We start from the raw sequence: 141,901 nt of genomic DNA, 5'->3' as shown, positions 1-141,901 counted from the left end.
ACTCCAAACCTACTTTTGTCCAGGAGGTCATAGGCCAATCAGCTGAGCTGTCAAAGCCCCATCCTTTCACAGCTAAAGACATTATGGTGTTTTGTTTGCTGACTGATTGTAAAGATTAACAGATATTAGGAAGTGAAAATGATTTGACCACTGGACAGAGAGGCACAAATATAATGTGTTCCATCCACATAGATAGAGAAGGAAATGGCAACCCACACCAATATTCTCACCTGGAGAATCCCATGAACAGAGGAGCCTGGCAGGCTACAGTCCGTGGGGTCGCAGAGTCAGACATGACTTAGTGACTAAACCCCCACCCACACAGAACCATCTAAAGCTAAAATATCTATCCATATGCTGGTATTTTCTCCTTCACTTAAGATGATATCATTTCCTCTGTGATTAAAAGTAATCAATGCAATGACACATAGAAAGATATTCAACCTCACTAATAATAAAAGACGCATATTAAAATATCAAGAGACCATTTTTCAGAGAGCATGTTGGCAAAGATTCAGAAGGCAGATGACGCTCAGTGTTGGCAAGGGAAACAGCCTTCTCATATATAAACATTGTGGGTGGAAATATTAATTGGTGCAATATTTCTAGAAGACAATATGGCGAGACCTACCAAAAATATATATATGTACATACAGACATATATATAAAGGAAATAGTACTTACCAAAAGGCTGTAAAAAAACAAAAAGGTTACTGCCACATTCCTCACAATAGATAAAAATTGGAAGTAGCCTAAATGTTCTTTCACTGGAGATTGGTTAGATAAATAAAACCACACCCATATATTGAAATACAAGCAGTCATTACAAAGCATAAGATACAGTTCTATTTAGTCTCATAGAAAGAAGTTTGTATTAAATTATTGAATGGCAAACAGCAAATTATTGGACAGCAGAGGGCTTCCCCTGTGGGTCAGGGATAAAGAATCCGCCTGCCAATGCAGGAGACATAGGTTCAATCCCTGAGTCAGGAAGATCCCCTGGAAAAGGAAATGGCTACCCACTCACATTCTTGCCTGGAAAATTCCATGGACTGAGGAGCAGGCTCCAGTCCATGGGGTCACAAAAAGAGTCGGATACAACTGATTAAACAGCAACAAGCATGATACAATCCTACGTTGCAAGTAAAAAGATACAAATATTTTATAGCTACATTTCAAAAGTCTAAAAGAAAACACTCTAGACTCAGTTACCTCTGAGGAAGAGATTACAGGTGAAGGAGAGAAAAAAAATTCCGTTTACATCCAGAGGTGCATTATATTCAGAAAATACATTCCACCTGAAAGCCAAGTGATCAATTGCATAAATTCAACCACAGAGGAAGCCAAAGCCTATACATAATTTTATGTTAAAGCTTCATTATTGTGATTTTGTATTAAAACTATAGCGAAATTTTGAGGGCTGAAATAAAGTGCAGACATAGTTTTTCTGGACCATCAGCTTAAATGGATGGTCCTCAACCCTTGCACTACCAATGTGCGTCACATTTAAACAAGGTAGGGTAGAAGCAACACATTTTGAGGGGAGTCTCATTTTTCTCCAATAGTTTATTCTCTTTATATTTTCTACTACATCTGAATCAAGGATCATTTGTCATAAATGATGCATGTGATTTTGGAGGACTTCCTCTTTTTGAAACTTGGACATGGTAAAGTTGACATCCTATCTTTTGTTCGTCTTAACCTGATGTGAAGAACTCTCGGATGAGACTTTTTTCTTGAAAGACTCATGGCCTGAATAGAATTAAATGTTAAAAAATTCAAAATTAGTTCTGAAAGCTTGTTTTGTTTAATGTCATGAATGTTATTACAACAAATAATTCTCTAAAATGAGACTTAATGACGCAAGCTAATTGTCATAGTTGATTCAGCTGCTGTGACAAATTACTGCAGACTTAAACAACAAGCATTTATTTCGCATGGTTCCAGAGGCTGGAAGTCCAAGATCAAGGTACCAGCAGGTTAGATATCTGGTCAGAACCCTCTTCCTGCTTTGAAAGCAACAGTTTTTATTTTGTTTTGTTTTAAGAAATCTTTAGATTTATTCTTTTTAGTTGTAATAATAATAGATGCATATTGTAAAAAAGCTTGGGGAATAAAGAAAAGTGAGGGAAATAGCATTACTTATAACTCAGAGACAATCCCTTCCAGCCTTGCCTGTTTGTTTATAATGGATAAAGGAGATTCAACAATTTAGTGCACTCTGACTTTTCACTGAACAGTATAACACAGGCATTTCTTAGGAGAGAACTATAAACTGCTGACCTTTTGCTACTTGCAGCAAGAACTCTTTAGAAAATGTCAGAAATGCCACGTGCTTGTTTTTGGAGCCAAAGAGTCCAGAAAGTGGTGAGACCATCCCCATTGTCAGTAGGCCAGAGGGCAGGGAAACTCTGGAGGACAGCCTGGTGGCAGTGGCAGAGAAAGCAGGATGCCAGCCCCTGTGAGCACCTGGGGCTGAAAGGGAAGTTCCCTGGGGTTAGAGGGACCTGATCCCACTAAACCTTGTCTCCTACTCCCTGAGACCTTCCACCTTATATGCACCTGTTTTACCCACCCAGATCCTCTTCTCATCAGCCAGGTTCAACCCCTCATCCCTGACTTTAAGAGCCTCCATGCATGCTCTGAAGCACCTGTAATCCTCCTGCTGACCATGATGGGAGTGGCTGCTGGCAGAAGTGAAGGGAACCCCTGAATCACTGTAGCAGGGGGAAAGGTGTCCTCAAGTACAAACTTAGAACATGCATTTTCCTAGAACATTCACTCACATGCTGGATCAGGTACTTTGGGCATCTGGCTAGGTGACCTAAAGATGCTCCCATGAGGCATGAGTGTCCCCTCCCCAAGACTATTTGAGGACACACACTGACAGTCATTCTCTTGCTGTGTACACATACGGCAGAAATAGAGCTGGCTCTCTGGTTTTCCTCTTACCAGGGAGCTAATCCCATTATGAGGACACCACCCTCATGACCTCATCTAAACCTCCTTGCCTCCCAAAGACCCTACCTCCAAATACCATCACACTGGGTATTCGGCTTCAGAATACTAATTAGTGGTGAACACACGGAGTCTATAGCATTCATCTACTTTTTCATCTTATAATTTTTTAGGTTTTCATAATATTTTTGGTTCCTCAAAAGGAGCTGACAATATCATGGCTTTCCCAAAGCTACCTAGCTAGGAGATTCCCTCCTATCATTCATATTAAGTCTCTCATTTCACTATGAGCTATTCCCTCATTTAACTGTTTAAACATTCATAATTTTGGGCATAAAATTAATAACTTTCACACACAGTAGTGCAGAACTTCCCTCTCACAATAATAAATGCACATTTTCACTTCCACTGATTGATAAGATTCCAACATATAAAGCACAAAGGAGATTCCCACGCCAAGTTACATCTAGAAAGCTTGCCTCTATTTAAAAACAGCTATTAATAAGTCTGAATGCCACGCCTTGTTCCTATCACTGCTGTCATTATGATTAGCTGTGAAGCAATCACACAACCGTTGATCACACACAGTTTCAGTGATATAGAAATAGTGTTGAAGTCAGTTTCAACTACCTGTCCCTCCAAAGACCAAGCCCAAAACTGAGCTAAATATCAGATTTCGGCAGAATACTAAGGCCAGAGTTGACCTTTGGTCCATCTTGAACTTATTCTTCTCTACATTGTTTGATTGCTTTTTAATGAGCAGCATGTATTTCTTTCATGCTTGAACAACTATTTTTATTAAAATCACACACACACACACACACACAAACTTAGCATCCCATCCTCAAAAAAAAAAAAAAAAAAATTAGACAGGTGGGAATATTGCATTGAACCTCTAAGTGGTTCCCAAGCTTTTTGAATAGCAGTTGTTATTTGATTGTTATCTGATGGTAGAGTCATCAGTCTCCAGTCACCACTGCCCTCAGGGATCACTGTGACCCACCATGCCTCTCATTCAAGAGTTTCTGACAGAGCTGGCTCTTTCCCAGCATCAGACTCCCCTCCCTGCACCCCACACTCTAAAGCCTGGCAGAGGCAGTGGCTCAAACACAAATCTAACTACCTCCAGTCCCCATGCACAGCTTGCCAGGACTTCTTTCACTGACAGGATAAAGTCTAATCCTTGGGGTGACATTTAGCATCTTCCAAAGGATGCCCCCTACCTCTTCACCCCATCCTTCCCCTGCAAACCATGCTCCTGGCAACCTGGACGCTGGCCCTCTCTTCCCTTCACCTCAAGTTCCCTTCCTGGTGAACTTGAACTTACCCTTCAAGGTCCAGTGTCAACATTGTCCCCTCCATGAGGTCCTCTTCCCCCACATCCCCAGCAGAATTTGTTTGTCATGCTGTCAATGCAGACCAAGAAGCCCCCTCCCCAATCCACAAATTCCTGAAAATAGTTACTACATCATTGTCACCCCAAGTCCCATGCACATAGCAAACACATCCTTCCAGCAAACAGAAGGACCTTAGCAAATGGTGAAAGAAAGAATGAACGGATGAATATACATAATTAGTCCCAATATTTTGTGTGTATTTTAAGCCCACTCCTTGATATTCGAGGGAACGTTCTGCATAGATTGCAAAACCAAAAGAAGTAACCACTGGACCGTTGGATTTCAAGCCCCGTTCTCTGGAGACCCCACGTTCACAGCAGAGGCTGAGGGCAGCTCTGAGGTCCAGGAGAAGCAGCCCTCATCAGTTGATGCCACTCCGTCAGTTGGCACAGCTCAGACCCTCACTGGTCCTCATAGGCAGGATCCCAGGGAAGACATATACATAGTATTCTCTTTCACATTCTTTTCCATTATAGGTTATTACAAGATACTGGATATAGTTCCCTGTGCTATACAGTAGGTCCTTGCAGGTTATCTACCTTATATATATATAGTAGTGTGCATCTGCTCATCCCAAACTCCTAATTTATCCTCCCCCCTTTCCTTTTTCCCCTTCGGTAACCATCGTTTGTTTCCTAGGTACGTGAGTCTGTTTCTGCTTTGTAAACAAGTTCATTCATATCATTGTTTAGATTCCACATATAAGTGATATCATATGATATTTGTCTTTCTCTGACTTACTTCACTTGGTATGGTAATCCCTGGGTCCATCCATATTCTATGTGAAAAGTGAAAGTGAGAGTCGCTCAGTGGTGTCGGACTCTGCAACCCCATGGACTATACAGTTCATGGAATTTTCCAGGCCGGAGTACTGGACTGGGTAGCCTTTTCCTTCTCCAGGGGATCTTCCCAACTCAGGGATTGAACCCAGATCTCCTGCACTACAAGCAGATTCTTTACCAGCTGAGCCACAAGAGAAGCCCAAGAATACTGGAGTGGGTAGCCTATCCCTTCTGCAGCGGATCTTCCCAACCCAGGAATCGAACCGGGGTCTCCTGCATTGCAGACAGATTCTTTACCAACTGAGCTATCAGTGAAGCCAATGTTACTATAAATGACATTAATTCATCTTGTTTTGTGACTAAGTAATATTCTATTATATGTATATGATATACACATTTTATATATATATATATGATATGTATATCATGTTTTCTTTATCCATTCATCTTTCAATGGACATTTAGGTTTATTCCATGTATTTATTCTATTGTAAATAGTGCTTCTATGAACATTGCAGTTCATGTATCTTTTCCAATTAAAATTTTCTTATTTTCCAGATATATGCCCGGGAGTGGGATTACTGGGTCAAATGGTAACTCTATTTTTAGTTTTTTGAGAAATCTCCATACTGTTCTCCATAATGGGTGGACCAGTTTACTCCCACCAAAAGTGTAGGCAGGTTCCCTTTTCTCCACAAACCCTCTCCAGGATTTATCATTTGTATACTTTTTATTATGGCCATTCTGACCAATGTGAGGTGGAACCTCATTGTGGCTTTGATTTGCATTTCTCCAATAGTGAGCGATGCTCAGCATCTTTTCATGGACTTGTTAGTCATCTGTATGTCTTCTTTGGAGAAAAATCTATTTAGATCTTCTGCCCATTTTTCTTTATTGTATTGCTTTTGTCTTTATCGAGTTGTATGAGCTGTCTGTATATTTCGGAAATCATGTCCTTGTGGGTCCAGTTTTGCCTGCTTTAAAACTTCGTACAAGTTGAATCCTAGGCTATGTGTCCTTTTCTGTTTGTCCTCTTTCATTTAACCTCACGTCCAAAGTCTCACCCATGCTACTGTGCTTTCTTTAGTTGTTAAAACAGCGAAATAAAATACCAGCGATGAAAAGAATTTAGGAAACATGTGTAGTATTATTAGCTGTGTCTTGGGCAGCCTGTAGACTGTAAGCTCCCTGAGAGTAAACACAATGTCTCACTCATTTTTTGCTATTTTCAACCCTTAAAAGTATGCCTAGCTTGGGGGAGAATGGATACATGTATATAGCATGGCTGAGTCCCTTCACTATTCACCTGAACCAACATTGTTAATCGACTATACCCCAATACAAAATAAAGTTTTTTTTTTTAATTAAGCCTAGCTCATAATTGGGGCTTGACAATTTTTGGTTTAATTGAAAATTATTATATTGCACAGACCATCTGGCCTTCTACGCGCTGTCTTTTCTTCCCCCCTACAGCCTCATTACCCCTCTACCCCCATCTCTGCAACACCAGCCTGCCCGGGTGGACCGCGCGCTTTGTCTTTCTTCTCTGGGCCGTGCACAGGCTCTGTCCCTGTTTTCAGCTCTGTTATTCCCCCTCCAGATGCTAAAATGACTCACTGGGGTGGAGAGAAGGGATCTGGGAAGAAGTGGGGCTGAGTGGGGATCAAAGATGCAGACAGAAAACTGTCAGGAGAGGATCGTGGCTGGGCCAGGAGAAGAGCTGGAAGCAGCCTAAATGCGGTGGTCAGACAGGAGACAGAGGCAGGCGCGGTGGGGGCTCCCCCCACCCCGCCTGGGCTGCAGGCACCAGCTCCGTGGAGCCCCTCGGTCTGGGTCTGAGCCTCACCACCGTCCCTCCTGGACGTGCATTGCGGCCAAGTTCAGAGCTCACCCCAGCTGTCGGGACGCACTGTCACTCCAGCTGTTACTGAGCAATGGATTCCTGTTGCCAAGATATGGATTTGGTTTTAATAACAGTTAGTGCAAACACTGTAAATTTACTGCTGCAAGAGAGAGTTTTTGAAAACATCCACTCTGGCTATAATTTTTCAGCCGCGCCAGCTGTTTGTGCTCAGCTCATACCTGACATGGTGCTTTGAAATAGCAATCACTGTATTTATAAGAAGGCGAGGACCCATAAATATGTCACAAGTGGAATATACAACGCCATATTTCACCATTTTCTATTTTAAAATTGTGAGTTATGGCTGCAGAAATGCACGCCCATTAAAGGTGATATGATGTATTTTCTGCCCTGTTCAGGAGTCCATCCATCATCGAGACAATAAAGAAAACCGCACTTACTTTTTTCCTGTCGTCTGTAATTTATGATCCCCAAAAAGCTGTAACCTTTTGGCAGGCTTTGCAGAAACCACTGCACTGTTAGCAACTAAATAACCTTTTATAAGGTTTTAAATGTGTTGCTACAGTCTCAATGCACTTGCTGTATTGATCCAGAAGATCTCGGGGCGGGGGAGAAAAAGGGAGTGGGAGGAATGGAGGAAGATGATCTATAACCAGATCGATAAAGGCATATAGATTGTTGAAAGATGCTTCTAATGATTTTTGCCAGCCACCATCTTTCAGCACGCCACGCCCTATCTCTTAGGCTTCGGTCTTGGCTAGAATTGATTGACCTTGCTTTTTTCTCCCCTCCCCTCCCTCCCTCCAGCTAGGCAGTTAGGCAGGGGAGGAACAGAATGCCTTGGCCACCACAGGCTATTTGCAGGAAAGCTCTGAGAATCGCAGGGCTGGAAGGGGTCATCAAGGCTAGCTCAGGGCCCAGATGAGGAAACTGAGGCCAGCCAAGCAGCCGTGACTCGCCCAAGGTCACGTGGAGATGGAGGAGTAGAGCTTCGAGGTGGATTCCTGGTTTTCAGTCCAGCCCTTCCCCAAATCTTCCATCCTCTGGTAGTCTCCTGTTTGCTCCCTAGGGAAGAGGGTGTGCCTGGAACAGGTGAATGCATTTCTGTTGAGCTTTGCAGAGCCAATAAATCTGCCTGACAGTGAGGTGGAGCGCAAAGACGACGAGCTTGGGAATCAGACAGAATTGAGCTGAATCCAGACCCTGCCTCTCACTCCCATGGGCAGCCACCAGCCTATCTAGGTCTCTGCTACACTTCCTGCAAGATGGCAACGTAATCCACCTAAAGGTGGTGGGAAAGATTGGATCTGATGTCTGGGCAACACTGAGCTCAAAGCCTGTAAGACAAGGGAACAATGAAAGTGACTGACTTCCTGTCCTGCCCTGTTCAGCCCTCCTCCCATCACCAGGACTTTCATGGTTCTCCTCCCGCCCTCTTCGCCCCACCTTATTCTCCAGGACAACGGCAGTGGAAACCCTCCCAAAAGAGCCAGCTAAAGGAGAAAGTTGGATGCCCTTTTCAACCGCAAAATCTGTGGTGCAGAGGCGTTACCTAATTGTCAACAATGAAAGCGACAGAGGTGAAAACGATTACTTTCCTCTCCTGAACACAAGTGGAGTCAGGCTCCTGGAGCTCCAAGACCACGCCTGGTCAGTTCCCTCTAGAGGGACCCACAGGAGGCCAAGGGTAATGGAGCTTTTCACACTATATTCTTGGTAGGGGACATTTGCTGGGGGGAAAAAAAGTCCTTGTGAAGCAACCGGACTGTGGTACAGTGAATTTGTCTCAGGGGACCCTCTTTCCAGACAGCCCTGCGTTCTCACAAGCAATGCTTCCAGCTCCAGGAACACACTGCTTAGGAGCAGAAGTGGACAAATGACCTGCAGGGCAAATCCGGCCACAGCCTGTGTCTGTAAATCAATTCCATTAGAACACAGCCATGCCCGTGCGATTATGTGTTGTCAAAGGCTGCCGTCAGCTACACTGCAGACGTGAATACAGTAGTCCCCAGTGTCCAGTGGCCGTTGGCTTCAGGGTCCCCACTCAGGTCCCTTATATAAAATGATGTAGCATCTGCATGGAACCTACACACATCCTCTCATAGACTTTAAATCATCTCTAGATTACTTATAATACCTGATGTGATGTAAATGCTATGTAAATAGATGCCTGTGTGTGGCAAATTCGAATTTTGCTTTTTAGAACTCTCTGGAATCTTTTTTCCAAGTATTTTCCATCTCCAAAGAAGCTGAACCCAGTGGATAAGGAGGGCCAACTGTAGTTTCGACGGAAACCAGAAGACACGCCAAATCTACGACAGTTACCAGGGGAACTTGCCTGGTGGTCCAGCAGTTAAGACTTCAGGCTTCCACTGCAGGGGGTGTGGGTTCCATCTCTGGTTGGGGAACTGGGATCCCGCATGCCTCATGGCAAGGCCAAAAAAAAAAAGAACTTTTACAAAATAAAACAGCTGCTAGCTCTTTCCCCAAAAAAGTTGCAAACCCCTGCTCTGAAGTCCACCCAGCTGTACCACAAGCCAGAGGGGCGTCCCGGCAGCAGGTGGTCCATAAATACGTGTGCGGTGATTTATAGTTTACAAAGCACTCTCAGGAACGTGATCTAAAGTGAACCTCCCAGCAAGGAGATGGAGATTCTGATTATTCCTGTGTTACAGAGACCTGCACTGAGACCCAGAGTCAAAGCACTTGCTCCCCAGCTAGTCCAAGGCGGAGCTAAGTCCTGAATGCAGACAGGGTGTCCTAAGAAGCCCAGCCTCTCCACCAACCCCACCCAACACAGGAAACCCCAGGCCCCCTGTGTGCCCCTCCCCCACCCCTCTGGTGCCCCGGCCAACCAGCTGGTGACCTGCGATGTCACTTGGCTGCTCTGGATCTTAGTTTCCTTGCGTCCAAAATGAAGTCACTAAAATACTCACGTTGAAGAATGCTAAGGGGCTTTTCCCCTGGAGAAGGACATGGCAACCCACTCCAGTATTCCTGCCTGGAAAATCCCATGGACAGAGGAGCCTGGCGGGCTATAGTCCAGGGGATCGCAAAGAGTCAGACACGACTGACATGCCAGCACAAAGGGCTCTTCCATGATGCAAGTACCCTACAAGCATTTCCTGGAGGAGGGGGGCCCACTTCCTTGGCCCAGTCTGAACCACCTGGGGGCAGGCCATTGGAGAAGCTAGTGAGGCAGACCCGAGTGTGGGAAGGAGGGGAAGGAGAAGCACCCTCTCCCACCCCCGCCGCCCTGTGGCCTGCCCACCCTAAAACCCACAGGGGCCCCTGGACCCCACAGGCCACATCAGAGGATGGAGACAGTAACAGTGGGCCCGAAGAGGCTGCCCACACACACAGGACTCTGCCCTGGCTCTGGACAGTGCTCATCCCCAAGGCTGGAAAAGCCCAGGCTGCCCTTCTGTGGAGGTAGGGTGAATCAGGGCGGGGAATAACAGGGATGAGAGGGGTCACGTCTTTGTCACATGCCTGGCCATCCCTCTGTGTCCAAGTCTCTCTCTCTCTCTCTCTCTCTCTCTCCCCTCCTGCTCTCTCCCAGAGCACCTCCCCCAAATCATTATTAACACTGTAAATAAAAAGCGAGAGGCAAGTTATTAAATGTAAAATATGCGGAGTTCCTCCCAGAACTCTCCGGGCAGTTCATAAACGTGACGGCTTAATTTTGCCGCCGATCCAGGCAGCTGATGAAGCATCGGCGGCTCCTGGGTTAATTGAGGCTGTTAACGAAGCGGAGGCGAGGTGATCGCCCGCGCCCCCGTCCTGCCCGCGGGGTGCAGAGGGGCGGCTCGGAGCCGAAACACGGTCCGCATCTCCACCTGCCGGGCCCCCGCCCCTGGAATCCCCCTGAGCGAACTCGCCCCCTGAATCCACAGCTCTGCAGCTCAGCTGAGCTCCCGGAACCTGCATCTGGAGTCACTTTAAAAGCTACAAGAGGTCCCCAAGTCTCCCCACGGAGAAAAGTGGTTTCAAACACAGATAGGGGTAGCGTCTGCACAGGGTTAGTTGTCCCATAATCTGAAGAATTCTGGCTCTCGGAGCCCCTGGCTCTCAAACCTCAGGCGGAGTGGGAAAAACCCAGGTGTCCATCAATGAAAAAAATGGAGAAACAAGCGCTGGCATGTTTATACAAAGGAATATCATTCGGGCACAGAAAATAAAATAAAGCTCTGACACCTGCTACAATGTGGATAATCCTTGAACATATTATGCTGAGTAAAAGAAGCCAGGCACAAAGGTCACTTATGGTTGGACTCCATTTCTATGACATATCCAGACTAGGTAAATTCAGAGAGACAGAAAGTAGATGGGTGAGCAGGGCCTGGGGACGGGGAAGGTGGGAGGTGGCTGCTTATTAGGGCAGGTTTTCTTTGGGGTGATAGAAACGTAGAGGGGTAGATGGGAGTGGTAGTCACACAGTATTGTGAATTATTAAAGGCTGTGGAATCGTTCACTTTACGTGTGTGTGTGTGTGTGTGCTCAGTCACGTCCGACTCTTCGCAACCCCAGGGACTGTAGCCCACCAGGCTCCTCTGTCCATGGGATTCTCCAGGCAAGAAGACTGGAGTGGGTTGCCATTGCCTTCTCCAGGGGCTCTTCCAACCCAGGGATCGAACTCGCGTTTCCTACATTGGCAGGCAGCTTCTTTACCCCTGACCCACCTGGGAATCCCTGTTTATATGTGTTTTTCCTCAGTGAGGCCGATTTTAACTTCACACTCATCCAACCGGCTCCTCTTCAAGGGCTTTTGACTCTTTGATCTGGGCACTTGGTCAAGCCCTAACCCACATTCCTGGTTCCTGTAAGACCAGGGGTGACGATAGGCCTCCAGCCTCTTCTTCAACCAACCCAAGTATCAAAAACAACTGCCCACCTTTTGCCCCTGTTGAGGGCTGTGGGCCAGAACAAGGGAGCCTGTGGTAGGGACAGCTCAGAATAGCAGAGATAACTAAGCCTTTGAAGTCAGGAGAACTTTACTGCCATCCTGGTTCTGCCATGGTCTAGCTGTGAGATCTTAGATGGAATCCCTTAAATTCTCAGATCCTCAGTTTCCTCATCTGTCACACAGGGATGGCCACATCAGCCTTGCCTTCTTCACAGATTTGTTATAATCCTCAAAGGACACACTTTGTGTTCTTATTATTGGTACCTCTTTAAAAACTCACCGACTCGATGGACATGAGTTTGAGCAAGCTCCAGGAGTTGGTGATGGACAGGGAAGCCTGGCATGCTGCAGTCCATGGGGTCACAAAGAGTTGGACATGACTGAGCAACTGAACTGAACTTTAAAAACTACTGTATTACGCTCAACATCACTAGTCAACAGAAATGCAAGTCAAAACCACAATGAAATATCACTTCACACCTGTCAGAATGGCTATCATTAAAAAGAACACAAATAATAAATGTTGGTAAGGATCTTGAGAAAAAGAAACCCTTGTACCCTGATGTTAGGAATGTAAATTGGTGCAGTCACTATGAAAAACAGTATGGACGTTCCTCAAAAAATGAAAAATAGAACTACCATATGATCCAGCAATCCCACTTCTGGGTATATATTTGAAGAAAAGAAAATTCCCATTTGGAAAGATATATGCATCCAGTGTTCGTGGCAGCATTATTTACACTAGTCACGATATGGAAGCAACTTGTGTCCACCAATGAATGAATGATAAAGAAGATATGGTATTGGGAATTCCCTGGATATCCAGTGGTTAGGATTCAGTGCTTTCACTGCTGGGGCCCAGCTTTGATCCTTGGTCAGGAAACTAAGATCCTGCAAGCTGTGAGGCCAAAAAAACAAAGATATTGTGTGTGTGTGTGTGTGTGTGTGTGTACACACACAATGGAATATTACTCAGCCATAAAAATGAATGAGATTTTGCATCTGCAATGTAGATGAACCTGGAATGTATTGCCTAGTGAAATAAGTCAGGCTGAGAAAGACAAATACTGTATGTTATCACATACATATGAAATCTAGAAAAATAAAACAAATGAATGAATATAACAAAATAGAAACAGACTCACAGATACAAAGAACAAACTAGTGGTTACCAGTGGAGAGAAGAATGAGGGGAGGGGCAGGATAGGGGTATGAAGTTAAGAGGTACAAACCACTATGTATAAAATAAATAAGCTACAAGGATATATTGTAACAACACAGGAAAATATAGCTAACATTTTATAATAACTTTACTGTGGATATAATCTATCAATATTGAGTCACTATGGTATACACTTGAAACTAATACAATATTGTAAATCAGCTATATCTCAATTAAAAAAAATAAAGTGTATTAACCAACAAGTATTTATTTAGCAACTGCTCCATTCCTAACCGTGCACTAAGCAGTGTGCAGGAAGCAAGGAAAAGGAATCAGACGGAGAGCAGGCATAAGAGACCATCCCTGCCCTCTAGGTTAGAAAGGCCAAACCAACACAAATGAAGCCAATGGAAAGCAAAGAGCAGCCTTGTACAGTCAGTACTGATGTGACGCTGGAGGAAACACTGTGAGTTCCTGACTCCGAGAGCCCAAGGTCCCAGGTTCTAGGCATGATCTGTGGCCAAGTCTATGAGCCATTTGGAAGTCACTGAAATATTTATTTTAATACTTTGACTTTAGTTTTCTTGCTTTTCTTTTCTTGGCCACCCGACTCAGCTTGTGGGATCTTATTTCCCCAACCAGGGATGAAACCCACGTCCCTAGCAATGGAAGCCAAGAGTTTTAACCACTGGACTGCCAGGGAAGTCCCTAGTTTTCTGACTTCTAAGAGGAGAGAGTTCGCTTTAAGTTCCTCAGAGATCCTTCCTGCCTTTAAAAATCTGATACTATGCAAAATTAAAAGACAAATCAGGAAAATTATTTGTCTCAGATATGTTAGAAGATGGATGTTCTTAACATGTAAAGGGACTTTAAAATTCAGTAGGAAAAAGATGAATATCCCAAAGGGAAAAAAATAGGTAAACAACACAGGATTTTGTACAAAAACTTCACTACTAATTATAAAAGAAAAATTGGAAATAGTCTAAATCCAAAGCAGAGTAGTTTTTATCTTTACCATGGCACAATCATATTATATAGTCATTGATAATCCATTTTTCATATTCAATGATAAAGTGTTTGTAATAAAAGAGGAAAAAGAATGAAAACTTTCAGAATTCCAGTTTTATGTCTTGTTTGTCCAGAAAAAAAGACACGATGTGCATTCAAAAGTTAACAGTAGTTATCTCTGAGTATAGGTTAATAATTTCATTTCTCTTTTATTCTTTTATGTTTTTCTGAATTTCTATAATGAGCACATTATTTTCTAATTTAGAAAAAATGTGTATAATCTATGATGCGGCAGAACAGCAAATTCAGGGTTTTACATTCAGCTCCATTAAAATTTCATTCCAGCACCAAAGTGATAAAACCTTCACTAAAATAAAATTTCGAAGGTTATTAAAAATGGCCTTTATTATTTTGCAACTGTTTCTCTACAACAACATCTGTCTCACTCAGTGGTTGATTAGCCTACCTAAATTCTCAACTATTCATAAAATGTCTTGAAGACAGGAATCTAGTCAAATTTATTCCCAGCACCAAATACCATAATAGGTGTTCCGGAGATGCTGGTTGAAACAAAGCCAAGAAAGAGCTCATCGTCCTGAAAGAAACTGACCAAGGGGCAATAGAAAGTGAGGTGGAGGGCCTTGAAGGATGGGTTGCTGTGTTTCAGTTGCTATGTCATTTCTGACTCTTTTGCGACTCCATGGACTACAGCCCTCCAGGATCCTCTGTTCTTGGGATTTCCCAGGCAAGAATACCGGAGGGTACTGTCTTTGGCCATGAACTATCTTTAATTTCATTCATCTGTACAGTGAATGTGCCAGGTCCAGAGGGCTGTGCTGACACTGAAGATCCTGAGTTAGTTGGGATCCAGAGCCTTGCAGCTTAGGGATAGAGGAAGACATGCCAAAAGCTGGTGGGGACAGAATAACAGAGCTGAAACACGAGCACAAAGGAAGAAGCTGTTCATTCTTCTGATGCTGGAGGGCAGGAAGAGAAGTCGGGAGAAGGTGCAGGACCGCGAGGACAGTCTTAGAGGGGCGCAGAGAGAGAAGGCAGTGATCGGAACCGAGGCTGGGATTCAGGGGAGAGAGGTGGGCTTGGAAAACAACACTCTCATGGACATCAAGGGACGCCGCATCCTCCCCCATCACCCACATGCACACAAAGCTCACACGTGGAAAGCCAGGGTACTTGGAACATGCCCACCTTCTCAGGAGGGCTTATCCTACACCTAGACCTGGGTGGGAATCCCAGCAACTGAGCCATCACGCTCTCCCTGTGACCAAGGTCTTGAGCCTCAGCGTCCAGCTCTGCCGGAATCCTGTTTCCCCGTAAGTCAGCTGGGAAACCTGCCTAGCTCTATGTTGTTCAGTTGCTCAGTCGTGTCTGACTCTTTGCAACCCCATAGCTGCAGCACACCAAGCTTCCCTGTTCACCATCTCCCAGTGCTTGCTCAAACTCATGTCCATTGAGTCGGTGATGCCATCCAACTATCTTGTTCGCTGTTGCCTTCTTCTGCTCCTGCCTTCAATCCTTCCCAGCATCAGGATCTTTTTCAATGAATTGGCTCTTCACATCAAATGGCCAAAGTATTGGAGTTTCAGCTTCAGCATCAGTCCTTCCAGTGAATAGTCAGGGTTGATTTCCTTTAGGATGGACTGGTTTGATCTCCTTGCAGCCCAAGGGACTCTCAAGAGTCTTCTCCAACACCACCGTTTGAAAGTATCAGTTCTTAGGCACTCAGTCTTCTTTATGGTCCAACTCTCACATCCATACATGACTACTGGAAAAACCATAGCTTTTTTACTATACAGCTCTATGTGGGATATTATTTTAACCTTGAGAAGAGGCAGTTCTGAAACTGGGAAGCCCATAACCATGCCATCTACATCACAAATCCATAACCTCCTGGTGACAGATGAATCTCTTCTCCTGCATGACTGCCCAGAGTTTAATGGGATGACCCTCCCCAATAAACTGGTGAACGTTTCCCAAGGAATGCCCAGAAAACACACACAGTCTACCGCATACAGGGAAGGGTTTGTTGTTTTTTATTTCCATCCAGGAAATGCCAGGATTTCCCTTGGGATCGTCGTTGCCGGCTCTGATCTGGAAAGCATTATTTGAACGTGGGCAAATGTAAATTAATGTCGTCTTCAAGTTGAGTTTCTCAGCAAGGTAACAAAACGTTGACATCAGTCTGAAAGTCAAATTAGGCTCTGCATGATGTGGTGTGACCTGAGGTGTTGACACCCTGGCCGGGTGCCTTTCGAGTTTCGGGAAAGCTCGTGATTGGGAACAGAGCTCATGACTTCAGCTGGTTCCCAGAACACCCCTGGACAGCGAAGAACCCTTGGTGAGCAAATCCGTGATGTTGCTTTAGCCTTTTCCAGGAAATGTGCATGATGCATTCATCCTTCACACCATTACTGGGTCCCTACGACACATCTGATGCTGCGATGAGTACTTGGGGGCAATGGGTGACCTCCAGCAGATGTAGATCCAGCCAACAAAATCCTCCCCAGACCACTGCCTCCAGTTCCCACCTCAAAGCTCTCCTGCCTTTCCCGTCAGGTTGGTTTTACCTCGTGCTTTCCCTTCCTCACCTTCCAATCACCCCTCCGTCCACTGCAGGCCACCTCTGGCCCCACCTCTCCATGGAAACCTCTTCTACTGAGGACACTAGAAGTTTCCTCTCTATCCACCCAAGGATGGGGCTCATTCCTCCCATGCGTGCTTGCAAGCGTGCTAAGTCACTTCAGTTGTGTCTGACTCTTTGCAACCCTCTGGATGTTCTCCCACCAGGCTTCTCTGCCCATGGGATTCTCCAGGCAAGAATACTGGAGTGGGTTGCCATGCCCTTCTCCAGGGGATCTTCCCAACCCAGGGATTGAACCCACATCTCTTAGGATTGAATGCCATCCTGCATTTCAGGCAGGTTCTTGACCACTAGTGCCACCTGGGAAGCCCTCCTTCCTCCCAACTTCCTTCCAATGTTCACACACAAAGTTGATGCATCACTCCTTCCTGAAATTCTCCTCCCTCTTGAGTGTCACCATTTCCTTATGGTTTCCACCAACATTTCTGACATATAACTCTCCTTAGAGCCCTCAAAAATAGATAACTGATGAGAATCCACTGTACAGCACAGGGAACCCGACTCAGTTCTCTGTGGTGACCTAAATGGAAAGGAAATCCAAAAAGAGGGAGTATCTGTATACGTTCAGCTGATTCACTTTGCAGCAGAAACTAGCAGAACATTGTAAAGCAACTGCACTCTAATAAAAACTTTAAAAAAAAAAGACCATGTCATCTGGGAAAAAAGTGCTCCCAGCCCTCCCTATTTCCTACAACTATAGAATCCGAGCTTCTTGGCCTGAAAGATGTCTTGGGATTTAGGCCCTGACAGCCTCTCCAGATTCATCTCCCCACCACTCACTGCCTCTCCCCACACCTAATGCCACAGCAACTCAAAACCATGTGTGAGATCCCTTCAAGACCATGCTACCTCCCATGTGTGCTGTGTGAATGCTCCTCCCCGGAATACCTTTCTCCAGCCCACCTGGTCATCCCCCTGGTGAACCTGGACGCTTCTTCAGATCCTGGTCAGTTGTCACGCTCTTGGTGAGGTCTTCTCTGACCAGCTCATCCCTACTTATTCCAAAAAGAGCCATCTACCCCTCCTCTGGACTACCTTTACTGTCTACAATCTGGTCCACTGTCATACGGACCACACTGTCATCTCAGGGTGCCCCTTCGGGCACAATTCAGACCTTGGCAGAGCATCCCTTCTGAGCCGCTGACAGCCATCTGGGAGGAGCTGATCCACTTGGACCACTTGGCCCTGTTTTCAACCTGGGAACACACAACCAGGAAAGAGATATGATCGCTGGGCACTCAAGTGGCCTTTCCAGGCTCTGCTTGGAGGCTGAATTAAGGGCAGACCAGACGGCTGCACCAGAGGGGGCTCAGGGTCCTCTGAGTCCAGCCCCAGCCTCTTTAAGCAGCACGAAGAGGGGACCACAAGGTCCAGGAAAAAGACAGGAATGCCCAGGAAGTGAGTGAGTCAGTTGGCGTGGAGGAAGCTCCGGCCATGCAGTATCTGAGCAAGAGTGGTGAGTGTGGGTCACAGATTTCTCTGATGGGATGTCACTGGCCTGTCCACGAGACAGAAGGCTGAACCTCCTGTTGTTTGAGTTATACCGGAGGGTCTGTGGTTTTTGTCTTAGTGACGATGTTGGTTTTTTTGTTTTACACTGCCATGAGATAAAGAGAACAACTTATGTTTCACAGTTTTCACGGTAATATCACGTGCATTTGAGAGTCAAGGCATGTGTCCTTCTGCTGTAATTTTTTTCCCATCTGGAAAGATGGAGAGGCAGGTGTTCACTCTCCCTGCGACCGTGGCCTTCCCAATGTTGTGGTTTGGCCACTTGCTCTCTCACGCACCTCCCAGCCCACTGAGGGCAATATATCATTCCCTTGAGGTGGATACCATTAAAAACAAAAAGTAGCTGTGCTCAAGAGCCCCTGGGTACAGAAGAATAGACCCCCTTGCCTTGGCCCTGCCAACACATCTTCTTCCAAACCTCCTCGAGAAGGCAAAACCCTGAGTTCTGAGAAGAGGCCTGGCTGACTCAAGACAGGAAGAAGGGCTTTCTGAAAATGCCACAAGAAGTGGGGGTGGGTGGAAGAGAAATGCAGGAGTCCAGTGCATAATGGTGTGTTTTAAACCACATGCCTTTTTCCAGACTGGGTTATTAAATTAATTCAGGACTTATGCTCACACTTAAAAGATTTCTGTCATATTTTATGAACACGATGATCTCAGAGTAATTTGCACTGGAAATGTGTCATATTAAATCAGGGGCACTAATAAACTTTATGACTTAAACTCCACATGGATCAGACATGGCAGATAAACCATCCTACTTTTGCACTCACGTTCATGCCATTGAAATATGGCTCCTCCTATGGGAAACCATAAATAAGCTTGATAACATTCCTTCTGCCCCACCGTAAACGTACCCATCAGTTGGAGGCATCACCTGTCTGTCCTACTCCTCCACTCCAAAGCATGAGATGCCAGTGGGACAGGTTGACCAGGCAGAGATATTTCTTTGGGATTTTAAAGCAGTTTGACTCCCATGGCTTTATGACCTTTCATTCACACTGGCATGGCCTTTGTGCTGGGCTGTGTGTAAATTCTCAGGAGTGTTTTACAGGTACAAGTGTTGTATAAAAAGTCCTGGATGGTAAACTATGATATATGAGTGCTTCTAGTTCTGCTTCTGGCTGGCTCTGTGATCTGAGCACAAATCAGACAAGATGGTGTAACAGAAAGAGTCCAGGCATGGGAATCAAAGGTTTATTTCCACTTAACAGATTTTTTTTTGTGAAAGCCTCATGTGATCCAGGCCCTGTGCAAGTCACTAGAAATAGAAGAGTGAATAAGATTCAATTAGAATTCCAACAAAATTATTTGGGAAGCTAAATTAAATTATCCAGGCTTCCCTGGTGGCTCAGTGTTAAAGAATCTGCCTGCCAATAGAAGAGATGCAAGGGATGCAGTTTCCATCCCTGGGTTGGGAAGATCCCCTGGAGAAGGAAATGGCAACCCACTCCCATATTCTTGCCTGGGAAATCCCATGGACAGAGGAAGCTGGTGGGCTACAGTCCATGGGGTGGCAAGAGTTGGACATGACATGACTGAGCAACTAAACAACAACAAATTATTACAGAATACATAAAGATCTGTAGAAGTTTATAGAAATACTTTGCAATTTTGTTTGTTTTAAATTTTGTTGAAATACAGTTAATAGTTTTAGGTGTACAGCAAAATGATTTGGTTATACATAATAAATATATATTCTATTTTAGATTCTTTTTCATGAGTTTTTAAATTCATATAAATAAGTGTCTGAGAATGGCCAAGAAAATTCAGAAGAGTGAGGAGGGACTCATCTCACTAGATATATAAATACAAAATCAACATATTCAAAGTGGTGTGGTATTGCCAAGCTTTCACACAAACTTCCAGCCAACAAACCTGAGGATGTGAGAGTCAGGATGAAAAGAAGGGACATGACTGAAAGCCTATATTGGGAACACATGGACTTCCCCGGACTCCTCACCAACGTGACTAGGCAAGCATCTGCCTTCCCTGCTACTGAATGAAGCTAGAAGTCTTTCTCTGAAAAACATTAAACCAAGGAGATTACAAATTCAAGGAGATGGATTCATCAAAGGACAAGAGCTAGGCAAATGGTGAAAATAAGAGAATTCCATGAAAGTCTACTCTTTACATATGAAGGACCATCCGGCCATTCCTGCTCTATTTCAAAAGTGCAAGCAGCCAAGTACAACCTCACACACATCAACAGAATTCTGAGGCAGGAGACTGGATGGTACTTTTCTGGTAGGGAGGGAAAAAAAAAGAGACTTCCACATACTGACAATAAAAGAATGCTGTAGAAAAGGTCACTGGCAACCCGATCCTCCCCCCCCCCCCCCATCACAAACAGCTCCAATTAAACAGGGAGAGAGAGCTAAGGATCATCAGACCTCTAAGGAAATCCTTCCAGCAGAAGATACAACATAAAGGAAAAGAATTTGGAAGGAAAATAGACAAGGCAATAATATTCTCAGAAAGAAAAGATTATTTTTCATCCATAAAGCAGAAGCAAGATGTTATTTAAAAGGTATTAGTGCTATTAATGCACAACTTGAAAGCAGGAAAGAGCTCTTAAAATTAAAACCAATCATCAAAATAAAATTATTTAAAAGGATTACAATTATAAAGTAGTCTCCCATAAATTATAACTAAATGGCAATAAAGTTGAAAATAGAAGTAAAAAAGATATGAATACTTGTAAATCCAAAGAATAAGAATCCAAATAAGAATGTCATAGAATAGAAGGGAAAAATTCATGGGAAAGAAATTATGAATGGAAAAATTAAATAAAATTTCCTAGAAGTAGAGAAAATGAGGATTCTCCAAGTGACTAGCATAGTGAATGGAAAAAAATTCACATCTAAGAACATCACTGTGAAATTTCATACATTAACAATAAAGAGATAATCCATAATAAGTCCATGGGTTGAGGTGGGGTTGGAGGGAGCAGGTGCATATAAAACAATGGGAATCAGAATGGGTTGAATTTCTCAAAAGAAATCCTAGATGTCAAATGAGAGTGGATCAACATCTTAAAAGTTATGAAGGGAATACAAAAATCCATTGCATTACCATACACTATCAATAAACAATCTAAAAAAGAAATGAAAACAATTCCATTTACAATAACATTAAAAATAATAAAATACTTAGGAATAAGCTTAACCAAGAAGGCAAAATGCTTGTACACTAAAAGCTACAAGACATTACTAAAAAAAATTAAAGAAGGCACAGAATTGGGCAGACATGCCTGTTTGTGGATTAGAAGACAATATTGGTTAGATGTCAATACTACTCAGAGCCATCTACGGATTTAGGACAATCTATTAAAATCCCAACAACGTTTCTGCAGAAATGGAGAAATTCATCTTACAGTCATGTAGAATCTTAGGGGAACTTGAAAAGCCAAAACAATCTTGTAAAAGAATAACAAAGTTGGAGGAGGTCTCACACATCCTGATTTCAACATATACTACAAAGCTATGATAATCAAAACAGTGTGGCAATAACATAAAGACAGACAAATAGACCAGTGGAATAGAACAGAGAGCCCAGAAATAAACCCTAGCATATGGGAAAATGATTTTCAACAAAGATGCCAAGACCATTCAATAGTTTTCACCAAATGTTGCTGGGAACATAGCCACATCCAAGAGAATAAAGTTGGACCCTTACATTACACCATATAGCAAAATTAACTCAAATAGATGAAAGACCTACATGAAAGAACTAAAAATATAAAACTCTTAGAAGAAAACACAGAGGGGAAACTTCATGACACTGGATTTGGCAATGATTTCTTGGCTATGACATCAGAAACACAGGCAACAAAAGAAAAAATTGAGAAATTGGACTTTATCAAAATTAAGTTTTTGTGAATCAAAGAACACTATCAACAGACTGAAAAGAAAACCTATGGAACAAGAGGAAATATTTGCAAGTCATACATCTGATAAAGGATTGATATTCAGAATATATGAAGAATTTCTACAAGTCAACAACAAAGAAACCAACACTCCAATTAAAAATTTGGCAAAGGACTTGAATAGACGCTTCTCCAAAGAAGACATACAAACGGCCAATAAGCATTTGAAAAGATGCTCAATATCATTAGAGAAATGCAAATCAAAACCACAATGAGAAACCACTTCACACTCATTAGGATGGCCTGTATAAAATAAATTTTTAAAAAGCAGAAAATAAAAAAGTGTTGGCAAAGACATAGAGAAATTGGAACCTTTGTCATTGCTGATGGGAATGTAAAATGGTACAGCTGCTATAAGAAAAAAAAAAAGGTGGCAATTTGGCAATTCCTCAGAAAATTAGACAGAATTACAATGTGATATAGTAATTCCACTTCTAGAGATACACACAAAAGAAGTGAAGGCAGGGACCCAAAGAGATATTTGTGCACCCATGTTCACAGCAGCATTATTCACTACAGCTAAAAGGTGGAAATGACCCAACTGTCTATCAATAGATGAACAGATAAACAAAATGTGGTATAGCCATATAATAAAATCCTATCTATAAATTCTGCAATAAAAAGGAATGAAATATTGTTACCTGCAACAAAATGGATGAATCTCAAAAAAATATGTTAAAGAAGCCAACAAAAAATAATAAATATTATATGATCCCATTTGTAAGATAGTTCTAAAGAGGGTAAATCTCTGGAAACAGAAAGTAGTTGAGTGGTTGCCTGGGACTAAGGCTGGGCATGGAGATGGGCTTTAAATGGGTGCCGAGAGACTCTGGGGTGTGTCACACAGTGTGATGCTGGGGTGATAGAAATGTTCTAGATTTCACTGGATTGTAGTGAAAGTTGCACAATAAATTTACTAAAGTCACCAAACTGTACACTTAACAATCAGTGAATTTTATGGTAGGTAAATTATACCTCAATAAATCTATTTTATATATTTACAAAAAAGAAAACCTGGTGTCGTTACTCCTCCCCACACTTACTGTATTACCCAAAGAGCTTTGTTCTGAAATCCTGAAAGTGAACAGGTGACACCAGCAAAATGAAAATGATGAAACTGTCTGCCTAAGTACTTTCTGACACCGAGAAAAAGACTTGCAGTCTTCACGAGCTGCTTGGTCACAGTCAAAGGAGACAGAGAGCCTGGGTGGGACCAGATTTCCTCTTCCTGCAAGGGAAAATCACAGGCAACAATGCCCTGTGAAACTGACAGGCAGTGAGTCCCAACATCCCACTGGAGCATCAGAACCCTGGAAAGAGGGTCCGTGTTTCTCCCCAGTCTCCCAATTTGGAGAAGAAAGGAGGGAAGAGTTATTACCATCAGATGTTTGGAGAAAAGGAGCAGGGCTGGATCTGTGTGCGTGTGTGTGTGTGTGTGTGTGTGTGTGTGTACACCCACACACTGGTACACAGTTAAATCCCTACACAGAAACAGACTTATTTGTATGTACAACATAAAATACAAAGTTTCATCATCAGAATCATATCACAATTATATTACACACTTCTGATTATAGGGAAATGGTAAGAAGGCAGTACACTCAAATGCTACTCATGGTTGGTTGCCCATTTTTAAGTAGGAAATGAAAAATCTTTTTAAAAAAATCTTCTCTTTTTACACAGGCTGGTCCTCATACAAATTGGCAGGCAGAATTTGCAAAGAGAGAGTCTCTATCTGGAAAGGTAAATGTTTAATTCAAGCTTTTGTGCAGTGAAATTACTTCTAAACAAGATTTTAAAGGATAAAAGCAGTCTAGGGAGTTCTGTGAGGTTTTTTGGCCACACCTTGCATAGCTTGTGGGGGCTTAGTCCCCTGGCCAGGGATTGAACTCACGGCCCCTGTAATGGAAGCTTGGAGTCCTAACCACTGGACTACTAGGGAATTCCCAGATAAAATCAGTCTACAATGTTAATTTCAAAATGCACACTGCTCTTGAAAGAATGGACTAAAAAACAAGGAAACAAAAACAGTTGCATCGGGTTCAAACGAAAACCTTTGCTGGCTTCATTAGGTTGGGAGACAATGTCCTTTACCATCACCAGAGCCAGCCACGTGGTCATTACTGTCATTGTCATGGTCTCTAGTGCTTAAGAAGGTGAGGAAGACTATGAAGGCAGAAGGTAACTCTGGACAGAGGGAAAAAAACCTAAATAACACAGATCTCCAGAGATCATTCTTTTGCTTGAATTTCCAGAGTGGCTGGTTCTGTAATCAGATTAGCCAAATATTTATAGAATTTCTACTTTCCCATTACGCTTTACAGACATAACAAACAATATGATTCGTTTGTGTGGAGAAGTTCGTTGAGGTCAAAGGCAGCAACTGCATTTGACTCTGCCACTTACAAGCTGTCCACTTATATGTGTGCCAGCTTAAGCATGTTTAAGGATCCTTACCACCCTCAGGATTGTCTTGAGAATTGAGTGATGCAATGGCTGGTAAAGCAGTAGCCATCAAGAGCCCACCCAATCAGTGGTGGGTCTTTTTCCATCCCATTCACAGCCCTGCCCAAGCATACACACACACACACACACACACAAAGCAAGTTTACTCTGAGAAGTCTTGTTGACATTTCCCATGGAAAAATAGAAAAGAAAACCATTTTCAAGAAGGAAAACTCAAATAGCACACAAGATGAAGATTGTGAAGGAAATTCCTGCTCCCACGGAAGGACTTCTGCCTGGAAACAGCAAAGAGACACCTATCCCCTGCCTTCTCCTATACCTGACAGGAATAGGATAAGAGGACGCCAGAGCGCCCAAACCTGGCTGGGAATGTTCCGGGTGAAAGGCAGAGCTGGGTGGACCGGCTGACCTTAGGAGGTCAAGGCTGCGTGTTCAAGCCCTGTAAGGAGATTGACCCCGGCAGCCATCTTCTTTTTGACCCTGCCCTCCTCACACACTTTCATCACCCTCACCACAACTCAGGAACGTGGCACAAGGCTCCAGACAACTCATTGTCGAGTTCAACCAGCAGCTTCCTCTCAGAGCTCAGTTAACAGAATTTCCTCACTTCAGATGCTGTGTTCCCACCACTGTGGTCAGCCCAGCACGACTTGGAAGAAGAGGGGCCACCCCCTCCCACAGGGCAGCTATGTGGGAGGATCTGCCTGCTCTTGAACGTTGTGAACTGCCCAGTCCTCCACCACAAATCTGACTAATCCTAGGATACATTTCATCCCACACTGGGCTCCTTTATTTTATAACCCGCGTGGATTTCAAATCTGTTATTTCCTAAAGCATTCGTCTCAACACATAAGGTCTGTAGGACCCATTTGTTAGGCTGACCAACTCATCCCAGTTGGCCCGGGACCCCTGTGGCTTGGACACTGACACCCGTGTATCCCACAAAACCTCTCAATTTGGGGCAAACCAGGACAGTTGGTCACTGTTTAATGATAAGGCTGAACATCCTCTGCTGACATTTACGTGGTTAGACCAACAAGATGAAAAGCACGGAAAAGAATGCTTAAGTAGCAATGGTAATTCTGGAAAGTTCTAGTAGGGTCCAAAGCCACACTCGGCAAGATGGACACAGGCATTGAATGTGGCCAAACCAGGTCCCCGTGGCTTTCATGGCAACCTCAGTGCGGAAAGGGGAGGCTGCAAGTCAGCCCCCTCTTTTCTGAGCCCCTTGGAATAGTCTCTCCCATAAATGTTTCAAACAATTTGCCAAAGGGGAAAAGAGATTCAGGCAGTGGTTCTCAAATCACAGTGCACTTAAGAATAACCTGAAGGGACTTCCCTGGTGGTCCAGTGGTTAAGACTCCATGCTTCCACTGCAGGGGACATGGGTTTGATCCCTGGTTGGGGAACTGCCACATAATGGAGCCAAAAATTTTTTTAAAGTAATTATAACCTGAAGAACACATTAAAAATATGCCTTTCTGGCTAGTAAAAAGAATGAAAAAAAATCCAAACATGAAAGAATGAAAGCTCAAACTGTTTTAATATGAAAATGAGAAAGGAAAATGATCCGTGTTACATACCAAGTTCAAAAATCGCATACAATGTGAAAGAATGGTAGAAGACAAAGGTATTCAAGTTAGTAAGCCTGAAAAAACGAGAAATAGGATACTGATTGCTTGACGTTGGGCAATTTGAGGGATGCCATTTTAGGGTGGATTACCTCACATTCTGTGACATTCAATTTCAGTTCTTTTCAGTCCTGCTATGAAACAAGAAACACAGATTCTGGTTCCAGCTGGATTATGCTGCTTCAGAGAATTGTAAAGCAGCAAGAAAAGACTTTCTTCTATATTCTGTAATCTGCTGGGAGTCTTTGCTACCCTCTTCTAATAAAAGTAAAAGTTACTTAATAACAATTGGAAAAAAAATACGCCTTTGTCAGTCCTATTCCCTAGCCCCAGCCTAGAAAGTTTAGCTTGGGGGTGTCCAAAAAGCAGTCTTTTTAACGAGAACCCCAAGGGATTCTGATGCACATAGAGTGTGGAGCACACTTTTCAAGGGTCTGGAGCAGAGGGGAAGGTGTGAGAATTACTTCCCCTCTCATAATAAGTAAGGCCGAACCATGCAACAAGGATCTCCTGGCATCAGGAATGCTATTATCCAAAATGCAATTTCTTATAAATCTTGAGGTTGTCAGAGTATCTAAAGCAAAGCACATCTGAGTCAACCCAGATAACTATGGTCTACGTACACACACATGCTGTGTCGCGGATGGCCCCATATAGCTCTAATGTATGTATAGTTAACAGCATAAATAAGATCACAGCTGTTAAAGCGACATGAAGAAACAGGCACTCAATAAGCCTTTATTCAGAGGGATGTCTTGGAGAAGGAAATGGCAACCCACTCCAGTTTCTTGCCTAGAGAACCCTGTGGCCAGAGGAGCCTGGAGGGCTGCTGTCCACAGGGTCGCATAGAGTCGGACACGACTGAAGCGACTTAGCAGCAGCATCATAGGGATGTTTAATGCTGTTGTCATTCAGTCGCCAAGTCGTGTTCAACTCTTTGAGACCCCATGAACTGCAGCAAGCCAGGCTTCCCTCTCCCTGACCATCTGCCGGAGTTTGCCCAAGTTCATGTCCATTTTGGCGATGCCATCCAACCATCTCATCCTCTTTTGCCCTCTTCTCCTTCTGTATTAACATGTATTAACACATCAGGAGTCCAGTTCTGAGCACATTAAATCTGAGATGGCCATGAGAGTGAAAGTGAAAGTCGCTCAGTCGTGTCCGACTCTTTTCGACCCCATAGACTATATAGTCCATGGAATTCTCCCGGCCAGAATACTGGAGTGGGTAGCCAGTTCCCTTCTCCAGGGGATCTTCCCAACCCAAGGACTGAACCCAGGTCTTCCACATTGCAGGCGGCTTCTTTAACAGCTGAGCTACCAGAGAAGCCCAACAACCAAATAGAGGTGACAATGGGCAACTGAGCACAAGAGCCCACCACTCGGACTTGGCCAGAAGTCAGACTGGGGGTACAGATACAGAGGCTAAGGCTCAAATGCCAAGTCAAGGTCAGAAACCCCATGGCCCCACAAGCAGGAGCCGGGCTCCCTAGCTGAGACTAGGAACTGGTAGAACCTGAGCTATCTATCCACCAACAGAAGCCAGACTGTCCACTCTTCAGCTCAGGCTACAGCTCAAAGGCCAGGTGTGGAAGTCCTTCGCCTCTTGAAGTTGAAAATGCTAATTCATTACAGTACACAAACACGTAGGAGGAAAGCGTGGGCACTCCACAACCCAAGACATCAACAGGAAAAAAATTCCCACAGACAACATCCCCAAGGGAAGATACACTGAGGCCAAAATCACGGGCTATATGAGGAAGGCCAAAAATATGGCAGGCAACTGACATTACCCCATCCTTCCAACCCTCATCCAAGGAGAAGGAATAAATCATACCTGCAGAGCTAGAGATAATAAGACAATCTGAAAGCGACTTTGAAATTGGTTCAGTGGGAAACAGAAAATCATTTCAGGGTTTTAAGAAAAAGCTAGGCTTGCTGAAAGGGGTATTTTAGAATGATTAGGGTGGCGATGACAAACAGAATTAAAGGGAGAAGGGTGAGATTGGAGGCAACAAGAATAGACCTCACACTATCTACCTACAGGTAATGCCCTCTCTTTCTTCTGAATGTTCCTAAAATTTAACTGCACATTTTTAATCATCTCATTATAATTTCATGAATTTATTTGTATTTATTTACGGCTGTGCTGGGTCTTCACTGCTGCACAGGCCTTTCTCTAGCTGCAGCTAGCAGGGGCTACTCTCCAGTCGCCGTGTGCAGGCTTCTCATTGCAGTGGCTTCTCTTGTGGAGAACGGGCTTTAGTGCACGCATGCTCAGTAGTTGCAGCTCCCAGGCTCTAGGGCACAGGCTTAATAGTTGTAGCGCACAGGCTTAGCTGCTCCGTGGCATGTGAGATCTTCCCAGACCAAGGATCGAACCTGTGTCCCTACATTGGCAGGTGGATTCTTTATCACTGGGCCACCAGGAAAAGCTCACCTGCACTTCTTCTAGGACTTTATGACCTCACCACTTTAGTCCATGTTTTATAGCTACTTTCCCACATATAAGCCATAGAAAGGAATTTGCCGAACTCAAGGCTCACTCTTACATATATACACATATATGTCTTTCTGTATTCCCCACAGCACCTAAGATAGTGTGCTGGCCACATGGGAGAAGTTTCATAAAGATGTCATGAATAAATGATCCAACACACGAACAAGCACCACGTTAGAAAATGATTGATCAGAACCTTGCTCCATGGACCCTGCCATGAACCGAAACACAAAACCAAACTTGAATTGGCACATCATTAGTTCATCTCCCTAGTACCAGGAAGGTTCCCTAAACTGGTTCTCTTCTTAGTCTATGCAGATATCAACTGTCAATGTACTTAAAAACCAGCTGGATTCAGTGACAGGCTTAAGCCCTGTCACAGTGATGAAAATCTTCCGCCACGTGTGGATTTCCCCTGTACAAATGGTGGCATAACCTGTCTTCCTCTTCAACTTGATTGTCAGTTCATAGACATTTGACTCTGTTATAGTAGGCTTTGCCCTAAATCTGATTCTTCCCATTCCTAATCATAGAGCCCTTCTCCTTCCCTCTTTGTAAGGGACCAAGCCTTGGGAAAGGGCGGTGACTTAAGAAATTGCACAGGACCACAAACTTACCAGACCGAATAGCAGGGCAGCGAAGATTGCCTGCCCCCTGAGAGGTCCTAGAGCCTCACTCATGGCCAAAGCTTTCCTGCATAATAATGGCGACATTAATGATGAGTGACTGCAGGGACACAGACCTACCTCATATTGAACACCTAATATTGCCAGGCCTGGGACTTCTCTGGTGGTCCAGTGGCTAAGACTTCATGCTCCCAGTGAAGGGGGCCCAGGTTCAATCCCTGGTCAGAGAACTAGATCCCACTTGCCGAAACTAAGAGCTTGCATGCCACAACTAAAACATTTCATATGGTGCAACAAAGATGGAGGATCCCATATGCAACACCTAAGACCCAGCACAGCCAATAAATAAATAAATATTTTTTTAAATTATTTCCAGGCATTACGCTGATCATCTTTAATATGCCTGCTTGCTAAGTCGCTTCAGTCGTGTCTTTGTGAGCCCATGGATTGTACCCCACCAGGCTCGTCTGTCCATGGAATTCTCCAGGCAAGAACACTGGACTGGTTTGCCATTCCCTTCTCCAGGGGATCTTCCCAACCCAGGGATCAAACCCAAGTCTCCCGCAATGACAGGTGGCATCTTTACCACTAGCACCACCTGGGAAGCCCCTATCTTTAACATAATTTGGCATGAAATTCTCACTGGAATCCAGTTTAAAGGGTACTAGCATGCCCATTTTAGAGGTGAGAGAATCAAAGAAGGAAGTTAAATAAGTCATCCTTTATAAAAATCTAGTAGGTGTCAAAGTCAGGATTCAAACCCGGATCAGCCTGAAAGTATCCTGTGTTCTTTCTATCCCCCCACACGGCCTCCACACGCCCAGGTTCCAACAAAACACCCAGAGTCTCCCTCAGACAGTTTGAAAAACTGTCTCGAGGACTTTAGATGATGTACATGAATTTTGGAGCTAGAATTGCTTCCCGGGAGATTAGAAGCGTGCTCAGACACCAGCCTCCTGAGTTTTTATTCCAGTTTCGTTCATGGCCTCTTGAAGAGACTGACTAAATAAACGTGGTTCCATCAAGCGGCCTCCATCTCACCCTGCAGAGAACGAGCTGATCCTGCCCAGCTACTGATTTCTGTGCCCTCAATTTGAAGCCAACTACCCACCCACGTGGCCAATGCAACTGCAAATAAACAGTTCTAAAATTTTACTGGGCTTATTTGGGGATACAGAGTAAGGCCATAATGGAGAAATAGTATACATTCTGGTACTTACATCACTGAAAGGGTCCATTGCCAGCATGGTCAAAATACACTGGACTGGCTGGCTCTCTAGCTCAAAATAACTGCAGAATTAATTATTTTAAAGGGCTTCAAGAAACTTAAAGTGAATGATTTTTTTAATGATTCTACAAACCACATGACCTTCAATGAGCCAACAGAAGAAACAAACTGTGATCCAGTCATACTGCGAACTATTAGAAATTAGTAAAAACAGATGAATTATATTACAGCTACTTGCAACAACACAGATGAATCTTAGAAACATAATAACCAGGCATAGGATCAAATGACTCAAAACCAAGAAGAAAAATAAATACATAAATAAATAGATAAACAGAAAAAACAATGGTGCAGATATTACTTATCTAATGGGAAAATTTAAATAGTTATTATTTATGCATCCACAAAAAAAAAAAAAATGAAGAGAAAGGATAGAGAATATTACCCAAGAACTGGAATCTGTTCAGGAAAGAGTCAAATGGAAACACATTTGAAATGAAAACAGGAAAATTACTGAAATTAAGAACTGAATAGGGACTTCCCTGGCAGTCCAGTGGTTAAAATTTTGCCTTCCATTGCAGGGAGCACAGGTTCGATCCCTGGATGAAGAGCTAAGATTTCACATGCCTCATGGCCAAAAGATAGACAGAGAGAGAAAATAACAACATAAAACAGAAGCAATATTGTAACAAATTGGGCCAAAAAACAAACAAGAAAGAAAAGAATTGAATAGACCGAATTCCCTGGTGGTCTACTGGTTAGGACTCCGCACTTTCAATGCCGGGACCCTGGTTCAATCCCTGGTCGGGGAACAAAGGTCCCACATATCTTAGGCTTTCCAGGTGGCGCTGCTACTGATGCTGCTGCTAAGTCGCTTCAGTCGTGTCCGACTCTGTGTGACCCCATAGATGGCAGCCCACCAGGCTCCACTGTCCCTGGCATTCTCCATGCAAGATCACTGGAGTAGGTTGCCATTTCCTTCTCCAGTGCATGAGAGTGAAAAGTGAGCTACTGGGAATGAACTTGCCTGCCAATGCGGGAGATGTAAGAGACGCTTTCAGTCCTGGGTCAGGAAGATCCCCTGGAGGCCACAGCAATATCCAATCCAGTATTCTTGCCTGGAGAATCCCATGGACAGAGGGGCCTGGCTGGCTACAGTCCATGGGGTCGCACAGAGTCAGACACGACTGAAGCGACTTAGCATGAAGAGGGTATTATGCAATTGAGATATTGGTAAGTCAAACTGAAAAAGACAGGTGCAGTGTGATTTCACTTGAATATTAAAAAAACAAAAATTATTCAACATGAACAAACCAAGCATAAACAAACACATATAAACAGAGAACAGAGTAGCGGTGACCAGAGGGGCAGGGGGAGGGAAGGTGAAATGAGTAAAGTGGATCACCTGAAAGGTGACAGATGGAAGCTGAATTTTTGGTGGTGAGCACACTGTAGCATATACAGAATTAGACATCTAACACTGCACACGTGAGACTTCTATAATATTATAAACCAATGCTACCTCAATTTTTAAAACTTAATTTTAAAATGTTTTAATCTGCCATCTTAATCATCTATATCCCAATATAAAATAAGAAAAATTTTCTAATGTTTTAATCTGAAAAAAAAAGGCAGGGGGAAGATTTTCTACAAACTCCAAGCAAGATAAATACAGAGACTATTCCTATATAATCACAGAAAAACTACTGAAAACCAAAGACAAAGAGAAAGATCTTAAAAGTATGCAGAGGGGGAAATCCACATTTTTTTTTTTCAAAAGAGCAACAACAAAGCTGACAGCTAAAAGCAATAGAAAAAAACAGGAACTAGAAGATAGTTAAAGGAAATTTTTAAAGTAGTCAAAGAAAGTAATCGCTAACCTAAAATTCTATGCTCAGTGAAAATAATCTTCAGAAGACATACTACAGATATATTCAAGCAATGAAAAACTGAGAGAATTTATTATTAGTATATGGAACACTAAAAGGATTTTTCAGGCAGAAAGTAAATAATTCCAGATGGAAATGTAATAATGCACAAAGGAATAAACAACACCAAAAATGTAAAATGGAAGGGCAAATCTAAATTAATATTTATTTACCATATAAAACAATAATACTAGTGTTTTGGAGGGTTCAAAATATATAAACAGAATTAAATACATGTTAACAATAGAACAAAACACAGAAAGGAGGTAACGGAGTTAAAGTATTGTAAGATTCTTTTATTGTCCAGGATGTGACACAAATATTCATTTAAGGTAAGTTATAATAAAATAATGGTACATGTTGCAATCTCTAGGGTAATCATTAGAGAATGATAAAAATAATGTACCATAACAAGCTAATGAAACAGGGAAATTGAATAATTTTTACTGCATGATTAAACCAAAGGAGGAAAGAAACGAGAACAAATTTAATAAGAGACACATGGAGCAAATAGGAAGTAAACAGTAAGATCAGTTTAAACCTTAGTATCAATATTTACTTTAAATATACATGGACCAAAGTCTCCAATTAGAAAACAAAGATCGTGAGACTGGATAAAAATAAATAAAATCCAGCCATATGCAACACACAAGTAACACATCTTAAAATGTAGAAATCCAGGAAGAAAAGTTGTGTGACAGTTTTAAAACCTAGTCACAAATCCTTTTGCACTCCTCTCATTAAGAAGTGGGGGTTTAACTCCCTGCCTAGTCTGGACAGGCTTGTGACTCCTTCAATCAATAAATAATGGCGGCAATAACACTGCGATTTTTTCAAGGCTAGGTAATAAAAGTCTATGCAAATTTGGCTTTATTCAGTGAAATGCTCACTCTCGAGCCCTGAGCCACTGTATAAGCAGTCTGACTGCCCAGAGGCTTCCAGGATAGCCCAAGTTACATAGAACGTGCTCACTGAGGCCAGTCTCCAGTTACCCTGGTCTGAGTACCAGCCAGTAAGTGAAAAAGTCATCAGATAACTCCAGCCCACAATCATTCAGGTGTTCCCAGCCACAACTCCAGACATCACAGAGCAGATATGAGACATCCCTGCTATGCTCTATCCAAACTCCTGACCCACAAAACCTATGACGAAAGAGACAAAAGAAGTGTTGGTTTGTCCACCAAGTTTTGAGGTGCTTTGTTACAGAGCAATAAATAACTGGAAAAGATTTTAAACTGAATGGCAGTGAAACACCAAAATTAATAGATGCAACTGAAATACAGATCAAGAAAAATAACCCACTACACTCACCAAAATGACTAAAAAATTCTTGCTTAAATAACAATACCAAGTACTATCAAGGATGTACAGCAACTAGGCGTCAAACAGTGCTGGTGGTGTGGTACGTAAATTGGTACAGCCACTTGGGAAAACTGTTTGGAAGTATCTATTATAATATGTTCATACTTTATGACACAATAATTACACTCCTCTTATACCTACCAGAAACGAGTACACACATGTGCCAAAAGACATATGCAGGAAAGTTCACGGCAGCCTTATTTATAACCACCAAGAAATGGACACAACCCAAATGTCTATTAACAGTAGAATGAATGAATCAACTGAGTGGTTTGTTCACACAATGGAATATTACTCAACCACTGAAGAAGAATGAACAACTAATACACACGGAGAGATGAACATGGATGAATCTTGCAGATACAATGCTGACTGAAAGGAGGTAGACACAAGGATGAAGTAAGTGAAAGTGTTTGTCACTCAGTCGTGTCCAGCTCTTTGCCACCCCGTGGACTGTAGCCTGCCAGGCTCCTCCATCCACGGGATTCTCCAGCTAGGAATACTGGAGTGGGTTACCATTCCCTTCTCCAGGGGATTTTCCTGACCCAGGGATCAAATCTGGGTCTCCCGCATCGCAGGCAGATTCTTTACGGTCTGAGCCACAAGGGAAACCCAGACATAAGGATACATACATAATAATTCCAAAATTAATTTCCGGTGACATGATTCAGCACAGTGGTTACCTTGTGGTGAAAGAGGATGAAAAGGGATGTCAGAGAAGCTGGTAGAGTATCAGTAACAGGTCATATCTTGATCTAGGTATAGTTACATAAGTGCATACTTTCTAAAAGGAATCAAGCTCCACACTGAACTTCTGTGGGGTTTACTGTGATGTACGTTATACTTTGATTTTTTTTAAGTTTTTTTTTTTTTAAAGTATTCAGGATTCAGGATAGTGGTCACTTCTGGAGGACAGATCAGGAAACAGGACAGGAAAGCACACAGATGCTTTAAATTTACATACTGGATGCAAACCTATACCCTTTTGTATGTATCAGATATTACATTAAATGTGAACAAAAATCATTTTAGTAAAAAAACTACTCAAATATTTAGAATGCATGTGCTGCACGCAGGAAGAATTTGTAAACTAAATTCATATAAATGACCTTCAGAGATATTTAAATACAGGAAGACAGTTGCATTAATTGAATAAGTGTCCTCCGAGCATCATGCTGATTGTCCCTTCAAGAATCCACTTTGTATGAGACTGAGCAATAATAATGACAGGCATTATTGAGTACACACGACACTGTCTGTCGAGCACTGTTGTGAATGCTTTACATGCATTTAATTGTCATATAACCCTATGAGGCCGGTACTGTGATCACCCCAATTTAACAGATGGAGAAACACACACAGGGAGTTCAACTGATTTGCCCGTGGCCTCACAGCAGGCAAGCGTGAGAGCAAGCCTCGGAAGGCAGGTTTTGAATTGCAGTCTGGTTTCAGAGCGCATTCACTTAACCTCTGCAGCACTCTGCCTCCTGTGAGAGGCACATCTCCAATTTCTGGGAGTTCTCAACCATACCCAACTCCCAACAAGGCCCGAAATGGAATTTCAGTGTTTTAACACCTGCCTCCTAGAGAAGGGTATAATGATGTATCCTCAGTAACAACGACAATCAACCATGTTGCCATTACCTTCAATAACACCAGCAATAAAAAATAAATAAAGCCAACACTGTACCATATTACGGAGTGGATTTGAAAGTTGCCATGATAGGACAGTTAACATGTGCCTTCATCCCATACCTTCACTAAGAAAGGAGGAACCTGAATAAATTATCTTTTCTCTCTGAAGTTTTTCCTGTCCTTTCTTGGCTTATGGCACCTGCCACCTTAAACTATGCACTTGATTTATTTGTGAGGTGTATCTTACCTCTCCTCTGGGAAGACAGAATTAGTTTCTGATTCTTCCTTGCCTTCCTTGTGGTCCACATTACATAGACATAATAGATGCTCAGCAAATACCTATGTGATGAGGGCATCAGTCAGTCAGTTCAGTCACTCAGTCATGTCCAACTCTCTGCAACCCCATGGACTGTAGCACGCCACACTTCCCTGTCCATCGCCAGTTCCTGGAGCTTGCTCAGACTCATGTCCATCGAGTCGGTGATGCCAACCATCTCATCCTCTGTCATCCCTTTGTCCTTCTGCCTTCAATCTTTCCCAGCATCAGGGTCTTTTCCAATGAGTCAGTTCTTTGCATCAGGTAGACAATATAAATAAACATGATGTCAAACACTCCAGTTCTTTAAAAAAGCATGCACATATCCCTTGAACTTGCCCATCAAACTCACTGCTATATTCCTGGGACTTAGAAAAAGACTTGTAAGTTGGTAAATACCACATTTTGGTTGAATGAATGAAAATATAAAGGACAGACAACTCTCCCACACTGTAAAGTATCTATATCCAATTTCTCAACTGTGTAAATGGTCTGGCTGACACTTACAATGGGTCAACATGTCTATCAACTCAAAGGAATAAGAAACTTGCTGCTGCACTGCTGGGTCTCGATGACAGAAGGAGTAGTTTACAGTAGAGTGGTGGGCAGCTAGCTTGAGAGAAAACCCTGCCCACTGGCCCAAGCCTGTGGCTGCAGTGGTGGTAGCCTGCTTTTGGGATTTGCAGTGAGCATTTCCTATCACACAATCTGGGGGAGGATAGGGTTGATTGTAAATGTTTTGAGTGTCTTCGAGAATTTTCTTTCCCCCCATCCAGCTTTATTGAGATGTAACTGATGTATGCGTGCATGCGTGCATGATAAGTCACTTCAGTCGTGTCCGACTCTTTGTGACCCTATGGACTGTAGCCTACCAGGCTCCTCTGTCCATGGGGATTCTCCAGGCAAGAATACCGAAGTGAGTTGCCACGCCCTCCTCCAGGGGATCTTCCCAACTCAGGGATTGAACCCGCGTCTCCTGCAGCTTCTACACTGCAGGTGGATTCTTTATCACTGAGCCACCGGGAAACCCCATATATCTTCTATATATACCTATATATCTTATAGCTAATATACCTATATATTTCATAGATATAAATATATAGATATAGATACCATATCTGCTTTATCCGATCATCCACTGATGGACCCTTAGGTCGTTCCCCTGTCTCAGCTATGGAAAATAAGGCTGCAGTGAACATGGGAGTTCAGGCACCTGCTGAAGATCCTGTTTTCATTTCCTTTCAATATACACCCAGAAGTAGAATTGCTGGATCACATGGTAGTTCTATTTTTAACTTTTGAGGAACTTCCATACTGTTTCCATTGTAGCTGCACCAATTTAATTCCCAGTAAGCGTGCATAAGGGTTCTCTTTTCTCCACATACTTGCCAGCACTTACCTCTTGTCTTTTTGATGACAGCCACTCTAAAAGATGATTTTCCCTTGTGGTTTTGATTTGTACTTCCCTGATGATTAGTGATACTAAGCACCTTTTCATGTGCCTGTTGAATATTTGTTTGTTTTCTTTGGAAAAATGTCTACTCAATTTCTCTATTTTTTTAAATCAGATTTTTTGAGTTTTTGCTATTGAGTTGTATGAATTCTTTCATGCTTTGGATATTAACTCCTTATCAGATATGTGACTTGTAAGTCTTTTCTCCCATTCTTAGATTGTCTTTCCATTCTGTTGATGGTTGCCTTTGGGATGTAGAAGCTTTTTAGTTTGTAATTCCTGTTTGCTTATTTTTGCCTTTTTTGCCTTTGCTTTCCATGTCAAACCCAGAAAATCATCACCAAGACTGATATCAAGGAACTTACCACCTAGGCTTTTTCTAGGAGTTTTAGAGCTTCAGCCTTAAGTTCAAATTTTTTTTTAATTATTGAAGTATAGCTGACTTGCAAATTATATTAGTTTCAGGTGAACAACGTAGTTATTCAATGTTTTTATAGCTTACATTCCATTTAAAGTTATTATAAAATATTAACTATATTCTCTGTGCTGTACAGTATCTCCTTGTAGCTTATTTTATACCTAGTAGTTTGTACCATGTTCAAATCCTTAGTCCAGTTTGAGTTGATTTTTGTGTAGGGGGTAAGATAGAGGTCCAGTTTCCTCTTTCAGGATTTTCTTTCTTTGTTTTGTAAGAAGTCATCAGCATAAAGCAATTATCCCCCAATTAAAAATAGGTTTAAAAAATTTTTAAAAAGAAGTCACCACCAACATCCAGCTTTGTGGTGGGGAGAGGGAAGGACGTTCCCTTCCTCAGTCTCCCCTGCTTCATGTCCACCTCTGGTTTTCTTGGGGAATTATTCTTCTAGCAGTGGGGAAGGCACTGATGGCCCTTTTCAGATAGGCAACATCACGAGCCAGGGTGAGCTACGCCTCGAGGCACCTTCTGGAACAGACTTCTGGGGAAAGACTGTTCTTGCCGGCCCTTAAATAGCAGGCCTTGTTCCTCCACAGTGGACACTAACCCCCTTCCTCTCTCTTCCCCAGTCCTTCACCTCCTACCCGGCGGCTCCTTCAAGCTCAAAACACAGCTGTGCTGTCCTCTCTTCTTCCTCCCCGCCTCCTCCTTCGGGTCTGCCCCGGGGAAAGCCAGAGGCTGATGTCAGGAGCAGAGAGAGCCTACAACACAGCCCACGGAGCATGGAAGAAATGCCCTGGAATGAAACTGGTTCTTGGGGGCCTCGCTCATCAGAGCATCAGAACTCGACACTCAGTCCAGCTTGTCTGTTCAGATCCTTTCACTGCAGAAAGTTCCACTTCTGGTCACTGCATATTGAGATGTCCCCTACAGGGCATCTATCCGTCAGCAAAGCACCCCCCTTCCCTTGGCTGAGCCACATTGGCGGGGGCTGTCCTGGGGATGGGAGGAGCCTAAGACACTGAGGCACAGAACCCAGTGACCAGAAGTTTCCCCCAGACACCTCCGTGTCTTCTAGAAGCATCTGTTCATTCTTAACGTTCTGGGTGAGTTTTTATGGCACCTATTTCAACCCCTCTGGGTGTCTTCCAATGATGTCTACCTGGGTCTATTCTCCCGGGCGCTCTCTCCATCTCTTTTTTCAGCTCCTTCAATTTCTTTTTGCCTCTCTCTGTGTGTCTCCCTCTGTCCGGCTCCAGGCCTCTGCACGTTGCCCCGTGTCCCTGCCTCCTTTTCTGTCCCCGGGTTCTCCTCTAGCCTCCATCCTCCAGGAGACCCTGGGAACGGAGCTCGTGGCGCCAGCGCTTTCATCCCGATCCAGGTGGCTACGATCCAGGACAGGATTTACGGTGCCCTGACCCTGAGCCGTCGAGAAGGAACAGCCAGATTAATGGGGTGGGCGGGCTGGGGTAATAATCGTTTGTTTGATGTGACAAGCCTGATAGGCGTTGATTTACTTACAGACTGATGGGCTTTTAATTGAGCACCTCCATCCCAGGCACTTCAAAGGCGGGGGAAGTTGACAAGGGGCCCCTTTCACGGAGGGCTCCCGGTGATTGACAGCCCCCCTTCTGCCCGCGCTCCCCTCGCCCGAGGATTGGGCCCGGCATCCCTGACCCGGCCCCGCTGGCAGAGTAACACGTCTTTCTGTGCAACTCAGAAATGGCCTTTTGTCTGCTGCCAAGGAAGGCAGGCCCTGCTCGGAAGGGCCGGCCGGTCTCCCAGGAGGATGAGGCGTGGAGGGGAGCCTGAGATGCTGAGAACTGGTCCACAGTATGGTGGTGGGGAGGGGAGCGGTGGGGGTTGGGGGAGGGGGGAGGCCGGGCCTGCGAACCGGAACCGCTTCTTTGTTCTTCCGATTGTTGCTGGGCCCCCTGGCTTCCGCTCACTTCTTCCTCCTTGTCCTCACTTCCTCTCTCTGTTTCAACTCTCCTCTGTTCTCTTGACTCCCCAGCTCGTGGCCTCTGCCTACTGCTCCTCTTTCCCCCCGCACTTCCTTCTGCTGGGAAAGGCCCCACGAGGTGAAGCTGGCTTTTGCGGACCCCGGCCTGGCCTGTTGACACCCGTCGCCGGGACAGCCGCCCCGTCCCTTCTCAGGCTGCAGGCGGCGAGGCCTCAGCTGGGAGCACCCTGGGACCCCTCCTCGCTGCACTGGTGTAATGGCCATCCAGGGAGCAGGGCAGGGCCTCAGGTCCAGTGGGCTGTCCATCCCATTCCTCTTTGGGCCACAAGAGCCTGTAATCATAGCGGCTTTATTGTGTTAAAGATTTTGAGTATTGAAGGCTGGCACTTCATCCCCACCCATGGGGCAGAGCCCCTGGACTCCGGAACGGTTTCCTCAGGCTTCCTCACTAAGTCAGGGGTCAGTGAGGACCCCCCACCCCACCCCAGCCAGCTTCAAGCTGCTTTAGTGACTGTGGGAAGCCTGTTCCCTGTGTTTCTCTTCTTCCTGTGTAGTAACTGAAACAAGATCATTGGGCCAGGAAGTGAAAGAGTAGATACCCTGGCTAGAAAGGCATCGTAATAACTCACATTTGCATAGCATTGCGGAGTTTGGAAAGTAATTTCACATATATTATCTTAATTGGTCCTTTAACCACCGTGTGAGGTAGTAAGTGGGATGTTGTTATGCCCATTAGAAGGTGCTAAAATTGAGAGTCAAAGGATAACATGTTCCCAAGAGGCAGAATTGGCTCTCAAACTCAGGTATCGCCCTCCAAGTCTGCTCCTTCCTTCGCCACCCCCACTGTAGCCTAGAGACTATTAAACTGTTCCTTTGTTGCTTTTTAATTATTGTTATTTATTTATTTGACTATGCCAGGTCTTAGTTTTGGCACTCCAGATCTTCAATTTTTCTTGTGGCATATAGGGTCTTTAGTTGTGGCGTGCAAACTCTTAGCTGTGGCTTGTGGTGTGTAGTTCCCTGACCAGGGATCAAACCCCAAGCTCCTGCATTGGGATCTGGAAGTCTTAGCCACTGGACCACCAGGGGAGTCCCTGTCCCATTCCTTTGGAAGCTGCATTTTCTTACGCCTAACAGCTGGTTCCTTCCCATTTTTCTTTTTTCGTTTTCCCTCTTTCCAAGCCCTGTCCCAGCTCCCCACCTTCCTGGTCTGGGTGTCCAGGGACATAGCCTCGGGCCCTAGCACCGAGGGGCTGAACCTCTCCCTCTGTCTCTGCCCCCAGAGTCTTGCCTGCTTCCAAGTCTTGCCTGAGAACATGGTGTTCCCTTAAGAGCTGCTGCATTTGGTTCTCTGGTATTGAAGCTTGTCACCTATCATTTGAAGTCACCTACACACTCCTCTCAGAGGCAAGAAAACACATGTCCCTTCCTGACCTGCTGGAGGGGCAGCTTCTTCTACAGGGCCAAGCCCCAGGGCAGAGGCTTTCAAGCAACTAACTGTCTCTTCCTTCTCTGCCTCTCTGCTTTGGATATGTTTCCTGGTTGTGCTTAGCGTCCCACAATATAATGATCTGTTTATATTTTGGTCCCCTCACTGGAGTCCATGGGCAAGTACATGTCTTTGCATCTTATAGTCCCAGTGTGCAAAGTGAAATTTTAAAATATTTATTTATTTGGCTGCACCAGGTCTTAGTTGTGGCATGCAGGATTTTCCATCTTAGTTGCGGCATGTGGGATCTAGTTCCCCGACCAGGGATCGAACCCAGGACCCCTGCATTGGGAGCATAGAGTCTTAGCACCTGGACCACCAGGGAGGTCCCCGAAAAAAAAATGTTTTATCATAGCTGATTCACAATATTATACTACTTTCAGATGTTAAATATAGTGATTCAGTATTTTTATAATTATACACCACTTTAAGTTATTATAAAATATTAGCTATAGTCCTCCTCCTGCTGTACAATATATCCTTGTAGCTTGTTTATTTTATACATAGTAGTTTGTACCTGTGGGTCTCTACCCCTTTCTTGCCCCTCCTTCCTTCCCTCTCCCCACTAGTAACCATTAGTTTGTTTACTATATATGTGAGTCTGTTTCTGTTTTGTTATATACATTCATTTTATTTTTTAGATTTCACGTATATGTGACAATATACAGTATTTATCTTTGTCTGACTTACTTCACTAAGGATAATACCCTCTAGGTCCATCCATGGTGTTACAAATGGAAACATTTCATTCTTTTTTATGTCTCAGTAATAGTCCATTGTACATATGTACCACATGTCATCCTTTATCCATTCATCTGTTGATGAATATTTAAGTTGCTTCCATTTTGTGACTGTTGTGAATAATGCTTCTGGAAGCATTGTGGTGCGTGTATATTTTCAAGTTAGTGCTTTCATTTCCTTCAGATCTACATCCAGGAATGGAATTGCTGGATCATACTGTAATTCTATTAACAGTAAAAAAAAAAAAAAAAAAAACTTTCAAAAAAATATATATATTTTTTCACAAATGAGTCATTGTACTCTATAACTGCAGAGTGGAAACCTTTCTAAAGCATAAAAATCAGGGCTCAGAAGTCATAATAGAAATGATGGATAAATTTGTCTACGTAATTTGTCTTTACATATTTTACAAGCAAAGTCAGATGACAATAAACAGGTGTGTGAGGAACATTTGTACAAATACATGTGTAATAATAGTATCAGCATTACTTCATATAACAATAGAACATTCAGAAAACACAGCCATTAAGAGGGACCAGGTAAGTACATTCTGGTACATAACTGTGAAATTTTTGTTGAAATGATTACAGCTGAACTATTTGATGAAAGGCCACAGTGTGGTGTGGCAGTACAGTCAAACAGCCCAGGATATACTCCTAGTTCCACTGCTTGCCCTCGGACAAATCATTTAAGTCTTACATTGCCTCAGCTTCCTCATCTGTAAAATGGGACAAAAACACCACCCACCTCATAAAGTTATTGTAAGGACTGAATGAGTTAATAACACATTTCATCTAATCATCTACATTACAACATTATTTCAGGTCCAACAATGAAAGAAAAATGCTGCAAAATAATCTGTGATAGTGCTCAGGCCTGGTGCACTGGGAAGACCCAGAGGAATCAGGTGGAGAGGGAGGTGGGAGGGGGGATCGAGATGGGGAATACTTGTAAATCCATGGCTGATTCATGTCAATGTATGACAAAAACCACTACAATATTGTAAAGTAATTAGCCTCCAACTAATAGAAATAAGTAGGAAAAAAAAGAAAGAAAACCAAAAAAATAATCTGTGATACAATGCTTTTTTAAGAAATCAATGTCAGAGATATTAAAAATGCAAAAAAAAAAAACCCTTAGAATTGATTAAATTTGTCTGTGCAAAACACTTAGAAGAAAAAAAAAAAAACACTTAGAAGAGAGACTGCATAGTCCACGCTAAGTGAGCTACTGTCCTCATCACTGAATTGCATTCTCCCAAGACTGCTATCTGGAGAACGAAATGGCAACCCACTCCAGTACTCTTGCCTGGAAAATCCCATGGATGGAGGGGCCTGGCAGGCTACAGTCCAGGAGGTCGCAAAGAGTCAGATACGACTGAATCGACTTCACTTCCCTTTCCTTTAAGACCGCTATCATGGGCAAGTGAATCTTCATTTTATAGGTGAGGAAGCAGAGATTTCAAGAGATGCAATAGCTGGACCAGCTCACCGAGCACCGAGCCCCCAGCAGGCATTTCAGCCTACCCCTGAGGTGCGCTCATCCGGTTATTACAGTAGCTGACCACTGCCCACCAAGGTGCCAGGGAGTTGGGAGCTGGGTTTTGTTCTCCATTGCGTTTGCTTTCCTAAATTGAAGCTTTCCCTCTCTGGTGCAATTACTCTGCTTCTTCCTCCCCCTTCCTCCTTTGTCCTTGGCCCTGATCTTGTTACTTTTGTGTTTATGGCTTCTGGTCATACTGTATCTGTGTTTTGAATAGTAAGGGACCTCAAATCTTTTATGGAGGCAAGAGAAATACAAATAAGTATAAAAGGTAAAAATTTGCTATTAAGGATGACATGTGGCAAGAAAAAAGAAGAGAGAAACATGTCCACGATCACACACAAGGATACATAGGCTCAGCACCAACATGTCAAGAAAGTGCTTACAGACCACCCACCAGTCCTACCACCGAGGGACTGTGATGCCAGACATCCTCAGAGCTCAGCTCACCCCCTCGAGCTAGGCTGTCTGCCACAACAGACTCTTCTTTCCCATGACCCAGTGAGACACTGGGGGGTCAAGGGGGGGGAATTTTGAGAGGGAATGAGAGGGCAGCTAACTTTTAAGACCTTCTCTGGCTCTGCTTGGTACACCCCCTCCCCCACCCTCAAATAAAGAAACATACACCTGAAAGAGTGTGAGTTTCTAGGTAACCACTGAGAAAACCAGAGCATCCCACGAGCTCCAGATGGAACCAGTGTCTATCGGTGTTTTCAAGGAGGTCCTCAGTGTTTTTAAGATCAGAAAGAGAGACTTCAGGACCCATTTCCTTTGGAGTTTTGCAGGGCCTCCCCACAACCCCAGTGGCAGCCCAGGACCCATGACTCTTAAGATCACAGACAGATGCCACTTGCCAGTTCTGCATCATCATCCCAACTGAGGAATGCCAATATTCCACCTCTTATACCAAGTTTGTAATGTTCATGTTCACTGACTTCTGGTGGTCCAGTGGTAAAGAATCTGCCTGCCAATGCAGGGGACATGAGTTTGATCCCTGGTCCAGGAAAATTCCACATGCCACAGGGCAACTGAGCCTCTTTGCCATAACCACTGAACCTGAGCTCTAGAGCCCGTGAGCCATGACTACTGAAGCCCTCTCACCCCACAGCCAGTGCTCCACAAGAGAAGCCACCCCAACGAGAAGCTCACACACAACCGGAGAAAGTCCGTGCATAGCAACAAACACCCAGCACAGACATAAATAAAACAAATAAAAATGGTTTAAAGATAATGAATACCCAGGTTCCCAAGAACTGACATAATCAAACTGAATGTAACTCAGTTTAATGTTGAAATTGTTAACCCCCTTGAGCTACTAGTTATGATATCCAAGAAATGCATTTCCCTTAAATTTTAGAATATCTGGCGGAGCTCCTGTGAGTTCTGGGCACCTTGGTGCAAGGGAAGCTAACTGGTATCTCAAGATGGTTAACAGATAAAGAAAAAAAGATAATGAATAAAACAGGGCACAGGATTGTACTGGGCTCTTCGTGCCCATGTGGAGGAGCCACCAGTTGGCTAGAGCTTTGCATTTGCTTGGGGTTTTCAGGATGGAGAGGGTTTTTCTAGAACTTCTGTTCACTGTCCCACATGCCCTGAGATCCACAGAGCACTGAGTAAAGATTGGAGGTGAAAGCTGGGTAAAGTAGTGAGTTTAAAAAGGTTAATTGCATTAGGGAGCTTCACCATGGGCCGCAGAGAGAGCACACCATCCCTTGGGACTCCTGAGTGCCACCTCCTATTCTTCCTCCAGGTTTGAAAAAAATGTACTCTAGGCTCCTAACCACCAGAGAAAGAAAGGTATATCAGCAAAGGAGGGGAAAGAGGAAGATGGGTGTTTGGCTATTTATTCAAATACATGCAGTTCATCTCTGTTTAGGGGCTTCCTGGTGGCTCAGAGGGTAAAGAATCTGCCTGCAATGCAGGAGACGCAGGTTCAATCCCTGGATCAGGAAGATCCCCTGGAGAAGGGCATGGTAACCCACTCCAGTATTCTTGCCTGGAGAATTCCATGAACAGAGGAGCCTGGAGGGCTACAGTCCATGGGGTCGCTTCTCAAAAAGCAGGCTTGCACCAAATCCCTTCCAATGGCATCTGTATCCAAGCCTCCTGTGAGATAATCCTCTTAATGGAATATTTAAGAAATCAGATATAAATCACCAACCTTTTATCTCACCAGAAGACTCAAGTGCCATAGGACGTCTGGTGTATACATCTATCTACACACAGATGGTTGCAGGTGTCTTTCTGAGCAGATGTCACCATATTTTTAGGCTCTATATGTTTTCCAATATCTAAATCTATTTTTTCTGGGTGCGAAAATTTTAGCAATTTGAGAAATCAGAGCCCAGAAAATAGAGGCACCTGGAGACATTTCCAAATTAAAACACACATCCCTCAGAGAAACCTTTTGTGTCGTTTGCAACCAACAAAAGTGCCTATTGTTATGACGTGCTCATAAATAACTTGATTTTGGCATACACTTTGGTACCAAACAGAAGATGAATAAATTAAATGTGATTTACAACCTTTTTCATTTTTATTAGCACTGTTCTGAAGAGTTTATGTAAGGGACGTGCCAGAGCAGTTATGCCAAATGTTTTAAGGCGTTGATATTGATATTATATAAATTAAGGTGTTTTAATTTGCATTCTTTAATTAACTAAATACTGGCAGAAAAATAAAACACAAGGGCAGCCCTGACTTATTGCCTCTATTAAACTGCTGACGTCTCCAAAAAGATGCTTTAAGTAATCCAATTCATTCGGAGAGGGGGAGGGAGGCGTATTAACACTCTCTTATTTGGCAAAATATATTGGGGTTTAAGAAACCAGTGTTCAGCTTTGTTTGCAGGGTGGTTTGGGGGTGGTGTTTTAAGAAGGTCTGAATTTATGTCCCTAAAGAAGGAGCTGACGCGATGCTTTAACCATCTATCCTATGCAAGTCTGAGCTAAAGAAGTGGGGGCGGCCTGGCCCCACGACTGGGCATGGGCAGGCTCCTGGGTGCAGGGCCCTGGAGACCCGGGCTGCCTGCCTTTGTTGCCCAGAGCTGTATCACTGCCAATCTCAGAAAGGAAAAGCTGGTTGAATCAACCCAGTGGTCCGATGGACCCCATATCAACACTGTTGCTGTTCAATCGCTGTAAGTCATGTCTGACTCTCTGCAACCCTATGGTATGCACGCCAGACTTCCCTGTCCTTCACTGTCTCCCAGAGTTTGCTCAAACTCATGTCCATATCATGTCCATATCAACTTAAGCATGTCCAGAAATCAAGGAGAGAAACAGCTAACAATCCTTCAGTGGAGTTAGCTGCCTCTGGCCAACCCTTCCCTTCACACACAGACCCCCCCAACCACACACACACACACACACACACTCACACACACACAGATTCTAATAAGATACGCCAGGAGTACTCTAATTCCTTTCCTCAAGCCCTGGATCTGATGATCACTATCTCCAGAGACTTTGTTTTTTCTTTTCCATTATGGTTTATTACAAGACATTGACTATTGTTTCCTGTGCTATACAGTAGGATCTTGTTGCTTACTTATTTCACAAGAGTAGTTTGTATCTGCTAATCCCAACCTCCTAATTTGCTCCTCCCCCACCCCCTTTTCCCTTTGGTAGCCATAAAACTGTTTCCTATGGGAGATTTTTTTTCAAGTTACTCTTACCGTGGAGTCATTAACTTATTTCTCATCCAAGTTCTTTCTTTCTTTCCACTTTCTAGATCATTCTTGATTTTGCTATTTCTCCTCTCCTGGTCAGGCTTCATCTTTTACCATTTCCCCTCCAGACTTTTAGGAAGGAACAGCTCTAAGGAGATTACAACTCCCAGGGGCTGGCCAGAGGAAAGCGCCAGCTCCTCAAACACAGGTGAGAACATTGTATTTCTCTTCCCTAAACCCGAGGGGAAAGAGCCATCTGTACAAACTTCCCTGTTCTCCCAAGATTCCCAGGGCATCTGGGTTCACTTCTCTGCCTGGACTGGGAGTCAGTACATCAAGGGCAGACCTCTAGGGGCTCCTGGATGCTTGCTGAGCTGACTGGAGACCCCCAGGGAGAGGTGGGCTGGAGAGCAGAATTCACCTTTCTCCTGTTCACACTGTCTCTGCACCTTCATACATGTGGTCCCTTCTGACACCCCCCAATCAGAAGCAGCTCAAAGGCCACCCAAGCCCCCTTGTCCAGACCTCAGAGGACTGTCGTTACGTCACGTCCCCACCCCAGCGTTCTTCCTGGACGCCTTTCCTCACTTGCTCCACAAGTAAAGGATGGATTCCAGATTTTTAATCAAGAAAATGCCGTTCTCCTTCACCAGCCTCCTACCCGCCTCCCCCAGCCCACCCACCCAATCGCACTTTCTTGTCGTTCCCCATCTCGCAGCTCTGTCAGTTGTTTTAAAACAAAAACATGTCTCCTGTCATAAATAAGATTGTCATTATGCATGTTGACTGCAGTGGGGGAAAAATTCACCCGGGGCCTGATGTGGAACAGGCATAAACATCATAAGGAAAAGGACACAGTCTCCTCAGCATTTTCAGCTACCGTAACTGTTCTGGTTTGGATTGTTTGGGTTGGGTTTTTTTTTTTCTTTCTTTTTTTTTTTTTTTGGTTGTTGCTGTTGTTTTTATTATTTGTGCATTGATTTATTAATTATTTAAGGAAATGAATGAGAAAAACAAAGACAGCCTGGCAGAAAGTGGCTGTGTTCAATGTATCAAGATGGGCCTTGGGAAACGTGGAAGGGGTACCCTCAGGATGCCTGAGAAAGGTCTTCAAGATGGTACAGTTCTTTTTTTTTTTAATAAGTATTTTGGCTGTGCCGCACATGGGATCTTTAGTCGCAGCTCGTGGGATCTAGTTCCCTGACCAGGGACTGAGCCGGGTCCCCTGCATTGGGAGCATGGAGTCTTAGCCACTGGACCACCAGGGACACCCCTAGAATTCTGCTTTAGACGGTCTGGAATGAACGTTTATCCTGATTCCATGGCCCATCGATACTCTGCGCAGTCCCGACTCCTCCCGGTGTCACAGGGTCAAAGGTCACTCACAAAAAGTGACCTTGGACTCAGCAGACCAAGGAGACCCAGCCCTGGGCCTGAGCTAGAGGAGACAGAGGCTTTCCTGTGCATCTTTGCAGCGAGAAACTAAGGTGTCCAAACACCTGCAGAGCAGCATCGCCTGCTGCTCTTTTTTTATTTTTTTTTTCTTGGCAAATGGTCGATAAAGCAGAAAACTCTTATCATCTCAATCCTTGTTGAGAAGTTACATACCCATGCCCTTGGTACCTTTGAATTCTGCAGGCAATACCTATCCAAAAATACAATATTAAAATAAGAACCAAGTGAAGGCTGCTCAGCCGCTTTGGCAAGCACTCTGCTAATAGTAATTACTGATGTCATGATTTGATGTCTTCAGACACATCACAAGCGTTGTGCTGGAAATTCGCAGTGAGAACCAGATACAAACCTCCATGGATACAACAGCAGTTTACGTATTATCTTTGGCACAAACTTCTGCCTTCTTGTGAGCGTGAACGAAAAAAGATGCAGACAATCCAGCATTCCTGTTAGGGTTCACTGATTGGAAAGTTGGCGATATTAAAATGTGTATATATCAAAATCATGTTTTCCTTGAGGCTGGACCTAATTTTTCCTCTCCTCTTTCTTCTGCTAAATGAGGAAGAAGGTGGAACGAGAAGGAGGAGGAAAGCAAGAGAAGCACGCACATTTTCTTAAATCCAGAGATGGAAACGGAACCCTTCTTACTGAGCCTTCTCCAGATGAACGTGACCAGAAATTCCTGGAGGCATTGCCCTGGCTTTCTTCCCCGAGTCCCTCGGCTGAACTTCTAATTCACTCCAAGAGTGTGTTGGGTCCTACCTACTTTCTTGAAAGGGGCTTATTTTGAACGCATATAGCTTTCAGCCCTGCATTTCTATTCCTAGGAACTTACCCTATAGTTTTACTAGCACACATGGAGAATTATATATATAAGTCCAACAAAGTTAGCCTAGGTCCCCAGCTAATACAATCAGCTGTATAGGTTTATAATACTGTAACAGTATTAATACTGTAATACTGTACTGTAATGGGTTTATGATAGTTTTCACACAAGTGATACATATAAAACAAACACACAAAGAGATTTTTAACCTTATAGTACAGTACCTTGAAAAGTACAGTAGTACAGTACAATGACTGGCACCCAGGCGCTGGCATAGAGTGAACAGGAGAGAAGAGTTACTGACCGGAGGAAGGAGAGGAGGTGGGAGATGGTAGAACTGAAGGGTCGCCACCAACAATGGGAGACGGAGGGCAAGCTGCAATTTCACTTACGCCTGATGTTGATGGAACGTACGTTCGCATCTTTGGAAGTTTGAAACTTGAAGGTTCCTATGTAGAGTACTTATTGTATACATAAATACACACATAAACATATTTATGTTCATTATATATGGTTACTCGCCGCAGGAACAAACACTGGAAACCATCTAAATGTCCACCAGCAGGGGAATGCTCAAATAAACTCATCACACAGCCATGTAACAGTGCGGTGAAACTAAAAAAGTAAATAAACAAAATGCAGAAGCCCATGATGCAATCTCCAAACTATATTAATTTTAAAAAAAAGCAACTGCAGAACATTGTGTGTAGTATGTTGCCGTTTGTGTATAAAAGGGAGAAAGAATACATATGTATTTGCTAATATATGTACAGAATACCTTTGGAAGGATGGATAATACACTCATAGCATTGATGCATGGGGGAGAAAAACTGGATTGCGAGAGGGAGGTCTTTTTCAATGCGCATTCTCATAGTTTGGGAATTTGGCGCCATGGGAATGCACTTAATCATATATAAATAAGTGCATGTTTCCAAAAAAGGTAATAGCTTAAATCATTTTTAAAGGGGGCTTATTATGTAAATCTCCACTCTGAATAGACTACTGTATACTTGGATACTCGCAGCCAGCGGCTTGGTTGGGACCCCGCCTCTTGGGTTTCCATCTCCCAGCAGAGGCTGGCAGAGGGCCATGGAAATAAACACTCCTCGAAATTGTTCTGACATCTTGGAATTTGGTTTTATCAAATACAAGCAGCGGTAATTGAGCCACTGCCTGAGCAGCTCTTCGCTTTTCTCTAATCGTGTTTGTTGAAATGAATCTGAAGCTGCACATCCCTGCTAATTGGGAGGCCAGCCTAGCAAAGGGCCTGCTTTGGGCAAGTTTAGAGGCTTATCCACTGGAAGGGGGGGGGGGTGGGCATCAAAGAACTATCAACACCTTCATGGCTGAAGCCCACGGGTGTCAGAAGCAGGTGTGACATCTGTCCTGTGTAACTGAAATAGTCGGTTTGCTACCAGGATCCCTGGGGGCCCAGTGGTTCTGGCCGGGAGGGTGCGCTCAGAGCATGGGGACAGGACATCTGAGGAACCCTGGTCCCCGCTTCCCTTTCTGGGGGCCCGCCCTGCTCTTGGACTCCCTTATACCCAAATGAGAGATGGTGAATCAACACACCTGAAATGATGCATACAGCACCCAGAGGTGCTCAGCAAATGCGGTAGAATCTGAACTGAACATGAAGCAAATGCTTTTCAGATCAGTGGGCAACTGGAACCAACTCCTATGTCTAAAATACATTAGCCACAAGGATATATGGTACAGCACAGGCAATAGAGCCAACATTTTAGCACAACTTTGAATGGAGTATAATCGATAAAAAATTGTGAATCACTGTTGTACACCTGAAACTAATATAATCTTGTAAGTCAACTGTACCTCAATTTGAAAAATAATATATAATTAAATTTTTAAAAAAAGAATAGTGGGCAACTAAAGTACAAGGTGTTTTGTTTGTTTGTTTGTTTTGAACTGTGGTGTTGGAGAAGACTCTTGAGAGTCCCTTGGACTTCAAGGAGGTCCAACCAGTCCATCCTAAAGGAGATAAGTCCTGGGGTTCTGGGTGTTCATTGGAAGGGCTGAAGTTGAAGCTGAAACTCCAATACTTTGGCCACCTCATGCAAAGAGTTGACTCATTGGAAAAGATCGTCATGCTGGGAGGGATTGGGGGCAGGAGGCGAAGGGGACAACAGAGGATGAGATGGCTGGATGGCAGCACGAACTCAATGGTATGAGCTTGAGTGAACTCCAGAAGTTGGTGATGGACTTGGAGGCCTGGCGTGCTGCAATTCATGAGGTCGCAAAGAGTCGGACAGGGCTGAGAGACTGAACTGAACTGAAAGTACAAGGTAATGAGCACGATTTCAGTTAGCGCCTCCTGACTTTTTCTTTTAATCTGCAAAAGAAGCCCACAGGTGCCCAAAGGAGAAGACTGCCCTGCCTTTTAGGAGCCGGGAATGTGTGTGTCTTGGAGGTGACGAGGACTGGCCAGCCTGCCCTGGTCCTTACCTCCCCTGTTATCACCTCAGGCCTGCACCTACCAAGTAGCCAATAAACAGTAGTCAAATGAATTCCTTCAGTCCAGTTCAACTAATGAAATGAAAGTTCACCTTACTTCCTTCTCTGCGTCAGTTTCGTTTCTGCCACATTCTCAGTCCTGGTGTGGGTGCTCAGTCACTTCAGTCGTGTCTGACTCTTTGTGACCCCACAGACCGTAGCCCACCAGGCTCCTCTGTCCATGGGATTCTCCAGGCAAGAATACTGGAGCGGGTTGTCATGCTCTCCTCCAAGGGATCTTCCCAACTCGGGGGGTCAAACCTGTGTCTCTTAGTCTCCAGCACTGCGAGGCACGTTCTTTACCACTAGCTGGAGATGAAAATAAAAACCTGGCTTCAAAGACCAGTATTCTGGAAAATGGTTGAAGTCGTTTGCTGTTTTTTAGACAGCATTTTACAAATCTTTGCCAACAAAGGTCCATCTAGTCAAAGCTATGGTTTTTCCAGTAGTCATGTGTGGATGTGAGAGCTGGACTCTAAAGAAAGCTGAGTGCCAAAGAATTGATGCTTTTGAACTGTGGTGTTGGGGAAGACTCTTGAGAGTCCCTTGGACTGCAAGGAGATCCAACCAGTCCATCCTAAAGGAAATCAGTCCTGAATATTCATTGGAAGGACTGATGTTGAAGCTGAAACTCCAATACTTTGACCACCTGATGTGAAGAACTGACTCATTGGAAAAGACCCTGATGCTGGGAAAGATTGAAGGTGGGAGGAGAAGGGGACAACAGAGGATGAGATGGTTGGATGGCATCACTGTCTCAATGGACATGAGTTTGAGTAAGCTCCGGGAGTTGGTGATGGACAGGGAGGCCTGGCGTGCTGCAGTCCATGGGGTCACAAACAGCTGGACACAACTGAGCGACTGAACTGATATTGATAATGAGGCTGTTCCATGCAGCAGGTGGGATCTGAGTCCCCCAGGCAGGGTTCAAACCCACGCCCCTGCTCGGGGAGCACTGAGTCTTAACCACTGGACTCTCAGGGAAGTCCTTGATATCATTAGCTTTCCTGCTGCTCTCTCCCTCAGACCTATACTCGGATTAGCTCAGAAACAGATACTTGCATTTGAATCCTGGTTCTACCACTTTTGAGCTGTGTAACTTGGGCAAATTACTTAACCTCTCTGAGCCTCAGGGCCTCACCTATAAAAACAAGCATACTCCCTACCTCATCAGTGTGTAGTGAGAGGTGAATGAGTTCTTACAGGTAAGGAGCTCAGACAGGCTGACATACCGTAAGGCTCCATAAATGTTATTATTACCCAGGGTCAAACACTCTCTGCTAATCACAGCCAAGGTGTTGGCAGATTACTAAAGGATGATTCCTCCCAGCAGTATCTGCAACTTAAAAGGGAAATCTGGAAGAAACCTGAAGGCCCAAAGGAACAAAGTCGTCAGGGGTGACTGCTCAGGGCTAAGGTTGATGTCTGGGGTGGGGCTGGTGCAGGGAGGGGAACTTCAAAAGCACACCTCTGGGCACCCCCCTCTTTTGCCTCCCCCCCCCCAACCCCCAGCCGCCCTGCCTATCTCCCCAAGGGCTGATAGGAGATAAATGAAACCACTTCTTCAAAGCACCCAGCTCAAGGACCATGATCAAACAGGGGGCTGGAAGATATGCTTCAGTCTACATTTCCTTTGTCCCTTCCTTCCCACCACTTCTCCAAAGGAAACTCAAGGTGGGGGGGAGGGAAAGGAGGTAATTCTTCCTTTTTTTCTTCAAAGGGAGTTACCTCGCCATCTCCGAGGTGATGGAGCTGTGAAAGGAGATCCAGGAGGCCTTCTTCTGCGGGGACTACCACCCGATTTCAGGCTTCTCCAGAAGCTCTGGGGGGCCCCCCGACATTATCTGTCAAAGTGGGGGGGGGACACCTGCCCAAAATAACTCAGAAAATTGCTGCGAGATGATGAACACAAACACGTATTTGGGGAAAGATCCTTTAATGGGCTCATACAGTTGACATTTTGAAAAATACTAAGTCATCCACCGTTTTGTTTACACGGAAAGGAGAGACAGAGCTAAATAACCCTCCGACATAAAATTCTTATTCATTCATCAACAAACTAGCATGGATGGCATTCAGACTGCGTGGATTCAAGCCCCCACCTCCGACCAGCTGGAATTGGTGGCGGGGGGTACTTAACCTCTCTGTGCCTCCACGTTCTCCTGGGTGAAATGGGGTAACCATAGGACCTACCTCCTAGGGCTCCCACGGGGACTAGAGAGAAATCATGCAAAGCTCTTACACGTGCCTGGCTCTCGTGTAAGCTGCAGTGACCACGATGGTTAGACATCCCTCTAGGCAACAGAATACAAAGAGGATGATGAGAGGTATACAGAAGCATCCGCGGTCCAGCAGGAGGATGGACAAGTCAATAAATACTGGCAGGTGCCCCGTGATGAGTGTAAGAACAGAGCAGAATTGGAGCTGTGAGAACAGAAAAGAAAGGGCCACCAGAGCAAGCTCCCCAGCAAGGCCGGTCCTTCCAGCTTGGCCCGCTTGCTCTCACGGTGCCCCGGGCTCCTCTGGCCTCCCGGTGCCTGGGGCTGTGTCTGAAGCTAGGCAGACGCAGGTAGTGCTGAATCAGGGCTCCTGGCCAAGGCAGTAATTGCCAGCCGCTGAAAGATATTAAGCGCCAGGGAGGAAAACCAAGTCCTCTATGAGGCAGACTTTTCAGAGTTCTTACAGCTTGTAAAAAAAAAAAAAAGTAAATAGTTACCCAGTGAGATATTATTTCCTGTTGTTTCCATTAGGGCTTGAGTGTCATGTAGAGAGAACCCATCATTCAGGCAATTCGGCCTCCGCGACGATGGAAAACTCCGCATTAACGCCACACAACGCACCTCCCAGCCTGACTCAGGCAGTTTTTTTTTTCCTGGGTGGCGAGTTTTATGTAAATTGAAATCGTGAAAAAAAATCTATAAATATTCAGAATTTCCTAAAGGATTTTCGTGATGGCTTCTGAGAGGTTGGTTTTTGTTGTTGTTTTTTTTTCCCAAAGACTTATTTGAGTGGAGACCGGGGGAGGGGTGCCTTCACTTGAGTCGGGGGCTGGGCCGGAGCCTCAGATCCTCCAGGCCTGGGGCGACTGTTCTCCTGAGCAATCGCCCCACAGATGCAGACGACGCTATTGGTCACAGCTATCACTGACTCGGGACTTCCTTTGTGCCAAGCACTAGACGTGCGATATGCATCGTCCGGTTTGGCCTCCAGACCCTGAGGTGGTCACTGCTAGGTTTTTTGTTTTTTGCTTAGTTTTAAATATTTATTTCTATTTCTTTATTTGGCTGCATCCAGTCTTATTTGTGGCACGTGGGATCTTTAGCAGTGTAATGGGTGATTTTTTTTTTATTAAGTTGTGGCATGCAGGTTCTAGTTCGCTGACCCGGGATTGAACCTGGGTCCCCTACATTAGAAGCATGGAGTCTCAGCCACTGGATCACCAGGAAAGTTCCATACTTTTAGGTTTTATAACTGAGGAAATCAAAGCTCAGCGGGGTTACTTTGTCCGGGACCACGGCAGAAATGTGAGACGGAGGCCTAGGTCCCAGAGACCTAACTCCATGAGGACTTGTCACCCACTGGTCAGTGACCTTTGGGTAAGTGACTAACCTCTCCATGATATACATGGGAATGACAAAGCTACCTGAAGCTTACGGAGAGCCTGAAACACAGAATGTAACTCTTCACCACACTGGCAGGGGGGATGCTCAAGCAGCCCCACCCTGTCCGACTATCATGGTGCCCTCCCTCGAAGGGCAATCTGGGAAGGGCCTCTTAGCACACAAGAACCACTTTTCTGCAAGGGAAGCACTTGGGCCCTGAACAAGACAGTGTCTCACATGGCCTTTTCAGCCACACCCCATCAACTGCAATAAACACAGCCCAACTGAAAACTTCTTTTAACCTTATTCTCTCCCAGGTGACAAGTCATTCCTTTGAAAATGGCCCTTGCAACAGGCTACTAGGACCCCATTTAGGACTCTGTAGAGGTTAGCATTTCAGCTAAGTGAATATCAATTACCAATTGTAATAATCCTCTAGCATCTTTTAATTAGGACTTCCCCAGTGGCTCAGTGGTAAAGAATCCACCTGCAATGCAGGAGATACGAGTTCGATCCCTGGGTTGGGAAGATCACCTGGAGAAGGGCATGGCAACCCACTCGAGAATTCTTGCCTGGAGAATCCATGGACAGAGAAGCCTGGTGGGCTACAGTCCATGGGGTCGCAAAGAGTCAGACACAACTTAGTAACTAAACAACCATCTTTTAATTAGGCCTCTGGCCTGGCTGAGTATGATTTTCCATTTTCCCAATTAAGGTGATTGGATGGATCCAGCCAAAGGGACCCCACTTTGCTCATCAGCAACCCAAAAGGAAGCACGGCCCAGTCCCTTGCTAGCATTTTCCAGGAGAAGGGAAACAGAGCTAGTCTCCACCAAAGTGCTGTCTGGCAACCCCAGTTCCTAGTGATGAGCTGTGAGCTAAGGGAGCAGGGTTTTTTGATGACAATATGTGATTCCCTGGGCAAACTCCCCACCCTTCACCCCAAGCCTGGTCACCTTGTCCTCACCTCCTCCTCTCCCGCCCCCACTCCCCACTCCCCCACTTTCATTCATTACTTACCTTCTTCGCCTTTCCTCCCCAAAAAGACAGTAAATATTTTATCACCCTGCATTCTCCTCCCCTCTTTCTGTTGCCTCCTGCCCCTCTATTCCTTCCAAATTCCTACATGCCTTTGTCTCTCTCTCCCCTCCCCTTTGCTCCTGATTCCCCATTAATCATCTAGAAGACACATCTGCGTGGGTCCGAGCAAGAGTCCTTGGCTGGTGTTCACAGCTGGGCTGATTGTGATCATCAAGAAGGGGTCTTTCATCTTTTCCTGTCTCCTAGGGCTCCCCTCTTCCCAGATCCTCCTCCTCCTCCAAGGTGGCCTACCAAGGCCCACTGTCTTCATTCTGGAAGGTTCTGCTCTCTCTCTCTGCAGAGAAGTCTCCCAAAGGCCAAATTATCTGGTAGACTGAAGCAGGCTTGCAGTGGTCATTTAAACTTGATGCTGGCAGTGGCAAAGATGTCAGAGTGCTCAGAGGCTGGCAGAAGGAAGGGTGGGCAGGGGATAGGGACCACCACAATAAATGGGGTCTCCCCCTCCTTCTTGTACCTCCCTTGCTACAGTATGGAATACATCACCCAGTCAGGATATCCCTTGGCATTCATTGTAACCTAATTTTATAAGGATTAAAATCGGGGTAGGGAAAGCCTGTGTAATTTCTTAGAGGTCTAAGCATACTATCCAAAAACCAGACCGATCCAAGGAGTACATCCAGTTTAGTGTTTGATTGACGTGGCCTGGGAGTGGTGCCTGGTGCCTTCTCTACTGAGCATCGTAAAGACTGCCATTTGTTATTTCTGTGATACTCGTTTCTGTTGGAAGAACGCCTTTGAAATCTTCTCTGCCCTTCTTGGGATCTCCAGGCGTTGATCAATGAGCAGCAGAGTCAGGGGCCGGCAGTCCCAGAACAGTATGCCCCGAGTGACAGGCCGACATTCCGAGTGACAGATGCAGGCTGGGAGGGGGTGCTCAGAGCGGGGCAGTGACATCAGCGCGCCTCCACTGGCCGCCGAGAGAACGGGGAACGGGGTCTCCCCAAAGGCCTAAGCACAAAGGGCCAGCTTCACCCTCTGATCGGCGGACGGGGAACTTTAACGCCAGGACAGTGACGATGTGAAATCTCTGCCGGGTGCGAAGTTGGCAATGCATACTTTATCCGAAAGGCACGGGAGGAAAGAGACAGGGTGGAGGGGGAATACCGTTACTTTCATTTAAAAGTTTTTAATTCCGAAATTCCCCTGGGAAAACCTCGGGCATCTTCCCCCTGGAAAAGAAAAGGCGGGGGCGGGGCATGGAGGGGCCGCATCTTTGGAGCTTACAACGACGTGCGGCGCTTACAGAGACCCCGCCTCTTCTAGGATGCAAACCCCTCCACGTCCCTACCCACCCGCTACCCCAGAAACAGCAGTCAGGCGCGGTGCCGTGAGAGAATTGTGTGCCCCTAAGCCGCACGCCGTAAGAAACCCGAACACACCCAAGCATCGAAACTATAAATCGGTGCGCAGGCACCGCGCGCCAGGCGCTTCCCGGCGGCGCTCACCACAAGCGGGGACCGCGCCTTATCGAGACCATCTCACCCCGGAAGGGAAGTCCTCAAACTTGCAGGCTGCGGACAGGGCTGGCTCAAAGTTGCTGGAGCGGTTTTCGCCGCGTCGCGAGACCCGTGGCTGCCTCCGAGGTTCGGGCGCTTCCTAGTGAGCAGACCCGGGAGGAAGCCAATTCAGGGGGAAAAGAGCTGAAAACCCGAGCAGGACCCGAGCCGAGCTGGGGTTCGTGAGGCGCGGCCCGCCCCCAGGCGGCCTCCGGGAGCGGCTGGGACTTGGCAGTCCCGGAGCCGTCCGCCGGGGGCTCCTACCCCCATTTCCCAGCCCACCCAATTCACTCCACCCCAGAGACACACGGCCTGCGGGTGACCTGCCCCCACTCCCCGGCCAGCACCACCCCACCCCACCCCACCCCACCCCACCCCAGCCGTGCGAAGGCAGAGAGCTAAGAACGACAGGAAAGCCCGTGGAGGGCAGGGCGCAGAGCCCAGGGTCCCCGGGGAAGCCCCGATCTCGCCGGGACCCCAGGGCCCGGGCCGGCCCGGTTGGGGGCAGGGGAGGAGGCCGGCGGTGGGGCCAGGCCGCGGCGCGGCGGCTGGCGGGCGCGGCCCCTTTAAGGCTCTCCCCGCCCACCGGCGGCGCCCGGCGCTCTCCCCGCCCCGGGGTCCCGGCGAGATCGGCGATTGGGCGGGCGCGGCGATCCCTTTGAAGTGTGGCTGCCGATCGCGGCTATTTGACGTGCGGCTCGCGGAAGGCGAAGGTTTTTGTGTTGCTCGCCGGGGCCAGCGGTGGCGGCGGCGGCGGCGGCGGCGGAGGAGGAGGAGGAGGGGTGGAGACGCGGCGACCGCTGCACCGCGCTCGGCGCTGCGGAGCGAGCCCACCCGCCCCGGGAGCTCGCCTCCCCGGTGCGCCCCCGCCCTCCCCGCCCCCCCAGCGGCGCTGCCTCCTCCAAATGAGCGATTCGCCCGCTGGATCTAACCCAAGGACACCCGAGAGCAGCGGCAGCGGCAGCGGCGGCGGCGGGAAGAGGCCGGCGGCGGTGTCCCTCTTGCCCCCGGCGGACCCCCTGCGCCAGGCGAACCGGCTTCCCATCCGGGTCCTGAAGATGCTGAGCGCTCACACCGGCCACCTCCTGCACCCGGAGTACCTGCAGCCGCTGTCCTCCACGCCCGTGAGCCCCATCGAGGTCAGTCCCCTGGTCGCTGCCCGCCGACCGCCCGCCCCATTCCGCCCACCACTGCCCGGCTCCCTGCGCCCCGCGGCTCGGTGCGACGCTCGGGTCCGGCCCCACTGGCGGACGGAGTGAGAGGAGGGACGGAGATACAGAGGGATCGGAGCCCACTGGGTTCTGCCCCCGGGCTTCTCCCCGGGGGAGAAGGTTCCCCTTCCACGCTCGCCCTTCGGAGCTTCGCGTTTCCTCTCTCGGATTGGATTTGCTCTCGGAGTGTCCACTGGGCCCTTTACTTTTCCTCGGCACCCAGTCCCCAGGCCAAAGAGTCTGTCTCCTGGGCTTTTATCGGCCCCCCACCCCCACCTTTCCACCCGGGTTTGTTCTCTTTGAAGCCCGATCGCGCCCCCCCCCCCCCCCCCCCCCGTCCCACTCCGCTTCTGCCCTATCCGGTTGGAGCGCACGACGCCCGGGCACTCCCGACCCCGGCTCCTTCTTCCTCCCGCTCCCCTGGAGGCTCTCCCCGGGAGGGAGGGGGGCTCCGAAGAGAGCGCCCACGGAGGCCCAGGCTCAAGAACCAGCTTCTCCCCGCTCCTACCCCGCGGCGCCACAGCCAGAAACCCGTCCCAAGCGAAGTTCCCCAAACTGAAGGCATAAGTTTTTAACCCGGGCCTAGAGAGGAGATGAGAGAGCAGGGGGCGAGTCACGGCCCCTCCCCCAGCCTTGAGTCCAGAGAAGTCACCTTCCCCCGGGGTGGCCTTCGGTGGACGCCTTCCACGGCCCGTTCCCCAGGGCCTGCGGCGCCGTCTGAGACCCGGGGGAGCTTGGGATCCCACCACTACCGATGCGCAGTGTGAGCGCAGTTGCGCCCAGCCCCCGCGCTCGCAGCCCCTCTCCCTGAGGCCGTCCTTTCCCACCGCACCCACCCTACCCCCCAGACGCCCCCTTCCCCGGCCGCTCCGTGGGTCCCTGGTCTCACCCCCTTCTCCCTTCCCTTGCCGCTGTCTCCCACAGCTGGACGCCAAGAAGAGTCCTTTGGCATTGCTGGCCCAGACTTGCTCGCAGATCGGCAAGCCGGACCCGCCGCCCTCGTCCAAGCTCAACTCGGTAGCGGCGGCCAACGCGCTGGGAGCGGAGAAGGACCCGGGCCGCTCGGCCTCGGGCGCCGCCTCGGCCTCTGCGGCGCTCAAGCAGCTGGGGGACTCCCCGGCCGAGGACAAGTCCAGCTTCAAGCCCTACTCCAAGGGCTCCGGGGGCGGCGACTCCCGCAAGGACAGCGGCTCCTCCTCCGTGTCCTCCAGCTCCTCCAGCTCCTCCTCCTTGTCCCCAGGAGACAAGGCGGGCTTCAGGGTGCCCAGCGCCGCCTGCACGCCCTTCCCCCCGCATGGAGCGCCGGTCTCGGCTTCCTCGTCCTCGTCCTCCCCTGGCGGTTCCCGGGGTGGCTCCCCGCACCACTCTGACTGCAAGACCGGGGCCAGCGGGGAGCTGGACAAGAAAGACCAGGAGTCCAAGCCCAGCCCGGAGCCGGCGACCGTGAGCCGCGGCAGCAGCGGGGACCCCGGCGCGCACGGCGGTGGTGGTGGTGGCGGCGGCGGCGAGCCCGGGGCCTCCGGGCGCAAGTCGGAGCCGCCCTCCGCGCTGGTGGGGGCCGGCCACGTGGCGCCGGTGTCGCCCTACAAGCCGGGCCACTCGGTGTTCCCTCTGCCTCCCTCCAGCATCGGCTACCACGGCTCCATCGTGGGTGCCTACGCCGGCTACCCGTCTCAGTTCGTGCCTGGCCTGGATCCCAGCAAGTCTGGCCTCGTGGGAGGCCAGCTGTCGGGGGGCCTGGGCCTGCCGCCGGGCAAGCCCCCCAGCTCCAGCCCGCTGACTGGGGCCTCCCCGCCGTCCTTCCTGCAGGGATTATGCCGAGACCCCTACTGCCTGGGAGGTTACCACGGCGCCTCGCACCTCGGCGGCTCGGGCTGCTCCACGTGCAGTGCGCATGACCCGGCCGGGCCCGGCCTGAAGGCGGGGGGCTACCCGCTGGTGTACCCGGGGCACCCGCTGCAGCCGGCCGCGCTCTCGTCCAGCGCCGCCCAGGCGGCACTCCCCGGCCACCCGCTCTACACCTACGGCTTCATGCTGCAGAACGAACCGCTGCCCCACAGCTGCAACTGGGTGGCGGCCAGCGGGCCCTGCGACAAGCGCTTCGCCACCTCGGAGGAGCTGCTCAGCCACCTGCGGACTCACACGGCCCTGCCCGGCGCCGAGAAACTTCTGGCCGCCTACCCGGGGGCCTCGGGCCTGGGCAGCGCCGCCGCAGCCGCCGCCTCCTGCCACCTGCACCTGCCCCCGCCCGCCGCCCCCGGCAGCCCGGGGTCGCTGTCCTTGAGGAGTCCACACACTTTGGGGCTAAGCCGGTACCACCCATACGGCAAGAGCCACTTGTCCACAGCCGGGGGGCTGGCCGTGCCGTCGCTGCCCACAGCCGGACCCTACTACTCACCGTACGCGCTGTACGGACAGAGACTGGCCTCCGCCTCGGCGCTCGGGTACCAGTAACCACAGCCCTGCCTCCTCCCCGCGCCCTCCCACCCCACCCGCCGCCGCTGCAGCCCCCCGCCGCCTGCCCCCGCCGCCGGAACCCCCCTCCCACCGCCCAGATCCCTCCCCTCCCCACCGGACTGTGTATTTATTTACTATAATGTTAGCTTACAAGCTGGGAATATAAGTGCATTAACGACCCACACGAGTCAATGGTATGCAAAGAGTCTGTTCGCCCCTCCCCTCCCCCGAATAATAATATTAATCACACCAGTAACTACATGCCCCCCCGCCCCCCTCTGCCTTTCTTTTCTGTTTTATTTTTTCTTAGATGTAAGTTTGCTTTTTTTTTTTTTTTTTTTTTTTTTTTGATTGGTTTGGTTTTACCCCGGAGGAGGGGGGAGCGTGGTAGCTTCTTTTTGTTTTCTCTCCGGGGGGACTTGCTTGCATGCTTCCTAACGTTCAAACTACGTTTCCTCCTCCCCGCCCCGCCCCTCTGCCCTTCATTCCTTCTTGTTTCCGTCCATTCGAGGTTCTGGTTTGTTGTTGGATTTTTTTTTTTCCTTTGTACAAGTAACAGGAGGTATTTTTTTGTCACGCATTTGGGGTTGTTGGGAGCGATCTTGGGGGCCGGAGATCTTGAGCTCTGTGGACCCGGGACTCTGCCCTGTGACCCCTCCCCTGCCACTCTGTCTCCCCTGGGCTCCTTGGTCTGCACCCTGGTCCCCCAAATTAGAGCCTTGCTCCCCTATCTTGCTCTGAGCACGAGTCAGTGGCTGGAGAGTCTTCAGTAGCCTTTCCCCTTTCCAGACTCTGAAAGGCCCCAAACACCCGGGGGTGGTCGCACTGCCTGCTGGAGAGGGGGGGCCGGCAGGGCTCATCTCATTCAAGTGAAAGTCCTAGAAGGCCCTGTGGCGTGAAACTTTGCTCTTTATAGTTTGCGAAGTGTTTTTATAGTTACTGTTTTTCTCTGATAATTGGAGCAGGGGTCCCTGTCCTGGCGATGGGGGCTGGGTCGGTGATTCTTGCTAGATCCTTCCAAAGCAGACCAGTGGCAGTATCAGCTGGCAATACAATCCTGTTAGCACCGTTGGGGGGTGTGGGAGGGGAGTCAGGGAGCACATGGATCACAGCAGAACTCCGTCACCCCTTCCCAGGCCTGACCCAAGAGTCCCCAGAGTTGGCCGTGGGCTCCCTCAGTTACTGGGATCGAAGACTCGGCGCTGGGTCTTCTCCCAACCCCCTCCCTCCCACCCTCTGGGCCTGATGCAGGGGGCTGCGGGGCCGTTTGAGATGAATAGAGCTCTCCCTTGGTAAGACTTATTTTGTTAATAAATGGAGTACTTGGCTATATTCACACCGTGGTGTGTTTCTGTCTTGCCTCACCCACCGGCCCACTTCCAGACACCTAAGCAGATGCCCTTCTTTTATTCTCGTTGAAAACACCTTATGGTTTCCTTCTCGGATTTCCGTTCAAGGACGAGTTTAATGCGTTTTCTCAAGAAAGGTGGGGAGGAAGGGGAATGAGGGGCGGGGGTGGGGGGAGAGAAAACAAAACTGCCAACGCGTTACAAATAATAAAAAGCCCCCCCCCCCCTTTTTTTCCCAACTCGGTTATTTAGCTCTCACTTCAAAGGCCTGGATATCATCTAGGGACGGGGCGGAGGGAGTGTGTGCATGAGGACTTCTCCTCTAGACGAGGGCGTAGATTCGAGGCGCAAGGGGCGGAGAAGGGACCCAGGACCTGGGGCTCGGAGACTCGGCAGCACCGCCCCCGGGCCCTGCGGGCCGGCGAAGACGACGTGCCTCTGGCGCCACCTGGTGGCAGAAAGGCGAGCGACTGGCGCCCGCCGCAAACTCCTTATGCGCTTCGCACTCAAAAAAGGATTGGCTTTCCCTGGCAGTGCCTTTCAAGCACCTTGAAGTCCAAAGGTGCACGCACCTGCCGCGAAGGGCGCGTCTCACGGCTTGGGGACTCCCTAAGCCTAGCGCTGGGTTGTGGACCCCAGCCGTCTGCGCCCCCAGTTTGGGTTTTGCGGAGAAGGCACGGCGATGACTCGGCACATGGAAGCCACCCTCGGTTTCCCCGTTTTCTTGAGCTGACACGATCCATACTGGCTTCTGTATCCTTGAGCAGACGACAGCGGGGGTGCTGTTTTTCAGGATGATGGGGAAAGGGCCCGAGCACCGCTCTACTGCGCTGGGAGTCTCCGGGGTCCGGAGGAGGGGACCATGGGGGGCCCCCCGGGGCCTGCGCGTCTTCCCTGGGGCTTTTTCGTTCCCACCCCACCCTTCCTGGGGCAGGGGGCGCCCCTTGAGGCTGGCCCCTCTCAAGTTCCCGGTGCAGGACTCCCGGCGCCCACCTCTAGGGGTGCAGCGCGCCACGGCGCTCGGGTGCTCGGCCTCCTGCGCCTAGGGCGCACGAAGCCACCTGTTGGGCGCGCTGAAAAATGCGCCCCCCTCGCCCCCTCCGAGCCGCGCTCCTCTGCGTCAGGCGCCTGGCAGCTTTGGGAGTTGCTGTTGTTGCCATTCGTGTTGTTTTGCCTGACGTTCTCGGTGAGGAATGCGACTTTAGCGCAATTCCTGCTCCGCAAACTGTGTGCTTTGGAAACGTCCGGAGACCCAGAGATCAGGTGCGGAAGGGGGTGCTCTCTCTGCTCTGATTCAGCCCACAAATGGCCCCAAACTCCTTTAGAGAATCACAGGATGGGTCTTGGCCTCATCTGGCGTCATCCCCTCTGGATTTGACAGAACTTCAGCATAAGATGTTTCGTGGGGTTTGGGACTTGAGGGGTTGCCCCTGTAGCTTTGTTTCTGAGCAAAATTCCTTCCCTAGTCAAGAGAACCTCAGTCATCTTCTGCATAAAATAGTATTCCTGGAGTAAGATCCTATATATGTCCCCAGGGAAGGAACCCGGTCTGCCGGCATCCTTGCCCACAGTGATAAACAGGGTCAGGGAGAGGCTGGAGGCGCTGAAGAAGTTGCCCCTGAGGGCAGCTCAGAGTCTTCCTGGGGGACCATTCTTACGGGGCTTCTCAGTTCAAATTGGCCCCAAGCTTCAAAGAAACTGAACTGTAGCAACTTGCTTTATTTTTTCTTCATCTCTGTTGTTTTGTTTGCTCTTGGTTAATTTCTTTCCCATCTTTCCTTCCTCCCAAATCTCTCTTTCTTTCAGATACATTTGTTTGTTTGTTTGTTTGTTTCTAATGCCTGCTAAAACTGCTGGACATGCTCCCTCTGCAGGGGGACTTAAACTTTTCTCTTAAACTATGGTCAGGGGCTTCCCTGACAGGTGGCTCAGACAGTCAAGAATCTGCCTGCAATGCAAGAGACCTGGGTTCGATCCTTGGGTCGAGAAGATTCCCCTGGAGTAGGAAATGGCAACCACTCCAGTGTTCTTGCCTGGAGAATTCCATGGGCAGAGGAACCTGGTGGGCTACAGCCCATGGGGTTGCAAAGAGTTGGACACAACTGAGCAGCTAACACTATGGTCTTCAGACCTTATTAAGGACCACAGGCTCCCCTTGTCGGGGCAGGAGAAAGGAAGAGACTTGGTATCTCTCCATAGAGTGAAAGAAAGTTCTCTCCAGGTGCTTGGCTTACACGAAAGGTGTGAGTATGCACATAAGAAACTCCTCAGAGGAGGGGGTTTCCCCCAGAAAATGTATCATCGGCTTTTGCAGACCAGAGAGGATGCCTTTGGCCTGATTGGAAGAGGCTGGTGCCAGCTGCCCTTGTGACTCGAAGGGCAGGCAGGCATTGTAGCCTGGAGTGGCCCAGGTTTCGCCCTCCGACATCAGCTCTCCCCACCATAAAAGGGTGAGGGTCCCAAGACATGTGGCTGTTTTCATTCACTGGGGCTGGGGGTGGCGTGTGGGGGGGTGTTACTTGCAGGAGCTACATTCTCAAGAAACAAAGTTGCTGTTTTCATAGCGATAATGCTGCCCACCAGCTGCTCATTTGCATAATTAATTCATCCGGCAACTCTGTGCTCCAGCATCACCTCCACCTTCCATCGCTCCACCTCCTCCTCTCCCCAGCCCTCCTCCTGCCCCTCCTCCTAATCTCTTCCAGGCGCCAGAACCAGGGGCCTGTGTTCCCAAGGCACCGGGAAGGGTGACAGCCACACAGCTGGACCTTTAGACACTGGACGTTCCTGGCTCGGGGTCATAATTTCACACCTCCTGCCTGGTTATTTTTGTGGCCTCATGGACAGCAGGGAGAGGAAGAGAAGGGGGGGAGGCCTCACTCACCCTCAGATATTGCTAAACAGAATTGTGGGGGGGTGTGTTTTAACTTCCCAGTCACCCCTCAAACCCATCCTCAGAGAATCTGCAGCCCACAGGGGAGGTGTGGGGTGCAGGGGCCTCCATCCCCTGCAGCCCTAGCTGCCCTGGCCTCTCCAGCATCTTGGGATGTGTCTCTCAGTACATGAACTCACCCCTTCCTGATGGATGTCTGGGTTGCCGTGGAATCCGTCTTCCAATAATGCCGCGACTCTGTCCTGTATTAATCATTCTGCAGGGGAAGCTGCACTCCAGTTTTCTGTTTGACTTGATTTCATTCATCCTGTCTTTTTGCGAAATAGATGGTTGAGTGCATCCGATAATGTATGGTTTAATTTGGAGCACTATGGGTTTGAATTACCATTTTCATAATGCGCTGTGCATTAATGTGTTACATCATTTATAAAGAGGAATGTCCCAGGTTTCAAACTTTCCTCCTGAAAGCCAAAGTCACCTCACGGAAACAAAGCCAGATCACATGGACCCAGCTCCTCGCCTGGCTGCTTCCTCCCCAAGCCAGGTGAAACCTGCCAACCCCTCCCTGCCAAAACCCCACCCCCGCCCCCTGAGGCTTTTGTGTCCACAGAACGCAGGTGGGTGTCAAAGTCTGGGGAGGAACTTGCACAGGGCTGCCCAGGAGCCATCAATAGCAGCACAAAAGCTCCCCCTCATTATCGCATGGCAGCCCGGCCCCTTCGAGGAGACCTCCAGTGGTCGGCTCCCCCTCGACCCTAAACCCCACACCCCCTCCCCGATGGCCCGTAATAACACCAGCTGTCTGTTACTCAAACTCTGACTGAGGAGGAAAAAGCACTGATTATCCAAATACAGTCATTAAAGGGGAAATGTGTTTTTAGGACTGTCAGAGTGATTAATGAGAGCTAGCCGTCTTTGCAAATGCACTTGTTTAGTCTAACTGGCAGCTTCTATTTTCCTATTGATTTATTGCAGCCGTTGCCGGGCCTCGGTGTGTGCAGTCAGGGCACTTCACAACTGTGCCCTGTTTAAACAGGAAAAGCATGCACCGTTTTTTGTCCGGGAGGGAGGGAGCAGCCGAAAGTCTCTCCCCTCAGCGCAGTCTCCAGGGCCCCAAACCAACAAAGAAGACATTAAAAACCTGCAGCCCAGAGAGAGAAGGAAACTGCCTCCCCTTGGTCGTCCCCAGTTCCAAGGTCAGCGGAGACGCACCCTGGCCCCTGGACAAAGCCCGCCCTATTGTCAGACTCAGCATGCCCGCATCCTCTCCTCCGGTCCCCCCAAACCAGCTGTCAGCCATGGAGTCCAAGGACAGGAAAGGCACCCAGCAGAGGGGGGAGGCCGGGGAGGGGGCCGATGGGCTCGGCCAAGCTAAAAACAGAATCGAAGCCGCCCTGCCATCCAGCGGTGGGAACAAGGTCGGGGGGTTGCGGGAAATTGATGGAGCCCCATAGTTCATTTGGGGGCTTCCCTGGTGGCTCAGTGGTAAAGAAGCCGTCTGCCAATGCAGGAGACTCAGGTTCGATCCCTGGGATGGGAGGATCCCCTGGAGAAGGGAATGGCAACCCACTCCAGTATTCCTGCCTGGGAAATCCCATGGACAGAGGAGCCTGGCAGGCTACAGTCCTTGGGGTCACAAAAGAGTCGGACACAACTTAGTAACCAAACCACCACAACATGGTTGATTTCAACTTTTAAAAAGTAGGCGGCGGACACAGGAGTGCTATTGACTTCATTCCAATTGCACAGTTTGTTTTGACAAATTATGTACCTAATGACCAGCACTGAAATGGCAGCTTGAAAATACAGGCCTGGTGATGGAGAGTCAGACTTCCAGGAGGTGGATCACCAAGGCAAACAGAGGTTACAGGATTCCTGTTATGTGACCAGTGCAACGCCAGATGCCAGGAGACACAGAAGAAAACTCAGACCAGATTTCTGCCCAGTTTAGTTGGGGGAGACAAGACACAGCCACAAGATGAGGAATGAGATACTATTCTATACCACTGCATTTATGCTGATCTAGTAAGTGTTCAGTTGTGCAGTGCAGACAGTGGGGAACTTGACAATTTATAATAAGGGGCTAATTGTGCAGATCAGCGGTTGGGCTGCAGCAGCTGGAGGGAGAGCTTGCTGGGGCTCCCTTCCCACGGGAGCCCTGATCTGTTGGGAGGCTCCCCAGTTCCCCTCAGTCCTGTCCTCTTCTGAAAGCTGGAAGATGGATGAGGCCTTCATTCCATGGTGATGAGCAGGCTGAGCCAGAGCTCCAAGCCAGCAGATCAAAGGACAGGCTCCCTGGAGTTCCCTGGGGTCCTAGAGGTTAGGGTTTGGTGCTTTCACTGCAGAGGCCTGGATTCGATCCCTGGTCCGGGAACCAGCCCGTTGGAATACAAGGAACAGGCTTCCCTTAACCAGCTTGCACCTTCCAGACCTGGAAATGGTTTATGCTTCTTCCTAGATGAAGTGCGTTTATAAGTTTTCCCAGGGGCAGTGGCCTATCACCAGCTTTATTAACACTTCCCAAGACAGGAAAAGCTGTCGGTGGGTTTGGATCACAGAGGCGCTGGGAAACCTCTTAAGAGAAAAGAAACGGAAACTGCCAGCTGAGTGGAAATGAAGCGACTATATGATTCAAAACGGAGACCCAGGCTGTGGGTGTCCTCTGGTGGCTTGAGGGGGCAGATGAAAGACTCTCCCCTCAGCGCAGTCTCCAGGGCCCCAAACCAACAAAGAAGACATTCAAAACCTGCAGTCCAGAGAGAGAAGGAAACTGCCTCCCCTTGGTCGTCCCCAGATCCAAGGTCAGTGGAGGCGCACCCTGGCCCCTGGTAAGTCCAGAAAGTGTAGTCATCATACATATAGTTAGAAAGAGCACTGAAGCAGGGGCCAGAAAACCTGGATTTTGCTCTGGTTCTGAAACTTATTGCTGTATGACCTTGGAGAAGTTACTTAATCTCTCTGAGTCTCTTTTTTCCCATTTCTGAAGTGCAACTGTTGGTCCTTATCATCTTTCAGCATTTTTTTAATCATGAAGCATTTTATTTTATTTATTTTTAGTTGAAGTATAGTTGATGTACAATATTATATTAGTTTTGGGTATACAACGTAGAGATTCAATGTTTTTATAGATTGTACTCCATTTCAAGTTATTGTAAAATATTAGAGGCCTGGCGTGCTGCAGGTTCATGGGCTTGCAAAGAGTCAGACACAACTGAGCGACTGAACTGAACTGAATAGCTCTATTTCCCTGTGCTGTAAAATATATCGTCATACCTCATCTGTTTTATGCATAGCAGTTTGTACCTCTGGCTCCATGACCCCCATCTTGCCTTCCCTTCTCTCTCCCCACTGGTAACCATTAATTTATTCTCTGTGTGTCTCTTTTGTTATACATTCATTAGTTTTTTTAGACTCCACATATAAGCGGTAATAGAAAGGATTTGTCTTTCTTGGATTTATTTCACTAAGCATAATACTCTCTAGGTCCATTCACATTGTTGCAAGCAGCAGGATTTTATTCTTTTTTATGGTTGAGTAGTATTCCAGTATGTGTGTGTGTGTCTATGTGTGTCTGTGTGTGTGTCTGTGTGTGTGCTTGTGTGTCTGTGTGTGTGTCTGTGTATGTGTGTGTCTGTGTGTGTGTGTCTCTGTGTCTGTGTCTGTGTGTGTCTGTGTGTCTGTGTGTGTGTGTCTCTGTGTGTGTCTCTGTGTGTGTGTGTCTGTGTGTCTGTGTGTGTGTCTGTGTCTGTGTGTGTCTGTGTCTCTGTGTCTGTGTGTGTCTGTGTGTGTGTCTCTGTGTGTGTGTCGGTGTGTGTCTGTGTCTGTGTCTGTGTGTCTGTGCGTGTGTCTGTGTCTGTGTGTGTGTGTCTCTCTGTGTGTGTGTGTCTCTCTGTGTGTGTGTGTCTGTGTGTGTCTGTGTCTGTGTGTATGTTTGTATGTGTGTCTGTGTGTGTCTGTGTGTCTGTGTGTCTGTGTGTGTGTCTGTGTGTGTCTGTCTGTGTCTGTGTGTATGTGTGTGTGTCTGTGTGTGTTTGTCTGTGTCTGTGTGTATGTATGTGTGTGTCTGTGTGTCTGTGTGTGTCTGTGTGTATGTGTGTCTGTGTGTGTGTGTGTCTGTGTGTATGTGTGTCTGTGTCTATGTGTGTGTGTGTCTGTGTGTATGTGTGTGTGTGTGTGTGTGTGTGTCTGTGTGTCTGTGTGTGTATGTGTCTGTGTGTGTGTGTCTGTGTGTGTGTACACCACATCTTTATCCACTCTTCACCTGTGGATGGACACGAGTTGTTTCCATATCTTGACTATAGTAAACAGAGCTGCCACAAACACTGGGATGCATGTATCTTTTTGAATTAGTGTTTTCATTTTCTTTGGATATATACCCAGGAGTGGAATTGCTAGATCATATGGTAGTTCTATTTTTAGGTTTTTAAGGAGCCGCCATACTCTTTTCCATGGTGGCTGCACCAATTTAATTCCCACCAAGGGTGCACAAGAGTTCCCTTTCCTCCACATTTAAGCTCTTTCTAACGGAAATCATCTGTGAGTTTTTTAAATGTTTCAGGGGTGATGCACTATGCTGGTCGGAGCTGGCTCTGACAGTGGTCCTCAGTCTAATGCAATTCTGAAGTTCCCATCAGGACAGTAAATGTGGAAGATCCAGAAAAAGAAACCGTGTGACTTCACCTCCGTGATGGAGGGTGGGTGGAGGGTCCACAAGAAGAATACTGTAATGTGAACTTGCCATCCAGGGAAAGAAGGAAGCATTAAAATACTTTGTTCATTTGACAAAATGCTGCGGATACAGTGATGCCGGTATTTCAGAGGCTGCTTGGATGCTTAAGTGGGTCAAACATTATTATTTTAAATAGTGTTGAGAATCCTGTGAGGTTAAACCAAGGTCTACATAAAGAATCTTGTTTTTCACAGCCTACAGCCAATTGCTTTTGGAAAATGGAACTGGCGAGGGAAGAAATGAAAGGCAGAGGAAAATCAAACCACAGTGGGGGACCTTTGCTCTGAGTGGGTGGTGGGGATCTCCATCGCTCTTTGGAACATAAAATAAAATGATCGTCCTGGAGTTTAAATCAGAGGCCAGATTTTAGAATGGAAACAGTCATTTGGAAGATGTCGCTGCACGTTCCCCACATCCTGTTTGCTCTCCTGGGTAGGTGGATGTGTGAATGTGTGTATGTGTGTGTGGTGTGTGTTATATACAGGCTTGTACCCAGTCCATAAAGGGAATAGTATGACTACACAGTCACACTTATCCTTCTCACTTTTGACACCTTCAAATACAGGCAGAACCAAACAAATACACAATAAGCCAGGCATACCCTAGAGCAGGGGTCCCCAACCTCCGGGATCCAATACCTGATGACCTGAGGCAGAGCTGATGGAATAGTAATAGAAATAGTAATAAAAATAAAATGCACAATAAATGTAATGCACTTGAATCATCCCGAAACCATCCCCCCGACCTGGTTCATGGAAAAATTGTCTTCCACGAAAACAGTCCCTACTGCCAGAAAGGTTGGGGACCGCTGCCTTGTGGCATCTCTATAAGCATCATTTTGTGTATGCCATGGCTCAGTTAAATATTTAATATTTACAACAAACCTGCAGTTCACTCTCATGAAAAAACGGATTTGGAGAGGTTAAGGACATTGCTGAGGATTTCACAGTGAGAGAGCTGTGGAATCAGGATACAACTGCAGTGCTGACTATGAAACTCTTTGCACTGAACCAGCAGCTTCAGACTTTGTACCCAAGTGGGTTTAGATGCTGCGGATGGATAGACTAAGGGGAACTGTCCCGTCAGAATGTCTTGGCCAGTGTGTCTACATGGGTTGGGACCCTACTGGACACCATGCAATTGAAAGTACATGGGTCCTTCTTCCAAGAGCTGAGACACTGCTGAGTGCAGTAGTTTGACTCACTTGCTAAACATTACAGAGTGCCCACTGCACATTAGGTACTGTGGTCTCCTCTGGGCACTAAAAAGATGAGAGAGACCCTGGCCCTAGCCTCAAGGAGCTTCAGTCTAGTAGGAGATAGACAGATAAGCTAATTAAGATATGATGGACTCAGGATTTATTAATGCTATTGCAAAAGTTGGTATAGGCTAGATTATGCTGCAGTAACAAATTAACACAAAAATTTGGGGGGCTTAACACAACAAAAGCTTATTTTTCAATTATACTACATCTCCATCATGGGTTGACAAGGATCTCACATAAATTAGAATTTGACCAGAGAAGCAGAACCAATAATATATTAATAGCAAGGCATTTATTGTAAGGTGTTGACTTAACACAATCATGGTGGCAAGTTGGAAATTCTTAAGGCAGGCAGGAAGTCAAGATCACAAGTAGGCTGAAACTCTACCAGCATGAGCCCTACAGAATCTCTGAGCTCAGGAATGCGTCTTTTAAAGGGCTCAACTGATTAGGTCAGGCTCACCCTGGGTCATCTCCCTTTTGAGCTACTTAAAGTCATCTGATTAGGGACTTCAATCACATCCACAGAATTCCTTTGGAAGCAGAGTTTGATTAAATAACTAGGACTCCAGTTCAGTCTAACCAAGGTGAACCTCAGAAAGCATCACAGTGTTGCACATAATTAACCAGGCCCCCTAATGTCCCCGCCAGCCTCAGCAGGGGGAGAGCTGGCATGAACAGTCACACAGCTCAGGCCAAAAATGACACATATAACCTCTGCTCATGATCCTCTGGCCCCTCCTAACTGTGAGGGCAAGTCACCGACACTCCCTTGTGCCCATAAGGAGGGGGGAGCTGGAGGGGAACCCCCCCCAGGTGCTTTCTGAGCGTTCTGACCGGCTTTCACCCTGCCCTTCCCATAATCAGGGTGAAACTAACCCTCTGGCGAGATGAGGGCATGCAGAGAATGCCACGGGCCACAAAGTGTGTTGGGGGGAAGCCAGGACAGAGCTCACCTCCCCCTCACTCCCTCACCTCCGCCTGCTTCCCCAGACCTTCCCCGACAGAAGCCCTTCCAAGCTCACACAGCCTTGTTCACCTGGAGAATGTTTATAGGAAAGACACTGGGATGGAATGCTTTAGCCGGACATGGCTGACCTCACTCCAGCAGGACAGACATCCCAGGGCTAGGAGATCCTGAAGTTCAAAGAGGTTCGTGACCTTCCATATACCTTGTAATCTTGAAGCAGCATCTTTATTTTTAATATTTATCTATTTATTTATCTGGCTGCATCGGGTCTCAGTTGCAGCATATGGAATCTTCATTGTGGCACAGGGTCTCTAGTTGTGGTATGCTGGCTTAGTTGCTCCAAGGCACGTGAGATCTCAGTTCCCTGACCAGGGTTCGAACCCACGTCCCCTGCATTGAAAGGCAGATTCTTAACCACTGGGCCACCAGGGAAGTACCCTGAGGCAGCATCTTAACATCCACTCCTGACAAGAGGGGTAGACGTGCGCTGCACTTCTGTGTATTGCACTCAGGCAAAGCTTCCATCTGGGAAACTTACAAAAAACTAAGGATCAATTCAAAGTGATAAGAATCGATGGTCACTAACAAACACGTGCCATCAACCGGATGTCCTTTAAGTTCAGAGGAAAAAGGTCTGGACAACAGGGCCAGACCCGGCCTTCCTCCTTCTCGAACATTAATTGAGTGCTTGCTGTATGCCAGGCACTGTGCTAAGTACTTTCCATACCAGGTTTTACTTAATCCTAGCACCTCCTCTCTGCAGTAAATCTACTCTTAAACACATTTGCCCAACGTCACCAAGTCAGGAAGCAGAAAAGGCAAGACCCCCTACCAAGTCGATCTGATTCCAGGCACCTATGTTCCTGCCACCAGAGCTGTCCAGCCACAGGAGCCTGAGGCGTCTCCGGGGCCACCCAAGACCGCCGGCCTGGGCTGCATCAGCCTGGAAGGGAGCGTCTAAGTCCTCCAAAGGCGCCAGGTGGGCGGGGTCAGGATAGGGAGAGCCTTGCTGACCTCTGACCCTCTCCTCTGAAGACCAGTGGTGAACCGCTGAACCCCCTAGCCCCAGGCTGGATTCCCGATGTCACCTCTGAGCCTTGTGGAGTCTCCTGTGGGAACACTCCTTGAAAACCCACTATGGGTGCTAAATGCTGTCAGAGGACAGAAGACGTGTCAGACACACACGCCCAACCCTCGCACCAAACTGCTTGCGATCTGGTAGGAGAACCAGGACAAACACATATTAGTAGGGCTTCTCGGGTGGCCCAGTGGTTAAGAATCTGCCTTCCAGTGCATGCAATCCCTGATCAGGGAACGAAGATCCCACATGCCTCGGGGCAGCCAAGCCCAGTGGGCCACAACTAGAGAGAAGCCCCACACACCACAACCAAGAGCCCGTGCCTGTGTGCTGGGTCGTTTCAGTCTTATCTGACTCTCTGCATCCTCTGTGGATTGCAGCCCTCCAGGCTCCTCTGTCCATGGGATCCTCCAGGCAAGAATACTGCAGTGGGTTGCTATGCCCTCCTCCAGGGGCTCTTCCTGACCCAGGGATCGAACCCACGTCTCCTGCATCTCCTGCGTGGCCAGGTGGTTTCTTTGCCACTAGTGTCACCTGGGAAGCCCCCAGTTGAAGAGCCTGTACAGCCAAAATTTAAAAATTAAATTAAAATTAACTGAAAATAAACACACGCTAACAACAGGACATCAAGTCTGACATTAACAAACGAAGGGGAGCCGTGAAGACTGCGAGGCATTTGGAGCACTCTGGGGGGTCTGGGAGGACTCCCTTGTTCACTAAACCCCCCGGAAGGAGGAAGAAGGGGTCTTTCCAGGCCAGTGGGGCAGCCTCAACAAAGCCAAAGCCGGACTGTGCCAGGGGTACGGGGACGTCCTCCAGCCCACGCCAACCAGCTGCCATCTGTAAGGAACACAGAGGCACCTACGGACGTAACCCTCAGGAAGTCAGTGCTGGGGGCCACCCGCAAACCTCAGCTCGGGGCTCGGAGCTGAGACACGCCTCCCACGTGCTGGCTCACATCCCGGCATCACAGCCAGTCACCCCGGACTCTCCTGCTCCAGGCCCAGCTTCCTGGCTCCAATTACAGCCTCGGGGCCCGGAGCCCCCCAGAAGGGGCTGGGGAGCCTCTCAGTGTGCCCTCACAGGTGGGGGTCTCCATTGCCAACCCCCTTTCTTGAGACTCACCTGTCTCCCCCTTCTCTGGCGGTGCTGCAGGAGAGACCGCTCTTGGCAGCATCCTCCTTAGCACCCCCTTGCCCCTATAACCATGGCCCTCCCCCGCCCCCTCCCCAGTGCCATCCATCCCCCCAGCACTGCACGCACTCGCCCCCTCCCCCCCCACCTCCCATCCCTCCCCCACCCCTTCCCCTCCATTTGTTTCAATGAACAGCCCCTTTTATCTATTCTGTAGGTACAAATGAAGCTGTCAAATTTGATCAGGCGCTTGATATGACAGGCTGTGGGAGTCAGGACCCCTGCAACAGAGTGGGCCTTGTCCGTCACAGGCCGCCCGACACTTTCCATAATGCCCAGACTGATGGGATCCTGAGTAGGGCCCAGCACATTTTCAACTCTATTTTGGGTGAAAACCCTTCTTGAAAGATCTTGAAAGGAGCTGGCAGTTCAGCCGCCCGGATGATTAATGAGGGTTGGCTCCGCTGGATGGATTTCTCCGGGTGCCAACGGCGTCCTCCCAACAGGCCAGAGCCTGTGGCCATCCACTTCCCCCAGCACCGCCCCCTTCCCAGCAACACGCCCCCCCCCCAAAAAAAAAGCCTCTCCCCAAACCATCAGACACACACCTCCAACCACCACGGCTACCCTTCACCTCTGCCCACACCCACCTCTAGCTCTCCGCCGTTTCCCCTTTCTCTGATACCAAAGCAGCCCCGCATATGGACAAAGTTAGACATCACAGCTGGTGAGGCCCGGGGCGGGGTGCACAGGGCCTGCTGGGGAGCCCTGCAGGCTGCGGGGGGACGCAAATGGGCTGAAGAGGGGGGATGAGGAGGCGGCGACCCAGGCTGTCCTTGAGCACCATGTCACACGCCCCCATGGTCAGGGGTGGGCCTGTCCACTCTCCCCCTCCCCGTAGATCTCAGGAGCTCTGCGGATGGAACCACGGGGCATCCTACACCCCCAAGAGTGAAGCATCAAAGCCCTTATCTTCCTCTCATCCAGTGTTTCTCAGATGGGACCCTGGGAACAAGACAATTCCCGACTGGGAAGGCGTCTCCCATGTAGGGCAGAAAGGTTAGCATCCTCGGTCTCAAGACACTACCTGCTGGATTGGGAAAGTAGCATTTATATATACACACATGTTAATACTGCCACATATAAAATAGATCGCTGGTGGGAAGCCGGTGAGAAGCTGCAGTATGGAAGAGGAAATGGCAACCCACTCCAGTGTTCTTGCCTGGGAAATCCCATGGAGGAGCCTGGCGGGCTATAGTCCACGGGGTCGCAAAAGCGTCGGACACGACTTAGTCACTCAGTAACAACAAAAAGCTGTTGCAGAGCGTGGGGCACTCAGCTCAGTGCTCTGTGATGACCTAGGGGGTGGGGGGTGTGGAAGGAGGCTCAGGAGAGAAGGGATTTATGTGGACTTATAGCTGATTCATGCTACCGTGCAGAAGAAACTAACACAACCTTGTAAAGCAACTACACTCCAATTAAAAACAAGTTTTAAAAACTGACACTACTTGCTGGCATCCCCCACCCCACGCCCACCAATCATGGAGACATAATACAATCCCAGCGCCCCTGGGGTGGTACCAGCCCTGGCTGAGGACCACCTTTGGGGTCAAGGGTCTCCTCTCCATCTTGCATGAATTGAGGGCTTCACCCACTGCCCTGCCTTCCTCAGCTCTCATACCATCAAGCCGGCACAGCAGGGAGACCCCTTGAAAGTGGGGAAAGAGGAAGTGGGTGTGCCCCCACCCACCCACGACACTAACACCCCCCAGCCCCCGCTGCTCCCCTCAGGCCAGCCTGGCTCTGAACTCTGTTTTCTTCCCTTCTCTTCTCTTCTCCCATCTCCCCAGCACACTGTGGCTCGTCCACAGGTACGGCAAAAGAATGGTCCCCAAAACTTCTTTGGGGTTTCCAAGCTCAGAAGCCTGTAAGAACAGGCTGGTGGAGGGCAGTTGGGATCAGGAACGGGCTGTTTGGTTCTTTCTGGAACTTCCATAGCTATCTTTTTCAAGCCACGCTCCCAGGTCTGGGGACTCCATCTAAGGAGAAGCTAGTCTCTGAAACCAGGGCCATCTCCCAGCGTCTCTTATTGGACAAACTAAGCATCTTCCATGGGGTCAGATCATGAGCGGCTGTGGGGGGGCTCCCCAAGAATGCCAAGTCATGCCTACCCTCCTCACGCCTCATTTCTTTATTAAAATATAGTTGATTTACAATGCAGTGTTAGTTTCAGTTATGGAGCAAAGTGCCTCAGTTACGTACACATACTCCTTTTCAGATTTTTTCATCATAGGTTATTCAGTTCATTTCAGTCCAGTCGCTCAGTCGTATCTCTTTGCAACCCCATGGACTGCAACACGCCAGGCCTCCCTGTCCATCGCCAACTCCTGGAGTTTACTCAAACTCATGTCCATTGAGTCAGTAATGCCATCCAGCCATCTCATCCTCTGTTGTCCCCTTCTCCTCCTACCTTCAATCTTTCCCAGCATCAGGGTCTTTTCCAATGAGTCATTTCTTCACATCAGGTGGCCAAAGTATTGGAGTTTCAGCTTCAACATCAGTCCTTCCAAGATACTAAATATAGTTCCCCATGCTATACAGTAGGACCTCACTGTTAAGCTATTTTATATACAGTGGTGTGTATATGTTAATCCCAGATTTCTAACTTATCCTTCCTCCACTTCCCTTTTAGTAGCCATAAGTTCGTTGTTTATGTCTGCAAGAGTCATTTCTATTTTGTAAATAAGTTGACTTGTATTTTTTTTTTAGATTGCACATATGTGGTGTCATATGATAGCTGTCTTTCTCTGACTTACTTCACTCAGTATGATCATGTCCAGGATCATGTCCAGGTCCACCTACCCCTCAGCCACTGGGTGGAGAAAGAAATGGCAACCCACTCCAGTATTCTTGCCTGGAGAATCCCATGGACAGAGGAGCCTGGTAGGCTACAGTCCACGGGGTCACAAAGAGTCGGACACAAATGAAGTGACTTAACAGCAGCAGTAGCAGGCCACTGGCTAAAGGCCCAACCAGCTCTGAGACCATCCAGGTGCTGGACGGACCCAAGGCATTCATTCCACATCACCTCCTGAGCACCTAAGACATACCTGGCATGGGGCTAACTAGGAGTATACAGCTGTGAGCAAAACGACACTCAGCGCCTGCCTTCATGGTGCTTACAAACTAATGCAGGGGAAAAACTAAACAAAATCAGCATGTAATTATAAACTGAGGGGCTTCCTTAGTGGTCCAGTGGTTAAGAAGCCAACTTGCAAAAAAAAAAAAAAAAGAAGAAGCCACCTTGCAATGCAATGCAATCCCTGGTCCGGGAAGATCCCGCATGCCAGCTGCTCTACGGCCCACGCACCATGACTCCCGAAGCCTGCACACTCGAAAGTCTGCAACGAGAAGGTCCTGCAGGCAGAAGCCTGAGCACCGCACCTGGAGAGGAGCCCCCGCTCTCCTCAACTAAAGAAAGCCCAAGTGCAGCAACAGGGCCCACTACAGTCGAACAAATAAACCTCTGAAAAAATAATTACAAACTGCGGCAGCAGCAATGACAAACTTTCACGGTGCGTACAAAGAGCGGGTAACAAGGAATCCTCGTCTAGAACCAAGGTGGTCGGGGAGAGTCTCTGGGAACGTGACCTTGCGGCTCAGCCGTGAAGGCTGAGCGCAGTCAGGCAGGGAGGCAGGGAGAGTGTCTCGGGCTCAGAAGTCCACACCCGATCAGCAGCCAGTCTTCCCCTGCCGTGCAGACACCATCCCCTGTAGCTGGGCCCCCACGGAAGGACAAAAATGCAGCCCGGGCCCTGGAAGAACCAGGAGGGGATGAATTGGGAGAAGAAGGGAGGGATGCTGAGGGTAAGAGACCAGACCACTCAGTCACCCCATGCCCAGGGCCCGAGGCAGGAGGGAGGCAGGGCTGCAAACCTGCGCAAGCCAGAGGGAGACAGAGGTAGAGCTGGCGCTGCCAAGACCTCTCAGAGTCACGGGGACACCCCGGGACAGGGCTTCGAGGTTTTTCTAGCTCCCAGAGCTGTGGCATGGACAGCTGCTGATAGAGACCAAAATTCAACTGGTGATCACTCAAGTCAATCTATAATTACATGGTTCTTGCCTGGAATGTAAAGCTCGAGGGGGAACTCAGCCTTCTCTCTTTCTGAAAGATATATTTTTGATGAAATAAGTAGCGGTGTGTTTCTTACTCTTGGAAACCCATGGGTCTTATCTACCTAAGGCCAAACCTTTAATCTGGCTTTCAAGTCTGCCACAAAACGGCCCACACAGACCAGTCCAACCAGATCTTCCTTCTTCCCTTCCCCACGAGTTCGATGGTCCTTTGACCCCAGCCACTTGTAGGTTTCCCTCGCTCTGAATCCCTCGAGCCCCTTGATGTTAACCTCTTTCTAGCTCTTCTCTATAAAAGGACCCCTCATCACCCTCCATACATGCTAAGTCATGCTAAGTTGCTGCAGTCACGTCCAACTCTTTGCAACTCCCACCAGGCTCCTCTGTCCACGGGAATCTCCAGGCAAGAATACTGCAGTGGATTGCCATGCCCTCCTCCAGGGGCTCTTCCTGACCCAGAGATCCAACCTGCGTCTCAGGTCTCCTGAATTGGCAGGTGGTTACTTTCCTGGTGGTTCAGACGGTAAAGCGTCTCCTTGCAATGCAGGAGACCCAGGTTCGACTCCTGGCTTGGGAAGATCTCCTGGAGAAGGAAATGGCAACCTACTCTAGTACTCTAGCCTGGAAAACCCCATGGACAGAGGAGCCTGGTAGGCTACAGTCCACTGGGTTGCAAAGAGTCAGACACGACTGAGCGACTTCACTTTCACTTTCTTTACCACTAGCGCCACCTGGGAGGCCCTCCACCAGCCCATAAATTCCTTAAAGGCAAGAAGGCTCTTTCCTTCATCTTTGTGCTCCCTGAGTGCCTGGGACAGCTCCAGGTATGTGGCAGACAGTCAGTGAAAGTTTGCTAAATTCTATTTAATTGGAAAACAGCAAAAGGGTTTAAGTGTTGGTCAGCGTCCACGAATTGAAATCCTCAGTTGGGTGAGAGAGGAGACCCAGGGATGAAACTCGGAGGAGGGACCACAGACAGGGCCAGCAGGGAAGAAAGAAAGAAGGCACAGCCCGCACTGATGCGTGAAGTCTTTCCTTCTCGTCAGCACAGAGCAGGAGCGGTGGTCCTAGGGACAAGGCGGTCGCCCTGGGGATCCTGGTTGGAGTGGTGAACCCTCAGGGCAGGCAGAGGAGACCCACATGGGGACAAGGCCGTCATTGACCTGCTTCTACTACCAGCTCACCACGGTGGCTGAAATTCCCCCAACTCAACTCATTCCTTGGAGTTAAGGAACAAAATCCTGAAAAGCCATCATTAGATGTGTTTGTGAAAGGGGTCCAGAGGGAAGGCATCAGTGCTCACCTGTTGGGGAGCAGCCCCCACCTGGCAGAGAGCAGGGGCTGCTGAGAACAAGATGTCTGATGGGAAAGTTCTGGAATATGACCATTTTCCCAGATGCTCGTGTCCGAGGAGGAGCCGGCAGGCTTGCAGCATGCTCACCAAGAATGCAGAGGTAGAGACTCCCTGACAGAGAACAAGCCTGGGGCCACACAGACTCTGTCTCTGAGCGCCATCTCACCCACTCAGAGCCGCCACCCCGAGGGAGGGACCTGGGTCCGTGTTCATCGCTGCCGCCCCAGGGTCCAGTCCATGCCTGACTCATCACAGGCACCCAGTGGATATTTCCAGAACAAACAAATGGATGAATAAGACTGCAGAGAGGTGCTGAGATTGGACCCCAAGGAGAAACAGTCGTCCGTCTCAATTATGCAAAGGGACCCAGAAGACCCATGGAAATTCAGGCCCACGTGGCTGGAAGCGATCCCCCAAATTCGTCAAGTGGCCCTCCCTCCCATCTACCAGACACGGGTCCACACCTGAGGACGCACTTGACGAACTGACTCCACCAGCTTTTGGAACAGAACCGAGCTCCCTGCTGTCTTTCAGAATTTCTTCAGGGAGAAAAAGAATTTTCCTGGCCACGGGGCCAAAATAGAAAAACAAGGCTACATAAAACAGGCCTAAGAGGGAAAGGGTAGGCCAAAAACAATATGCTCCTCTTTCCCCTGCTTTTTTAGGACCTGGGCTCCTTTCCGCAGCTGGAGGAGGAGAAGGAGGGGAAGGGGAAGAAGGGGAGGAGAGAGGCTCAGCCTAAGGACCCCCGCCCCCTCGCCAGGACAGGGGCCCTCGCAGGCAGAGAGGCAAAGAAAAGTTTTCCGAGACTGATTACCGAGAGGGTAACTGGGTCCATGGAGCACATGTGAACAGGCACCTCGTTTCCAATTCAGGACTGTCAGATGGTGATTAATGACTAACAGCCACAGAGCGGCCTTGATTGCCAAGTGCCGTATTGTTAATGCTGACATTTAATGATGCCGGACACGACTCCGGCACAATTCCACACCGTCATCCGCAAATAGCGCTCGACGGACTTAATTGGTTAAGTGTTTGTGAGTGAGTGTGTGTGAGTGTGTGTGTGTGTGAGTGTGTGAAAATGAGAGGGAGGTATAAAAGGCAGAAGAAAGAGGTGAGATGTCTGTGTGATTTCGCCCTACACTCACGACTGTGTTTTCACAGGCGTCACCCAGTTTCTGCAGGAGTCAGAGAGTGTCCGAAGGACTGTGTCTGCAGACCCACAGTATCACCTCAGCCCTGACCACGGAAAGGTCTCGAATGCAGCAAGACGCCCCCAGCCCGCCCTCCCCACCGGCCCCTCCTTCTGACCCCTGCTGCGGTCACCGCCACCACCAACACCGTCTCTCAGGGACAGCTGGGAACGGGCGTGTTTGTGCAGTTAAAACACACGAAAGCGCGTTGAAAGAAGAAGTTGTCTGGAAGTGGGCCTGGATCCAGGGCTCCCGAGAAGCCACTTTTTCACTGGACTCAGATCAATGGTCCCTTGGCCGCCTGACTGGGCTGGCCCAGCTCTGCCAAGAGGGAACTCTTACCCCCATTCCGGAACTCAGCCCTCTCTTAGGAGAGGAACAGACTCCATCCTATTGTTCCAGAAACAGAGTCCTGGGCAACAGAGACAGAGAGATGGCGCCCACCAAGGATCCTTGGGGCCAATTGAGCAAGGTGACAAAGGGCACAGGAGAGAAGAGCCAGGCTCCAAGAGGGCAGATCAAGTCAGGGCTTCTATACTCACGGAATCCTGGCTCTACCGAGACAGAGGGAGGCAGCGGGGAGGGGAAACCCAGGTAGCTGCAATCGAGTTGGGGAAATAGCAAGTATAGGAGAACTGTGGACCATGGATGCTGAGGCCAAAGGAGCAGCACAGATGCTCAGGGCCACCAGCCTTCACAGGAGAGGTCGGTTCAGAGGAAGGGCTGGAAATGTCTAGAAAAGGCGGAGAGTGTGCCGAGTACTCTGAAAGATGGCAGCCCTCACGTAGAAAGAGCTGGAAAGGCTGTTCTCCAGGCGAGGGTTTTAAAATGTTGGACTCACATGAATTCCCTTTGAAAGGCTTGCTCCTCAGAATGTGGGCCCTGGGGCTGCCCTAGTGGTCCCGTGGTTAAGATTTCACCTTCCACGCAGGGGGTGCAGGTGTGATTCCTGGTCGGGAACCTAAGGTCCCACATGCCTCGGGGCCAGAAAATCCAGAGTATGTGCCCAGTAGTGGGACTGCAGAAGACACGTGCACCCCAGTGTTCACTGCAGCACTATTTACAATAGCAAGGACAAGGAAGCAATCTAGATGTCCATCATGACAGATGAACGGGTAAAGAAGATATGGTACGTGTATACAGTGGAATATTACACAGTCATAAAAAGGAATGCATTTGAGTCAGTTCTAATGAGGTGGACGAACCTAGAGCCTATTATAGAGAGTGAAGTAAGTCAGAAAGAGGATAATAAATATTTTTTGTATATTAATTAATACATTATTTATTAGCTGATAAGTATTAATTGTACATTAATGTATATATATGGAATCTAGAAAGACAATTGATTAAACTATTTTCAGGGCAGCAACAAGTCCCCTGGCAGGGCTGTTGATGGGGCTGCTGCTCATAAAAGACCCGGGTTCCCACCTCACCCCCGTCTCACTCCCCATGGCACAGTGAACCACGGCCAGAACACTGCAGAGAATCACCAGCATAGGTCCTGCTGCTTTTTTTCCATTTGGAGCAGGGACCCGACCAGACAGCTGGACAGACTCAGTCTTCAGGCTTTGCTCCAATGGGAAGGCCCCTGCTGGGTGGCTTTGCAAGGCTCACCTCCAGTTGATCCCTGCTATGAGCTGAAGCGTGTGGGTCACAGGACTAGGTGAATCTCTCCCTTGGGTGTCCCTGGTTGAGGGTCTTTGTTCCAGCCCAGTGGTTGGGACTGAAACACCCCATGTGAAAAACCCCATTTATCACTGAGGCCTGCGCCATGTCATCACCGCCCAGCTGGCCTTCGTTCAGTCTGGCACTCCTGAACTCTCCAACCCCCTTCAGCTGCAGAAGGGTCAGCCTCAGAAAATAATAATCAAAAGCTAATATTCTTGTGACTCTGGACCTAGGGGTCCCCCTGCTGTGACCCCTCTCCCCTTCCACACCCCTCAGATGAACCAGTACATCTTCCCCGCCTGGACCCTCCTCTGTGAAATGACAAACTGTTATGCACTTTTCCCCCTAGCTGCCTGTTCTTTCTCCTCCTGCCAAATCAAGCTTTTCTCCCAGCTTTATCCAGCCTCCTCTCACTGTGAACTTTAGGAAAGAACTGGGAGCCCAGAGACCTGGTTCCAGCCCCTCCTGCTCCCGGGGTGACCCAGGGTGACGCACTTCACATACCTGGGCCTCGGGTTTCCCGCTCACAGAGGGAATGGTCTGGATAAGATGGGTTCTTTCCAGCTGGGACACTGTGATCTTGTTTCAGAGGATCGTTACAGGGATAACGAACATCGTGTTATTGAGGGATTTACAATGATACACGCACATTTGGCAATAAGGAGTCTCCTTCCTGGAATCGCCCACAAGCGTCTCTTTGTAAATGTCCTTATTGCCTTCATGGTTCCTGGTTTCCTAGGCAGATTGGGAGCAATACGGGGACAAAGTTGACGGTTTCTATTTCTTTGGTATTCTTTCTTGGTGACTAATACTCAGAGAAACCGGTCAGCAATGTTGCTGACTGGGTGACAGACTGATTAACACCTTGGCTGCATGTTCGTTTAAATGGACTTGTAAGAAACTGAACAGAAAGTGGTCACCTTGGCCTCTCGTTGGTGGGTGGGAGGGGAGGGCAGGGAAGGCGGGGTGGAGGTAAAGAACTTCTTTTAAATATGCAGGTCTCACTTCTCTTTAAGGGAAAAAAAAAATACATTGCCCAGTTGAAACTAGCTGGATTTGGAAATTCAAATGGAATTTTTAATACTGCCTTGCAAATGAGCACATACCAGCATGCCCAAGGCTTAATTCCATTCCCCAAGTGCTTACTGAGTGTACTGCGTGCTGAGTGCCAAGCCCCTGCTCAGTAGAAGGGGGGAGTACAGAGGAAGAAATACTATAAAGTAGCAGAATTTTTTTTAACAGACTTAACAGGGCTTAGACATCAAAATACTGTCCAACTCAAAATGGATACTTTGGAATGACATACATTTTATTCTATTCTCTTACCTTGCTCGAAATGCTGTGAACCTCTTTTAAAATCACCTTCAAAGCCCATCACATATCTTACTGGCAATGACAAAGTTGTGGGTGTTGATTAGGGGAGACAAATGTCCCTTTCGGGGTTAGAGGCGCTGCACTGTGCCGCATGTGGGATCTTAGCTGCCCAACCATTGATCGAATCTGTGCCCCCTGCAGGGGAAGCTCAGAGTCTTAACCACTGGACCGCCAGGCAATTCCAAGGGAGAGAATTGTCTCTTGAAGCCAAGCTGGATGGTCAGGCTTATTCAGTCCAGGTCAAGAATCTAAATAATGTTGTTGTGTTAGTCGCTCAGTCCTGTCCAACTCTTTGCGACCCCATGGACTGGAGCCCAGCAGGCTCTCCTGTCCACAGGATTCTCCAGGCAAGAATACTGGAGTGGGTTGCCATGCCCTTCTCCAGGGGATCTTCCCAACCCAGGGATTGAGCCCAGGCCTTCTGCACTGCAGGCAGATTCTTTACTGTTTGAACTACCCGGGAAGCCCAATCAAAATAATGGGCATCTTCTAATGATACTCTTGATCACACATACTATAATGCCCTGCCTTCCCACGTGAATGCTTTGAAGGTCCTCTTTCACTGACTTGAGTGGACTCGGCTGTGTCTGGAAACACTGATCTCATGATGGACTTCCTGGCTATACCTTTGCCGACGCTCTATCCCCAAACCCCATTGTCTATTTCAATCCAGCAGCCCAAGATGTCTTTTAAAAACATCATTTAGACCATGTCCCTCATCTGCCTGAAACCTTGCAAGGGCCCAAGCCCACAGGGTGGCTTCTGAGACACAGCATGGTCCAGATCCCTGCTGTCTCTCTGCCCTCCTCTCCCATCATTGTCTCCTCCATCACTGGGCCTCATCCACACGGCCTCTGTGCTTGTCCTCAAGAGGCCAGGCCTACTGCAACACAGAAATCTTCTTGCTGTCTAGAGCTCTTTTTCCTCCCAGAGATCCACTTGGGTACACCCCCCCATTTCCTTCAAGTCTTTGGTGACTATTTACCTTCTCAATGAGACTTTGTCAGATCTTGCATTTAACACCTTCCATTTAAGAACTTTACACACAAACACACACTCACCTACTCCCTCCTGATTCCTCTTGCCCTGTTCTTCTTTTTCTTTTTTTTCCCTGGTACTTATACTTTTCACTAGACTATGTAACTTACCTATATATATTATTCATAGTGTTTATTGGTGTCTGTATCACCCCTGCCTAGAATCTCGGCTCAAATGAGTTAGATCCTCTGTTTGGGATTAGTTGAATCCCAAAAGCCTAGAACTGGCACAGAAGTGGCAATCAATAAGTAATATGTTGAACTGAATTGAAGTCCCAACTTACATATAGTCCCAGGTCCCTGTTGCTTACAGATCTGTTGGCGGGGTCTGGAGACACACACACGAACTGACCGAACATCCTTTTTCTTCTTAGCACTTGGTGCTGACCGCCTGAGCTCCTCTTTTCCTCCACTGCTGCCCAGGCCTCCGTCAGCCCATGCCTTGGATTTTGGAAACCTGAGACGCCCCATCGGCCTCCAGGTGCTCAATGACTTACTCAGCAGACAAAATCTACATCAAGAGATATATACCATCACAAGCCAACGCGGCAGTATTTGAAGCCGTCTCGGGCCCATCACCTGCTAGCTTGTGCCATGATCTATGGTGGTACAATCACATCAAATTTTACGAAAAGGAAAAGGTCAGCCTGCCAGGAGTGAAGAAAGCTTTGGGCAAGTAAGGCCCTGCTGGTGTGGAAGACACCACAGAAAGTGGAGCTCCAGATAGTAAAGATAGTGATGACAGTGATCTCTTTGGGTCTGATGAGGGAGGGGAAAGTGAAGAAGATAAAAAGCTAAGAGAAGAATGCCTTGCACAGCACGATCAAAGAAAGCCAAAAACCCAGCCCTTGTTGCCAAGTCTTCCCTCTTACTAGACGTGAGATCTTGGAGTGATGACACAGATACAACGAAACTAGAGGAGTGTGTCAGAAGCACGCGGCAGATGGCCTGGTATGGGGCTCTTCTAAACTAGTTCTGGTGGGGTACGGAATTTAAAAAACTTCAAATACAGTGGGTAGCGGAAGACGACAAATTTGAAAGAGATATCCTAGGGGAGAAGATCACTGCTTTTGACAAGTACAGGCCGTCTATGGATGTGGCTGCGTCCAACAAGATCTAAAATCCATCGTGGATCAGTGCCCTTAAATAAAAGCCTGAAAGACAAGAAAGGAAGAAAGAGAAAATGACCAAACAGTACAAAACAACTCCTGATGAGGTGGACTCCAGGGTGAAGCTCCAGGAAGCCTGGTGGGGATGAGTGCAAGGTTGAAGGAGGGGGACGGGCTGAACTTTCGGTCTAGTCAAGCAAACCTTCTCCGTGTCCCCAGCACATGCCCGGATCATTTCAGCCTCTACTCATTCGCTCATGTCATCCCTCTGCCTGAAGTCCTCTATCCTCCTTGCCTCCGTCTCCAAACCCCAACACCCATGGACGCTCAGCCCAGCCCTTTCCTCAACACAAGTTCCCGTGACTGCGCCAGCCCTCCCTGACTTCTCCCTCTGAGCTCCGATTGCACCTACTTCTGTTATTAGACCATTTAGTCGTCACAGAGAAACATTATGAGCACCTAACGTGTATTATTTCCCCAGCTCAAGACCACATCTTTTGCTTCTTTCCTCTCTCGAATAAGATTGTACTTCACAGTAGAAGCGGTCGGTCACAGCTGGTCGGTCAACAGGCAGACAGAAAAGAGGAGGCATTCCAGGCGGAGGAAACTCAAAAGCAAAGACATAATGATGGGAACCGATGTGATGAGTGTAAAGACGTTACACCCACAGTTCTCAGCCCCACCGGAGACTTTAATCACCTGAAGGTATTTCCATGGGGGGACCCCATCTCAGACCAGTGTTATCAATAAGACTATCAGAGAGGACTTCCCTGGTGGTCCAGTGGTTAAGAACCCACCTGCCAATGCAGGGGACACGGGTTTGATCCCCAGTCTGGGAAGATCCCACATGCCGCGAGGCAACTAAGCTCGTATGCGCTGCAATGACTAAGCCCACACGCCACAGCTACTAAGTCTCAGCACCTAGAGCCTCTGATCTGCAGCAAGAGAAGCCTCCGCAATGAGAAGCCCTCACATCACAGCGAAGAGTAGCCCCACTCGCCACCACTAGAGAAAGGCTGCAAGCAGCAACAAAGAGGATCCAGTGCAGCCAAAAATAAACAAACAAAAAAGATTTTAATGTCACTTGTTCAGGGAAAAAAAGAGTTATCAGGGAATGTGGCTTAGGCATCACTACTTTTTAAAGGGTCCCCCAGTGATTCTAATGTGGAGGTAGAATGAAGAACAATCACAGTATTAGGAAAAAAACAGAAGGAAATAAAAGAAAGAGGAATGTAAAGAAAACTATGAAACAGACCTTAAAAACTGCTCTTTTCCACTTTGTTCCATTTGGTAGTTGGTCATGGGAATTCATCTCTGTCACAGTAGTCTGGACGGATCAGCTGGGGACAGACGCTGCTGTTCTCTGCTGTGGGGAGAACAGACGGTACCAGCTAATGTGGGCCAGGCCAAGTCAATCTTTGCCCATGGGATTCCGAAAAGCATGAGGAAACTAGAGGATCAGTTCAGATCACTTGGAATTTTATAATTTCTCCCCATCCTAGGTTTTAGCATTCAGTTTCCTCTCTCTTGTACCGCCCCTCCTAACAGCCAAAAGAAGTATGCAAATTAGAGTCAGGCTACCATTTCAGAAAGTCCTGGCTAATTCTCTGCACCCTTCTCCCTCTGCTGCTGTTCCCTTGCTAAGTCAGCTAAGTCACGGGGAACTCTTTGCCACCCCATGGACTACAGCCCACCAGGCTCCTCTGCCCATAGGACTTCCCAAGCAAGAATATCAGCGTGGGTGGCCATTTCCTGCCCCAGAGGATCTTCCCCACCCAGGGATCGAACCTGCGTTTCCTGCTTGGCAGGGGGAGTTATCACCACTGAGCTAGCAGGGAAGCCCTCCTCTTCCTCTGGAAGGAGGCAGAAACGCAGCAAAAGTTGCACCGCCTGGCTCTAAAACGTCACGTGGCTCAAGCGCATGAGGAGCAGGCCAGAGCTTTGCAGAGCTGGCGCTGCAGCCTGGCCTAGCCCATCACCTCGTCCCGAGCTGATCACTGCCGGTCCACTCCGCGGACCAGGAGCCTCAGCTGCACTTCCCGCAAGCTGCCTTCAGGGGGCGCCGGGACAGACCCACGCACAAGCCATCACTGTCAACCAAGTTGCCTGTCGCCAAATGCCTCGGTTCAGGACAAGGCTTAACCATACAAGTGCCTCTGGGAAAGGACACGGGTCTAACATTTAGAGCAGGGCGTAAAGGATTGAAATGAAAGCTTTTCCCGAGCGGAGATCTGCCTGGGGGTGTTGGGATCGGAGGCTAAGGGGTGGGAAGACTAGAAAAGGAAGAGAAGGGAAAATAATGTTGGCACCTGGCGGCTGCGGGAGGGAGAGAAAGAGGGGATGCCAGGGAGAGCAAGGGGGTGTGGAAAGACGAGGCTGGAGCGCTGATGACAAGCTTTCCCCAACCCCACGCTCCTGCTGGCCAAGTTTCAGCCGGGATCCCAGGGGGCCGACCGGGGAGGGGTAGGGGGGTGGCGCCTCCCTGCACCTCCTCGCTTCCCGGTCCCGGAGCAGGAATCTGCTCTGGCCGACCTGTGGCCTGTCCACTCGGAACCCGGCCCCTGGAAAAGCGGAGGGGGATGGACCGGCCCCCAGCAGCGAACCCCATATATACCGAGAGGTAACCTGAAACCCCAGAGCTGGGCCATGGGGGGAGGAGGATGGAGGGGGGGGCGGGATGAGGTTTTTCCACTTCCATTCGCAACTGTCAGGCGGGTGATTAATGACCAACAGGTTTGGAATCGCCTTTATTGCCAGATCAGTATTGTTGCCCGTGACAGCTAATGAGGTTGGACAGGCTTCTCCACACTGAGCTTTATGGGGCCCCGGCTCCCTCCCCTGCGGAGCTCACAAGCCCTGCCAGCTTTTGTGCTCTGGAATGTTCCAGCCCCACCACCCCCACTTCATTCTTCCAACACCCCCTCCCCCCTGCAAGTATCCTGAACCACCATCTCACCCAGAATCTGCCCCACCGCAAAATGGGGACCAGGGGGTTCCCATCCCAGCCTGCTCAGGGAGACCCAGCTGTTACACCCACTCCCCCAGGATCCCTCTCCCCACCCCTGCTGGAGCTGGAGTCCTGGGTGCTGGGGGAACTCAAGAACGAAAGGAAGGGAAAGGAACAAAAGCAACCCTTTACCTGGATCTGGGAGATCCCCTGGAGGAGGGCATGGCAACCCACTCCAGTACTCTTGCCTGGAGAATCCCATGGACAGAGGAGCCTGGCAGGCTGCAGTCCACATGGTCTCAAACAACCGTAGGGCCCTTGGTGGAAGACAGAAGAGTCTCCTATACGCCAGCCCGCTGTATAGACAGTCTGACCAGCAACCTTCAAAGCCATTTCCTGGACAGCTGTAAAACCCAGAAAGGGTGTTACATACTTACCACTTGAGTCCAGCAAATGTGTTGGGTGAGTCCAGCAAATGTGTTGGGTGAGTCCAGCAAATGTGTTGGAGTGAGGATGGAGGAGTTAGAGAATTTAGGAAAGGAAGTTTAATAACAGTTACTAATGATTTTTAGCCAACCACCATAAGCCTAGATACACAAAGTCTGGTTTTGGTGCAGAAAGCAACTTGGTCTGAGGTCTGCAGGTCAGGAAATACTGGCTTTGTTTTCTGCTCTCCTTCAAATAATCTTTACCTTTGTGCTGGTTCACATCTTGATACGGTTAAGCACGTGTTTGCCTGGGGTTTAATATTTGAAGGAGTTGGAGCAATGTAATAAGCAAACAGCTTAAAAGGCCCAGAAAGACCCCCTCAGCTTAAAAATCTATTACTTTTCAATGTGATATAAATGTATTTTGCTTCTGCTCAGAGCAATTTCCGAGTTTACTCTTATTAAACCAGGAGACGGCTTAGCAGAGTTCTTGATTTATGAAACACATACTAGATTCATTAAAACCTTAAAAGATTTAATACATTTTATCAGGACATTAAATCTGGGCAGGCTTTTTAAATCAAATACCTGCCATATTTCATCCCCCACACCCTGCACACTTACTCAAGAACACTAAAATGTGAACTGACAAACATTATGGGTGTTTCAGGCCTGATTTCTAAGTGGCATTAAAGTCCTCCCCTCCAAGATTTACAGCCCGGCCTCTCCCCACGTCTCATCTTCTGAAGAAGAAGTGATTTCCCTCTTTGGAATTCATTTCAGTAAGATGAGCTGAGATCTACATGCCAAGCATATACACCAATAGTTCTGCTTTTCCCATCCAATGGGCTTCCCTGGTGGCTCAGTAGTAAAGAATCCGCCTGCCAATGCAGGAGACGTGGGTTCGATTCCTGGGTGGGGAAGATCCCCTAGAGAAGACATGGCAACCCACTCCAGTATTCTTGCCTGGGAAATCCCATGGACAGAGGAGCCTGGTGGGCTATAGTCCATGGGTTGCAAGAGTCAGACACGACTTCATGACTGAGCGCATGGATAAATACACGCAGAACAAATGCCAAGCCATCTTTTTAAAAATTCCTGATATTATTATGGATTCAAAGATTCAAATGAAGGTACACCCCAGGCAAACCAAGCCAAGCCACACTTCATGCCATCAGGCCTCCAGCATAGCTTCCCAGGGTAGCTGACTCTTTTCTCCTCACTCCATCACTCCCCAAAGCACTGTGGACATTGATCAAGCCACCTCTCTGAAGACATCTTCCCCTTTGCCCTTTGTTTTTCCAGGAGTGAAATTAAAAGGTTGGATTAAAATCACAGGCAAAGTGTGTAAGTCCACCAACAGTTGAATGGCTAAAACAAACCACTGTACAACTGTGCCATGGAATATTACACAGCAATTAAAAGGGAACTATCTCTTGATCTAGTTAACAACATAGATGACTCTCCAAGTAATTATTCTGGGTTAAGAAAAAAAAGCTAGACATCCCCCTCCCTCCAAAAGGAGTACATATGGCATGATTCCATACATACATAATTCTACAAACTAAGCTAGAATAACAAGGAGATGAGTTGGCTTGGGAATTAGGGATCATGGAGAGGGCTGGGAGAGAAAGATTACACGGGGCATGAGGAAATTTAGAATGTGATGCATGCATTCATTATCTTAACTGTCGTCATGGTTTCACAGGTAAGTATGGATATCAGAACATCAAACTATATGTTTTATGTGCATTTTATTGTATGTCAATTATACCTCAATAACGTTGTAAAAACATATAGTCACAAAATGATCTCTAGAGGACTTCCAACTCAATTTTGTTTTCATGATTTCTCTTTGATCCTTTTACAGAACTCCCTTGAAGAAATGTCATTAGCCCCAAGCAAATATCCTTTTGTTGTCACAAGGCACCAGCCCTAGGTTTGCCAGCTGGAAAAGTTCTGAGTAGCCCTCACAATAATTAAGGTGCAGTCCTTCACTCCTCTTCCCCAACCAAAATCTTACTGGGATCAAATGTCCTAAAAGATGACCTCTATTCTCTGTTTAGGGCATTAACTAAAGAAGAAAAATCAAAATAAAGAAAAACTTTTTCCAGCAGCTTCCACTCTTATGATAAAAATAAACTGAAGCTTATTTTTTAAATTTAATTTAAGCTTAGATTTTAAAAGCTGCCTGGTTGCTCCAGGGCTGACCCAGTTATTGATGAAAAGGGTTCTAATATGGAAAGAAGGCATCTCTTCCATTGTTGGAGCGGCACCCTCACCAACAATTAACTTGTTGGAGGACTAAACAGCCATCCAGAGATTGGGGGACATGGATGGTTGAGGTGAGCATGTTTTTTCCAAATCCTGCTCAACTTCCAAAATGAACCAGCCCAACTTAAAGTTCTGCAATTTCTGACCGCTGATCTACATTCCTGCAAAGTTACATCTGAAATAAACGTGGTAAGTGTGTGTGTATGTGTTTTAAGTTGCATCATTATTTTCTAACTCATTTACTATAATGAAGAAATAGACTTGGGGTCGTTTGAATTTATGGACTTCGCTGGTGGCCCTGAAGGTAAAGAATCCACCTGTAATGCATAGACCCAGGTTGGATCCCTGGGTTGCTAAGATCTCATGGAGAGGGAATGGCAACCCACTCCAGTATTCTTGCCTGGAGAATCCCATGGACAGAGGAGCCTGGAGGGCTACAGCCCATGGGGTCACAGAGTCGGACACAACTGAGTGACTAACACTTTCACTTCATTTGAATCTGGCCTTGGCAACTTAAAAGCTTTGTGATTTGGACACTCCTTTAACTTCTCCAAGCTTCAACGTCCTCCTCTAAAATGGCATTGAACTCAAAGGGCTAAGCCAAAGATTCTATAAAATGGGAAAGGCACAGGGCCTGGTATGTGGAAAACATTCAGTCATACTTTATTAAACCTGTATTGTAAACATTTATGGAGGTATCATTTTGGAATCCCTTATCACTTCCTCTGATAAGCATTCACCTAGTTACAATTCAAAACCATAGACCTTAGAGCTCATCCTTCTCTCGCTTTCCATCACATTAATAATCTGAATCCAGGACTTCTCTGGTGGTCCAGTGGTTAAGAATCCACGCTTCCAGTGCAGGGGACACTAGTTCAATCCCTGGTGAGGGAACTAAGATCCCACGTGCTTCAGGACAACTGAGCCCTCACTCCGAAACTACTGAGCTGCAAGCCGAAATGAAGATCCCACTTGTGGCTGCAACTAAGACCCAACGCAGGCAAATTAAAACAAAATCTTAATTATAATAATAATCTGAATTTACAGACAAGAACACATTAAGGAAATTTCCTATTTAAAACAGCAATAGCTAATGCTTATTGGACACTTAAAATGGGCCAAGGGTGGTTGTACGTGCTTTTCTCGGTTTGTCATTTAATCTTCACAATAGTCCTGTAAAGTTGACCCCCATTTTACAGATGAAGAAACTGAGGCACAGATAAAATCATTATCCCAAGGTCCCACAGCTAATAGGAGGCCGGCAGTGTGGGGGGGGGGGGTGCCGCAGGATTTAAATACACACAATTTCACCATGGAGTGTCTGCACTTTGCCACTCTCTCTACTGCAAGTTGTTTTTTTTAATGGATTTTTAAATACAGACCTACCTCTTTGGTAATGTTGGGTATTGAGTCATAAAAATCATGGGCTTCTTAAGGAGTTTTCAGAAATATTGTGTTGCTCTCAGTCGTGACTGACTCTTTGCGACCCCATGGACTGTAGCCCACCAGGCTCCTTTGTCTGTGGAATTCTCCAGACAAGAGTCCCGGAGTGAGTTGCCATGCCCTTCTCAGAAATATTAGATCATCATTTAGTTACGGTTGTAGGCAGGGCCATAAGTAAATAACCCAGACCTGGTAAAAGTCTCCTGAGAAAGAAACCCCACCATTTCCGTTCATAGATCATTCCAAAGTTTAATAGTCAGGAAATTCTTAAATGACAACTAATTTAACTCTCTTATCTGCAAGCTAAGTCCCATTCCTCCGGCTGATAAACCCCAACATTTCCATTTCTCTTATTCATTCACTCAACTGTTAGGGAAACATTTGTTAAGTGTGAACTATTAACAAAACTTTTATTAAGTATGTGGGGCCCAGTTCTATCACTGACCTTGGAGCAGAAATGCTCTTAAGTTCTGATAGGATCCATCGGGAAACTGGCCAAGCCTATGTGCACCTGTGTGTGTTAGAGGTGCGGTTGCAGTGACAGGGTCGACAGGAGACCCTCACTTATGGAGGTGGGCACACAGATTCAGGCAGCGCCTTGCAGCCCACTTGTGGCCTTAACATACAATGAAAAATCTCAACACAAACTCAGCTAGCGCAATCCCCCAGGAGGTGGTGAGAGAGGAGGTTGGAAATGGGCCAGTCCCCAGCAGCCCTGTCTGGAAAACCTACACTTTCCTTTTCCTGCGTCCTAAATCTGTCCAACATCCCCAGCTTGCCATCTTCCCTGTGTAAACTGCTTTCCAAGTACAGAAGACTGTAATTAAGTGGACTGTCTCTTCCACAAACACAGTACTTCAGAGGCTGAATGAGAAAGGTCCAGGTGTGATGTTGTCAACCCGGGAAGGCTGCAGACTGGGAGACGCGAGGTCTGGATGTTGGCCCTGGGTCCAGTGTGCTGCAGTCTGTTTTTACCGAACACCTGGGACCTGGGATGCTGAAGGAAGACCCTGTCTCCACCCACAGAAAACTTACAATCTACCTGGAAGATACGGACAAGCACCAGACCCTGTGAGGAGCCACACGCGTTACAAGGCGGTAAAGAAGAGTTACAAGACAATCCTGTGCCAGCAAAGGTCCGTCTAGTCAAGGCTATGGTTTTTCCAGTAGTCACGCATGGATGTGAGAGTTGGGCCATAAAGAAAGCTGAGCACCAAAGAAGCAATGCTTTTGAACTCTGGTGTTGGAGAAGACTCTTGAGAGTCCCTTGGACTGCAAGGAGATCCGACCAGTCCACCCTAAAGGAGATCAGTCCTGTATATTCATTGGATCCTAAAGGAAATTAGCCCTGAATATTGATTGGAAGGACTGATGCTGGAGCTGAAACTCCAATACTTTGGCCACCTGATGCAAAGAACTGACTCATTTGAAAAGACCCTGATGTTGGGAAAGATTGAAGGCAGGAGGAGAAGGGGACGACAGAGGATGAGATGGCTGGATGGCATCACAGACTCAATGGACACGGGTTTGAGTAAACTCTGGGAGTTGGCGATGGACAGGGAGGCCTGGGGTGCTGCAGTCCATAGGGTCGCAAAGAGTTGGACACGACTGAGCGACTGAGCTGAAAACCGACTATGATCCAGCTACCCTCGCACTTCATTCAACCTAGATTTTGTTCACTAAAAATTGAGAAATCCTGCTTAATCTACTTTACGGTGCTCTGGGGATCTCAGAGGTGAAAGCTCCTCGGAAAGCATAAAGGGCAGTTCACAGTACGGACTGTTGATTAGCGACGTAATGGTGCTAATCTGCACACCTAAAGGATGTTTCATTCAGCGGTGCTACAGGTTAAGTGGAGCGGAGAGCTAGAACGGTTGCAATACGCTGGTAACCTGCTCCAGCGTTAAAAAAAAAAAACAAACACAGGCTTGATCTAATGTGGAGGGGAATCCGGAGCAGACTCCAAACTCAAATCCTCGGAAACCGACGTCTCTGTCTGAGCACTCACCGCCCCTCCGCTGGTTCCCGGGGGTCACTCTCCAGGCGCCCGCAACACCCCGACACCCCGAAAACCCCAGATCGGGGTCCCGAACTCCCGGACCGATCCGCGAGCGCCCCCTGGCGGCCATCCTCGGACACTGCCCTCTCGGGGCGCGGGCGCGGGGCCGGACATCGCGGGGTGGGTGGAAGGAGGGATGGAGGTGTGGTCTTCTCGCGTGAACAAATGGCGTCATCGAAGCGACGGGCCCGGAAGGAAGTAGCGTGCGGAGGGGTGTGGCGGTTTCTGCGGTCGCACTGGGGGGTTCGGCAGAGTACGGAGCGCCTGGAGGGACAGACAGCCTGGTACGCGGCCCGCGCCCCTTCTCGCGCGCGCTGGGCCTCCGTGAGGCCCCCGGGCCGGAGCTGACTGACTAGCGGCCCTCCCTGGTCGCCTGCCCAGCGTCCTGTGTCCCTCGGGAGAGGGCGAGCAAGCCCTTCCCGTCTCGTTCCTGCCCCACTGTAGCCTCTCGGCGGGGCTGAGCCGGGGCTCAGGGAGGGCTCCGACCCCGCGGCTCCTGAGGGGCCGCGCGACCCTCTCTCGGAAGAGGGCGGGGAAGGGGCGCGCGGTGGGGCGGAGGGGGAAGGGAAAGGATTTTTTCCGCCGCTGCCGATCGGTAGCCGGAGGCTGCACGGGGAACGTCGAAGAGCCTCGCAGACCGACGTCCGCGCCCGAGTTCAGTGAGACCCGGGGGGCAGAGTCCACACGTCGCGCCTGCGAACCCAGGGCGCGCAGAGTCGGGAGCCTCGCTGTCAGTGTGGAGAAGGAGACGGCACCCCCACTCCTGCCTCTGGCCTGGTGAAATCCCATGGACAGAGGAGCCCGGCGGGCCACGGTCCGTGGGGTCTCAGAGAGTCAGACACGACTGAAGCGACTGAGCACGCAGCGCGTTCTCAGTTACTGTCGTTTCTTCCAGATCAATCGGGGTTCAGGAAATGAGTCTCTGGGTGCTCATTCTTTCGCATCCCGGTGCCTGAATGCTGTCGACCCAGGAACCCCTGTCTTCCCAGCCTGGGGGACCCCGTCCCCCCCCCCCCCCCCCCCGCTCTAACCGTGGGCTGGGAGAACCTGTCAAGTGTAAAGTGCCAGTCAAGCATATGGGCAGGAGCGTGGCTTCATCCTTGCCCAGAGCCCTGTATCTGGCTAGGGCCAAAGGAAGAACGGAGAAGGTGGAGGAAAGGCCAGAGAATCCCGCCCTGCTGAACTCTGCTTGCAGGCTGTCTCCGTGGCCCCAGCACCCGAAAGGAGTCAATAATGGTTTCCTTTGAAATGGCAGGCAATTAGGACTGGGAGGCTCTGACCAGAATTACACAGCCGCAACCGCCCGTCACTTGACATCCTCTGTAATTTGGGGCCAACATAACTGCAGCTGCCTCTTTCCCTGCTGACATGCGTGGCTCCGGTGACAGCCCGTTGGTGTTCACAGGAAGAGAGGGCTGTGTTCTGAACGCTGCCCACCTGGCGCGGGTTCTCCCCTGGGCCCGCGGGCTGTGTCTGGAGCCACTGCCTCTTGCAGAAGGTGGAGAGTGTAATTCCGCAGCTGAGGCTCGGGGAGGGGGGGGGTCGACTGAGAGCAAGGAAGAAGAGGTGTAGATCTAGCCTGGTGTTCACACTACTACAGGTTGGACATGAGCCACTTGCAGGAGCTCAGCTTGGGGAGCTACTCTGGCTGCCAGAGCTCTCCGCCCACAAGTCAGGGCACACGTTCTCCTGTATCTTTTCCCCCAGGGTAGACGTTTGCTGATGGCTCAGTTGGGAGCGGTTCTGGCTGTGGCTGCCAGTTTCTTTTGTGCCTCTCTCTTCTCGGCGGTGCACAAGATAGAAGAGGGACATATTGGGGTGTATTACAGGTAAGGCAGCGATGGGGAGAAGCTGGCGACTTCCTGTCCGATGACTCTGCTAGTCAATGTGTAACAGATTCTGCGGGGCAGATTGCATTTACATTGTATTGGATAGGGAAGTCTTCAGACTGAGCTTTGTGTCAGTGACTATGGAAGGGGAATACAGACACGCATGTAAATATATAGAGAATTGTAAATATGAAACTTAACTAGTCTGATGCCATGGATCATAACTGATACATGTGTTAGGTTTAGAGAGAAATGGAAAGGCAACCATGCTCCTTGAAGATCATCTCTGAAACACTGTTTTCTCCTACTTCCCTCTGGGCATCTTGGTACCACAAGCTAACCTCTGAGGAGTGCCAGTTCTTCATGGCAACTTGAGATATAATTTGGACCTATGCTTTAAAATTAACATTTCGGGGAAAATGAAAGAACCTGCAGGTTGATTTGTACTCATTGAGGCAACCTCTAGGATAGTGGTACTTAAATAACCTATTCCATCACTTTATTTTGATTGCTCTTTAAGAGAAAAAAAAATGTATCTGTGACTTAAATAACATGAAGCAAAGAAGCACTTGTAAATCTTGGGTTGCTTTCCTTTGAGTAACCTCCATAACCAAGTTTTTGCTTTAAATCTTTGTGAACTTCTTATATGCCTTTATGAACTCCTTCTTAAAGCCCTTTGATGCTTTTTCTCTGGCTGCCGATAGCAAGTTCTAGAAGTCTGATTGGCTTCCACTCTCCCCTTTTACTGTGTTATCCCACTATCTGCTTCTACATCTTCCAAAGTGAAAGTCACTCAGTCATATCCGACTCTTTGAGACCCCATGGACTATACAGTCCATGGAATTCTCCAGGCCAGAATACTGGTGTGGGTAGCCTTTCCCTTCTCCAGGGGATCTTCCCAACCCAGGGATCGAACCCAGGTCTCCCACATTGCAGGCGGATTCTTTACCAGCTAAGCCACCAGGGAAGCATATGTCTCCAAAAATGACTTTTAATTCTGTTACCATTCACATATAGCATAACTACAAAGGTAACTCTACGGCCCCTTAAAAATATTTAGATGGTTTATAAAGTTTCCTTAAAATTATTCTTTTGGTTGTTTGTGTCACTGAACTCCAACATTAGTATCATTAATTGGTCACTGTATTAGTGAATTTAACTGACCTTTGGATTCTCATAAGCTCAACAGATGTGACAAAAATAAAACACACCTCCTCTCTTAGCTAAGAATCTGCCTGCCAAAGCAGGAGTTGTAAGAGACAGGGGTTTGATCCCTGGGTCAGGAAGATCCCCTGGAGAAGGAAATAGCACCCCACTCCAGTATTCTTGCCTGGAAAATTCTATAGACAGAGGACCCTGGTGGGCTACAGCCTGTGGGGTCGCAAAGAATCAGGCTCAACTAAAGCGACTGAGCACATGCACCTCTCTTATCGCAAGGATAGCCAGGGATTCTACTGTCTTTATTTCACTTTGTCTGTGTGCCATTTTTCTCTCTGCAAAAGCATGAATAATGGTTTTAGGTTTTACCATCAGGCTTCTTAGACTAATAGGGTCGAGCTGAGAGGAAGAAACGGATCCGTGGACATCGCTCTGGCACTTGTCCGTCTGTCTTAAATGCTTATGGGGCTGCAGAGAAAGTGGGCCCAAACTGTATCGATGTAACAGACACGTCTTTGCTAAACTGAGCCTGCCTGTCTCTCCCTCCACTGCAGAGGTGGTGCCCTGCTGACTTCCACCAGCGGCCCTGGCTTCCATCTCATGCTTCCTTTCATCACATCATATAAGTCTGTGCAGGTATACTGGGCTTGGGGGGCAGGGTTGGATGACTGCAGATTTGGGGTGGTGATTAATGCATGATTTAGAATGATTTAGCCCTTGGATGAGGGGATGAGTGTGATGCCTTTTCAAGGAATCATTTAAGAATAGATCATATATATAATACAGGTAAAAGGTATGAGGCTCCATGAGCCATTTACTGTGGAGTTTTACTTAATTGTTGAAATAGCTGAATGGGGTCATTGCCTTGGCCCATAGGTCCCAGGTGGGAATTATGTCTCTACTTCAAGACAGAGCCAGAGAAGAATCTGTTCTGAATGCACAGAAGGAAAAGTAGGATATGTGTGCGTGTATGTTATGTGTGTGTGTGATAAACCACAGGCTCCCAAGATAGATGGAAATAAAACATGGTAATTTTGTTGGTTCTTATTTGAACATGAGAGATGTGAACATAACTTGTGAGGGGTGCAGGTTGTTGAACTTAATGAAGGGAAATGACATCTAAAATAGGGATAGGATTAGCTATGACAGATCTTAAGCCAGGCTGAATTAGACTAGTCATCTTTGAAGTATGTCCAACAAGAGGAATAAGAAGATTTAGAGAATGACTTTTAAACTAACCCAGGAAAGTATCCTGGGTTACCTCATCAGCATTTGCCCTGTAGGTTTCTTCTGCCATTTGCTATGCTTTATGGTTTTCAAAGTGCATTCATGCATATTATATCATTTGAGTCTCCCAGTAATCCTGAGAATGGGCTGAACAGGTTTTACAGGCTGAGAGGTTAAATAATCTGCTGTTTCCAGACTGGTAAATGGAAGAGATGAAAGTAAACAGGTCGTGAGACTCCTAGTGCAGAGTCTTTTCCACTAAACCATTATTACTCAGCTTGTTCATATGGTGGTTCATTTACAGCGAAGCTGGGGTGGTACTTTTGCCTGGTTTAGCCTCACACACTGCAAATAAGGAGGATTCAGTGGGGGTATTCATATTTAACAGAGGCAAAGCTTAACCCAAATAAGTATTCAAGACCAAGGCCAAGGGATTCCCAAAAGAAGTCACTTTCTTGGTCACGTCTCACCTCACAGCATCTTCTGTCTCTCCTATTTCCAGACCACACTCCAGACAGATGAGGTGAAGAATGTACCTTGTGGGACAAGGTAAGGTGCCCAGAATAAAGCTGTGAAGCCCAAATAAGAGGCAGGGCCATCTGACCGGCTGCAGTAAGAGACAGTGGAAAGGGACGCGCCCCCCCCCCCTCCCCCCCTGGCTGGTTTCACCGAGTTCTCTGCCCCTAAGCTCCCTATGTTCTGAGTTGAGTAGGTGGTGGAGTCAGGTTTGGAAGGGCCTTGAAGGCCGTGATGAAGGCTGTTAGCAGATGAATAACTTGATAGAGGAGGATAACTTTAACAGAACTAAATATGGAGAACGTTGGAAAGATGCTGGAGAAGACCGCAGGGGCAGGGAACTGAAAGAGAACCGCACTGCAGTGGTCCGACTGAAAAGTCAAGGTGGTCGTTTTGAGCACCAGGGACAGAGCAACAAAGGAAACCACACGCTAGGACAAATATGGAATCGGAACTTCCCACAGGGTAACTGGCCTCATCTCATCACAAAGGCTTTGAATTTGGAGGCCCCTTCGGTCGGAAAAGAGACATAAAGACATAAGCAATGCAGTAGTGAACCTTGATTACAGCCTGGTTCCAACAGAACAGCTCTAAAAGATGTTATGGAAACTGTTAGTCATCTTGGACTACCACAGCAGAATACCATGGCCTGGGTGGCTGAAACAATAGACATTTATTTTTCTCACGGTTGCAGAAGCTCAAAGTTCAAGATCAAGGTGCCAGCAAGGTTGGTTCCTGGCCTGCAAGTGGCTGTTTTCCTGTGTCCTCACATGGCCTTTCCGCTGTGCATGTATGGAGAGACAAAGAGATCTCTGGGGCCTCTGTCTTCTTTGCTTTACCAGTCCAGTCAGTTTAGGGCCCCACCGTTACAACCTCATTCAACCTTAATCACCTTTGTGAAGGCCCTGTCTCCAAATGCACTCACTTTGGGGGCTCCAGTTTCAGCATGTGGATTTTGGGGAGCACACAATTCAGTCCATCATGGGAACTTGTGGGGAAAATTAGAGAAGGACTCGTTAGATGAAGAGGAATTATCACTCATTTCCCTAGTTTAGGAGTGATACTGTGACTCTGTAGGGGACTGTCATCACTTAGGTGATTGGTGCTTGCCAAGTGTTAGGGGGTAAAGGATTCTGACTGCAGCTTGCTTTGAAATGTTCAGCCAAAAAAAAAGAAAAAGTAGATCAATCAATAGGTAATAAAATGTTCATGATTGTTAAGTTTAGGTGTTGGTATACGAGTGTTCGTTGTACTGTTCTTTTTTTTCCTCCATTTATTTTTATTAGTTGGAGGTGTACTGTTCTATTCTGTATGTTTGAAAGTGTTTTCTAATGAATATTGAGGGCAAGGGGGGAGAGGGCTGAATTAAAGTGATGGTGAAAACAGTGAGAAACACTGACCAAAACATTCCACATTTTTAAGTACTGAGAACCCTATGACCTTCTTTAGTCTTTTCCCCGTGATTGGTAGCTTTATTCAAAAGGCTTTGCAGAGCCAAAAGATGTGAACTACTCTTCTTTTATCCCAAAAGTTTCACTTTTGTCCTAGTGGAGATGTTTTTAGGGGGTATGATTTCTTGGGAGATTTTATGATAGAAGCTCAGAAGGTCTCCTGCCTTCAGATCCACACACCTGTGACCCCCATGAACCCTCCTCCTTTCCTGCCGAGTCCCACGCGCGCGCGCGCACATGCATACCACCATCACCCTGGGAGAGGCCCAATATTCCCAAGCTCAGCAGTGACCGCACTGTCTGCGCTTCCTCCAACAGCGGTGGTGTGATGATCTACTTCGACAGAATCGAGGTGGTGAACTTCCTGGTCCCACACGCAGGTACCTGCTTGCAGTACACCTCCCCTGCCCCACCTCACCCCTCCCCTGCAGCCCACTCTCCCTGGCATCATCCCCAAGTCTCCCCCCACCAAACCCCCGTGTCTGTTGTAGCAGCTCGGAAGGGACAGCCCATGTGTCTGAGAATGTGCCAGGTCCCGCCCTCCTCACTCTGAATGTCTCCTTCCCTGCAGTGTATGACATAGTGAAGAACTACACAGCCGACTACGACAAGGCACTCATCTTCAACAAGATCCACCACGAGCTGAACCAGTTCTGCAGTGTCCACACGCTTCAGGAGGTCTACATCGAGCTCTTCGGTAAGAAAATCTTTTCGGATGATCACCTGCTGCCTGATTCAGCTGCCCACAGGGCAGGGTGGGTACCAAGGGACCAGAAGTGGTGAAGAGCCAGTGCCCAGGAAGCAGACAGTCACACGGGGCACTCCCAGGAAACACGGGTGCCGATGGAAGAAGATGGTGAGAGTGGTTGAGTGTTGGACATGGGAGTCATAGTGAACAAGAGGACTCGCTCCTGCCCTGCATCAGACCTGGGATGGAAATATGTTCCCATGTCCCTGAACTTCCTTCTGTAATGAAGAGGGGTCAGTTCTAGAAGAACCTTAGAGATTACCTAGCCCAGCATCCTCCTTTCAATTTAAGGATACCAAGGTCCCAAGGGAGAAAATCCCAGAGCTGGCTGGGAGCAGAGGTGAAGTCCAGACCTCCCTCCCTTGGCTTCTGGCTCCATCCACCCCACCCTGGAGGAAGGGCACAAGGACAGTGATGAGAACTGCCGGGTTACACTTTTTTTGTTGTTTGCTTTAGTGTGGTTTTTTTTTTTTTTCGGCCGCACCACGAAGCATGTGGGATCTTAGTTCCCCAACCAGGGATCAAACGCACACCTCCTGCACTGGAAGCGTGAAGTCTCAACCGCTGGCCTCCAGGGAAGTCCCAAGGGGTCACATTTAATTCTAGAAGTGGGACAAGGACTGTAACTACTTAGAGTTCCCAGAACCTTTGTGGCTTTTGATTGTTGTTAGTGATGGTTTTTTACCCTATACCCATAGAGAAGAATAGGAAAATGCTTAAAACAGAAAGGACCCACTTTTGTCTTAAGTTGACACTTTCTGAACTTTTTTCCTGATCAACAAAAACATAGCCTGACTTCAGCAACAATGCAAAGAAGCATTTCAGTAATTGTTATAGCTCATTTGGGGTAACGCGTTCTATTAAATTCACTGCTAGGAGTGCTCCAGAAGCCAGGGCTAAAAGCAAATGAACTTTGCAACCAGTGGTATAACTATTCTTAATGCCAGGACCAGCCAGTGGTTTTGCCCAGGAATCTTAATTTAAAGGACTTCAAAGGACCTGGAGTGAGAACATCCCGTAGACAGAGGAGTCATTGGCAACACCAATGATTTTAACTAGGCAAACAGCCTTTTGCCCTGTGTTTCAAATTTGGGAAATCATCAGAAGCCATTTTAACTTTTCTGCAGATGAAAACAGGTATAAATTCACTTTATAGACTTTGAAGTTTCTTCCTGTGTTTGGATTTGGTGTGCTGTTTAGAAAAATTCAGTACATTTGCTTTTTTTTTTTTTTTTTTTTACCTCAAACCAATAGAATTTCATAAAATATCATTAGTTTTCTCTCTAGCCATTGTTTTAGAACTAGTGCCAGTAAATGAACATTACAAAGCATTTGCAACAACGAAAGATCTCTGATTTCTATGAAGAGAGAATTAAGATGTGAGATTGTTCTGCATTAGAAAACTTCTCACTGTCTTGTCTTCAGATGAACTCGGCAGCTCAGTAAAGTAAAGCTTCCTGTATGGAGGAGCTGGGGGTTTATGTTTGCGTTGGAATATTTTCCTTTTTAAAGTTCATTCTTGCCAGCAAGCACTGTTTTGCTTAACATCCATTTGCATCTGCAAAGGAGAAACTCGTGTCTCTAATCCTGTGTCCTGATAATGGAAAGGTTTTCTCCGGTCCCCTCCTCCCAGTACTCGTAGCCCTAACTTTCAGCTTGATGCAGTTTTTATCACCGCTTACTCCGAGGCGTCCATGTTTCCCGTTTGAGGAAAATGTTATCCAGTACTTTGTGTTTACTTAGTTCAGTTCAGTCACTCAGTTGTGTTCAACTCTTTGCGACCGCATGGACTGTAGCGCTCCAAGCTTCCCTGTCCATCACCAACTCCCGGAGGTTATTCAAACTCATGTCCATCAAGTCAGTGATGCCATCCAACCATTTCATCCTCTGTCGTCCCCTTCTCCTCCTACCTTCAATCTTTCCCAGCATCAGGGTCTTTTCCAATGAGTCAGTTGTTTGCTTAATTTAATCAGCTCTTAACTAAAGAGCATTTGTCAGCATAACCATCACCCATAAACAACTTGGTCCTGGTGTAAATTTGTTAGTAAAGTATCTTGTAAAATATTTCTTCTAGATTTTCCTAGAAAGTTACTAGCCCAGAGCCATGGGTATCTTCCTTGACTCAGATAGAATTTAATCTGAGAAACAGCCATGTTATTAGCTTATAGGGGGTACGAGCTATCTCCCTTAAAGTTTGGCCTGTCTCTTATTTAAAATAAAAAATATGGAATGTAATGTTCATCTTTAGCCATCAAACTGTTAACACCCATGTCAGGTGTGAGGTGCTGCCCTTATGGGCATTTCTGGAGCATATGCATATGCAGAAACAGTAAAACCCCTTGCTTAGTGATATGACTGTTGAAAGTACTGTTCTAAACACTAACGATCAAAATGTAATGATTAAACATGTTCTTTATATTGACTACTGATTAGCTTGAACACATCCCCGAACCTCTGTGGGCCTCAGCTTGAGCATTTATAACAGGCAGGGAGTTAGACTTGCTGTTCCTCAAAGGCTCCTGGACCAAGAATGGCCACATAAAGCAGCTGGCTGCTGACAGTAAAGGAGGTGGTTCCATGTAGATGTCTGAGGCTAGTTTCATGGTGTCCTTTTCTCAGGACCCTTCCAGGATCTTTTGGGATCTCATGGGTGGGGGCAGGGAAGGGAAGGCCCAGGCCAACGCTGACAGCTTGCTCTGGGGTCACAGCTAGAGTGGCAATCAATTACAGCTCTTCCAACACTTATCCATAAAATGACTCACAGACAGAAGAGTCAGGACCAAGGCAAACAACACATCAAAAGACTCAGGCTCAGGACTTCCCTGGCAGTGCAGCAGTTAAGACTGCACTTTCAGGGCAGGGGGCATGGGTTCAACCCCTGGTCAGGGAACTAAGATCCCACAAGCTGAGTGGCTCAGCCAAAAAAAATTTTTTTTTGAGTTCCTGATGGATTAGTCTTCCTTAGGGCCTCTCTTGATGTCAGAGTCAGTTTTTGTTTTAGAAATTTATTAATAGATTTAGCGTGCTTGACTCCTTTCAAAATACCTGAGGTGGCCGTCCCACCTTCCTTCTTTGTGAAAGATGGGCGGCCACCTTCTCTGGCTGCTATCTGTAGGGAAGGGCTGCTTCCTGACTCAAGAAATGTGCTGGAGTTGTTATTTGTTCTTTTAAAGCTCGGCTCCCTTCCGGGCGAGGTTGATGTTTTCTTGAGGCCCCAGGGAAAGGACACTCCCATCTGGCCACATAGCGGGCCCAGTGGGTGTCCGCCGTGAGAGTCTTCCAGGGAGTCTTCAGACATTTGAGCTCTGATGAGCGCTCTGCCTCCGGACGAGCTTTGGCCTGTTGGATACATTCCTGAGCTGGTGTCCTGCCTGGCTGTCTACCCCATGCTTCCCTCCACCCCGTCTAGAAAGCATCTCAGCTCCGTGTTCTCTCTGTCTTGATTCCAGATCAGATTGATGAAAATCTCAAACTGGCTCTGCAGCAAGACCTGACCTCCATGGCCCCCGGGCTCGTCATCCAAGTGAGCACCACCCTGGTGGGACACCCCCCACCCCCAGGAAGGCACAGCCCCTCTTCCAGAGCATGTCCTGTCTGTGCAGGAAGACCAAGGACCTATGGGAGCTGGTCCCTCTGCACCCCCACGTCCCCATCAAGTGCTATGTTTATCTTTCTCTGCAGGCTGTGCGGGTGACGAAGCCCAACATCCCGGAAGCCATCCGCAGGAACTACGAGCTTATGTGAGTGGGCCCCGCGCCTCAGCAGAACCACCGCCCTGCCCTCCTCCCACTCATCCCATCCCAGGGCTGACCGAGCCTTGCCACGCATGTGGTCCCCCCTGGAGTGTCTGTACAGCCGTCACCCTGGGAGACGGGGCAGGCGTGTCGGGCCGCTCACCTGGGCTCCGTGACCAGAGGGCACAGACGCTCTTCAGAGGGGCGGGGAGTCCTGCGCTCCCTTCACGGCTCAAGCTGGAGAAGACAGGGAGGCGACTGAGTGGGCAGGCGGGTGCCTTTCACGCAAGCCAGTTACGCTTTGTCTTTCACAAGTGGGCTTTGAAGGAGAAGGCTAGCCGTGTTACTGTCTGCAGCATATTCACCTTCACCTGGGACCTTAGGAGCCTTCCAGGGCCTTCTCTGGTGGTCAGTGGTTAAGACTGCACTTCCAGTTCATGGGCTGTGGGTTCAATCCCTGGTCAGGGAACTAAGATTCCATATGCCGTTTGGCACAGGCAGATTTACAAACAAGACCACACCTCCCGAGGGTGAAAGAAATGACAGCTTGCCTCACGACAGGGCAGGGGGCTGGCTTCCTGGGGGCCAGTGAAGTTCCGAGGAAGCTCGTCCCCAGCGGCCTCAGAGCTGCACACTTTCCTCCCCTCCAGGGAGAGCGAGAAGACAAAACTGCTGATCGCAGCCCAGAAGCAGAAGGTGGTGGAGAAGGAAGCCGAGACAGAGCGGAAGAAGGCCCTCATCGGTCTGACTGTGCTTCTGGGGTCTGGGCGACCGAGGGGCTGGCGGGTTGGGGGCAGGTCAGGAAGCCTGGGACACGGCCCTCCGAAGCCTTCCCCACGCAGGAGCGGCCTTCGTTTCCACATGCCTCTTAAATGAAAGGAGCCCTTCCTGCTAACCCCTCATGCACAAAGACGGTAACACTGAGGAGCCCTTACAGTGAGCTTTTCTAAACACTTGCGTGCGATTCACCCCACTCCTCACGCCCCCTCCCCCCTCCCCGGTGAGGATGCCACCGTCCATAACCTACTCTCACTGAGCCGAAGCTCAGAGAGGCTGAATCACTGCCCAGGGTCACATGGCAGGGGAGCAAGGAGAACAGGGTTCAAATCCAGGCACTCGCCTCCCGACCCCAGGTTCTCCACCACTGCTCCAGACTGCCAGCCACGACCCTGGCCACTTCCGAAAGTGCGGGAGGGAACTCATACCTTAACCCGTAAAATATTCCTTTGGAAGGAACACCCTGTGACTTAGGAGAGAGGTCAGGGCCAGCTCCTCACCTTCATCAGAGGAGTGACTCCCCCTGGGGCTGGGCACCCACACTCACTGTCTTGCACTGATACTGTGCTCCCTGGGGTGTCCCACCCCTGCCCAGGGGACCTGTGTGACTGCCCTCTGGGCCAGTGGCCCTTCACCTGGGCCCACCCACTGCCCTGCCTCAGGGCCTCAGATAGGGGGTGAAAGGGGAACGGTTTTGAAATATCAGAGCCCTGAGGCTTTTCTCCACTAACACAGAGGCAGAGAAGGTGGCGCAGGTGGCCGAAATCACCTTTGGGCAGAAGGTGATGGAGAAGGAGACGGAGAAGAGGATCTCAGAGATCGAAGGTGAGCGGGCCTGAAATCCCTGCTTCCCCATTCCTCAGACCCCGCCCTGCGGCCAGGGGCCCGGGCGTCCTTTCCTTTGCCTTCTCCGTTCTCAGACGTCAAGTGTTCTTTGGAACATGCCTCGTTCTCTGTCCTCTGACTCAGGTTGTGGGGAGATGCGGGCCAGCCTGGGATTAATTTTCCACTTCAGTCATTCATCAGATTTGAGTTGGGTGCCTTCAGGACTCTTCCACTGGGCTGGGCTTTGGAAAAAGGGGAAGCACGTGGTCCCAGCTGTCTTGGGCCCGCAGTTTGACCCCGGAAGTAAACCAGCAAGCCAGGTCGGAGCTGCAGCCTGCTCCCCCCTGCCTGCCCCGTCCCCTGTCACAGGGGCCTGTGAGCCCTGTCGCTTTGGCCTCTCGGGGTCCCTGTGGATGTTAAGCCAGGTGTGAAGAAGACACCTGTCAGCACCGGCATCACGAGCTGGGAAAAGGCATTTCCTTGCTGGCTCTTCCGGTGTCACTCACCTTCCGGGCCCTGCCCTCAGCCTTCCCCTCATCCCCCCGCCCACCTCCTCCTCCAGCGAACTGCAGGCTGAGAACGCCCTCAGGGCCCAGCCCCAGGCTCCAGGGCGCCCTGTCCACTCACACTCCTGACCTGGCCTGTCAGGCTTAGCGGCCGCGGAGGAGCCAGTGAGGATTTCATGGATCAGTGGTTCCTCACGGGGACCTGAGCCAGGCGGCACATTTCTGCTTCTTGTAAACACAAGTCACCAGGTGCTAAGGCCAGCTGAGCTGGCCGCTTGCTCCCGGCCGGCCTGCAGGCTCCCGCCAGCCGGGGCCCTGCTGAGGCTGCACAGTGAGAACCCACCTTGCTTCCCGGGTTTTGGTGCAGGTGTTGCTCACATGAGGTTGGCCTCATTCCCAAGGACAGGGAGGAAATATCAACAACTTTGTATCAGTTCTTGACCGAAAGCTGGTCTCAGCAGATTAAGGAACGGGATTGTTTACATAGTAGAAGTTTAAATCGGTCGTAGTTCAAACAGGTGTTAGTCTGGACCATGGCCTGTAATTCTCTTTGAATCGGGCTAGCTTAACCACTGCTAACGAGAGCCTTTCTGAAACGACCGATGGAAATAGAGAGATGTAGTTGGAAACGAGCTGTACTGTTTTGTTTACGGCAGTCAGTTTCAGGGCAGCTCCACCCCGGGCCGCATCCAGAACCTTCTTCGGGCTTCCGTGGCTCTTGCTGTGTGGCACAGGGGAGAGGACCAGGGCCAGGGCAGAGAGCTCAGAGACGGGAGGCCAAGGCAGGGTCCCAGCCCTCTCCTACCCGCCCCAGAAGGGGTCGGTGGGTGGAAAGAGGATGTGTGTTTCCATGACACCATCAGAAAAGCCGCTGTCAGGCACAGCGACAGGCTTGCACGTGGTCAGCTAGTCCCCGCCACCAGGAGACGCTGGCACAGCACTTTTGCATCCTGGTCAGTTTTCACAACTTGCGAAACAGGAGAAAATGCCTTTTTCCCAGTTTCGTAAATAAGAGGATGAGAGCCCAGAGTAACTAGAGCAGTGTGCCCAGGATCACGGGGCCAGTCGGGAAAAGTTGCAGGGACCTGCTTTCTGATGGCTTCTCTGCTTTGATTCTCTGCATTCTTTCCTTAAGATGCTGCATTTCTGGCCCGGGAGAAGGCCAAGGCGGACGCTGAGTGCTACACTGCCATGAAGATAGCCGAAGCAAATAAGGTAACGGGCCAGCGCTGCCTGGTGAAGAGAACGTGTGTTACACTGTTTGCGACCACTGCCTCCCACCTGCCCGGCCATAATCGAGGACTCCTGTGCCTTGTGGGCCAGGGCCTTCCCTTTCCCTTGGACCCTGATAGAAGTTTAATTGTGCTGATTTTTTAAAATATTTATTTATTTATTTATTTATTTGACTGCATCAGGCCTTGGCTGCAGCGCGCCAGCCCCGGAGCGCGCAGGCTCAGCAGTCGCCATGCGTGGGCTTTGTTGCCCCGCGGGGTGTGGGATCTGAGTTCCCTGACCAGGGATCAAACCCCTTGCCCCCTCATCCCCATTGGAAGGCAGATTCTTAACCACCGGACCATCAGGGAACTCCTTCATGTTACTGTTAAACACAGACATTCCTAAACCTCTCACAGTTCTCGCCTTGAGGACCTGAGATGAACGCTCTCCCAGAGAAGAGGCTGTGCAGTAGTTGTTCAGTCGCTCGGTCATATCCGACTCTGCAACCCCAAGGACTCCAGCGCGCCAGGCTTTCCTGTCCTCCACCATCTCCCGGAGTTTGTTCAAACTCATGTCCACTGAATCAGTGATGCCATCCAGCCATCTCATCTGTCGCCCCCTTCTCCTCCTGCCCTCCATCTTTCCCAGCATCAGGGTCTTTACGTGGTCACTAATATAACAGTGAGACCAGGGAGAGGAAGTGGGGTGTGGTTCTCACAGAGACCCTCTCCCTGTGAAAAGTCAAGGGATGGCCCCCCAGGCTTTTCCCTGATCTGGCCTCACCACCGTCTTCTTTTCTATTTGCTTCCAGCTAAAGCTGACCCCTGAGTATCTGCAGCTGATGAAGTACAAGGCCATTGCTTCCAACAGCAAGATTTACTTTGGCAAAGACATCCCTAACATGTTCATGGACTCCGCGGGCAGCATAGGCAAGCAGTTTGAGGGACTAGCTGACAAGCTGAGCTTTGGCTTGGAAGATGAGCCCATGGAAGCAGACTCCGAGAACTGAATGTTTCAGTCCACAACCTCCAATGACTCTCCGAAACAGATCTTTATTTTTTAATGAGGAACCAGGATGTCCCCTCCCTTCCACACTACCTTCTTTGACTCTCTTCCACATACTGTGGTGAAAAAAAGAAGAAATGGACCTAAATCTATTTTCCTTCCTGGGAAGGGTAGGGCAGGGACTGATGAACTGGGGTTTTATTCAGGTAAGTAGGTTACGTGATTTAGGTTAAGCTTTGGAAAAGATGGGTTAGAGCTCTGACCTCCAGGCACTGATTTTTGCCCTTCTGAGGCTGGCTTAATTAGGGATGCTATCAACAAGAAGTGGGAGAAGTGCAGAAGGTCGCCTCCAGGTGATCTGACTGCCCTGGAGTGGGAAAAGGCAGTCTAGCCGTCTCGAGCCGCCTCCACAGTGAGAGATGCCCGTGGGTGAGGCCCAGCTCCTAGGCCAACGCGCACTTGTGAGTTTGCCAGCGGAGCATGGAGAAGCGGCCTTGGAGGATGTTGGCTCTCTGGCGTTTATGGCCAAGTGTCATGAGTCGCCACCCACACACGCCGCCTCAGGCCCAGCTGAGGGTGATCTGGTGCTAGCTTTGCAAGCTTTTCTACACACCACCCTCCCTGCCCCAGGGCTCAGAGCATGGTGGTTTCTGACCTCATTTCTGAGTCACGATTTGGCCACCATCCCCAGTTCCTTTTCAGACTTTTCACCTATTCTGTGATTTGGTTTGGTTTTGTTGTGTCTTCCCTCCACCTGTTCATTGGTTCCACTCAGCATCGAGAAGACAGAAACAAAGAACTCTCCAGTGTCTTAAAAGCTGCTGAAGTGGGACCACAGTACCCGTTCACCTCTGCGGTCCCTGCTTGGCAAACAGTGTCTGTTCCTTGAGATCAAGTGTCTTTTTTTTATGGAGTGTCTATGTCAAGTGTCTTTTGTTGTGGAGATTCTGCATTGGAGAGCTCCTCTGGGTGAGAAGGATGGGCTGTCCAAAATCTGTCCCAGTCTCAGCGCCTGTGACTTGTGCTGAGAGCTCATCTGATACAGTGATAAGAGGGAGCCTGTTCTCTGAGTGACTCGCGTCTTTAGATCCAGGGTTCAGGGGTCCCAGAGAGACAGCTGTTGGGTTTAATTTGGGGATTTGGTTAAGGGAGCACAAACCAGAAACCGAGGTTTCCTTATGGCCTGGAGTTGGAGTCAGGGGCGGGGTTGTGTACCAGATCACCAAGTGGAGGGCAGCTGTCTGGAGTGAACTTGCAAGCCTATTGATTTCATCCAGGACAAGCCCTGGCTTAAGATTTGTTACTAGCTGCCCCCGCCCCCACACCAAGAAAAACTCCCACTGTACCACCCTCTTCTTGGTGGAACATGGTGATAATATCTGGGACAGATTTCCATGTCATTGATGAACCCACACCTAGACTGCTGATGTATCGGATGGTCCCAAAAGCCGGGAAATGGGGGAGCATTCAGCCGGCCCAAGAAGACACAAAGGGTTAACTTGTCTTGATCTAAATGTTGCCCTTCTCTGTTCTAATTTCTGGAACTTTGAATTCTCAAACCACCAGTCCTGGTCACACTTTGTGCAGGGATCCAAAATGTCCAAGGATTGATGGATGTTAATGTGTTCAGGCGTTTTTGCAGAAGGCAGTTAGTCTCCTAAGACCAACACAAAGCATCCATCATTAAGATATACTCACCCTCCTCTCACTTCAGTGCCGTGAATCACTTGTCAGGAGCACCCTGTCACGTCCAGCATCCCTGACTTACATGTTTGTCTGCCCTTCTGCTCTGAGACTGGTTGCCTAAGCTCAAAGAACACTCCTCTCCAGTGGGATACGCAGCATGGCATCTCAGCCTGTCCGAGTAACACGCTTGCTCAGGGGGCTAACCGGAACACTGCTCTAACACTAGCATCCCGTGACGGCCTGTCTCTTGCACTAGATCATAGGAGAGCCTCAGTGAAGTCCTGCTCCACCTGTCCCCCACAATGTCAACGTCCCTTCTGTAAGCAAAAAATACAAGTATTGTACTTCCCATTCATTTAATTCCAATGGTTGTCTGTACCTGCCTGAATAGGAAAATCATAGGAATGAGCTGTTTCCTTGGCTTGGGACAACTAACCAGTCTTGTCTTTGTGACTTCGTTTCGGTAATGCTTACTAGAGAACCTGATATGAAAACATTTTAATTCTAAACATGTTAAATATGACAGCCTGCCATTTGGCAGGCAGTAAACTCATGGCTGCTATTGATAAATGGAACCTCTATGAAAATAAGGAACAGTTTCTAAAATTCAGCTTTTGTAGGACTTTCCAAGGAAAAGTCACCTTGGTTGAATGTTTCTCACTCATTAAACTTTGCAGAAGTGATCTATATTCGGTACCTGTTTTTAATCACTTTTTAAATATCAGGACAGAATGTCCGAAAGGAAGCCACAGTTTGTTCATCTTTATCTGACTAAATCTGTAGGGATCTGTGATCATAATAAATTAAGGAGGGGGGCAGAAATTACTGGAAGAACTTTAGCAATATAGTCATCCCTCGGTATCCACAGGGGACTGGGAGCCCCGAGGATACCAAACTCTGTGGGTGCTCAAATCCCTTATATAAAATGGTGTCTTTACAACCACCCTCCGTACCCATGTATCCACAGCTACAGAGGGCTGACTGTATTGATCCAAAAAAAAAAAAACAGTGGATTTTTTTATGATCTGTTGCAGTGTCTGTGGGTCTCTGTATCTTTCAACACACAGCGTCACCATTTATGGAGTAAATGGTGGAAGTGAGATGGACATATTGACTGACTGACCCAAGTTTGATTGAGGATAAGTGAATCCTGACTAGTGTCTATTCTGTCCACGGACCACTGCCGCTTTAGGTCTGTCCAGTAGGTTCTAGTCACTGTCTCTGTTGTTGCCTTTTAAAAGAAGTGATAGCCAATCACTTTATATTTTCATTCCTCTCTATTTCTGCTTTTGTGCAAGCTGATAATTGAACGGTCAAAACTCTACTGGCAGAGAGCCTTGAGGACTGAACGACCCCCTTTGTAACTGAGAAATGACTCCTGTTATGTTAATCATTCTGCAAACAATATGCTGGATTCATTTGCCCTGGGTCGATAGATGGAGGAACTGTTTTGGACAACCCTGAAGGTGTGATTTTATGTGTCAGTTTTATTTTCAGTCTTGCTAAATAAAATGAGTCTTTGTATTTATTTTTCTTTTATTACAGTGAAATTTAGCAGTAGCAGGTATTAGGCTAGGAGATACAAAGAGGTAAAGCATCTCTGCCCAGTGAGTTAAGTCACGACCCCAAAATATATTCTGATGAATATCTATTCCCATTATCAATGTAGAAATAATAAACAGCTAATTTATAAAAATGGCATCATTGTACAACGCAGGGGGTATAACCAGTATTTTAAAATGAATATGAATGGAGCATAGCCTTTTAAAATTGTGAATCACTTATACCATACACCTGTAACAAATAATATTGTCCAACAGCTATGAGTTGCAGTGGTAACTTCCCTGGTGGTCCAGTGGTTAAAACTCCGAGTTTCCACTGCAGGGGGGCCTGGTTAGGGAACTAAGATCCCACATGACGTGCTAAAAGTCCAAAAAAACAAAGTTGCATCATGGTCAGCTAGGTGTTCTCTAGCTCCTTAGAGACCAAAGAAGAGGAAATTGGCTCACAGAATAGAGCATTTTAAAAGATTTTACTTAAGACTGGCTAAAATTGGAAAGTTGGACATATAACTTAGCGACTGAACAACAACAAAATTTGAAACAGGGAGAAGTGGTTATCTGCACATAGAAAATGAATCCAGAGATAAACACAGATAACATTGTCTTCTCTGATGGTCTGAGAAATTGGGGCCATTGTATGCTGTTTGGGATGGTTTAAATGTCCACCTCTCCATAGGGAAGACCAGATGGGCTCTAAAGGTCCTCCCCAGCCTCGGGTTCTAGAGTCTGTATTGCCATTTTCAAAAGCCAAATGTGACAGCGTGTTTGCTGAGGGGTTGCTGTCACGGCTTCTCTCCCTGAATTCATTTAAACTGGAACACGGGCATTATTTGTCCATTTCTCTTCAGCGTCAAGTAACCAGGCAACAACTTTATTCTTTATGTTATTTTTTTTTAATCTTCCCAAAAGAATCACAATAAACTCAAAGGGAAACAATCTTAAAATCTATAATTTTTTCCCCCCCACAATTCAGGGCCTTAGACTACAGACATGAATGTTGTAAAAGCTTGATAGCAAAAATAAAAAAATAAAAGCTTGATGGCATTTATGGTGAGAACATATACCAGATTTTTAGAAAGTTGTTTATAAAACCTGTTTCTCTGGGTATTCGACTTTCTAATCTCTTTTCCTCTTTGTCCTTGCAAACCACTGGAGTGATTTAAAGACAGTTACTGGTGATGAGGTGACTTTCAAGGACCACATAATAGGGGGAAATGAAAGGTTAAATTAGATGGTCCATGTCCCAGAAAGAGGAAGAGAAGAAATTTAAAAAAAAGGAGGAGGAAAAGGTGGAATAAAATTCACTCAAAAGTACAGCTGTGTTTAAAAAAAAAAAAAAAGGAAATTAAAATGATAATGAGACTGGAATCCTCATTTGTCTTTACAATCCTTTTTTATCTTTATTTCTGTTTTTATAAGGTCACAAAATGGTAGAGATGAGAAGTCCCTTAGAAATGAATCCACAAGAAATCCTGTCCTACTCAACCTTGGTCTCCTCCGGTTCCTCTACAGAGAAGACGTCTCAATAAAGTTTGTCTAATGGATAAGGTGTTGGATAAGGTGTAGGGACGAGACGCGTGTTCATTGAGCGCTCGCTTGGGGGAGCACTCGGCTAAGCTTGTGTTACAGGTTACCTTGATTGATCCTGACCGCAACTCTGAAGAGACTGTTTTACACACGAAAAACTGAGGAGTTCAGTTGCTTGCCCAAGATCACACAGTTTAGTGATGAAACCAAGATTCAACTTGGGTCAGTCTTGTGCCACTGCCACCCAGTCTTGCCACCACTCTCCTCATTAACTCGAAAGTTTAAATCACTCTTCTGATACTTTTGGGGGAGCCACACTCACATACACCATTGAGGTGGGGAGGCTGACCTTGCAGTTCAAAGACCTGACCTATTAAATGAAGATACTCCTACTTATTGTCATAATGACCTATCACCCGGTCTGTTGAGTATTTATGGTTTATAAAATGTTTTCTAAAAAGCGTATCTTCAACTTCCCTTGTGGTCCAGTGGTTAAGAATCCACTTTGCTATGCAGGGTGGTTCAATCCCTGGTCAGGGAAAAAAGATCTCACTTGCTGCAGGGCAACTAAGATCACAGGCCACAACGAAGACCCAGAACATCCCCCCAAAAAAGTTTGTAATAAAAATAAAAAGCATATCCATTTAAGTATGTTATGCTCACCCAATCCTTCCTCTATACAACCCTTCACCATAGCCCTCATCACTGTTTAATCTTTGCTCCTCCCACCACTGACTGCTGGCTAGCACCTTCCAACTTTGCGTCTCTACAACAAGCATCTATGGGTATATTCACACCATGAAGGGCTGGTCTAGTCATGTTTTAGTTTTTATCACTCTGGCAGGAGGAGAAATTATCAAATCCAGAGACATTTTACTTGAACACAATTACTGCAACCCCAATTTACAGAAAACCCAGTTTTGTGTACCTGGTAAATGGAAACTCCCCCAAAAGTCCTTGATGACAAGAACCCTAGGTTTTGTTCAAAGTAATTTTTCCAGAGCAGACATGAAACTATCTTAGTCTCCCATGGTCCAGGAAGACAGTGAGAGAAGAATCAATGTTGCCCTTTCTTTCAAGAAGGCTCAAAGTAAGCCCATTCACAGGACAACCTGGAGAGCAAATTTTTGACCCTTCTCCAACAAAATAGCATCTCATTCATTAAGCTGAATTAATGTTTGAGAATCTTTCAACAGTCCAGCCATACAGCCAAGAGTATTTTCCTTAACAAAATCCATCTTTCTACTTGCCCAAAGCACCTAGCATTTCACCATCCGACTACTAAACTTTAGTATTTTATGGTGTCAACTTCTGTGTCACGTGGCACCTCATCCTGTCTGTGACCTTCATATAGCCCAGATGTGGACACATAGACCTAAGGAATAGGCTGAAAGTGTGCAGAGCCCAGGCTGGACTGTCCCAAGCTGTCTGGGCCCTCCTCCCAGAAGTCAGCTCCTGCCACTGGGGAGACTGCAGTGTGGACCATCAGATCTGAGCCTTAAGTCCTAACTACACCCTGGGATTTACAAATCAAATACAATAAGAAAGAATCCAAATATCTCATTTTCTATTGGTTACATATTGAAACCTTACTTTGGATTTACTGGACTATGTAAAATGTATTGACTAAAAAAGACACACAGTGTGAGAGCTGCCAGTTAACTTTATTTGGGGCAAAATGCAGAGTGCAGTGCTGGAGGCCTCATGTCAGACAGGTCTGGGAGACTGCTCCAGAGAGGCATCTGAAGCGGTGCCTCCCCGGCTGCAGTCCGCAGTTTGTCGCAAATAAAACTTCACTCGAAACTCTCACATTGTGCATCTTTTTTTAAGTCAACAGGGTGTCCGACAAAGCGACCCAGAGTGGACTTCCTTCCTTGGCCTGGACTCCACAAGGAACTGGAGCTTTGGTTCCAGCAGTGGCCCCTTGCGCCCATCTGCCTCCTCGGGGAATTCAAACAAATTTGGGAAAGTCTCTCCAGGTTCTCAAATCTCACGTGTTGGTTGAGATGCTGAGTTTCATTTGGCAACGCAGCAGGTTACCTGCCCCCTCCCAGTTGGAAAGATACTGGGGGAACAGGGAGCCGGTGAAACATCTGGGGCTTCCCCTCTCACGGTCTAGACACTGAGTGGGGCTCAGCTGAGAGATACCAAGAAATCCCCACCCAGTGGAAAGGTACTGGATAGGAGGTTGGCTGGAAGATGCCAGGGGAATTACCCACCCAGTGGAAAAGTACTGGGTGTGTGTATGGGGGAGGGGGTTGCTTGACTGAAAAAAAAATCGAATACCCAGGGCTCAGCTGAAAGATGTCAAGGTCACTCTGTTGTAGGGGACTGAGTGGTCTTGGCTGAGTGGTGAGCTGAGAGGCTGATCTGACACTTTACCTCAATTCGACTGCCTTTATAGAATCTGTCGGCATAAAAATTAGAATGTACAAGAGCTTTGCTGCAAAGAAAAGGAACAAGGCTCCTCTCGGCTGGTTGCACTTTTCTCGGGGGACAGAGAAATTTACGGGGGTGGTGGAGGCCTAGTCCTCATATCGTGCAGTGGTCTCATAAGGAAACCCACTCACTAATTAAACTACTTGCTGGTCCAGGGTGACCCATAAGAACTGACCATTCAGCCATCTGAGCAGCAACGGCGGTCTTAGATTGCTGGAGGCAGAATTCGAGACACGTAAGACAGGCAGAAACGACTCTGGGGTGACTCCTGGGGGAGTTAAGTTCACAAGAAGCACACGGGCCCACTACACAATTTCACTAGTGACTTTTATCCCTGATCGACTTAAAGTGGGAAACAGGATCTCTCAAAAACAGAAACGAGGGTCATCAGAAAACCAACCTCTGACTAACACTCCAACCAGATTCACATACAATACCTATGGTGCACATACTTGCAAGTACCTAGTTAACTGGGGAAATTATACCTAAAAGAGAGCTCAACCTAAAATGGCTAAATTGGGGCTCTTTTGATATTTCAAAATTGATACTTTTGTGCACACAATTAGAAAAGACTGGCCCTGCTTACTTTGATTGATATCTGCAGCTGCTGCTGCTGCTGCTAAGTCACATCAGTCGTGTCCGACTCTGTGCGACCCCATAGACGGCAGCCCACCAGGCTCCCCGGTCCCGGGGATTCTCCAGGCAAGAACACTGGAGTGGGTTGCCATTTCCTTCTCCAATTCATGAAAGTGAAAAGTGAAAGTGAATTCGCTCAGTCGTGTCCGACTCTTGGCGACCCCATGGACTGCAGCCCACCAGGTTCCTCCACCCATGGGATTTTCCAGGCAAGAGTACTGGAGTGGGTTGCCATTGCCTTCTCCATTGATTGATATATAGAAGTTGCTAAAAGAGGAAATGATAGAGTAACATTTTTGAAGGAAACCAACTTCCCCTATAGCTCAGCAGTAAAGGATCAGCCTGCAATGCAGGAGATCCAGGAGTCATGGTTTCGATCCCCGCATCAAGAAGATCCCCTGGAGGAGGTTATCGACAAACAAAGATGTACAACTTGAGAGTTGCAAGTTTATTTGGGGCAAAATGAGGACTGCAGCCCCAGAGGCAGCATCTCAGATAGCTCTGAGAGATTGCTCCAAAGCGGAAGTGGGGGAAAGTCAATATATAAGGTTTTGGTGAAGGGGGAGTTTAATACCATGAAGCACTCATTTTACAAAACTTTTTTTTTAGTTTTAGTTTTTGTTGTTGTTTTTTTTTTTTTAGTCAGGAGGATCTGATGTCACCATGAAGGAATTCAGTGCTTCTCTAGATATGAGAAGATGAAAGGATTGAGATCATAAAATCGGTTACTACAAACAGCCAACTATCTAAAGCCCTGTTTCACCAGATTCCCTGGAGCACAGAGTGCCTCACTCCACCCTGAACTCCCTCCAGGGTTGTTGAACATCAACAGCTATAGCAGCATTGGGTTCAATCTCCGTAGAGGCAGAGGGCAAATGCCTTTGTTGTTCACTCGTTGGCAATGCTCTTGGCAAGTGCCAATTTGTAGTTAACAAGGGCATGGCAACCCACTCCAGTATTCTTGCCTGGAGAATTCCATGGACAAGAGGAGCCTAGTGGGCTACAGTCCATGGGGTCACAAAGAGTCAGACATGACTGAAAGCGACTGAGCACGCACAAACCACAAGAAATTGCTGGAAACTATATCAGAACTAAAAAGGGCTGCTAGCACTGACTCTGCCAGGTCATAGGTCTAGTGAGACTGGAAAGTCCCGTTTGGCATTTATGCCATTTGACTTTTGATTTCTGGGCATCACTTTACCATCTTTTGGCAACACTCTTGCCACTTGGCTTTTGATTTCTGGGCATCTCTTTGCCTTCTGTTTTATTTAGAGTGTGACTCCTGGCAGGTGAGGTTCTGGTTTGGTTTCGTTTGAGCGTGCAAACATCTGGTACAAACTTCTCAAGCTAATGTGGGAAGCACTTCCTTTAAGGTTCCACACTCCGCCTGGGAACCAAAGTTATGGTTTTTCCAGTAGTCATGTGTGGATGTGAGAGTTGGGCCATAAAGAAAGCTGAGTGCCAAAGAATTGATGCTTTTGAACTGTGGTGTTGGAGAAGACTTTTGAGAATCCCTTGGACTTCAAGGAGATTCAACCAGTACTGACTATTCATTGGAAGGACTGACGATGAAGCTAAAACTCCAATACTTTGGCCACCTGATGAGAAGAACTGACTCATTGGAAAAGACCCTGATGCTAAGAAAGATTGAAGGCAGGAGGAGAAGGGGATAACAGAGGATGAGATGGTTGGATGGCATCACCGACTCGATGGACAGGAATTTGAACAAGCTCCAGGAGTTAGTGATGGACAGGGAAGCCTAGTGTGCTGCAGTCCATAGGGTGGCAAAGAGTTGAATACTTAACGACTTACACTGAACAACAACAACAATGAGCTGTTAGACAAACTCTATTAAGAATAATTATGCTTTGGGAATGTCTGTCTAATACAGTCACTCCAGATTAGGGTAACTTGACTTTCTAAGGGTTGTGACTGTCAACTAAAAAATATGCACAACTTTAGAGCTACAAGTTGAGCTTTATCTGGGGCAAGATGAGGACTGCAGCCTGGCAGGCAGTACCTCCGATAGCCCTGAGAGACTCCTCCCAGGAGGCAGTGGGGGAAGCTCAATATATAAGATTTTGCCGAAGGTGGAGTTCAATACAATTAAGCACTCATTTTACAAAAGCTATTCAGCCAGCATCTGTTGTCATCAGGAAGGGATTTATTGCCTTTCTAGATATGATGAGATGCAAGCAGCTGTTGACCATCAGCACCCCCTGAGGGAGTTCAGGGTGGAGTGAGGTTCTCTGAGCTCCAAATCTGATGGCACAGGTCTTTAGATAGGTGGATATTTTCAGGAACAGATTTTATGATCCTGATTCTTGCATCTCCATCTCCTCTTATCTAGAAAAGCACAAAATCCCTTCATGGTGGCATCAGATCCTCCTGACTAGGGGGAAAAACTCTTATAAAATAAGCAACTGATTGCACTGAATTTCTCCTGCACCAAAATCTTATATATTGACCTTCCCCCACTGCCTCTTTGGAGCAGTCCCTCAGCTATCTCAGCTGCTGCCTCCTGGGCACCTCACCTTGCCCAAATAAACTTGAAACTCTCAAGTTGTACATCTTTAGAGGACAAATGTATTTTTCGTGTGCGTATTCGAAAAATTTAAATTACATATGTGGAACAAAAATAAAATAAATTACATATGTGGCTTACAATGGGCAGCACTGAGTTAAAGGATGACCCGAGGAAAACAACCATGCCTGTTAAACCCTGCCAAGTTCTTTAGTAACAGTTTTCTCTCTCTCAATGGTTCCTCCCCAGAATCAGCTGAGATAAAAGTCACGTCTCCTTTCTAGAGGAATAAGACCTCGATAGAACGCCAGGTTCTCTGCACCCCTTGGGTTCCGCGGCAACAGCGGGGTCTGCGAGGGCGGCGGGAACCGGAAGGACGGCAGCGGCACCCAAGAGCCTCGCAGGGCTTCCGCGGCGACCTTCCCAAGATGGCGCCGCCGAGGGGCGGGGCTGTCCGCCACACCACCTCCGTCCCACCCCGCACTGGCGATTGGCTAAGACAACTCGGTGCTTAGTGGTGATTGGGCCTCACGGAGACCCGCGCTGGGCGGGACCGGAAGGGGTCTCTGCCCTGGGGTGCTCGGGCCCGGGGCTCCACGTTGGTCCCCGGGGGATGTGGAAAGCTGGCAGCATGTCGGCGGAGCTGGGGATCGGACTCGCTCTGCGAACAGTGAACGAGCGCGTGCAGCAGGCGGTGGCGCGGCGGCCGCGGGTGAGGAAGGGGACCAAGCGGGGACGGTGGGCGGCCGCGCCGAGGAAGGGGGACACCTGCGTGGGAACGGGTCGTCACGGTGACGCAGAGGGGTCGCCTGGAGGGGCGGGACCTGCCCGCTGCCTTAGCATTGGCGTAAGCTGCAGAGACCCCGCAAAAGGCTAGCGAAGGCGAAGGGGGTTCCCCAACTCCTGTCAGGTTTTCTGCAGGTTAGCGATCCCGGGAAAATGACCAGTCTCTAGGCAGCGCGACCATTGTCCATCCCGCTTCGTGGTGGGGTCAGCAGCCTTGGCGGAAGGGAGAGAGGCCAGGCCTGTACCCAGAGACTGCAGGAGAAGACGCCCACTACAGGAGCACCCAAAGGAGGCCAGGTCTGCCGGGGATCACGTGTGTGGCCGCGTCTCAGTCAGTAGATTGCTCGTAAAGTAATGTCAAGTGCCCCCGCCAGCGAAGGAGAGGGTGAATTGACCCGACTTGAGAAGCACCCAGAGCTGTTCTTGCACGTTTGAGACAGCAGGGAACTGACATCCAATCCCAAGCAGTTTATGGGGAGTTTTTTTCCTCCCTTATTTATATTTAGTCTTCTCTTGGAATTTATTTAGACTAAAGGTCAGTACCTTCCTCCCTCAGTGCAAGTTTTAAGTTGAATGGTGTGGAGTGAGCCAGACTTGAGTGGGAAGGTCATCGTTCTTTGTTCAAGCATTTATGGTGTCAGCTCAGAGTGCTGGCCCGGAGACAGAAGACCTGTATTAGCATCACCTTTGCTTGGCTGTTAAGTAGATGTTACCTTGAAAGAAAGTGAAGTCGCTCAGTCGTGTCTGTCTCTTTGCGGCCCCACGGACTGTAGCCAGCCGGGCCCCTCTGTCCATGGGTATTCTCCAGGCAAGAATACTGGAGTGGGTAGCCATTTCCTTCTCTAGGGGATCTTCCCGACCCAGGAATCGAACCCGGGTCTCCCGCATTGCAGGCAGACGCTACCGTTTGAGCCAGGTGAAGTACTGACTATTTGGGTGGTAAATTTCCTCATCTGTGCAGGCATGGAAAGCTCAAAACTTGCTTCAGGCATTAATGTTTTATGATTCGCCAAGAAAAAAAACTAGAGATCCCCCTAAAAAATATCAAACTAGGGGTTTCTCTCAGCTTAACTCTCAGGCAGATGGGCCACCTATTCCACTTTTCTTTTTTTCTAGAAACTCAATTCATCAGCATAGTTAATCCTCGGAGTTATGATGTGGTCTCATGAGACATTGGCAGTGCAACCCTCAGAAGACGGGGGGAAACTCTTGGCGCTTTGATTTAGCTTTTTGTGGCCTTGAGAAGCCTGTGATTCTGTAAAACTTCCAGAGGTTGATGGGGTACCTGAAAACTGAACCATATGATGATAGGCGAATCTCTTCTCTGTGTGGATTTGGTTGCTGCAGAATCCAGGGAAGCCCTCTCTTTATGTCATGGCCATGAGATCGGGAGTCAGATGAGCCTAATCCTGAGTCCAGAGCCTTCTGTGTCCCTGCCTCAGTTCTGCCACTGGTGATGGTTTAATCACTAAGTCATGTCCAACTCTTGCGACCTCGTGGACTGTAGCCCCCGACGCTCCTCTGTCCATGGGATTTTCCAAGCAAGAATACTAGAGTGGGTTGCCATTTCCTTCTCCAGGGGATCTTCCCAACCCAGAAATCAAACCCAGGTCTCCTTCATTGTAGGTGGATTCTTTACCGACTGAGCTATGAGGGAAGCCTCAGTTTTGCCACTGGTTCTTTTTTTTTTTTTTTTTTTTCAGTATTTTATTTATTTGACTGCTCCCATCTTAGTTGCACCACCCAGGATCTTCCTTGTGGCACACCCCCTTTCTCTCTAGTTGTGAGAACTAGAACTCTCTAGTTGTGGGCTTAATTGCCCTAAGGCATGTGGGATCTTAGTTCCCTGATCAGAGATGGAACCTCCATTGGAAGGCGGATTCTTAACCCCTGGATTGCCAGGGAAGCCCCTCTGCCACTGGTTCTGCCACATAAATTGCAGAGTTACCCTAAGGCTGCTTCTGAGAGGCAATATTGTAGGCAGTATTGATAATTACACCAGGATCCTGATGAGTTTCCAAAACTGTTGACCTTGGGATTTTACGAGCCAGAAGTGGCCTCCCTTATAGTTAGAGAGCGATACCTCCTCCTAACTAAGTGATTCTTAAACCTTGCCATGCAAGAGACTCAGCTGAAGAGTTTGTTTTAAAGGGGATTCTTAGACTGCAGCCTGAGATTTGGACCCAGTGGGTTGGGAGGGGACCCAGATGATACTGATAATATTGGTCAAAGACCACAGTCTTAGGAAGTAAAGCTTTTACTTACCTGCCCAGCTCTCCTGAGAAAGAAAGGTGTTCTGCTAGATTTTTGTTAAATTTAGTTTTTACATGTATTGATTTTTTGGCCATCCAGTGCAGCATGTGAGATCTAAGTTCCCCAACCAGGGATCAAACCCACGCCCCCTGAAAGCACAGAGTCTTAACCCCTGGACCACCAGGGTAGTCCCTTCTGCTCTGCTAGATATTAAGGTGGCTAACATATTAGATTTAGATGCCATGCATACAAAAGACAATTCATCAACATTATTTGATATTGATAGCTGTGCTGTATTGGAAAAGTGGATGTTATCAAATGCCAACTAAAGATCTCTGCTGATCCATCCTCCAGGATGCCCTGGAAGAGTTATCGGGATAATAAGTCCAAACATTGACTCATCTGGCTCTTTTCCTCTTGGCAGGATCTCCCAGCCATCCAACCCCGGCTAGTAGCGGTCAGCAAAACCAAACCTGCAGACATGGTGATAGAGGCCTACAGTCATGGGCAGCGCACTTTCGGGGAGAACTATGTATGTGAGGGCCCTTTTCCTGCCCGTAAGCTGCCCTCGGAAGAATCAGGTGTGCCAGGCTTCTGACTTACTCTGTTTTTCACCCTGTAGGTTCAGGAACTGCTTGAAAAAGCATCAAATCCTCAAGTAAGTGGAATCTGAATTCTTCATATCTAAATCTTAACGATTCAGTTGGAAATTAGACCCATCTTGGTAGTTGAGTTTCAGAACAGGAGGTCAGGCTGATGGTAGAAACGCCTGCGTTCGCCGTGAGTCCCAAATATTTCTCATCTAGATTTTCTCTCTTTCTTAAGACCATCGTTTTCTCCTTTGCGGCTTTTTGAAAATGATGATTTTAGAAGCTTGCTGTAACCTTGGATCCTTTTGAGATTTGAAAGCTTTAACCAGTTTCTTCTCAATGGGCAGTATCTGAAAGAAGGGGAGAGTTGACAGGAACAAGGAAGAGAAACAGAAGGCTTCAGTTTTTCTCTAAGTGTCTTTAAGGGCCTGCCTGAAGATGCAATAGTGGTTTATCGCTTAGACTGGAAAGGTGAGAGGGAACGTGTGAAGTGTGTGAGCTGGCGAGCCCTCCACAGACTCTGAATTAAATGCGACCACCTCTTTCTCTTTAGATTCTGTCTTCATGTCCTGAGATCAAATGGCACTTCATTGGCCATCTACAGAAACAAAATGTCAACAAATTGATGGGTAAGATAAAACTCTAAATATGAAGACCCAGTTTTTTCCATCATTTTATCATCTACAGTCCCTTCTGTGGAAGAGGGAATATTTTAGATTATCCCTAAGTCAGCATTTGTGCTTTGGGGCTTCTTTTGGGAAAGAAATCTTAGTTCTTGATTAAAGGGAAGAAAAACATCATGATAAGAACAAAATGAGCTCACAGTTGGCTGGGTATGATAGTTGGAAACCTACCCTACCACACATGTATTTCTTTGGCAGTCTTTGAAATAAACTAGAAGGAATTGAAGCCCATAAAATTTTTTGGCTAAAAAAAAATTTTTTTCTTTAAATAAATTTTTTTGGCTAGCAAAGGAGACTTTTGTCCTTTTCCTTTTTTTTTTTGTTTGTTTGAGGTTCACTTTATTGTGTAATGAACATAATTTTCTTTGTATCTATTTATTTTTGGCTGTGCTGGGCCTTTGTTGCTGCAGGCAGGAGCCACTTTTCTTTTGCACGAGCTTCTCACTGCAGTGGCGTCTCTTGGAGTGGAGCATGGGCTTCAGTAGTTGCGGCTCTTAGGCTCTCGAGTACAGGCTCAGGAGCTGTGGCTGCTATAACCTCACCTCCCTCTCGTTTACAGCTGTCCCCAACCTCTCCATGTTGGAGACGGTCGATTCTGTGAAGCTGGCCGACAAAGTGAACAGCGCGTGGCAGAAAAAAGGTTCCCCTGAAAGGTTAAAGGTTATGGTCCAGATAAACACCAGCGGAGAGGAGAGTAAGTGAACAGATGGGGATGGCAGACGTTTTCCCCTTAGAATATGGTGGGGCGCAGGACGGATGGCAGGCCTGAACAGCCGAAGCAGTGGGTCACAGAAGGAGCTCGCGGGGCCATTAAGTAAGTAGGGTCTCCGTGGCACAAGGACCTCCAAGCCAGTCCACGTGTAATTCTTTACTACGTTCTTAGTTTCTGAAGAGGCCAGCAAGGAGACTCAAGAAGGGGCTTGTGTGACTTTGATCCTGAAAATTCCCAGAGATCACCCTCCCTCCCGAAAGAGATTGCAAATGTACATGTGTAATGCTTCTTGTGCCCGACTCTTTGCGACCCCATGGATTGCAGCCCACCAGACTCCTCTGTCCATGGGATTTCCCAGGCAAGAATACTGGAGTGGGTTGCCATTTCCTTCTCCTGTAATGCTTCTTACACCTTCAAAAATCATGTTTCCATTATTGGGAGAAAATCTAACAAAACTCACTGTGGGCACCAGTCAGGGAATATCTTGACGAGGCTTGGGTTAGCAGTGTAGCACAGAAATCAGAGCCTGGGCCTGAAACCAGGCAGACCTGCGGTTTGAGCTCCACCACACTCCAGCGCTGGAACCTTGAGCGACGTACCTGACCTTTCTACCCTTCATCCTTACCTGCCAGCTGTAGCAGAGCAGTAGTTCCAAGGGTGCTGCGAGGCTTGAATGTGGAGATGGAGGTAAAGCTGTTGGTGTAGGACCCCGTGCATCTTGCTTGTTAGCCGTTTGCTAAGAATACGTGTTTACAGACCAGTCGTTTGCTTTTAGAGCTTAGGCTGAAGGAACAGCCTGGGGCCTGGAGTCAGGCTGCCGGGATCCACGTCCCAGTTCCATACGCCCTTGCCCTGTGACCTTGAAAAAGGCTCTTAGCCTCCCAGAGCTTCAGTCTCCTCTTGTTTTAGAATGGAGAAAGTGAGAGCAGTTACTCCACAGAGCTACTGTATTAAATAAAAAACTGTAGGGACTTGGCATGTGCGCCTGGTACAGAAGCATTCACTAAATTTTAACAATTAGCCTTATATGTACATGCACCTAGATTATACATTATCCTGATAAGTAAACCCAAAACGGATTTCAGATCTAGTCCATTACAGCATTTCTTGAACAATGGCCATCATTTGCCCTAATTAAAGATTGGAGTGTTACTAGCAGCTCCCTTTGTTAAATGAGGGAGGGACAGAATCTGTCCTCATACCTGCATAACAAGTAATGTTTTGCCACGGATTCCTTCTCTGGTTTTTAATGAGCAAGATCAGGTAAATTTCACAAAGTTCTAGTCAAAGCTATATGATATATACTTCATTTTTATTTGATTTTATAATTCCACTAACAAATTAATGAAACTGTAGAAGTACCAGATTTGGAAAAATAATTCTGTGGTTAATCTGGCATTTGGGCAATGTGAGTCTTCTTGGTGTTTTTTTTTTTCTTTTTAAACGTTTTGGCTCCACCGCACACCCAACACGCAGGATCTTAGTTCCCTGACCGGGGATATCAAACCCGATGGCTTCCCCCCCCGACCCTCACACTGGAAGCACATAATCTTAACCACTGAACCGCCAGGAAAGTTCCAGATAATTTTTTTTTTTTTAGATTAATTTTTCTTCCTTCTATTTTAAGAAAAGCAGTGGGTTTTTTTTCCCCTTTTCCTTCTATTCTAGCTGTCCTCACATGCTGAGGCAGAATAAAGAGAGTCCAGTTTATAGCTCTTCCCTTGAGACACTCAGGACCGGGTCAGAAGGGGAGCAACACACACAGACAGCTCAGTGTAGTCACCATTTCAGTCTCGAGGACAAGTTCTCCCAAGAAGTCCTCTTGCCTGAGAGTCGCCTCCTCTGTCCTAGGGAAGGGTGTTCCTCTGGCTTTCTAGAACCTCTCAGTCTTCTGTCTCTTTTGTGAAGGCAAACACGGCCTGCCCCCTGCAGAGACGGCGGCCCTGGTGGAACACATCAACGCCAAGTGCCCCAGCCTGGAGTTCGTGGGGCTGATGACCATCGGGAGCTTTGGGCACGATCTTAGTCAAGGACCGAACCCGGACTTCCAGGTACCCGGGGCCCGGGGTGGGGGCGCTGCTCACGTGCAGTGAGGGTATAGGGCTGGCTGCTGCCGTCAGCTCCACAGACTTTCCGGATGTCTCTTGTCGTGTTACTTGATCACCCGCTTCTTAAACTCTCCTCACACGGAAAACGGGAACAGGTCTCCCGAACCCCCACAGACCCTTCTCCACTCGGCCTGAACCTGCCTGACACATGGTCTTCAGAGAAGAGGAGCTCCGGCTTCCTCTCCGACGGGTGACAGTTTTCTTGAAAGTAGGAGAGTTCGCTGCAGACCCTTTTAGTGACTCATGGTGGTGCTGACAGGCCTCGAAGCCACAGGGAATAAAGAAGTAGTCTCTGTCAGAGGTGTTGGGGCTCAGCCCCGTTCAGCCATCCTCGGAGAAGGCAGGGGTAAAATGGCGTCGCGCTTGTCTCTCCGTCAGGTGTTACTGTCCCTCCGGGAGGAGCTCTGCAGGAAGCTAGGCGTCCCTCCCGACCAGGTGGAGCTGAGCATGGGCATGTCCGTGGACTTCCCGCACGCGGTGAGTGTCTCGGGCGCCTCCAGGACGGGTCCAAAGGCAACGCCTCGCCGTCGCATCGAGACACCACGCAGCAGCGTCTCACCTACGCTGACGTCCCCAGCCCCTTCTTTTTTTTTTGAAATGAAGTGTATAGAAATTACAGCTTGACACCTCATTTAAAAAAAAAAAAAGAATTCAGTTTAATTCCCAAAATGGAATCGAAAGGGAAATCAAACTGCAGCGTTTTAAAAAGGCGTTTCCCTGTGTTCATGGTTGGGCGTGGTCACATGACACCGAGTCCTGACGAAGTGTCTGATGTCTGATCGTACGCATAGATCCCCCCAGGATGCAGCAGCTCTGAGCGCAGACTGATAGGTGTGCTGTGTCAGCGACTCACATGCACGGTCTTCCAGAGCGGAGGCTCACTTGATCAAGTTCCAAGAACCGCACTGTAAAACCTTCCTCTGGATTTACAGTAGTGACACGAGTGGAAGATAGAGTATGTTAACATGATGCCAAAATGCTTGGTGTTTCTACGTAAGATGGAATTCGCTCCTGTGCTCGCTCACTCACAGGGAGGCTTGCTCACCTCTGCAACCCCAGCATGTGAGAAGGGCGTGCGGTCTGCAGGATGGCTCTCTGTCATGAACACCCCTTTGGGTGGATCACTGCCCCACGGTCCTTCAGCTGCATTGTCATATGAGACACAGCTTCAGCATCTGCTGCATCATTATTATTGTTTTAAACTCAGCCCTTCCTTCTTCCCCACAGATTGAAGTGGGATCTACAAACGTCCGCATCGGAAGCACCATTTTTGGAGAGCGAGATTACTCCAAGAAAGCGGCCCCAGACAAGCCCGCAGCAGAGCTGAAGGCCCCGGAGGAAGTGGCCCAGGCACACTGACCCGAAGCCGGATCCAGGAAGACTCACTGTGCGCTCACCTGGGCCTCCACCTTCCACAGGCCCCGAGTCACCGCATCTCCACGCCCTCCTGGGGACCTGACGAGAGCATGCCCAGGGCAATGTGTGTGGATGGGAAGCGTCTTATGTAGTGTCTGACGCAGGAAGCTCACTGCAAGCAGTGGCTTTGGACTGGATTTGAGGAATGCAGACGTTTCTGCAGATCAGATGCCTAGGCCAGGGCCAGGAGTTGAGTTCAGGCTTGAACTTTGCCCAGGAATGCGTTTCCCAGGTGTTGCCTGTAATCGCCACAATTAGAGGGATTCATCCACTTGGATAGAAAATCCCTGTTGCCAACTCCATACAAACCCCACAGAGCAGTCACCTCTGCCACGCCAGAACAGCATGGTCTCTGTCCACCCCCACCCCCGTTTCCATCCCACCCAGTTAACACCAGTCTCCACTCCAGATGGCAACTTTGGGTAACTTCAGGACCCAGCTCGAGTTAATCCCCCACGCCCATATTGTGGCCGATGAGAGTTGTGTCATCCATCAACCACCCTGTGACCTGAAAATTACAGGGCGACTACCATGAGTGGGCCTCGGGCCTTCCTACCATCCCCTCCAGAAACAGGACTTTGAGTTTTCCCTGAGGCCCTGTGGTGATGAGAGTCGAATGATACAATTTTTCCGCCACCAGGGTCCTTGCTGTGATGATTTCATATCAAACACCAGTGGATCTCCAGTAGCTCCCCAGAAATTAAAGATTTCCCCCAAAGCCAGTTCAGGCTCACAGTTTCAACACGACTTGGCTTTGAGGGTCCTATTCCTGGGAGTACTTTTTAGGTGCATTTATAGCTTCCCCTCCCAACCATATTTATAAGACAGGATTTTGCAACTCTAGATTGTTAATAGAGTAGCTAGCTCTTCAAAACCCAGAAAGCACAATTCTCAGGCAGTTACAACAGACAGCTATAGTCTGGGTCATCCTTTGTTTTCTAGGTGGGTTTTTTTAATTTATTCAAACCCCAGTCTTTTAATTGTATGAAAACAACTCCCATGATGCTGCTGCCAAATGCAATTTTGTAAAACTTAAACCATTACGATTCCTATACTGTTTGAATCAAAGCTCTAGTGTGATAATTCAGCATCTATTAAATAAAAATGTGAGTTTGAAGTACAACTTATGTGCTAATTACAAAGCAATTAAAAGATTTATTTTCTACGATCTGGTGTAGTGAGTAAGTCTAACAGGAGGGGGCATTGGACCAAACTGGAAGCCACCACACCCATCCTGGCATTGCACAGCTTACAAGAAGGGCACACCTTAGGCCACAGTTCACTCAGTGTCCGACTCTTTGCGACCCCATGGACTGTAGCACGCCATGCTTCCCTGTCCATCACCAACTCCCGAAGCTTGCTCAAACTCATGTCCACTGAGTCGGTGATACCATCCAACCATCTCATCCTGTCATCCCCTTCTCCTCCTGCCCTCAATCTTTCCCAGCATCAGGGTCTCTTCCAATGAGTCGGTTCTTCACATCAGGTGGCCAAAGTATTGGAGCTTCAACTTCAGCGTCAGTCTTTCCAATAAATATTCAGGACTAATTTCCCTTAGGATTGACTGGTTGGATCTCCTTGAAGCCCAAGGGACTCAAGAGTCACAGATGCAGCCAAAGCCACACTGCAGATAAAAGGAGGGATTCTGAAGTTATAAAGGCCAGAAAGTGAAATGTTCACATTTCAGGAATTATGAAGAGGTAGCCTCTTGCTGTTGAGACTCAAAGCTACCTCTAGGTGGCGACATTGGCTAACCTGAGGGGCAAGCTTTGGGGTGCCACTGTCAGCAAATTACCCTGGGAGAGACTGTCATCTAGCATCACCCTGTTTTTAATGTGTTTATCTATGGGGAGAATGGTTTCTAATGGAGATTGTTTATTTATTTGGTTGCGTGGCATGGGGGATTTAGTTCTTTAACCAGGGATTGAACCTGGTCCCCCTGAATTAGGAGTGTGGAGTCTCAGTCACTGGACCACCAGGAAAAGTCCCACCCCTTCTCTTTTTCAACTTCATCTGAGGGTACAGATCTGAGAGAGAGGCCGGGGTCAGAGAGTGCACCCTGCCCACCACACTCAGCATCTGCCACCTTCCGCTGGCTGCCCTCCGGGGTTCTCCAGTCACCCCTCACCCATTCTTAAGTCAAAACAGAAGCCGGGGAAGACACGATTTTCCCAAGCCATGTGGCCGACTTCTGCAGAGTCACAAGGTTCTTCCAGATACCTCATTTCTTTGCAAACTCAGCTGAGGGTTCTGAGGGTTCCATGGAAACTTTGGGAGAGACATAGTTGGAACAAGAGACCCCTCAGACTTGTGCGTGTCTGCAGATCAAGAAAAACTAAGGAGAAGATTCGGGGGGGGGCAGGGAACCCTGGGAGGCTGACTCAAACCCAGATCACTAAAGGAAACCGAAGTCCAATATGCCCACAGCAGGCCGGGACCTTTCGCAGAGAGAGCCACGTTGTGACTTTGTCTTGTGTTACGCACGCCAGGCATGAGTGTTCAGATTTCCGTCAAAGCCCTGACAGCGTCCACGGCCAGTTTTCTGAGTGACAACATCATGCCATCCTGGACCACACCCACCCATGCAGCCTGTCTCTGACGATGCGATCCAGCCCCTGGACCCCGGTCGCCCTGGTACCAGCCCCAGAAGGTCTGGATGCTCAGAGATCCCACAGTAAATCCTTCAAGGTTTTGCCTCAGGGAGGTTCCTTACAGATTCACTGCATCTCTTAACAAAGCAACCTCTTAATATTCAAATGGTCCTCCTCCACTTGCTTTTCACATCACTCATGGCACACAAATTACTATCCCTACATCCTCTGATTCTGCCCTCGCGGCAGCCAGTAGGGTGATTTAGGCTTTGGGGCGGCGTCCCTTTGTGCATGGGGCACCGAGACCCAGAGAAGGTTCTGTGTGCTCCTCCCTGAGGTCAGAGTGGGTTGGTGGCAGGACAAGAAAGAAACTCAAGACCTTTGATTCCTGGTCCAGAGCTTGATCACCACACCACCTGGCCTCTGCTGTCTCAGCCTTTAATAATTAGTAAGCGGCATATCCTTAGATTTATAAGCTTCATTTAGTTTACTTTTGTTTTGATTTCTTTGGCTGCACCGCTCAGCTTGTGGGATCTTAGTTCCCCAACCAGGGATCGAACCGATGCCCACGGCGGTGAAGCTCCGAGTCCTAACCACGAGGGCCTCCCTATAAACGTCATAGAAAAGAAACTTCTTAACATGAAAGAAATGGATGTGCTCCAGCCTGCAGCCATTGTTGAGAACTGACACGGCTTAATGCAGAACAAACTTCGGAACCCCAAGTAGAGGGGATGGGAGGGAGAGAGAGAATTAAACCCAGCCTGACTGGACTCACCCTTCCCTTTCTTTTACCCTGTTTCCCTCACATAGATGCAAACTGTGCCACAGGCTGCAGGGCTCAGAGAGTGTGGAGAGTGCCCTTTACCCCCTTGGCCAGACAGGCGTTGAATTCTGTTCCCCAAGACTGGGCCAGGAGGAAGGAGGTCAAACGGGGCATTTGGAAAATCCAGGACATCCTTGTCCTTGAGACGAGAAGTGTCCCCAAAGCACTGAGCGGGGACGCCTCGCCCCCCTGTTCCTACAGGGCTTCGATGAGACTGGACGTGCAACAGTGCAATTGAGCTGATCCGCGCTGGGAGCCGTGGCTGTCTTTACCATGAAATCAGTTGAATGTTATTACATCAGCCTCGTGACTAAGGGCGAAAGCATCCAACCGTCCACGAGACAGTTTTTGCTAATCGGCCCTCCCCTCAAGCAGCACGTAGGTAGGAAGAGGGTCTCTCTTTTTTTTTCTACCCACTTTCCCTCAACCACACCCAGTCGTGCCCGGCTTTATACTCAGCTTGTAGATATCTCAGGCCACCTGTGGCTGAGTCTCGATTCGCAAGGTCGAGTCCCTCTCTGAAAAAAAAAAATCATTTCAGGGTCCCAAAAGGGACCTCAGAGCTGACACTGTCTTCTGTCAATTCCAACACAGGGGGCTGAAATGGCATACGGTGAGGACAGAGGTGGGGAGTGGGGCGACGGTGGGGGGGTACTCTAGTCACATTTTTTTGTATTTAAAAATCAATACACTATCCAGCTTCTGAGCTTTGAGACCCCAAAGGAACAGGAGCCACCCTCCGAGTGCCGATGGCCTTCTGGAAGGTTCTCTCCGCGAGCTGGCTGGCTGCACTCCTGCCTGGAGCTCCCCAGCTTCAGAGCTAGGCTTGACCCAGCTGCCAATCTCCAAAATAAAATCAATGTGTGACCTTATTCACCAGCTGTACCGAAGAAACTAGCGCAAGCTAGGGCCAACTTTGAAGCCAAAAAGGGAAGATGAGAAGTTGGGGGAGAGAGAGAGAGAACGGGGGTGGGGGGGAGAGGAAAAACTTGGCTGGACATGAAAGGTGTCTTGTCTGTCTGTTCCCCATTAGGCTCAATTCTCTTGCAATCTGCAGCCTCGACATAATTCTCTTGACCAGAAACTCTCCGGAGAGATAGTGTTAGAAGGAAAAACAAACAGAATAGCATCTCGGACAGCAAAGTCACTTAAAAAGCAATCCGGGGGTGGAGGGCGGTGGGGAAGAGAAGTCAGCTCCTAGGGGAGGGTGCGCCTCACAGCAGGCCGCCCATGGAGGACCACTCCCCTGGGATAAAGACACAAGGGGCGGGGGGACCCCGAGAGAGGGCTGGTGGGCCAGGCGAGGCAGCGAAACCCCAAGTCCTCTGCCCCCCACCAGCCTCTCTGATGCCTCAAAACCCACCTTGGCTGGCTTTCCCAACTGTGCACTCAACACAAAACCCCACGGTGCTGGGCTTTTCACAGCCTGCAGTGCATGGAGGGGACTTCAGAAGGATTACCTGAGAAAAAAGTGGTCCCAGTTTGTCCTAATTCCACTTCTTGTTTCTGACTGCCGCCAGCAGCCAAAGGCTGAGAACTATAAGCTGGCAGCCAGCTCCCCAAGCTGCAAGGCCTGTTCCCCCAGCCCCCTTCAACCTGCCTTTGAGCAAAGCCATCAAGTGTTCCAGGCCCCACCCGCGCCTGTAGGAGCCTGGGGGGGAGGTTAGGACTTTGGAGTCAGGGTGCAGTTCTGCACTCAAGTTTCTGGGGCAGGCATCCTGTGAGAAGAGAGGGTATTGGAAGAAAAACTAATCAGAAGAAGAAAGTAAGAGCTTTTCTCTGCCTTTCAAACTTGTTTATTGCTAGGATATCTGATTTCAGCGGAGGAAGCCGGCACTGAAGCAAGATTTTTATTGGCCCCAAGCAAGAGGCATTCGGGGTTTGCCTTTGAATTGGTTTCCCCAAACCTGGAAGGACAGAAGCGCCCTCGCTGCTTTGATGGTGCAGCTCTGTCCTCTGGGGCCCCCCGGACTCCGTTTTCTTTAGCATCCTCTAAATGCCCCTTGGAGGATGAGGCGGGGAGTGATGGGCCCAGAGGGGGAGGTGGCCTCATGGATATTTCAGAGAGGAGAGTAGAAGAGGGGACGAACAATTAAAAAGTTCAGGAATTGGCTCCAGGGCTGTGCTCTCTGGCCCCCTTCCCCCGAGCAGGGACCTGGAGGAGGGAAGGTCTGGTTTGGATGAAAGCTCAGTGTCTCTAGCTGACGGGGCTAGGCTGGCTGCTCGGAGGGCCAGGCCTGATGGTTTCAATGTGTGCAGAAGATAAAGCCAGATCTGCAAAGGCAGGCCCTGCCCACGGCCCTCCTCAGCTGGGCCGGCAGGCTCCAGGGAGGGGGTGCCCAGCTGGGCCACAGGCTCCAGGGGCTGCTGCTGACCCCCGCCCCCTCCCCGGGATCCCCACGGACATCTTCCTGCCCAGACAGCAGCTGTTTGGGGGCTGAGCCCCCGCCCGCCCCATCTACCCTTGGACGCAGGCTTCCTGCCTTTCTCTGGCTTCCCAAAAGGGCATCTCCTCCCCTGGAGAAAGAGGGGGGTGCACCTCCATTTGGGGGCCTCTGGGTGAGCCCAGCCAGCTCACCTTTTACCCCCTCTGCATCTGACAGCTGGCTTTCCCTGGGATTCCCCCTCATCACCCTTCCCCCCACAAACCACAGGTGACAGGAGGGGCCCCAAAATGGAGGACTCTAAGTGTCTTTGCAGCTTGATTCCTCCATGGGTGGGAGTTTGCTTCTAGGGGTGCCAGGATTCTGGGGTGTGCGCTGATGGTGGAGGGCAGCCTTCTGCCAGGAAAGAGCCTCTGCCCTGGTATGGCCCTCTTCCAAGCCCAGGTCGGGGGCCAGGAGGTCCGCGGGAGAGCCACCTTCCCCCCACCCCCACCCCCGGGCTCACAGCGTCTGTGTGTCTGTGCGATGGGTCCCTGCCCATCCCCCACCCCCCAGCCCGCTCCTGGAGCACTCTGCTCACCTGGGATGCCCGGGCCCACTTTGGCAGCCGCCGTGCCGTTTGGCGCTCTGAGCTGAGGCCCGGAGCCTCCCTAGGGCAGGAGGTGGGGAGCAGGGAACAGGCCTCTCACTGTGTCCACTGCGAGGAACCCAGGGCATCAAAAGGGTTTTATAGAGTGAGCTCGGGAACCAGCTCCAGGGAGAGGAGCTGCAGGCATAGGAGAAGAGGGGCCGCACTGGGGGAGGGGAGCTGTGTGCATGCACACGCACTCACACAGGCGCAGGCGTGGCCACGAGGCTCGCGCCAAGACTCTGACACCCGTCTGTCTGGGTCCGAATCCCCAGTCTGCTCCCTGCCGGCCACATTCCCTCGAGCCAGAGACTAAGCCCCGTGGTGCTTCTGTCCGCCCCCCAGCCTGTAAACAGGGCCTCATGGTGTCCTTGTGACGTTTAAATGTGATAAAGCCCGTCATGTGCTCTGCACAGAGCCTGGCACATAGTAAGTGCTCATTAAGCATCGGGGAGCAGCGGTGGACCCAGCCTGGCTTGGCTTTGCAGCCTGCTGGAATCTCTGCGGAGCAATGGGGCCAGGGGAGCGCTGATGTATGGAGCAGACAACTGTCAGGGGCGGGGGTATCGAGGTGGGGGGAACTGCCAACTTCTTTCAGAAATGAAACAGGAACTTCTGCGGCTGAGGAAGGGGACCCTCCAAGAGGCAGTTAAAGCCCGGAGAGCCTGACAGGCTCCCCTCGGGGGTCTGACACAGGGAGGGTCACGTGGTAAGGCCAGGTTCCCCTTCACAAGCCAGCGCAGGACAGACACCCAAGCCTCCCCTTCCGGTTCCCCTAGCTTGAAAGGAAAGAGCTGGCTGGAGACTGGGGCGCAAAAAGAGCAAAAGCTGCCCAGAGTGAAACCAAAACTCCACAGCGTCTCACAGGAGAGGAAAGGAGAAAGGAACGCACAGAGAAGGGGACCCCCCCTGGTGGCTCAGTGGCCAACTCCAGAGCCCCTCAACCCCAGCCCCACGGGCCCACCAGTCACCAAGAGGACAGCTGCTGCAGGGAATCAAGGCTCCACGCAAAGCCCAACTTTTCCAGCCAATTAGAAATCTAGGGATTCCCTGGAGGTCCAGTGGTTAACACAGCCAAAGGCCCCCGGGTTCAATCCCTGGTCAGGAAAGTTAAAAAAAGAAAAAGAAGTCCACTCTGCCAGGCTGTGTGAGTAAGGACGTTTCTCTGAGATCCCTTGTGACTGGAGGGGCTTCCCACGCGCTGCAGGCGGTGGGAAGTGACCTATCAGCAGGGGAGAGGGTGACAGTGACCCAGAGGAGCGGGCTTGGGAATCTAAGGATGGCCTCTGGGAGGGGCCGCTCCAGAAAGCCCGTGGGCTTCCAACCCACCCCGAGACCTCCTTCCCAGGCTGCGTCTACAAAGAGCAGAGAAGTCACAGGAGGACCAGGTCACAGCCGCCGCTGGCAACAGGACTGGAAAGAGGCCCTGCCTGGCTTCTCTTTACAAGCTTTTCCGCGCTGTTCCTCTTCTTCACCATATGCGTGTATTCCTTTGATAAAAATAATTCTTGTAAATAGTGGTGAGGGCTGGAAGCAGGCTCGGCTCTAGACAAATGTTTGAGGTCTGCCTCAACCTGGGCCTCCCTGCCACAGGCTTTGAAGAGGAAGAATCGCCCCCCACCACCCGACCCAGAGCCCCGGGGGGTGACCCCAGACATGCCAGACCAGCCTGGGCCGACCTCCACCTCCCCGCCTGCTCAGAATAATGCCGCATCCTCCTACACCAGCTGTCTGCTCCTCTTCTGTTTGCCTCAGCCTCCCTGGGGTACCACGGGGGTGGGCGTGCGAGCCTCGGCCCTGGGGTGCGGAGACTGACCAGGGACTGACACCCACCCACCACAGGGCATGGGGCAGTCACTGTGGGGGGTGTCCCGAGAGCAGGGCCCACCCAGTGGCTCCACAGGGCACCCCAGCACAGCACGGAGAAGCGGGTGGCTGGTGAGCCGTCCCCACCACACACACTCACACACACACACACACACTCACATGCTCACACACATGCACACACACATACACAGTCACACACATACTCACACATGCACATGCTCATACACACTCACATGCTCACACACATGCACACACACATACACAGTCACACAACATACACACAGCCACACATACACACAGCCACACATACACATGCACACGCTCTTACACACACATACACACACTCACATGCACACATTCATACAGTCACACACACATACACATGCACACGTGCACACACACATGCACACACACACACTCACATGCTCACACACATACACACACTCACAATCAATCACACACACACATGCTCACACACACACATGCTCACACACACTCACATGCTCACACACACACAGTCACACAGATACACACACAGAGTCATACACACACAGTCACACACATACACTGAGACACGTGCGCACACACACATAAACACACATGCTCACACACAATCACACACACTCACATGCTCACACACATACACAGTCACACACACATACACACACTGACACACACACTCACACACACATACAGCCACACATATACAGACACGGTTACACACATAGTCACACAGATACACATACACTCACACAGACATACAATCACACACACACATGCTCACACACACATACACACATGCATAGAGTCAAACACACACACTCACACACATACACACACTCACACACAGATATACACACACACTTGCACACACACACACTCTCACACACACACTCACACAATCACACAGAGTCACACACACATATACAGTCACACACAGACTCATCCACACACATACACACACACAGTCACACACACACAGACTCATACACACACATACACTCACACACACACACATACACTCACACACACTCGCACATACACATGTACACTCGCACACATACACATTCACACACACACACTCACACACACTCACACAGTCACACATACACGTGTACACTCACACACAGACAGACATACACTCGCACACATACACATTCACACACACACACTCACACAGTCACACACACTCTCCTCACCAGAGCTGCTTCTCCTTCCTCTAGGCCCTGAGTACTCTGACCCCGGTGGGGCTCCGGGAGGGGTTGCCGGCCTGGGACTGAGCCCATCCTCTCCGCTGCCTCTGAGGAGAAAAGGCTGTGGATGGAGCAGCCCCTGGCTGGAGGGTGGGGGAGGACTATCTAAAGAATCGGTCACGGACCCCGAGGAGCCCAGAACCAGGTGGGAAGTGAGCCGTCAGGGGCACCAGGAAAGCCCCCCGCACCTTGACCTGCCGAGAGGCCCCCGGGTCCTGAGCCACCTGGGAGATCCCGGGCAAGAGAGACGCAGCGTCCCCGAGCTCTGGGTGCTCAGGAGCTCATGGGGGGCTTGAGCGCTGGCCAGAGAGAGGCAGGAGCAAGAGGGGGCCCTCATCCACCCTACCTCCCCCTGCACCCCCAGGGACAGGCGTCTGTCCTCAGCCCAAGGCGCCAAGCTCCTCCCTGCCCCAGGCCTGATCATCCTCCAGGCCGCTTAGCTTTCACCTCCTCAGAGGCCTGTCCTGACCCCCTCAGGGTCCTCTGCCCTCGTGGCACTCTCAAAGGCCCCCTTCCCTTCCCAGCACTCGTCTCGGTGTGTGATTAGACACCCATTCGTGTCCATCCCAGCCTCTCCTAACTGGCCCATCGACTCCTGAGGGCACCAAGCTGGACTCCCCCAGCTCCAAAGAGGGATGGACCCAATGCTTGATTTTCTCCCCACATCTGACCCTTCCTGAGTCTTCTCCAGCTTCATAAACAGGATTCCATTCTCACAGCCTAAGTCAAACACCTAGAAGTCCTTCTGGACAGATCTTCTCACTCCTGCTCACTACGTCAGGGATCCCACTGGACGCAATTTCCGCCCACACCCCACCTCCCTCACCACCTCCTTCACCACCAAACCGTCGCCCTAACCTCCGAGCGGGTCTCCGGGCCCCATGGTCCTCCCACCAGAGTCATCCTCCACATAGGAGGCAGAGAGGAGATGTGAAAGTCCAGTTCAGATCAGATCATTCCTCTTTTCAAACACTCTAGAATTCTCTTCTCATTCAGAATAAAATCCAACATTCTTCCCGTGACCTTCCTCACCCTACGTGACCTAGACCTGAGGTCAGGGATACCGTGATCACCGCCCTTTCCCTCCCTCTCACTGCCGGCGGGCGGCCTGGTCGCTGGCTCTTCCTTGATGGGTCACAGCTGGGGACCTCCCATCATGCTGCCCTGTCCCCCTAAACCCTTGGGCCTCTTCCCTCACTCCTTCAGAATTCAGCTCGAAGATCACCTTGTTAGAGAGGTCTTCCTCACCACTCTTTTTTTTTTTAATTGAAGTATAATTAATGTACAATAGTATAGAAGTTACAGGTGTACAATATAGTGATTCACAATTTTATTATTTTTTTTCCCAATTATTTTTATTAGTTGGAGGCTAATTACTTTACAATATTGTAGTGGTTTTTGCCATACACTGACATGAATTAGCCATGGATTTACATGTGTTCCCCATCCTGAACCCCCCTCCCACCTCCCTCCCCGTCCCATCCCTCTGGGTCATCCCAGTGCACCAGCCACGTGCACTTGTCTCATGCAAACCTGGACAGGAGATCTGTTTCACAATGATTCACAATTTTAAAGGTTATATTCCATTTATGTACGCATGCTCAGTCACTTCAGTCATGTCTGATTCTTTGCCACTCTATGGACTATAGCCCACCTCCTCTGTCCATGGGATTCTCCAGGCAAGAATACCGGAGTGGGTTGCCATGCCCTCCTTCAGGGGGGATCTTCCTGATCCAGGGATCGAACCTGGGTCTCCTGCGTCTTCTGCGTTGCAGATAGATTCTTAATCGCTGAGGCACCAGGGAAGCCCATATTCCATTTATAGTTATTTCCAAATATTAGCTATATTCCCTGTGTTGCATAATATATCCTCAGAGTTTCTTTTATATGTACTGTTTGTACCTCTTACTCTTCTACCCCTATATTGACCCTCCTCCCTTCCCTCTCCCTACCACTGATAACCACTGGTTTGTTCTATCTGTGAGTCTGCACCTTTTCTGTTATATTCACTAGTTTGTTACATTTTTTAGATTCCACATATAAGTGTGCTATCGTACGGTATTTGTCTTTCTCAGTCTGGTTTATATTTACCTCTCTCCAAGTCCACTATGCGGTTACAAGTGGCAAAACTTCCTTCTTTTTTATGACTGAGTACTATTCCACTGTATATATATCTTCTTTATGTACTCATTGTTTGATGGACACTTACGTTGCTTCCATTCCCCCATTATTCTTTATTTCCT

General features: G+C 48.3%; 3 protein-coding genes, 4 long non-coding RNA genes and 1 pseudogene across 16 annotated transcripts; 6 read left to right on the top strand and 2 right to left on the bottom strand.

The window, feature by feature from the left end:
• Positions 1–38,618: 38,618 nt before the first annotated feature.
• Positions 38,619–50,076, top strand: LOC110138058 (uncharacterized). Of its 2 annotated transcripts, none has more exons than XR_002314100.2 (3): positions 38,619–38,841; positions 47,206–47,351; positions 49,164–50,076. It is a non-coding gene; the product is annotated as an uncharacterized lncRNA (long non-coding RNA). The 2 variants fall into 2 exon arrangements; XR_011485228.1 differs by lacking the exon at positions 38,619–38,841 and adding an exon at positions 39,275–39,568.
• A 3,778-nt stretch (positions 50,077–53,854) lies between these two features.
• Positions 53,855–58,458, bottom strand: LOC110138059 (uncharacterized). The gene is made up of 3 exons (XR_002314101.2): positions 58,121–58,458; positions 54,652–57,807; positions 53,855–54,550 (listed from the first exon to the last, which is right to left on the bottom strand). It is a non-coding gene; the product is annotated as an uncharacterized lncRNA (long non-coding RNA).
• A 328-nt stretch (positions 58,459–58,786) lies between these two features.
• ZNF703 (zinc finger protein 703) lies at positions 58,787–63,138 on the top strand. Its single transcript, XM_020894791.2, has 2 exons — positions 58,787–59,273; positions 60,270–63,138. Exons 1-2 carry the CDS (start codon positions 59,040–59,042, stop codon positions 61,797–61,799), a joined length of 1,764 nt encoding a protein of 587 aa, XP_020750450.2. The 5' UTR covers positions 58,787–59,039; the 3' UTR covers positions 61,800–63,138.
• Positions 63,139–70,254: 7,116 nt separating this feature from the next.
• On the top strand, positions 70,255–71,130 carry LOC139032647 (uncharacterized). Its single transcript, XR_011485227.1, has 2 exons — positions 70,255–70,881; positions 70,968–71,130. It is a non-coding gene; the product is annotated as an uncharacterized lncRNA (long non-coding RNA).
• Positions 71,131–71,165: 35 nt separating this feature from the next.
• LOC110138055 (elongation factor 1-beta-like) lies at positions 71,166–89,399 on the top strand (annotated as a pseudogene).
• Positions 89,400–96,420: 7,021 nt separating this feature from the next.
• On the top strand, positions 96,421–116,025 carry ERLIN2 (ER lipid raft associated 2). Of its 6 annotated transcripts, XR_011485111.1 has the most exons (13): positions 96,534–97,053; positions 97,947–98,068; positions 99,781–99,862; positions 100,956–101,002; positions 102,739–102,800; positions 102,992–103,117; positions 106,618–106,691; positions 106,850–106,908; positions 107,553–107,644; positions 108,415–108,504; positions 110,146–110,225; positions 111,037–111,436; positions 115,898–116,025. XR_011485111.1 is itself a non-coding variant. In XM_020894799.2 (12 exons), exons 2-12 carry the CDS (start codon positions 97,962–97,964, stop codon positions 111,232–111,234), a joined length of 1,017 nt encoding a protein of 338 aa, XP_020750458.1. In that variant the 5' UTR covers positions 96,421–96,523; positions 97,947–97,961; the 3' UTR covers positions 111,235–114,440. The 6 variants fall into 6 exon arrangements, 5 of the variants coding, with proteins under 5 accessions (XP_020750458.1, XP_020750457.1, XP_020750460.1 ...); XM_020894799.2 differs by lacking the exons at positions 96,534–97,053; positions 115,898–116,025 and adding an exon at positions 96,421–96,523 and having other exon boundaries at positions 111,037–114,440; XM_020894798.2 differs by lacking the exon at positions 115,898–116,025 and having other exon boundaries at positions 111,037–114,440.
• Positions 116,026–122,141: 6,116 nt separating this feature from the next.
• On the top strand, positions 122,142–131,320 carry PLPBP (pyridoxal phosphate binding protein). 4 transcript variants are annotated; one of them, XM_020894803.2, is made up of 8 exons: positions 122,164–122,316; positions 125,068–125,175; positions 125,266–125,301; positions 125,787–125,862; positions 126,476–126,610; positions 128,537–128,679; positions 129,115–129,213; positions 129,964–131,320. In XM_020894803.2, exons 1-8 carry the CDS (start codon positions 122,218–122,220, stop codon positions 130,093–130,095), a joined length of 828 nt encoding a protein of 275 aa, XP_020750462.2. In that variant the 5' UTR covers positions 122,164–122,217; the 3' UTR covers positions 130,096–131,320. The 4 variants fall into 4 exon arrangements, with proteins under 4 accessions (XP_070315997.1, XP_070315998.1, XP_020750462.2 ...); XM_020894804.2 differs by lacking the exon at positions 122,164–122,316 and adding an exon at positions 122,438–122,687; XM_070459896.1 differs by lacking the exon at positions 129,115–129,213 and having other exon boundaries at positions 122,142–122,316.
• A 6,286-nt stretch (positions 131,321–137,606) lies between these two features.
• Positions 137,607–140,605, bottom strand: LOC110138061 (uncharacterized). Its single transcript, XR_002314102.2, has 3 exons — positions 140,517–140,605; positions 139,605–139,705; positions 137,607–138,068 (listed from the first exon to the last, which is right to left on the bottom strand). It is a non-coding gene; the product is annotated as an uncharacterized lncRNA (long non-coding RNA).
• Positions 140,606–141,901: the final 1,296 nt, after the last annotated feature.

Source organism: Odocoileus virginianus, chromosome 32 (assembly GCF_023699985.2).
Source record: "Odocoileus virginianus isolate 20LAN1187 ecotype Illinois chromosome 32, Ovbor_1.2, whole genome shotgun sequence".
NCBI lineage: Eukaryota > Metazoa > Chordata > Mammalia > Artiodactyla > Cervidae > Odocoileus > Odocoileus virginianus.
This window is presented reverse-complemented; position numbering and strand designations above follow the sequence as displayed.

Coding starts and splice junctions, on each gene's coding strand:
- ZNF703 (XM_020894791.2), top strand. CDS start 59,040: ATGAGCGATTCGCCCGCTGGATCTAACCCAAGGACACCCGAGAGCAGC. Junction 59,274..60,269: donor CGCCCGTGAGCCCCATCGAG/GTCAGTCCCCTG, acceptor TGTCTCCCACAG/CTGGACGCCAAGAAGAGTCC.
- ERLIN2 (XM_020894798.2), top strand. CDS start 97,027: ATGGACAGAGGAGCCCGGCGGGCCACG. Junction 103,118..106,617: donor GGTCTACATCGAGCTCTTCG/GTAAGAAAATCT, acceptor TCTTGATTCCAG/ATCAGATTGATGAAAATCTC. Junction 108,505..110,145: donor GAGGATCTCAGAGATCGAAG/GTGAGCGGGCCT, acceptor TCTTTCCTTAAG/ATGCTGCATTTCTGGCCCGG.
- PLPBP (XM_020894803.2), top strand. CDS start 122,218: ATGTGGAAAGCTGGCAGCATGTCGGCGGAGCTGGGGATCGGACTCGCT. Junction 125,176..125,265: donor GCACTTTCGGGGAGAACTAT/GTATGTGAGGGC, acceptor TTCACCCTGTAG/GTTCAGGAACTGCTTGAAAA. Junction 128,680..129,114: donor GACCGAACCCGGACTTCCAG/GTACCCGGGGCC, acceptor TCTCTCCGTCAG/GTGTTACTGTCCCTCCGGGA.